The sequence below is a fragment of the Micropterus salmoides genome, unplaced genomic scaffold, assembly GCF_014851395.1.
Source record: "Micropterus salmoides isolate LMB-PRFRI ecotype aquatic unplaced genomic scaffold, ASM1485139v1 Ms_hic_scaffold_10, whole genome shotgun sequence".
Classification (NCBI taxonomy): Eukaryota; Metazoa; Chordata; class Actinopteri; order Centrarchiformes; family Centrarchidae; genus Micropterus; species Micropterus salmoides.
In genome coordinates this window covers 476,793-598,688 of record NW_024040041.1, presented here as the reverse complement: position 1 = coordinate 598,688, position 121,896 = coordinate 476,793, and the positions used below count along the sequence as shown (strand labels likewise).

Sequence of the window (121,896 nt, the reverse complement as noted above, 5' to 3'; positions counted from 1 at the left end):
GTGAAGGTGTCCGCCCCGGGGTGCTCAAAGCCTGTGCTCCCCAGCTATGTGGAGTCCTTCACCATGTCTTCAACCTGAGCCTGAGTCTCCAAAGGGTCCCTGTGCTGTGGAAGACATCTTCTCTCGTTCCTGTGCCAAAGACGCCACGTCCCAGTGACTCCAAGGACTTCAGACCTGTGGCACTGACCTCCCACATCATGAAGACCCTGGAGAGACTGGTTCTGGATCAGCTGCGGCCCATGGTCAGGCCTCTTCGGGACCCCCTCCAGTTCGCATACCAGCCGCATCTATTTTCTGAGGAGGCTGAGGTCCTTCAACATCTGCAGGACGATGCTGAGGATGTTTTATGAATCTGTGGTGCTATCCTGTTTGCTGTTGCATGCTGGGGCAGCAGGCTGAGGGTAGCGGACGCTAACAGACTCAACAAACTGATACGCAAGGCCAGTGACATTGTGGGGGTGGAGCTGGACACTCTGTCGGTGGTGTCAGAGAGGAGGATGCTGTCCAAGCTACATGTCATCTTGGGCAGTGTCTCCCATGACTTGCTGCTCAAACACAGAAGCACTTTCAGTGACAGACTCATTCCCCCAAAATCCACCACTGAGCGCCAAAGGAAGTGATTCCTGCTTGTGGCCATCAAACTTTATAACTCCTCCCTCTGACACAGACACTTAGTTATTATACTGGACTTTATTATGTGTTTTATGCAATATTATCTGTTTTATAATTATTGTGCATTGTTTATTCTCTGCTGCTATTTATTCACTACTGTTCACCATAACAATTTAATACCATAATGATTCTTATAATAATGTAAATATTGTACATACCCACACTCCTTTATATTTTTCTTTATATTTATATTCTCATATTTAAATACTCTTTATTCCACCTACTTTATATTATTATTTATGTTCCTGATGCCTTGATAAGTGTGTAACTGTGACAAAAGAATTTCCCCCTGGGGATCAATAAAGTATTTCTGATTCTGATAAATCTTTACCACAACCAACCACATCAAATGTTTCTTCACTTTCAAGTTCTTCTTCTGAAAAAGAAAATGTTGCAATACTTATTTGGAAGCAACTGAGGGGACAGATCAATGGAAGTAGAACAAAAATGAAATTTTGGGCCTGGGACCAAACAGGCTAATAATTAACTAAACTATAGCCTACATCATATCCTCTTGAGACCCCTGAAAAACATTTTGCCTCCATTTCTCTCATTCAACAGTTTACAGAGGTGAAACCTGTGAGACAGTTTTTCAGTGACATGCACTTAATTGAACCTTTTAATTTGTTTAAAATTAAATGCAAGTTGCTTCAGGAAACATGATTGGGAGGATTTGATTGCCTTGACTTAAAACCTGACCTAGTAAAGCAGTTACCTGGGCTCGCTTGTGGCAGCCTGTGAGCGTGTCTGGAGCCGCTGCTCGGTTACATAAGCAGCAGACAGAGCGGCTGTGTGCACGGCGCTGCTCCAGCTGCCCTGTCCTATCTCTTTAAATGAGACAGAGCTGTTCCGCTCTGCGTGAGTGTGGACAAATTACGAAACAGAGAGGGCCACTCTGTTGTGTAGGAGAACTAGGAGATCGAAAACACAACAGAGAAGATACTTTGCTTCAATTTGAACGGTTCTGAAGAGGAGGCTGTGTCTCGGTTGTCATCTAGGCTACGTTTGACTTATTCTGATTTTGGACCCGGTGCTCTTCTCGTAGGCCTATGTATGGGCTCGGTAGGCGCATCTTTCGCCTCCCGATAGGACATGACGGGCAGGGCTACCTCCTAATAATTATTTATTTCGCTCTCTCTGCGCCGCAGCATTGGGAGAAACGTGATAGAGAAGCAGCAACAACAGCGTGCTGATCATGGATTAATGCCCGAGTGAATTTTCATCCGAGAGGTAAGGGATGCTGCGAAAAAAGATGTGGGTGCAAAATGTGTGTAGCACGTCTGTGCTTGTTATGGATTATGGGGTGGCGGGTGATGGCAGCAGCATCCACACTGCGGCTCCTCCGCCTCGACTGCAGAGAGATCGGGGTGATGTTGGTGAATGGCGCTGGGTGTTCAGGTCTTTGTGTGCATGCTGGGGCCTTTGAGAGACGGAGCTGATCAGCCGCATCGAGCTGCGTATTATTAACAAACACAATGACGTCAGCGTCTGTCAATGACGCAATGTCTTTCGTTCTCATTTGTTCAGCAGTGTGATTTCTTTCTATCATTGTGTAACCAGGTGTTTTCTGTGTTTTTGTCATGGTTCCACCCCTGATGCGCTGTCATCGCTTTGTAGGCCTCTGTGGGCTCCATCACATGTTTCTATAGCTTCTAATGTTAAAGATGACAGTGATGATGATAGAGATTCACTGGACATCTTATACAATTCTAGCCCTTTGTCTTTGAAGTAGCTTTAAGGTTGAAAAAAATCCTGTCAGTGGCCTGTATTTGAAAACCTTGTGATTTGATGTAGAATTTAGAAGAGTTGCGTGGATTTGAACATCTTTTGGCTGTAAAGCCTACATTTATAATGACCGACCAAATGAGGGTGCTGATGAGGATAGTGTCAATTGTTACATTAGGATTTTTCAAACTCCATCCCTCTGAGTTTGTAGCTCAGGCTTAATGTAATAAATTCACTCTCCAACCCTGTACTGAGTTAACATTAAAATATGATATCATATGGGGTCATTTCTCAGACTTGACAAAGCTCCCCCGGGAGGGACGTGCGGGTGATATGTAATGAGCTATAAATTGTAGTAAGTTGGAAAGTGGCTAATGAACCTTACAGCTGTGTAAATGTTTGAGGATGAATAACAGTTGTGAGCAGGGGTGCCGGCAGGAATTTTGGGCCCCATGACAAAAAATCAAATTGGCCCACAATGCATGTGATATATACATATATACTGTGTATACACAGTATATATATTAAAATACACCATATACCAATAAATGACACTAACACTACAGAACATTGACCCAAATTACCTACAGTTCTGTATCACCACCACTTGATTACAGACATTAGATATGATAGATTTTTGTGTGTGTGCAAGCTTCTCAAATAAATTGGAATTTAATGTTGGGAATAATAAAGTCTGTATCTGTAGATGTAAATGAATGTATAACAAACTGAATTATTATAATATTGTCTGTAACTTACATGCAGTTTCCAGCTGTCCAGCATCCAGTACAGACAGGAGTTTTTTTTTATTTCACAATGGTCATTATATGAGAAAATAATTTGTGTTTGAATTTCTGTCATTAAAAAATATTTCATTTTCTTTTTTGTTACGGTAAAAAGAGCAAGATAAGCAGAAAAATCCCCCAGCCTTCCTGGAATGATGCCAACTGGCATGTTATTAACACCATGCTCCTCACCTTCTTTACTGGGACAGGAAGGCTACAGTTATAGGGAGACTGGGTGTTGTTAGTCTGTTAAAAGGGGTAGGGACAACTATTTATTATGAATATCTTATATATATATATATATATATATATATATATATATATATATATATATATATATATGTATACACTCAATGATGATGGTTTATCAAATGTATAATAAAATAGAATTTTCTATTAGTTTTTACCTATTTTTTGGGGCCCTTGGAATTGTCCTAACTTTTCCCCCCTATAAGGCACCCCTGGTTGTGAGTAAACATTATGAAAGACTAACACCACTTTCCTTAATAGGCTAGCATTACCTGGCTAACATCTGCATTTAGCTTTGCTAGTCAACTGTCAAGAGCCAAAAAGAGGCTTAAAACGAAAAATACTGCCAACAGGGTTTGTACAACATGCCTGTTCCATCATCCAAGAGCTCAAATGAAAAACAGCACACTGCAAAAACACAGGAGATTCACAACAATTTTAAAAGTAGTGGATTACCACCCTTGAGCCCATCTTCCAAGAATATGACCATTAACTTGGTATGTGAAGTGCTGACAGGGGTGGAGAGAAAATGAAAAAAGCTTTAAATGGATCCCAGAGCAAGTGTTACAACTGTGAAAGAGAAGTAAGGGTGCTGAGAACTATAGGAGAAGATGGAAGCTACATCTGTATGGCATGACAGAGTTAGCTACAGAGGATGTCAGACGTGAGAACATCAAACTTCTTGCAATACTCGTTCCCGAGAATAAGGAAAATATCGGTTTACTTATTGAAACATAGAGTATAGAGTAGGTGTGCTTTGTGATAATGCAGTTTGACCAGCTATTGTCCATTTCACCATGCACAGTTTCAGAAACAACATATGGAAGAATACTCAGGACAACAGGATGCTAAAAAAAAAGAAAATACAAGTTAAGGAGTACCTTACAAACTCTGACAAGCTAAAAAGACACAAGCAAGGAAAGTCGTTTTTCATGAACCAGACACATATTGACAAGAAGGACACTGGGTTATCCTTATTTTAAAGGAATATTTCACCACTGGAAAGATGTTCATAAAACTGTGCTGTCTATGCATTAGAAAGACGCAGATGTTTTTGAAATAGGTGTTACGTGACCAGAGAAAACAGAAAAAAGGGCTGTAATATTCCCTTTTGCTCAAAAGGTAGAAAACCTAGGCTTGGGGGGTATTACAGTATACCAGGGTATTTAGAAATCTCCCGAGCCTCTCTCAGACTACAGTGACGACACCACAGCTAACAACATGCAGTCCATTAACACCACAAAACAACTGGCTACCAGCAAAACGCAGACTCCAACATAAACTCCCCGTAAGGATAAAAACAACAGCAAAGTTTTATGTGCTGAAGCCCATCAGACCAAACGAGATTCAGACGATGTCGAGTGAAAATGCAGTGAACATCAGAAAGGCTGGAGAGAAAAGTTAGCTCACTGGCTAATGCCGAATCACATTACTATCCTGTGTACCGCCAGAATTAAGTGTTGATTTAACCTGCACGAAATGATGTAACGGTAAAAAGCAAATGTGGAGTGGTTTGTTTACTAGCCTATAGTAATGCAAGGCATGGGCAGCCAGCTAATGCTACATTAGCTCAGACCTGCCACTGTTTGCTTTGTAATGTTCAATTTAGATTTATTGTCTTTTTACCGATACTCAGGTACGCAGCTTCTCCACCTCTCAGTCGCTGTGGCTAATATGACCCACATAATATACAACACTGCAACAAAATGGCGACAACGACACAAAGGAAGAAAGTTCAGAATCAGAATCAGCTTTATTGCCAGGTATGTGTACACATACTTGTACATTGTTCATGATGTGCTTACTCATACAAAAATGCAATATCACAATAATAAAATAAAATAAAATCAGACACAGAATTCACAAATATACACACTATGAACAAAAACAATATAGACATATTGACAAATAGTGCAGTCAGCAGAGTGCAAAGGATGCAGGAGTACGTACATGTCAGAGGTGGATGGATTCCACAGCAGACACAGGGCTGTTGAGTATCGTGATGGAGGGCAGAGTGGGGGGATCCTCCTGAAGTCCATGATAATCTCCACAGTTTTGAGCGTGTCAAGCTCCAGGTTGATCAACCTCCCGTCTGTAGGCAGAACTCAGCGAACTTCAGGAGTCTGACAGATGGGTCTCCTGAGGTGCCGTCGTTGGTGTAGAGGGAGAAGAGCAGGGGGGAGAGTACACACCCCTGGGGGGCGCCAGTGCTAACAGTCCGGGTGCTGGATGTGGTGTTTTCCAGCCTCACCTGCTGACTCCTGTCAGCCAGGAAGTTTGTGATCCACTGACAGGTGGAGGCTGGCACAGTGAGCTGGGTGAGTTTGGTGCGGAGGATGTCCGGGATGCAGTCCTAAGTTGACTGCATCATCCACTGATCTCTTAGCCCTGTAGGCAAACTGCAGGGGGTCCTTCAGGTGGGCCAACACCAGTCTTTTAAAGGACTTCATGACTACAGATGTCAGGGCGACAGGCCTGTAGTCATTTAGTCCAGAGATGGAGGGTTTTTTGGGGACCGGGATGATTGTGGAGCATTTGAAGCAGGAGGGAACTTCACACAGCTCCACTGATCTGTTGAGGCAGGATGGAGACACACCGTATGGACCAGGAGCCTTTCTGATCTTCTGCCTTTGGAAGAGGTGGCTCACGTCCTCTTCACAGATCATGAGTGCAGGCTTTTCAAACCTACAATAAAAGCCATTCAGCTCGTCAGACAGTCGTTGAGCACCAGCAGAGTTGGGGGATGGTCTCCTGTAGTTGGTGAGTGTCCGCAGGCCTCTCCACACTGACGCAGGGTCATTGGCTGCTTTTCAGTTCAGCTCCTCTTTGCTGCTTTGACCCCCTTTGTCAGAGTGTTCCTGGCCTGGTTGTACAGGACTCTGTTCCCACTTCTGAAGGCCTCCTCCTTGGCCTGACGAAGCTGCCTGAGTTTCGCTGTGAACCAGGGTTTTTGGTTGTTGTATGTGTAGAAGGTTTTAGTCGGCACACACGTCCTCACAAAAACTGAAAGAACAGTTTTAGCAGATTTCAGTCGCTGCCTGTATGTTGGGATAAGATGAACCAGACAGTGATCAGAGAGTCTCAAGGCTGCACAGAGAACAGAGCGATAGGCGTCCTTTAATGTAGTGCAGCAGTGGTCCAGTGTGTTAGTGTCCCTGGTGGGACACTTAATATGCTGTCTGTACTTTGGAAGTTCGTGGCTGAGGTTTGCTCTGTTGAAGTCCCCAAGAACAATGAGCAGGGAGTCTGGATGTTTTTTCTCCACGTTAGTTATCTGGTCGGCCAGGTGTAGTAACGCCTCACTAACACAGGCCTGAGGTGGAATGTAAACAGCGACCAGAACAAACGAGGAAAACTCCCACGGTGAATAAAAAGGTTTATAGTTTATAAATAATGTCTCTAGGTGAGGACTGCATGATTTCTTCAACACTGTGACATCTGTGCACCAACCTTCGTTTATATAGAAACACCTGTCCCCCTGTTTTTCCCGTGAGCTCCCTTTCGCGATCCATGTGGAGATAAAATTCCGGTAGGTGAAGTGCGCTGTCCGGGATGTGCTCAGAGAGCCAAGATTCGGTGAAACAGAGGGTCCAAGTTAGTTCTGTTGAGGAGCAGAGAGTGCCTGCACGTTTTCCCCTGCGCCGTTTCCGAAGGATCCCAAACAGAGCTGCTGCTCCTCCAACTAATAACTCCGGGAAAGTTTCGGGTCCGTTAAGAAGCGGTGGAATAGTATGAGCAGTTGAAAGTCCAATATTTAAGAGCTCTTCTGTGGTAAATGTTACCAGAGAGAGACGGCAGAAAACAGCCTTTATAAACAAAAACACTAAAAGCACTACAGAGTGTAATCCAGAGGCGGCCGTCTGCGGCGCCATCTTGTTTATCTTCTGTTATAAAGTGTAGCAACAATCTCATTTATAATATTCAGTCCAGCTCACTAACCGTTTCATTTTCGTCCAATACATTTAGCTGTGCTCACATTGCTGAGCCTCTGGTGATAGATACACAGAGAGTATATTTATTATATATTCATTTAGCTGATGCTTTTATCCAAAGCGACTTACAATTGCTATAAATGTCAGAGGTCGCACGCCTCTGGAGCAGCTAGGGGTTAAGTGTCTTGCTTAGGGACGCATTGGTGAGCCCGTTCTCATCCGAGGGCGTCATATACCGACGATTTGAGAAAGGGTCACAAAGCGTAGTTATTTGTTGTAGTAACACAGCCTGAACATGTCTGGAGAAAAGCCACAGCTTGCATGCTGGTGTTTCTTCTTTCATTGCAGGATTTCTGTATGAAAGCGGTTGTGTTTCGGATTTCGAGTTCAAGCGACCACGCGTATGAGCACACGCCTGGTTGCAATCTTAAAACCGCAGTGCTAGTGGCCGCTGGAAACTCCATAATGCCCCTTTAAGTTGTGTGTGTGTGTGTGTAGCATGAAGGGACTCCACATTTAGTTTCATCATACAACTTTGTGCTGTATAATGACAAATAAACAACCTTATACCTTGTAGAAATTTTAAATGACCCTGACACCTTTCCATGTGCACATCTCCAAACACATTATTACTGGATCATATTGTGAGCTTACAATCATGTCTCTATGTCTGGTATTTTTTTTATCTTCAGTTGCTTTTGTCCCTGTCAGATTTAAGCTGAACAAATATATTTAAAATTTAAAGTAGGCTCCAGCCCAACACACAGTAAGACTTTTTGTAAATGGCCATCCTGATGCAGCTGTTTGGTTAAAGTAGGAAGCTAAAGGCAGACCTCCCAAAAACTCAAAACAAGATAAATGAAAGAAAATATAATTGCCTTATGCCCATGATGATGTTGGTGAATACACAAAGTAAATACAGACATGGCAAACATCAAGTCCTGCTGGTTGTAGTCCTGTCAGAGCTGGGGGCCGAGGCTGCGGCCTGGTCAAAGGATGGATATTTGGATTTAAATGTATTAACCTGTCATCTATCTAAAAAGGAAGCAAAATCTTCACATTGTGGTGTGGAGGTGATGAGAGCCTGGCATATCAATCCATGTATGGTTCGTTCTTTCATTATTTAGTTTCAAAACCAAATCAGAAGAAGAGATTTCCATTTTAAAACTAAAACAGATAAACAGAAAAAAAAAACAGACATCGTTTTTTGTTTTAAATGTAAATGCTCCGTACTTGTATAGCGCCTTTCTAGTCTTTTCGACCACTCAAAGCGCTTTTACACTACATCTGCATTCACCAGTCACACACATTCATACACTGAGCCTAAGTGCTCAAACGGAAACTAACATTCACACTCACTCATACACTGGCGGAATAGCCGCCAGGGGCAATTCGGGGTTCAGTATCTTGCCCAAGGACACTTCGACTTGCAACCAGGGGGAGCCAGGATTGAACCGCCGACCTTCCGATTAACGGCTAACCCGCTCTACCTCCTGAGCCACAGCCGCCCCCAAAACCAAAATTTGTTTTAAAAAAAATTTTGGTTTTAAAGCCAAAATGTAAAAATATTGATATTGATGATATTTATATATATATATATATGTATATATTTAATGAGCCTGATTTGTGTAGCTTTGTGTGTTACACGTGATAAACCGGCAGCAGATACACTTGGGCAATGGCAGTGCCTGATTTAATGTAATTAAGATGAGCTTGAACATCAACATAAGTGGGTTTTTAGTTAATATTGGCTCAACTTTCAGTTTGTAGCCTAACAGCAACTGGAACAGGAATGCTATACTGAGAATCCTCCGTTTTTTTAAGATTTCTCAAATTAATTCATTGATTGCTTAGTTCAGTACATCCAATGGTAGGCCTACACACCAAACATGAACTGTTATTAGTTTATTCAGCTAGCTGTATATTAAGAATCATACACAGATTAAAACGTTCGGTAATTTTTGTTCAGCCTCTCTAGGCTACTTTGATCCTTTATTTTCTTTGTGAGATGGAATAATTTAGTAAGTTGTGCGGTGCTGCAGAGAGCCTCCAGCTGCAGGAACACATGGGTTATGCGGAAAATCACTAGCTCAGACTTCATCCAGCAAGAGGGAACGACCTCTGAGCGTCCAGTGTGCCGGTTCCACTGGCAACACAACTCATAGTAGGGTGAACGGAGAGGGAGCGGGGAGCTGGAGTGTACAGGGTGAGGGAGAGGAGGTCGCACACTGGACGTAGCCTCGAGAAAAAAAACCCTTGATAAACATATTCGGGTATTTTCTTAGATTGCTCAGGTAACCAGCTGCTTCAGATCAGCCCAAAACAAAATGCTTCCTTCATGCTGAGTGAAATTTTGAGTGTTTGAGGCTCTGTAATATAGTGCTCACTTCTACAATCATATTCGCCACAGTTGATATGAGGTACGATACGTCCTGGAAAGAAATAGCCTTATTTAAAATTAAATATAAAAATATTTAGCCTAATATTGACTTTTTGTTTCACAGGATACACGAACACAAGTCTCCAAATTCAAAGGTTCTGGCCCTCCTTTCAGCCAAACCATGTTCTAACTGAGTCTTTTCTGTTAAATATCATATACCTGCCTTTACCGTCACAAACTGAGCTACAGGGCTTCCCCCACTGCGCTGATCTATGACGCTATAGGGATCCCCAGTGCGTTACAAACAGACACCGAAAGGCCTTGACCTTGCCATATGTGACAAGTCGGGGAGTGAGAACGGGTTGTAGGGATACAACACCGGTCAAAGATTGAACAAAACGTAGCTCCTTTGTTTTCAGTTATGGCTTTAAAACAGAAAAACTAAACAGATGTCTGTTTTTTTGTTTGTAGTTTATACCATTTTTCCGTTTTGGTTTTTGGTTTTAAAAGATTTGGTTTTGAAACGAAATAATGAAAGAACGAACCATACACATTCATATAAATGGTCAACAAAGTATAGTATAGTATATAATTAATGTAATTGTTAGAGATTAAATTAGAAAAATTAGCTCATCTTGCATTTCTAATTGCTTTATTAAAATTAATGTCAAAATTAATTAATTTTTTAAATTTTGTGAGAGATATCGCCAGTCTATTATTAAAAGTGTTGATTAAGTCATCGCACGCAAGGGGGAGGGTTGGTGGGGACATGTTACTAACATGAATTGTGTTTCCGTGGTTGTGAGTGGGACCATAAACATGCTGTGTTAAATTCATGGAGTTCAGCACCTTTAAAAATTCAGTGACTTGTGAGTTGGCTGTATCTTCCATATGCAAGTTAAAATCCCCTAGGACCACAGTGCTGACAATTGATAGCGTTTCTGTGAACAACTCTAAAAAGACACATTGTTTGGGTGTTGTATGTAGATGGTTATGACTATGGATTTTCACCAAAGTTACTGTAAGTCATAAACCATGAAACATTTCTTCTGCAGTTGCTTCACTTCCTGTGGAGTCAACAAGCATAAATACGGACAATGCCACTTGCAAACCCACATTTTATCGGAGGTAGTTTTAACACGTTATAAGCATTCTGCTGCCACCTAGCATCTGCAGGTATCAAGTGCATCCTTATCAGCTGCCACTAGCGGTGCGGTTTTAGGATTGCAACCAGATGTGTACTCATGAGCGAGCAAAATCCAAAACAACCGCTTTCATACAGTGATCCCACAATAAAAAAATGCAGTAACATCGACATGCCGGCAGTGGCTTTTCACCATAGACCAGCGAATCCCTAAGTGTGTTGCGAAAAGAATGACAGGAAAAATGTAATGCTGGTCTAGTAGTGTAACAACTACAACAATAATTTTTTTGGTGGAATTTTTTTGGATTGATTGCAAAGTTTAACCATCACAGTATGAGAAAAGGTTTACTGCCACTGTTACTTTTTAAATGAAATAAATATATAACACTACATCGTGATGCAGAATTGCAATGAAAAGAAGACAGATGCATGCTGTGTTTAGGCACAGTGAGTGGGTATGGAGAGAGCGACTGACTTAAAAGCCGTAACTTTCAAGAGTGTCATTGAGTGAAGCCCCCTAGCTGTGAGCTTTGGGCATGTTCACTGGTGTAACAGGGACACTGGGCTGCTTGTCATCATATAAACAAGAGGCGGAATTAGCAGCAGACATGAACAAGTCTACTGTCAGCAGAGCGACATATTTTACAAATGAGCAAACTGTAACACAGAAATACGACATAGACAGAAATTCGCAGACAGTGTGATGATGAACAGGCGTAGTCTATAATAATGTGTTGATTTGACGTGTTCTTATGAGCTGTATGAAAATATCAGCCTTATTCTTTCAGCTTGGCTGAGTTGGCGTTTCCACATTAAAAGACTCTGAAGAAGTGGTCGTTCCACCTCACTTTAAAAAACTTCTCATCACTTCAAAAATGACATTAATTTATTTAACACACTCAAAAGTGTTCCAAACATTATTCTAAATTAACTTCATAAAGCAATGAAACTCAAAATCCATTCATGCCATAAAATGTGCTCAGATAGTGGCTGAAAGACTGAATCTCAACATTTAGGCTACTGAAAACTCACCCATTACCTGCGCTCACATCGCCAAAAGGTGGGACGGAACATGACCAGTCTCTGTAGTAGGCCAATAAGAAAGCTACTAACCTAAAATAAATAGCCTACGTTCACATTAAAATTTAGTATTTCAATATCCCTACCAATCTACTGATAATATTCAGCCTTACATTAGAAAAATGAAACCCATTTATTTTAACAGCTGTGACAGGCTGTGTGAAACGGACTGGGAGCAAATAAAAAATATTAAACACATTTCAAAGCAGTAAGTAGGCTCAGCCTACTGTAAAAACCTGTAAGCAACAATAGCCTAAGGCTTTTAATCAGTCTCCATAGGATGATATTGCTATAGCTTACAAGAGTTTCTCTGTATCACCACAGCAAACATAAAGGAGTTTTAAAACAGTCCGTGGGATTTCCTACAGATGGTAATGTCATTTTCCCAGAGAGCTGATTGGTCAGTAGCGTTTTCATAGTGTTGATCTCTTATCTGGAACATAACCTGCTCCGGAGCAGGTTAGCCGTTCAGTATAAGTTACCATGGCGATCTACCCCGGTAAGAAGTGAACCACCTTTGTGGTGCTGAAAACCCAGGGTTAACCTCTAAGTTACCTGGATAAGCTCAAATCCTTCTTCGTGGTACAGGCCCCTGGGGGAGGAGGAGCAACAATGTGACATTTGAAAGTGCATTATTTTCAATGTCAAAATGTATGTCTAACCCTAACCCTAACCCTTGAGCAGCTGTTGTCACAGTTCTGCTGAAGACGGAGCCACGGTGAATGAAAAAGACCAACAAAAGCCATTATTAAACATATGGCTCTTTTTCTTCTCTACCTTGATATCATCTGCTCATAAATTCCCTTTCTTCCACCTGAAATCCACTGGACTGCGAGCTCTCTTCTGACTTGTGTGCGTGCCACTTGTCCGTGCGGACAAGTTAGTTGTGGGGCAGTTGCATTGTACAGCACCAGCAACCGTAATTAAAAGAACAGAAAGTTGTGAGTACTTGTCATAATTCGGCAGAAATGTTACATGTAAAGAGAACAATGACAAACTTGAGTCTCCCATGAAAATAGGGAGGATTAGCTCACCGGAGCTAACCTCTGTGGCTCTGTTTACTTCTGTACAACAGCGTGCTGCGTGTGACGTTGTGTTATTCTAAGCATGCGGGTCACTTTCAGGCCGTGAAGAGTACACATTGGACTCTGATATGGGCTACATTTAAACAACAGTGTGAACTGTCAAACAAAAAAAATTGGATCTTGGGAAACAGTCTGATTTGAGCATTAAGGCCTGCAGTCTGAACGTAGCCTGAGAGTGGCTAGGAACCTGGGGGTCAAGACTCAGTTTGGGAGCACGATTCAGTGAGCATCAGCTGCATTATCTCCCTGTGGTGCCTATAATAGAAGAAAAAGAATGACTTAAGATGGTTTGAGGACACCGCAAACTCAGCACAGAAAGGACCACAGGTGGATGAATTAGCAATTCACAAGTGATTGAATAAGAAGGCACTGGTGATCACCCCAATCAGTTGAGGCACATGGCCGCTCACCCTGAGTCATGGTAATGCTCGAGGTTTGTGCCTCTTTAAAGGAAGTTTTTCCTTGCCTTTATCGCTAAGTGCTTGCTCATGGTGGGAAATGTTTGGGTTTTGTTGTGAATTGGGGCTATATAAATAAAATAAAATTGAATTGAATAGTAATGGTGATAATAACTTTTAGATAAACATCTGTTGCTATTGGCACCGCCTTTTACAAAAGTTAGCTTAATACATTCCCCGCGCTTCCTTTTCCAATGCAGAGGAGTGTATTTCTGTCACGGATAGGCTTACATGTGCTTCAGCATTAAATGTGAAATAAATACATTAAGATCAAAATGTAGTGGTGTTTGAAGGAGCTACTGTTTGTAACATGAGCAGTAACATTATGGTCCACTGACACCTTTGACAATACCATACTCAAAACAAAGATGTGATTATAAAATGTATTAGTTTCAGGTGTGTGACAGTGATCCAACAGAAATAAGCCCCAAATCATTACTTTACAAGGCTGTGAGGAGTGAGGAGCTTTCTTGTCTTGATGTCAGTGGCCTCTGTTGTGATGATGGCTCTGATCTTGTTCTTCCTATTCAGCTGACTCTCAGGACCTGCATTACTCTGTGTAGCTGTTTGGCTGTGGCAGACCATGCCTCCTCATGGTTTCCGTTTGCCTGCAAGATCCCAAGGTATTTGTTGCTGTCCTGAACATCTCCAGTGTTGCCTTCTGGTAGTTCATCCCCCTTGGTTCTGATAATTTACCTTGATGACGGTTATTTATTCCTGGTTGTTCTTTTGGGGTGTTTTCCATGTTGCTCTTGTTCTTCTTCTCCTTCTTCTTGTCCTATTCTGAGAAAAAAATGTGGTTGTCTCAAGACAGGAGCTCCCACTGATTCCTTCTCTGCTTTGGCCATAAAGAAAAAAAAAAGAAACGTTACCCGTTAGTTACGGGCAGAAAAGCTAAATTGACCCCACTAACGAGCATAAAACATGGCTCAACAACATGGACATTTAAATAAACATTTAGCTCAACAGTCAAGGTTTGTTTTTAGCTTCACGCCATTAACATTAGCTAAAGGCTATGGGAATTCACACTTCTTAAATTAGCCTAGCAGCTAGCAGACTTTCCCTCTACTTAGAGCTTAACAAATTACATGTATAATATATACTATGTCTTACTTACCGCTGGTTTAAATTGCTGAATTGAAATTCCTGACACAACACCATGGCTGAATTTCAGTCTGCATGCACGTTTTGTTGAGAGCAGCTGATATTGCCTTAGCGACAGCATCAAGCTAGCACTTTCAGGCAGCTCTGCTGTACTTGCGGAAATGACGTCGTCGGCAGGCAATGTCATGTGGTTTCCAAAAACTGCCGAGTGACACAAGTCGATTTTCTTTCCACCGGCGGAAAGTTTGTTTCAACACTCCGTGTGTGAAGAACTGAGATCGACAAATACAAGCTGGACTCACAAATGCCTGTTCAAAAGTGACAAATTAGGAGGATATTCACAAATGCTTCTCAACAATTTCTAAATTAAAAGTGGACTCACATGCCTATTTGAAAGTTATACATGTTAGGAAGATATTCACAAATGTGGTTAATTTATTTGTAAATAATTAAATATATTCACAGATTTTTTTTTGTGTATTATCTGTTTTATATTTGCAAAATATTTTTGTGAATTTACAAATCTTCATTTTGTGTTTGTGGAAAGTGGTTTATATTTACAGATTACAATTTACACGGATCGCTCATCTGTTCACACAAATAATATTGAAAAAAATGACCTCGTTTTGGTGCCATCAATAAATAAATATTAGTTGTCTTATTCATCACGTTTCAAGTTAAACCAGATTTGACGCTTGAGACATAACATTACATTATAGGACCCGCTAATCTCGATAGCAGTATTGATTAGCTCGGACATTATTGAAAGTTAGTTGAAATTAAGAGAATTCAGTGTTATTTTAACATTCCATTGTGCACTACTAACACCTGGAGTGAAAAATCCTGAAAGTGTGGATCCTTAAGTTTCGTTTCTTTTGACACTGTCCGGTGTGACATTGACCACTCCCACTTTTCCGGTGAAGAAGCGCCTTCCAGAATCTGCAGTCGCCATTTTCTCTGTCGATGTGGTAAGTTTTATTTGATAAAATTGAATGTTTTAGGTTGAAATTAGCATAAGTATCAATAAGTGTGAAGTTATTTGCGGTCATATTACAATGTATATTTTGTAAGTGTCAAATTCCATTTTAAACTGTGTTTTGTCAAACTGGTCGATTGTTGCATAACATTAACGTTAGCAGAAGGAGAATATAATGAACATTATCCAATAATATGCTTACTTTTTAATAAACGTGTTTTTCTATCTTTTCACTTGCAAATGTCTTAGTCTGGTCTGCTTGGGGAAATTTGAGAGGCAGGGGAGGTCAGTGTGAGCATAGGTATGTGAAGTTCCCTTGTTGTAATGTGTCTATATTGTGGTCAGTGGTGAGTTATGGTAATGTTAGTTGTTTTGGTTTAACGTTAGTTACAGCCTCGCAAGCGATAATTACCACTGGCAGCGTTAAGTGCTTCTTTGAGCCTTATTAGTAAAGCATGGCGGCTCAGGCATTCTCAGGCATGGCTCTCTGTATTCTTCCTTTCAGTGGCCAATTAACGTTAGCGACAGACCGCAGATTTGGGTAACGTTAAGTAACTTAATGAGTTGCATTTAACGCTACTCTGTTATATGTTCTCGAGCAACTTTTAAACAAGTCTTACTTGATTTAGTATGAATGCAGCACTGTTTAACTCTGGAGTAACGTTAGATTATCTCAGTAAAGTCATTACATTAAACATTTACATTACTCTGTTACGCTACGCTACATCGGGAAGGATATAACATCATATTACTCGCGCCATACTAATGTTGTTGTTCATGCATGTTGTCCTACTACAGTCATGCCTTGCCTCCACTGGCTATCAAAAAGGACTAGCAGTAACAGACGAGTTAATTGCGCATTGTCTTCCAATTGTGAATGGTATGAACCGTGTTGACAATGAGCTGACTGCGAGCAGCAAGCGTGTCTGTTGTGATATGCTAAGTAATGTTGGCAAATTTGTCATGCATCAAAGCTACAATGAGGACACTCCTGCTTCCCTGCTAATATAAATATTAAATAATGGTGTGCAAGTTTAGTCATGCTCACCAGTGTAACCTGATGAGGAGAGAGAATAGTACAGTTCAAATTAAGAGCAAGAAACCAAAACAAAGCAATACTTATCTAATATGAACATATCTGTATCGTACAACATATAACATATTTTATTAAATTATATATATCGTGTGTGTGTGTGTGTGTGTGTGTGGTTGCGTGTGTATTTATATTTGACATTTTTCCCTTTGAAGGCAGTGATATGCTGGTTCCGGTAGAGTATAAGGGAGTGAGCAAATGGGTCAAGGTATCAAAGACCGAGGATGTCTGGAGTTTTAACAAGGAGGTGGGTGTCTTACTTTTATTCATGCCTTCAGGGGTTTCACTTTTGGTTTATGGTTTAATTTAGAATCATGTCATGTTATAACCATAAGTGAAGCGTTGTTTTCTGTATTAGTTAATTACAAAATTCAGTCTGCCAGGTTTTACTACCTTGATCCTGAAGGATTCTCGGGGAGTGGAAGTGGAACCAGACATATTGGATGAAGTCATCTCAGGTATCTTTCAAGGCCTTCACTGAAGATTGCAATGGCAAGAGATTGCAGCCTTCTTTTTCTCTCAGAATGATTTGTTTAATGTACTCATTAATAGCTAGTGGATCTCTGTTATTAATCGTTTATACTAAATCATGCAACACAATCTATGAGTTTGTTCTTAGGCAACAGTGTTGAGGAGACTTAAGAGGCCTCATCTCTATCAGAGTGGTCACAGTCACGTGCATCTGAAGGGTCCTCATCGAGTTCAGACTCAACAATAAAACTTGAAACCAAAGCTTGAAAAAAAACAGCTGATCGAAGGACCCCCTCATTGCCACATTGCAAGAGATGTAAGTTTTCTTTAAACTGGGGTTTAATATGTTTTAAGTTAATTATGCATCTTTGTTTTTCTATATGAGTAAATTTTTTGCCATTATGTGGCTCCTTGCTACTTTTAAAACATAGAGTATTACTAATGGCCCATAATTTAAATAAACAGATGTATGTACTTCTGGTTTTTATTAATAAAAAGAAAATATGAGAAGTATCAGCTGGAGACACAGACTGTGTCACTTTCCATGAGAATATAATGGAAAGGGATGATTCTGGATGATTCTGACTTTTGTGAATCGGTTTAGAATTGAATTTTCTAGTCCAGAAATGTACATACCTCTGATATTTACATTAGGGCTTGGAACGTTACACATTAATTAATTAACGCTGACTGTACTGACTAAGTCCTAACATAGTCTAGTAACTGGTTGCTAATACAGCGGATTAAGTTTAGACGTGTGCCCGTGCAGCGTCTTAAATATCAAACGGGGACTTCGGTAATGTTACTATTAACTAGCAAGTTTATTTTCCTCCATATCCCGTACATTGACATTATCTTTGCTCGTAATACATGTAACCAACACCGTCGTGCCTTGCTCACCCCCAGGCTAGACGCTAGCACAGTCAAAAACTGTTTGCTTCCCAAATCAGCAACACCTGTGTCTGGGTTTCCTCTACGTAAATAACCCACACCTCCATGACTCGAGATCAGCTGAACTGCAAAGCACATACAGCCCCCTAGTGGCACAAGACAAGAAATACATAAAATAATACAGAATGAAAATGGCTCATACACTGACAATTATTTTATCACAGGTTAACGCAGTTTTTATTATTACTATTATTTTGAAAGTCCGTTGCTCACTGGCTCTCAATACACAGACAGTCAAACCATGGGTCACAGGAGGGGTGGGATCAGCCTGAAAATCAGCCAACCAAACAAGCAGTGGAGGGAGGCTTCGGCAGACTACGCTGGACGCAGCGTGTGGGAGAAGTAGATAAACAAAAGCAAGACAAGCCATGAAATGCCACAGTGAAGTGGATAGCTACACACTGCATGGTGATTAGTATTGGGGAAGATGTCGGTCTAAGGAATGTTCTTAAAATCACAATGTAGCCGCTTGGCCCCGCGGGGTTGCTCTGCGCTCCTCAGGTGATCAGATAAAGCGCTCTGCGAGTAAACGGCAGGCGCTCTATGGATAGTAACCATGGCAACGGCTTCTCTGCGTTACACAGCTGTAGCCTATTTTACTTAAGTTAAAATTATAGCCTACATAACTTGATAACCTGATAGGCCTGCATCTAGTTTTGCAGGGATGCCATGTGAATTCCCTCCTGTTGATGTCCTATTTAGTGATCAGTAATAGATTCTGGAAACAGCGAGGATCAGTCTCTTTTCCAATGATTTGAGCTCCGCTTTCGCGTACAAAAGGTTCAAGACAATTCAACTTTGGCAGTGGGCGGGCGTGTGGGTGAGCTGAGCTTTTCACCTGCTACTGAACATAGACTGTTTATGCTGCTCCCGATAAAAGAAAAAGCTGTTGCTCAGAAGGAGCCTGTTATGATGTTCTGATCGTGGCTCTGGACTCTAACTTGTTTTAACAAGCTAGATAAAAGGTAATGCCCTGGCAGTGGCAAATAGCTTTTGTTTCATATTTGATTAGATTACATTAATGTTTAAGTTCAGATTTAGAAATATGTTATTGCTACTGTATAAAAGATACTGCTGGTATTTGTTTAAAGTCTTTGCAAACCACATGTTATTGCACTTTTGTGTATATAGCAGTACATGTAAATGAAATGTGCTCTACTTTATAATTAATTATTAAATTTTGCACATAACTATGCGATTAATCTTACTTTTGGTAGCCTTCAACTCAACAATCAATCATGATTTAAGTTAAATGCTATAGTTGCTGTTACCTTGTTTGTGGTCTGCTCCGTGGACTTGATGCCAGACCGGGTGCTTTCTGATCAGATGCTGAAGCATTTCTGTCGTGCTGTTGTGGTAGGCTACATTAGTTTTTTTTTTACAGTGGACAGACTGTAACATTACAAAGCTGTTTTCTTTTAGCTTGAAATAATCTCATACTTTGGACACTTTCTGTGTTTTTTTCTGTCCGGTCTCTTCTTCGTCCCTCGATATTTTCTCTCTCTTCTTCCACTTTGCAAACAGCGCATCAAATCACGTTGTCTTATCTTGATCACACCGTAAGCGCAATGGGCGACAGTACTAAATGTCCCTGTGAAAAAGTGCTCTGTTTAGTTAAATGGATTACACGAAGCATTGATGCAAAAAATTTGTGTCAATGCTTTTTAGTAATCGAATTATTCGAATTACTTGCTAAATCGTTTCAGCCCTACACAGTACTGCAGGTACAGTAGGTTTGTCAGACCAAATGTTTATCTGCCCTGAAGGAGCTCTCTATTAATGTCATGCCATTGTTGTATCAGACTGTCAAAACAGCCCTATATTCAAAGCCAGGTGGTGACCAGATATTCAAAGAATGTGAGAAAACAGACTGCCTTTCTGATGGTGCAAGAAGAAAGGTGGTGTACATACTTGTGGCAGACATGATGGAGAGTCATTGTTAAGTTCAAGGACTTTTTTAAAGCTGTTTATATATTTTTTGTGTTTACAACTATTGTTTCAATTTAAATAGATGTTTGTCCATATCATGAAATCCTATAAACTGTCATTATGATCATGGTAAAGTGTGGTGGGTCAAAAGTTGTTACTTGTGTTCCTTCACGGAGAAATTTGGATGGCTAAACCATGGCAGAACATCTTAGCAAATTCTCAAAAGCAGCACAATTGTAAGCATCCAGTCATTTGCTCAGTATGTCCCATATATGCATTTTACAAAAATATTGCTAAATAAAACATACCCTTAATTCATCTCAAGCACATATTTAGCAACATTGTAATGAAATCAAATGCATGGGAAGAGCAAAGCATACAGGTGGAGACGTCAATTATGTTGCACAAGTACACTGACAATTTGTTACAGATATTTTGTTATGTGCCCCAGATGAATACCATTGTATCAGAAATTGTCACCACAGTTTTTCCATTAAAGTTCAGTGTGTACGTTTTAGTGGCATCTATTGGTGAGGATTGCGAATTGCACCCCTCTCTCCCCTATCCATGTGAGTAGTATAGCTACGGTGCCTGAGACAGGACAAAGATGTCATCTATGAGATAGGAGAGAGTTGGCAGTCAAGAAATGAGGTTTCTTTAGATAGATATATTAATAAGTTATATTTATCTAAGTATTCAGGAAAACCATATGTTTTTTTGAATATTATTGTTACTTGTTCATTAATAAACAACAGCCATATCAAGAAATGAAGTGCTACATGATGTCTCATTCTCCTGTAATACAGTATTTTACAACTTGGGAGGGTTGGCTCATCTGGACTAACATACCAAAGTAAATATAGAATATCTCAAAAACTATCACATCTAGTGCATCAAGTATGACCACTGACGGATAACAGGACAATGTGAGTTTCTGCACCACAGTCCATTATAAACCACATAATACATTAAGTTTACAAAGGCATTGGCTGGTGAGGATCAAGGCTCCTCTCCCTTTGCTTAATTAGATAAGTATGCGAATCTTACCAAAATGTCTTTTATAACTTTTTAAAAATACAACAGAAACACAAAGTAGTACAGAAAGCCATAATTTCAGCTTGTGGTAAAACGGTGCAACGTTTTTAATGGGTATTTAGCATGTGAAAGTACAAATTACACATTTGTGTGCACAGTAGTGAAACAATATCCAATGATAATATTATACAAATTCGGAAAGTATTAATTATTGGTCGCTTGATAGGCACACGGTCTTGTTATATCACCATTAGCAGTAAAATAAATACATGTTTTCCACCAGGGCAGTATTCAACAGAAGTTTAGCTGCTGATCTGAGCTTCATGCTGTTACCGTTTTATTGCCAATAATATTCATCAGCAGTTTCTGTCAGGAAGGTAAGGGCGCATTTCTGTCTACGTAACAAAGCCATAACAGAGCGCTTGAGAATAACTACATGAAATTACAATCCAACTACATATTTTCTTCTACCAGAGCAGTAAAAGTTTATCAGTATGCAACACTCATAACATGAGGGAAGGATCCGACTCTGTGTTTATCTTTTTTAATAGTCATATCGGCTGTTATAAACGCCGATGAATATCTGCAAGTAGCTTAAATCGGCCAATAATATCTGCAAAACGATAAATCGGTCGGGCTCTAGTTATCAGTATTATCACGGTATTGTAAAAATGTGCCACAAAAGATTAAAATGTACTGATACACAGACTGAAACCAGTTCAACAAGTTTTATATTGAAAACTACGCATAAAATTTATATTTTGCTTGCTTAAACAATAATATAACAGCCAATATAATTTTGTAAACATTTGAAAACCCTCTCAAGTATGCATTAAAGATTTTATATTTTATATTATATAGGTAATACAATTACGCCATGTACAATTAGATGAAAACAAATAAGACAGTGATAGTAACTGAGCCCAACAACTGACAGAAATACAGAGGAGTCTGCAGCGTTTCTCCTATTCTGACACTTTCACAACTAATTTGATAGCTGCTGGATTTAAAGTGAACAAGATATGCTGGTTGGTTGACTAAACTGCGCAACATGTTGTGCTTTGAAAATCACAAGACTATCGTGAGTTTATAGCCCATGGATGTTGATCACAGTGTGATTTGGAAAATGACTGGCAGTATCTGACTTGTATGGGCTAAAACTTGGGAAAATGTTAATTACTCCTTGAAGTGAAAGTAATTGCTTGGTTGTTGATTATCATTCTCTGGTAAGCCTCTAACTGCCGTTCTTCTGCTTCTTCACCTGTTACCCTCCAACATCCAAGGGCAGGAAGTCTTCAAAGATTAGCGCATCAGATGCCACAGATTGCTTGATGAAGTTCATGAGGGTATGTTTTTTAATTGTATATTGTTTGCATTTTCAATTGATTAATTTTCAGATGACGTGAAATGTTATGGTGTTATCTAGAACTATCATCAATTTCTTGATGTCAAGGGAGCCTGACATGATTTGTTTTAAAATGTGCAGGCTTTGTATTTGGCGGTTGGAAAAAAATTAAGTTGAAGTCAAACAATGGAATAATTGCTCTTAATTGTTGGCAGCGGTGCTGGCATTCATGAACAAATAACATTTTTGTTCGATGTGATTTATTTGATCTTTTTTTCTATCAAAGGTGGGGAGAAGCTTTGAGACCTTCCTCAAGGAAAATGGCCCTGCTCAGCCTTTTCTCCTGTGTGTCAGGGAAAGAAAGAACAGTATCCAGAATTTCTACAATGTCCTGGACCAGAAGGTGATCCCCTGTACGACCCAGACCGCAGTTGCTGCTTTGACGAGCGCTTCAAGGCACATTTTGCTTTTGCTGTGTCCTATGATGAGGTGTTGTGCAACTTCTACACGTTCATCCAGACCACCTTGTATGGTGTTGATGTTGGCAGTGTGAAGGAGAGTCCTTGGGTCAAGGAAATCAGAGAAAAAATTCTTCACCGCGCAGTTTGAAGGGGAACACATCTATGACTGGAAATATGTTCACATGTTACATTTGTAAGGTACACCACACAAGTTGTTCAGTGGTATTCAGACATTTGAGGTTTCAGCATGGTATGTACCCAGGAAGAACTTCGCGTTTGAACTGTGGATGGGTTAGCCTGGATGTTGTTGTTGAATGTTTGTCATGTGATACATCAAGAGAAACCTTAGAGAATGTTGAGGATTGTTTTGATCAGCTTCCAAATCCATGCTCATGTCTTAACACAGAATCTAAAAGGATGAGGCATTTTGAGGAAAAATGGAAAATAGTAGAATCTTGGTGTTCGTTTTGATATACGTACACATACAGGCAAGTTCCTGTCGATGATGTTCAGTATTTCAGGTCACTGGTGACAACTTAGCTTTACATGGCCTTTTTGGTTTTGTTGAATCTTTCAGTGTAAATTATTGTTGTCGATTTTGTTTAAGTGATAAAACAAAGTTGCAGTCAGTTTTTAGTGAAGATCATCCATGTTTAACTCATGTTTAAAGACCTTCATTCATAACACAGTAGTGCCATTCAGCAAAATCCAGCTTTGGCCTCAAAATTTGGTGTCTAAAGAACCTGTCTGCTCAATTCCCTCCAGCTGTTCCATACTTCAGACAACTACACTGTAGTCAAACCTATAAAGACTGCATTTCCTGTTAAAGAGGATAAACCAACATGAAGACCAGAGAGCTGTCTGTGGGAGAAAAGCAAGCCATTGCCAAGCTGAGAAAAGAAGGAAAATCGTTGGACAAACATTGGGCATAGCAAGCACAACAATTTTGAATGTCCTGAAAAAGAAAGAAACTACTGGTGTACTGAGCAACAGACGTCCAACAGGTCGGCCAAATAGTTGATGACATATTGTGAGAGTTGTGAAGAAAACCCCCAAAACATCAGGAAGTGACACCAACGACCTCCACAGTGCAGGGTGAAGGTATCATAATCCACTGTTGGAAGAAGACTCAGAGAGCAGAAATATAGAGGCCACACCAGAAGATGCAAACCAGTCATCAGCAGGAAGAATCGGAAGGCCAGACTGAAATTTGCAAAGAGGTACAGAGATGAGCCACAAAAGTTCTGGAACACAATCTTATGGACTGATGAGACCAAGATTAATCTCTAGCAAAGTGATGGAAAGGCCAAAGTGTGGAGAAAGAAAGGAACTGCTTATGATCCGAAGCATACAAGCTCATCTGTGAAGCATGGTGGAGGTAATGTCATGGCTTGGGCGTGCATGGCTGCTTCTGGAACAGGCTCATTAATATTTATTGATGATGGAACTGATGATGGTAGCAGCAGAATGAATTCTGAAGTGAACAGAAACATTTTGTCTGCCAATTTACGGATAAATGCATTGAAACTAATGGGGAGGAAGTTTATCATGCAGCAGGACAATGACCCAAAGCACACTGCCAACTAAACAAAGGACTGTGGAAGGTTTTAGACTGGCCAAGTCAATCACCTGATCTTAACCCAACAGAGCTGCATTTCACCTCCTTAAGAGGAGACTGAGGGTAGAAACACCCCGAAACAAACAAGAACTGAAAGAAGCTGCGGTAAAAGCCTGGAATAGCATCACAAATGAAGAATGCAACAGTTTGGTGATGTCGATGGGTCGCAGGCTTGAGGCAGTTATTGCAAGCAAGGGTTATGCCACCAAATATTAAATGTTATTTACTTTAAGATTGCTCACCTAAGAATGCTGTGGTCTAATACAAACGGTGAAATGTCCTGAGTTGTTTAACACATCTAGATGTGAATACCAGGAAATAAAAGCTGAAATTCTGAACTCTTGTCTCATACTCATCTTTTGATCTTAAACCCAAATTTCTTCAGTGAACAACAAAAACAAAGGAATTTGCCTTACCGTTCCAATACTTTTGGAGGGGACTGTATGTGGGATGGGTACAGTGGGTGGAGCGGGCATAGGGTGTCCACAACATTCTACATTCTCAAGAGTTGATTGCGTTAGTGTATTGGAATCAAGTGTGACACTGACACCAGTGTAGAGTACTATCAACACTACTCAGTGTTAGTTTTTAACTCCCTACAGTATTGAAATAACTCTGAGTGTTTAAAAAATTCAAAAGTGTTTCAAGAGAGTGTTCAAAAAAAGACACTATTGTAGTTTTCTATTTAACACTGTCAGTGTTAATTTAACATTTTGCTGTGTAGCTGTAGCTGGTACCTGTTTAACAAACATCCGCACATTAATATTTATAGGTTACTGGATGTGCTGCTCAGAGATGAAAGATCATTTCTACTGGCACAATGCTGATATTCTCTGCATTTAGAGTTATTGATTCTGATTGTGAATTCGTTATTGAATAACCCAGAATATGATCATGGTGTCTTGGGATTTATTAGGCTAAATGTTTGAGTGAAATTAAAATGCTCATATCAAAGACGCTTGGTTTTAGGCTTTCCGTTTATTTCTTCTTCTTATATCCTATACAGTATATCTATATTTTGTAAATATTACACCTTAAACCTATTTTATTGTTTTCCAGCTGTGTGTCACATGGTCTAGTCATGATTGAGTGATCATGCCTGCAATTTAGACAAGTTTAATCAACCCAAGATAATAATAATAATAATAATAATAATAATAATAACTAGAACTGCAAGCAGTTGTAAGCGGGGTCCAAGCGCGTGACAAAACAGTGCAAACAGCTGCTGACGTCCAATTATTAGGCTGTATAACATAAAGAGCATCTTTTGCATTCAGCACTAACCTGGTGTATTTTATGTTGTCATATTGTAACAATAGTTAGAAGTGTTCCTCCCTGTCATTTCATAGTTTTCAGTCACGTGACATTCGCGGTAGGCTACCTGGAGGGCAAAAACAACAGACCAACACAACGGCTCACGCCGCGACTCCCCCTTAGAGACGTCGCAAAAGCAGTTACATTTATTTGGATCACCTCTCAACTTAAGAAAACGAAAGATATGAACACAAACTGCAAATGTTGGGCACTTCCGATCCATGTTACAGCACCCGCTGCCCTTTTTCTGTTGTTAAAAAGCCTAGCTGTTTAATTCACACAAATATCCCGCTGTATATTATTTGATCAGAACAAAGTATTACTTATTTATCAAACGGGTAAGAAGTTCTTCTTCCACATAGGCCTACATTTACTAATTTGGCAGACACTATTATGCGGGAAAAAGTCACCTGAAGAAGAGTGTTCTTTCTACAATTTGAACCCCGACCTCTTGAATGTGGGACAGCTACACTGCCGCTGTAATACTGTGTAGCTGTGTTCTGTGGAGAGCACTGTTACTAAGCATCTCTTTCGTTGTCAACTTCCGTTGTGGCCTTTTGTATTTGCGTTGTGGCTTTTTGTATTCGTGTTGTGGCTTTTGTGTTCATGTTGTGACGTTTGTATTAGGCCTGAAACCTACGGGCCACCGTAGCTAGTTGCACCAAAGTATCTTCCAATCTTCCATCACTTCCTGTTTTTTAACATTTGTTAGCTTATAATTAGAACCGTTTTATGCGTTTGATCTGGGGAGCACACGCCTCTATCAGCTTCATCCAGAGATGGTCCGTGCCAAGTTTGGTTTTGATCAGACTTGCGGTTTCGGAGGAGTAAATTAAAATAGGTTTTGCAGTTTTCGCAATTTTGCAAAAAAAAAAATTATAGATGGAAATGGGCGTGGCCTATACCAGGGGATTCAGCTTGATCCCCCGAACGTGTGGATATAAGGTTTTTGATATGCGCCTTCATTAGCGGGAGTTCCAAGCCCAAACGCAATTACCTTGATTATAGCGCCCCTTAAAGGTGTAGAATTGTAGTGGTTTGGACCTACCCTGTCAGTTTTGTGTCTTACCGTCTTGGCCGCAGTAAGACATTTATGCACGGAAGAATAAGAATAATAATAATAAAAACAACAACGATTCCAATAGGGTTCTCATCCCTGCTGGGCCTGGGAACCGCGATGCCTTGCATTCACAGGTTCCCTTGCCCTTCTCGGGCTTGGACCCCTAATAATAATCTGAGCAAAAACAATAGGTTCGTTGCACTTGGTGCCAAGAACACCGTTGGTGCCCTGGCACTTTTGTGCTCGGGCCCTAATAAGGGGGGAACGCAAGACTGAGATAGATTGAAGTATGGGAGTCTGTCGGTCCCTCGTGCCCTTGGTTGACCCTCGGGGTCAAAGATTCTATAGCAGGGGTATTAAATTAAAATTCAAAGGTCCAGTGAGAGAAAATTTCACGAAGCATAAGGGCCATAAACTTGCATTATCATTCAGTAGCCTACCATAACGTATAGCCTAGTTGTATCAACATATGTTTTTAGTCAACAACTGACTGTCAAATCCATATACTGTATATAAAGGTCAACTCAGATACTATTTCAACAATAAAACTGAAGGGATAATAAATAATAACTACTTTTACAATAAATTCTAAATTTAAGGAAACTAAAGGCTGCAATTAAAAAAGTTTTTGTAGATGTGCATCTTAAAATAAATAAATTTTATTTGTTGTTCAATTTCAGAAAAAATAAAATTAAAGTAGCTTTGAGCGATTGAAGTTCTGTCTCAAGCTATTTTATAATTAACACTCAACACATCTTAACAAATGAACAGCTGTAATGCCTCCTCTTCTCTTTCATTCCCTCTTATATAGCTACAACTTCCCTACTTCCTCTTGTTCAGTGAGAAACATGAGCTGTGGCTAGGATTGGAGCTATGTGAGATATTCAGATTTTGAACTGCCCGTGGGAAGAATTTACATGTGAGAATGTGTACATTCTTGGTTAAAAGACATGTCAAGTATCTTTTCTCTTTCATCTCCTCTCTTCCTCTGTGTATCTCACTCGCGGACTCGACTTGCAATGTTCATGGCCATTAATGGCACTGGCAATGCTTATCAGAATGCACAGATTTGATTGGCTGAGCATCATCACATGAGACAATTGGAACACATGCAATTGGTCTGTGAGTTTCCTGGGGCGCTAAACCAGTACAGTAAATGCTAGAAAATAAAATAGAAACGCTCCTTCACGAGGTAGTAATTCTCACTAATAAATCGGCTGTACATGCCACCAAAGCCAAACAATTTTTTTTGTTTATCTTCCCAAGAGTCTGGTCTATCCGTCTTCGTACAGAAAGATATAGAACCAAACTCTCCAAACCGATACACAGCAATGAAATCAGTTTACTTTAGATAAGGTTGCCAGTTTTTCCAGTATTTTTCACATCTTCTTAAAGCATGTCTCAGGGAGTATTTGTAGTAAATACCTATCCTGCTTTTTCAGCTCACTTGGTAAGTTTCCCAAATACAAAACACCAAAGTTAAAATCAAGCCTGTGGCTGGTGACTGATCTAATCACCATTACCACATATGACAAGTATGAAGAAATATAAAATATAAAAAAGAGCACGCCCAGAAAATAGAAAAATGATCATGATTGATTGATGGGTGTCAGGGGATCGATTGTTTGAATGTTGATTGATGGCAAAGTGTTTGCAGGAGTTGCGGCGCATGGGCTGTCTGGGGTGTGTGCGTGACGGGGGGACCAGTGTTTGCCCTGTGTACGGCGCACCACCACTGGGGAGTGGGTGGCCACTCTGCTTGGGTGTCGCAGTCGTTGGTGTAGGGGTGGTGATTTTGGCTCGCGTGCTGTGCGGGTGGGGTGGCACTCGACTGGCTTCCTGTGGTTCCTGTGTCTGGGGCCGGGTGTGTGGGAGGGGGCTGGCGCCAGGGCATTGCAGTGGAGGTTGGTGGGAGGGTTGTTTGCGTGTTTCTGTCTGGTGGTGGACGTGCGGTGTGGGTCACGGTGTGTCCATAGGTGGGGTTCTGTGGTCTCCCCGACTGTGGGGGGTGGGGGAGTGGGTTGGTGGTTGGCGCCGGCTCGTGACTTTTGCTCATGTCTGGGACAGGTGGCGTGTCCCTGGGCGCCCATTGTCTCCTCTCCTTGCAGGGGCCCTCTTTGGCAGGGGTGGGGCTCCCGTTGCTTACCCCTGCCGGCTCTCTCACAGTGGGGGCATTCGGTAGTCCCGGGGGCACATGGCCGGTGTTGTTGGGGTGGGTTTTGGCCCTCTCTTGGGTGTGGCTGCCTGGGGGGGCTGGGCTCCCGTCCAGGGACGGGACTGGCCTCGGGTTCATGGGGCTCGGGGGCCGCTGGCTCTGCCTGCACTCTGGGCTGGGGACTGTCGGCCCTGGTTCTGCCGTCAGCGTCTTACATATGTTTAACCAGTCATCTTCACTTAATTTTATGTTAACTTCTTTTTCCCATTTTGATTTAACATACATTGTTGAAAGACCTCTTTCCAATTGTAAATATGAATAAATCCTGGAAATCAATTTTCTGTTAAAATTACCATTATACTGTATGCCTCAATGAATATCTTGATCAGACTCATTCCTATGTCTCCAGTACTTTTAATATTTTTTGTCAAAGTAGTGTCTCACTTGAAGATGTCTGAAAAAATCCTGTTTCTCTAAGTTATAGGTCTCAGTGAGTTGTTGAAATGTATTTAAACCTTTATCCATGGATATTTTACACTAAGATGTGATACCCATATTTGTCCATTGTTTAAACCTACTGTCCAAATTGGCTGTTCTGAAGTCTGTGTCGTGTGCCACCCAGCATAATATTTGTGCGTTTCTTTCAAGTTCTGGGTCTTTAAATTCATTATGCCAGATGTTTAGGGAACTGCAATCCAGTTGGTCACTTTGTCTAGGTATTTATTTTGAAGGACATTTCCTCTTATAATAGATTGGAGAGGTATGTTTATTTGACTTTGTTCTAAGCACTTCCATTTTGCCTCATATGTAGGATCATACCAACAAGCCAAAAGGCGTAGCTGTTGTTTTGTAGTAGTCTTCCAAACAGGGTAGGGCCCTTCCGCCTTTGTCTTTGGGCAGCTGTAATGTCTGAAATCTAATCCGTGGCCTTTGTTTTCCCCAAATAAAGACTGAAGTATTTCTATTCCATTCTGTGGTGTAGTCTGGCCAGAGTAGCTAGGAAGGTGGTAGGTAGGCAGACTCAAACATCGTATGTTTGCAGAGGTGATTATTTTATTTACAGTGGTCTGCAGTACGCGGATAATTCACCAATCAAACAAACAAAAAGAATGGAAGAAAAATAACACATTAAACTTGTAGCAACGCTAACAAAAGGCACATGTTCGCAGCAGCACAGCCTCACTCACCTCTTTCCCCCTTGGGCGCACAAATCCCACTGTTTATATAGGATGGTCAATTCACACCCAAACTGCTTCAGCCCATCCCATTCTGATGCAGGTTGATCTACCCCATAACATTAATACCTAGAAATCGCTTAACATTTGGAACTTAGTTACCAGTTCACTCCGCTCCCACTAACTAGAAAACATGTCAGGGTTATTCACACATTTATTTATAACCAAGAACAACCAAAAGAAACATTCATATAAAGAAAGAAAAACTTCTACTTGGTTTGGCCCGGTGATGTCATCCATGACCACCCTATTCCTATAAAACAGGAAATGCTTAGGCTGGCCCCTCCCCAAACAATTGTCCTGCATGGTGGAACTGAACAAAGGAACAAACAATTGTAAGTATTAACTAGTGATGGGCATAGCGAGGCTTTGTGAAACATTGAAACGTCTGAAGCAATTGTGCCGGAATTGTGTCTAGGCTTCCACACACTTCGACACCCGTCTCCACGGTGACACCTACTGGTCATTTTTGATATCGACACATCTTGGTAGGAGTTTCATTGAAACAATGACTGACCAGTGTTTACAATTCTAAACGCCTTATCAATACATGACCAACAGGATTTCGGAGAAATCACCATACACCAAACACACAAACGCTTTCAGATTGTCAGAGACAGCAGATGGGGATTGCAATAAAAGTGTGTTTAAATAAAACACATCTGTGTGTTGTTTCATAAGTAGTCACTCATTTAGCCGACGCTTTTCTTAAAAGAAAATCCCAATTGCTATGTCAGAGGATGCACTTTGGGAGGAACTAGGGGTAAAGTGTATTGCTTAGGGACACATGTATCAGTGGGAATCAAACCCAGGTCTCTCACACCAAAAGCATATGTCTTAACCACTACCTCATAGAGACAACTTGGTCATATTCTGAATCGGAATACTTTCTTGATCTCCGACGGTGAAGTCTTTGTTGCAGATACTTGCAAGACATAAAAGGAATAGAAATAATAGGTAGTTGAAATTAGTGAGTAGAGAATATAATAAAGTATACAAATCTAAGAATATAGCCTAATAATAAATGATAATAAATGTGGATATCTACAATATTATACAGTAGCTTATTAACAAAGGTGTAGATATAGGCCCTAGTGTAATAATAATTAATAATAATGAGTGCTGGCAGTGATGAGGTGTAATGGATTAAAAAAAATCAAATCAATCATCAAAAGTAAAGTTGAAGTTATTTCAAGAATGATTAATGAAAAGTGGAACAATGTCTCACATTTGTTATATGTCAAGAATTGTATTCAGAAATATTCATCTGTTTTGGGGCTGAGTCTGTTTTTTTTTCATAATTGACATCACAAGCCTTGGAAAAGTTTGGTCACATGGAACATTTGTTACTGTCAAAGATAAATATTTTTTTGCCATCATAGGCCTACAGCTGCGGATATATTACAGTAGGGTGCTCCAATAAATCAAATGATTGTGTGTCCTTGGATCTGCCAAATGAGTTAGAGGCTGATGTGCTGTTTGTTCCAAACACTGTGAATCAAGCGTAGAAGCGGCAGGTGTGCCACCTGTCAAAACAGGGGTGAAACGCACCGAAGCCTCGCTTCACTATGGTCATGTGACATTGAAGTTTTGAACCATGCTTTGGAGCAGTGTTTCTAAATGTCTGTGCTTCGGGATCTCAACACAGCGTCGACACGTCAGTATCGAGCGTCGCATCCCTAGTATTAACACAGGAAAACAATTAAATCATGTTGCAACCTTGCAACCCAATAAAATGGAGCTGAAACTAACTTATTACTGTGTTTACTCTAACTTATCATATGCTTTACTGTCGACTGTAACATAATGCAACCACAAATTTAGAGATTCTGCAAACGTTTTCCTGTGGGTCATAGTTAAATGTGAGTCTGAGTTTTCTCTAGGTTTAATTTGTAGCCAGAGGATGAGCCAAAAACATTGAGCAAAGACAGTATTTTAAGCAGGCTTAAATTAGGGTTTGTAAGAGTCACCCCCCCCCCCCCCAAGAACATAGTTAAAACGTTCCCTGGTTTCAATTAGTTTAGCTCTCTTTTTGATTTTATTTTCATATAGAGAATTTAGAGTTTGTTTCGTGTCCAGAATCTAGTTTTAAGATTTCATTGTTGTGCGGCTGTGGCTGAGGTAGAGCGGGTTGGCTGTTAATCGGAAGGTCGGCGGGTTCAATCCCTGGCTCCCCCTGGTTGCGTGTCGAAGTGTCCTTGGGCAAGATACTGAACCCCGAATTGCCCCTGGCGGCTGTTCCAGCAGTGTATGAATGAGTGTGAATGTTAGTTTCTGTTTGAGCACAGTGTATGAATGTGTATGACTGGTGAATGCAGATGTAGTGTAAAAGCGCTTTGAGTGGTTGAAAAGACTAGAAAGGCGCTATACAAATACGGAGCATTTACATTTACAAATGCCATTTGTTTATTCTCCAAAAATTTTAATTTTTCAATCAAATCTTTAAGTTTTTTCTCTTTTACCCTTTTTTAAGTTTGCCTCTAATGACCGCCTTGGCAGCATCCCACAGTGTGCTGGGAGATACTCCTCCATTATCATTGTCATCAAGTCATATAGTCCGCAAATTCTTTCTTAATATATTCTTGACATTGAGGGTCATTTATAAGGCTGGTGTTAAGTCTCCATAAAGTTTCTTTGGGCTTGTGGTCCGGATGTAGTGTTAAATACACTCCTGCGTGGTCAGAAATGTCACATATCCCTGGTGTATTTTAGAATCCTCTGTCTATCCACATAAAGAAGTAGTATTCTTGAATACACACGATGGGTGTGGGAGAGAAAAGTAAAACATTTATCAACTGGATGTAATTCTCTCCATATGTCCATCATGCCCATTTCCTTGAACACTTTTTTAATATACAACGCGTTAGAATTTACTTTATTTGAGGAGTCCAGCAAGGGGTTCAGCTGAGCATTCCAGTCTCCCCCACAAATGAACACACCTTAGGCTTCCATGGATATCAAATCAAAAACCCTCTTAATCAACAGTTTGTCACTTCCCAGTGGCCTATAGACATTCAATAGTGTTACTTCTTCATGGTCAATGAAACCTTTAACCAGGGCCTTGCAGAGACCACTGGAAGGGCAGGTGCTCAAAGTATAAAAGGGGCACATGGAACAAGGATTTAAATAGGTCTGTTCTCAAAATATCGATACATAAATATATCATTGTGTATTCCTTGCTGATGCCCGTATACAGATGCTTCTGTATCGATACATCAGCAAATGCTGTGATGCAAAAACAAACAGGGAATACCCAGCTCTAGCTTTAGAACACTGAGGGCTGACATAACTTGCAGGGAACAGTTGCTGTTGAGGGGTTTGCTAGGGATGCTGCTGCTGCTGTCGTTGCTGCTGATACTACTGGAGGTGATCTGTAACTAAAGATATCAAAATAAACATAGGATATATATTAGCTAATTAAACAATTATGGGACCATGAAAAGATGTAAAGATTGCTGACAGTATTTGACACTGGTTCACTGTGACTGACCTGCTGTAGTGCTGCAGCTGCTGCCAAGGCTGACTGCTAAGGGAGACGCTCACAGGGACTGATGCACACCGAGAGCTGCAGGTAGAGGAAATAAGATACCAGATTAAAAAAAAGTGTGGGAAATAATCTGAGAAGGAAACATTAATGGGGGAAAGGATGAGGATGGAAGGGGTAAGAGTGAGACAAATCTTTCGAGGTGTGTGTGTCTGTGTGTTGTTTGCTTGTGTGTCTACAGTATGCAATATAGTGATAATGATTTTTTATATTGCATTGTCAATCTGAGATATATTTGGATTTTGATTGACTATATGTCTTTCACATTAACATTTCATACCATTTCCTGAAATCTAATAGGGCCCTTTCTACTTCATCTTTACTTTGATGTCAGGAATATTGTTTATTTTTATTTTACATTGGTACTGACATTTTTATATGCATGGTGTGGTTTTGTAAACACTACTCCATCCATCCATCTATCCATCCATCGTCAACCGCTTATCCTGCGTACAGGGTCGTGGGGGGGGCTGGAGCCAATCCCAGCTGACATTGGGCGCAAGGCGGGGTACACCCTGGACAGGCAGGGCCACACTTGGACGAAAAACCACTCACGCTCACACAGGACAATTTAGGGTAACCAATCAACCTAGCCTGCATGTCTTTGGATGGTGGGAGGAAGCTGGAGCACACGGAGAGAACCCACGCAGACACGGGGAGAACATGCAAACTCCACCGCACCACTGTGCCGCCCTGTAAACACTACTGTTGCTGTTAAATTAAAATACTGTTCTGAATTTAATGATAATTTAAAAAAATGGCAGATAAGTATGCTATAAGTTGGAGGAGTAAGTATCACTATAAGCCTGTTTTACCAATGTAGTTATAATTACTTTAAGGCACAAGGCTTTTATTAAGTTACTATAATATTCTAGTTCAAGTGAAAGGTTTTTTGTCATATTACATAAAATGGACCAGACCTCTCAATGCCCTTGAAATTTTTCTCCCTCAAACAGCAAAACCGAAGTGAGCAGAGCACCTATGTTTATCTGTGTGTAGAAGTAACGTTAGCTGTCGGCACAGTGTTAGCCGGCAGCTAACGTTACTACAGGCGACACACAGAAATATACACAACAACTCTGCTGCTCTCTTTGCGTCTTTCTTTTAAAATACATCCAGTAACCCACAACAAGCACATTGTGGCAAACCCCACTTACCAGCAGAATCGAAGGTGTCCTGCAGGCAGTGCTGCTGAATCACTAATGGTGTCTGAACGGGAGGGCTCGTTACGGATGAGGCCATGAGGCGAAATTATTATTCATTCATTTTACTAATAGTTCGATTGGGCAGGCCTGCACAAAATGGCCTTTACAAATAAAAAATAATAAATTTAGGTAATTTGTGTTGATAAAAGGGCACTTTGGGCATCAAAGGGCAAAAGGGCAGGTGCTCAAGCAACCAGCGCACCCCACTCTGCACGTGTCTGCGTTTAACTGTCACATAGCACCCTTCCTTATCAGTTATTTGTGAGAAAAACTGTTTGAAATTGGAATCGCTACCCCATGCGCATTTCCCCTTTTAAAAGATGAATAATAGTTTTTAAACCCCATTCTCAGCTTCTCATGTTCAGGGTTTGAAACGTGTTTCCTTCCAGAAAATAATGTCCTGCTTTTCTCTTTTCATTTTAGCAATTGCTTTATGGCTTTTAATAGGGTTATGCAACCCATTGACATTAAGGGTGATTACTTTGTATTTGTGATAAAGCATTTCAGTCCTCAGAAGGAAAAAAATGTCCACTCCATTTCATATTTTCCCCTTGCTTTCTTTTTGTTTCCCCCTTTCATGCTACCATAAACCTATCTACCATGATACCAAGTATTTTATATGAGGGGGAAAATAGACCATCTGGGAGCTGCTTGCCTCTGCGCCTTAACGGAAGTCCGTAGGGCATTTTAATCCTTTCTATGGTTTACTAAATCGCACCCTTTTTGCAGTTATGTAATCGCACATGACAACATTGCGGTTTCGATTGCAATTAGATTAATCATGCAGCATTGCCATAGATGGTTGTGGTGAGATTTACAGACTGGCTAGTTTGGTGACAAAAATGAGCTAAGGCAAGAACATTAAAATACTTAGGTCAGTACCAATCACGTTGTTACCATGCTGCTGTGAGTCAATGATAAGAGTAAGGTTAATTTCAATTCAATTTCAATTTTCAATGTTATTTATATAGCGCCAAATCACAACAGTTATCTAACTTCCTTTAACAGGCAGAAACATGAGCAGAACCATGGCTCAGGGTGGGCAGCTATCTCCCTTGACCGGTTGGGGGTGAAGGGTGGCAGCCTACAATATACACACAGAGGTACAGACAGTAATGTTGATGTTGCTATAGACTGAATGAGAAATGGTACAGATATTTATAGTAGTGTTAATGATAACAATCGTAATGTTAATGATTATAATAACAATAATAACAATAGGACTAGTAACAATAGTTGTTGTAGCAGAGGGTGTCGAGCAGGAACACGGGGGCAGCAGGTGACTTGCAACCACAGATCCAGACTCCACAGCTTCCAGAGCCAGAAACACCTGCAGGAAGTGATAGGAGGAGAGAGGAGAGGGACGAGAAAGCACAAGACTACCAGAAAGGGGAGAAGTTGCGTTAGTAACATGCAATAATGGGATGAGGTTGTATACAGAGGGAGAGAAAGTAGAGGAGAGAGGAGCTCAGTGCATCATAGGAAATCCCCCGGCAGTCTAGGCCTATAGCAGCATAACTAAGGGATGGTTCAGGACTCACCTGAGCCAGCCCTAACTATAAGCTTTATCAAAGAGGAAAGTCTTAAGCCTACTCTTAAATATGGAGATGGTGTCTGCCTCCTGAACCCAAACTGGAACCTGGTTCCACAGGAGAGGAGCTTGATACAGGTGCTGGTCATATAATTAGAATATCATATCAAAAAGTTGATTTATTTCAGTAATTCCATTCAAAAAGTGAAACTTGGATATTTTATTCATTCATTACACACAGACTGATATATTTCAAATGTTTATTTCATTTAATTGTGATGATTAAAACTGAAAAACTAATGAAAATCCCAAATTCAGTATCTCTGAAAATTAGAATGAATATTACTTAAGACCAATACAAAAAAAGGATTATAAGAAATGTTGGCCAACTGAAAAGTATGAACATGAAAAGTATGAGCATGTACAGCACTCAATACTTAGTTGGGGCCCCTTTTGCTTGAATTACTGCAGCAATGCGGCGTGGCATGGAGTCGTCTGTGGCACTGCTCAGGTGTTATGAGAGCCCAGGTTGCTCTGATAGTGGCCTTCAACTCTTCTGCATTGTTGGGTCTGGCGTATCGCATCTTCCTCTTCACAATAGCCCATAGATTTTCTATAGGGTTAAGTTTAAGTAGTTTGCTGGCCAATTAAGAACAGGTATACCATGGTCCTTAAACCAGGTACTGGTAGCTTTGGCACTGTGTGCAGGTGCCAAGTCCTGTTGGAAAATGAAATCTGCATCTCCATAAAGTTGGTCAGCAGCAGGAAGCATGAAGTGCTCTAAAACTTCCTGGTAGACGGCTGCATTGACCGTGGACCTCAGAAAACACAGTGGACCAACACCAGCAGATGACATGGCACCCCAAACCATCACTGACTGTGGAAACTTTACACTGGACTTCAAGCAACGTGGATTCTGTGCCTCTCCTCTCTTCCTCCAGACTCTGGAACCTTGATTTCCAAAGGAAATGCAAAATTTACTTTCGTCAGAGAACATAACTTTGGACCACTCAGCAGCAGTCCAGTCCTTTTTGTCGTTAGCCCAGGCGAGACGCTTCTGACACTGTGTCTTGTTCAAGAGTGGCTTGACACAAGGAATGCGACAGCTGAAACCCATGTCTTGCATACATCTGTGCGTGGTGGTTCTTGAAGCAGAAGCAGAAGACTCCAGCTGCAGTCCACTCTTTGTGAATCTCCCCCACATTTTTGAATGGGTTTTGTTTCACAGTCCTCTCCAGGGTGCGGTTATCCCTATTGCTATTCCTTTTCATAATATTCTAATTTTCTGAGATACTGATTTTGGGGTTTTCATTAGTTGTCAGTTATAATCATCAAAATTAAAAGGAATGAACACTTGAAATATATCAGTCTGTGTGGAATGAATGTATACATTATACAAGTTTCACTTTTTGAATGGCATTACTGAAATAAAAGTAGTAAATAAATAAAAGTAGTAAGGTACTATGAGCTCTTAAAGATAAGATGGTGCCTGACCATTAAGAGCTTTGTAGGTGAGAAGAGTGATTTTAAATTCTATTCTGGATTTTATAGGAAGCCAATGCAGAGAAGCTAAGACAGGAGAAATGTGATCTCTTTTCCTGGTTCCTGTCAGAACACGTGCTGCAGCATTCTGAATCAGCTGGAGAGTCTGATAATAAGGAATTGCAGTAATCCAGCCTAGAAGTATGGTTTTCTCTGGACCCCTGCCAAATCTGACCAGTGATCATTTCGCCGCTGCTCTGGGTTGTCATGGATTTGGTCCGCTAATAAACTTCCCAAGTGGGATGGATGCCGTCTCTCCGAATCCGACCAGGTCTTTCCCAGAAAGTCTGCCAATGATCTACAAAGCCCACATCGTTTGCTGGACACCACCTCGACAACCAGCAGCGAAATGATGACATGCGGCTATACATGTCATCACTGGTCAGATTTGGCAGGGGTCCAGAGAAAACTATGGTGTCCGACATTGTTTTTGCATATGTACACACCAATTCAACATTTATCTTAGTGACCTCCGATTTGTCATTACCGCCGACTTGAATAACAATCTTACTGTATTTAAGTTTATCCTTAGCCAGCAGTTTCAAATAAGACTCAATGTTGCCCGCTCTGGCCACAGGGATGCACTTAACTATGGCCGCTGGCTTCGCTAACTTCACATTTCTCAAAATGAAGCTGACAATGATCAGAGTTGGTTTCTCAGCGTGTGTCGCTGAGTGGGGAAAATCTGTTAGAGACGTGAACAGGTTGGTGGTGACCCGTGGACTTTGAATGCTTACGACTATTCGTCCTTCAGACAGTCACCCAACCACCCCTTCCCGGCTGCTCAGGAGATGCCGGGGGAGGGCTACCAGAGGCTAACTCAGGTTGGTCCGCACCAGCTACCGGGGGACTGGCTAGCTTCAGTAGTTAAAGACTGATCTACCAAGGTGCGGAGCCGGACTTCTAAATCACTGAGCCTCGCCTCCATGTCTATAAATAAACTACACTTTTTACACGTACCATTACTGCTAAAGGAAGCAGAGGAGTAACTGAACATCTGACACACCAAGCAGGAGAAAGTAGGAGAGAGAGGGAGAAGCCATGGCTCCTCCCTCCCTCCCTCCCCTCCCTCCCTGTGAAGCGATGGCTTCACATCAGCCGTCAACCAACCTGTGAACAGCTACAGTGGGTACGGAAAGTATTCAGACCCCTTTAAATTTTTCACTCTTTGTTTCATTGCAGCCATTTTCCAAAAATCAAAAAAGTTCATTTTATTTCGCAGTAATGTACACTCAGCACCCCATCTTGACAGAAAAAAACAGAAATGTAGAAATTTTTGCAAATTTATTAAAAAGAAAAACTGAAATATCACATGGTCATAAGTATTCAGACCCTTTGCTCAGTATTTAGTAGAAGCACCCTTTTGATCTAATACAGCCATGAGTCGTTTTGGGAAAGATGCAACAAGTTTTTCACATCTGGATTTGGGTATCCTCTGCCATTCCTCCTTGCAGATCCTCTCCAGTTCTGTCAGGTTGGATGGTAAACGTTGGTGGACAGCCATTTTCAGGTCTCTCCAGAGATGCTCAATTGGGTTTAAGTCAGGGCTCTGGCTGGGCCATTCAAGAACAGCCACGGAGTTGTTGTGAAGCCACTCCTTCGTTATTTTAGCGGTGTGCTTAGGGTCATTGTCTTGTTAGAAGGTAAACCTTCGGCCCAGTCTGAGGTCCAGAGCACTCTGGAAAAGGTTTTCGTCCAGGATATCCCTGTACTTGGCCGCATTCATCTTTCCCTCGATTGCATCCAGTCGTCCTGTCCCTGCAGCTGAAAAACACCCCCACAGCATGATGCTGCCACCACCATGCTTCACTGTTGAGACTGTATTGGACAGGTGATGAGCAGTGCCTGGTGTTCTCCACACATACCGCTTAGAATTAAGGCCAAAAAGTTTTATCTTGGTCTCATCAGACCAGAGGATCTTATTTATCACCATCTTGGAGTCCTTCAGGTGTTTTTTAGCAAACTCCATGCGGGCTTTCATGTGTCTTGCACTGAGGAGAGGCTTCCGTCGGGCCACTCTGCCATAAAGCCCCGACTGGTGGATTGCTGCAGTGATGGTTGACTTACTACAACTTTCTCCCATCTCCCGACTGCATCTCTGGAGCTCAGCCACAGTGACCTTTGGGTTCTTCTTTACCTCTCTCACCAAGGCTCTTCTCCCCCGATAGCTCAGTTTGGCCGGACGGCCAGCTCTAGGAAGGGTTCTGGTCGTCCCAAACGTCTTCCATTTGAGGATTATGGAGGCCACTGTGTTCTTAGGAACCTTAAGTGCAGCAGAAATTTTTTTGTAACCTTGGCCAGATCTGTGCCTTGCCACAATTCTGTCTCTGAGCTCTTCAGGCAGTTCCTTTGACCTCATGATTCTCATTTGCTCTGACATGCACTGTGAGCTGTAAGGTCTTATATAGACAGGTGTGTGGCTTTCCTAATCAAGTCCAATCAGTATAATCAAACACAGCTGGACTCAAATGAAGGTGTAGAACCATCTCAAGGATGATCAGAAGAAATAGACAGCACCTGAGTTAAATATGAGTGTCACGGCAAAGGGTCTGAATACTTATGACCATGTGATATTTCAGTTTTTCTTTTTTAATAAATTTGCAAAAATTTCTACATTTCTGTTTTTTTCTGTCAAGATGGGGTGCTGAGTGTACATTACTGAGAAATAAAATGAACTTTTTTGATTTTTGGAAAATGGCTGCAATGAAACAAAGAGTGAAAAATTTAAAGGGGTCTGAATACTTTCCGTACCCACTGTACATCCTGAAGTTCATTGTCAATGTTTACAATGAATGAACAGTCCACAGTAAAGATCAACAGATAAAAAACTGCTCTAAACAGTAAAATTACCAATAATCATAGGCTCCTCATCTAATAAGCAGAGTTGCTCACCAGTCTTTGAGCTATAGTCCAAGTCAAGTCTCAAGTCACTCGTGGTTATAATGTGTTAAATGTTGTATCACCTGCTGCGTTCAATCCAGGCTGCTTATAAAACTGCATAGCTATAAGGGATTATGTCACTGTAACCTGTGCTTACAGAGCACAACCATGTAATGTGCAATGCAATTAATGACAGCTTAGTAACTACTGTAAGTCAACATCTCCCCCAGACTCTCAAACCACTGTAATGTTAACTAATGTAAAATAAAAATGTATCGTTACATGATCAACACTAAAACCTGTAACATGGTTTTCACTTACAGAGCACAACCATGTAATCAAACCAGTGTCTCATTTAATGAAATCAACACTTTTCAGGGGAGAAGTTACCTTTCAGTCAATACGTAGAGGCTGCAATCACTTTCTGGCAGGTGAAACACTGCATTTTATGACTTTTTTTTTTTTTTAAGACTTTATTTTATATATAACTCAGCAGTAAGTCATGTTAATTATAGGCTACAGTTGTTTTCCAAATATAAACAAGGATATTAGACATACGCCTACCAAACACATAATCCATCGGCAACAACAGGCTTCTATTATTGCCTATCAATACATAAATGTCAGACCTGGTTATGCTATAAACTGCAAACACTTTTTGACAATTGACCACAATTATGATTATTCCGTTACAAGAAACAGTAATGTTTCCCCAAGACATAGGCCTACCTTTTCTATTACCACGGACATAAAGTTAGGTTTATTTGCAGGTTGTGTCTGTTTGACCCATATGCAGCAGTAGTTCTAAAGAAACTGGTTGATACAGCTTTAGCATACTGCATGCACTCCCGCGGATGGCAATCCCTTCCGGCGGATGATCACTTTTCAGCCCAACGCCCGTGTTTGTTGTCCTCTCTCAAGTGTGCCCGTGCACAGCTGATACGAAGCTGCATTACGTAGGCAGGTTATAGGTAACGTAGGGAGGGAATAACAGCAAGCTCATCAGAAGTTTCCTAAAAATAAACATTGTTCACCGGTCCTGCACCTCGAGTCTCAAGTCACTGTGTGTGCAACTTAAGTGTGACTCGAGTCCCCATCTCTGCTAATAAGTTTACATTCTATTAGTTTGTTGTATGCTGATAGATCTTTACATGATCCAGACAGTCCTTCCATGTCACCATCAGTTATAGTGTGTGTGTGTGTGTGTGTGTGCGTGTGTGCGCACGTGGTGTAAAATAGCAATAACAATAATGTATTTCATCTATACATTATTGTATTCAGGCAATTCAGTATAATCTTGCTTGGCTGTGTGAAGCTGTATTTTAATTATTAATTTGAATGTCCCTCTCCTTGGTGCAGTCATTTATTCTAAATGTATACTTGAAACTAGTAGCACAGAAAACATTATGGCATAGTTTCCTTTGCTGTTGATTGCTCTTGTGATAAACATAGTGAATACTAAAGAAGGCTATGTTGTAAACTGATTATTTTGTAGTAATCTGAGGAGTATGAAACAGCTGCGTGAGTGTGAGGGAATTCAAATAAATTGGTAAGGAAGTTAGAGTTGTGTTAATATTTAATGTTTTGTTGTAGAAAAAAATAGATAATTGTGAAAAGTACCCTTTTTCACTTGAGTCCCTGCCCCCCCAAATATCTGGGCACGTCCATGGCCTTTATCATGTAGCTGTCTTTGTATTAGAAATTTAAAATTTAGTTGGAGTAAAAAACTTGCTATAGCTAGCTGTTATATAAATATTTTCAACTTAATCAAATCTACCATTTAGGTGGACAAAGTGCTTGTTTTACAGTGTAGTGATTGTAGATTTGTGGAGATAAGGGTTTTATTGTGAAGAGCTGGTTATCCTGTTATTGTTGCTTCTGGTGACTCACAGGCAGCAGAGTCTGCAGCTGCTTCAGCATCCCTGCCTCCATGCCTGACAGAGACACCATAGCCGCATGACATAACAGAAGGAGGAATGGTAAATATAGATTTTGCTGTAGCCTTACAATGAACATTTTACTTTAGCTCGGCCCTTTATATCTGAGTGAATGTTTTTCACCTGTTCCCTGATAGGTTGGCCTAACAATGTTCTGAAACATTTCTGTTTTGTTTTTTTAAATGTTTCACAGTGCTAGCTGTAGCCAGTCTAGTTGACAACATTGTTGAATTATGTAACGGATGAACATCAGTGACGCTACAGTGGAGGAAGACCCAGTCTCCATCTGCTAAGGGACCACTAACAAATACTTTAAATTGATAACATTTTAAATGCTGCTGGATGTGGTCATATTGAAAAGTGCTTTTGATCACCTGTAGAAAGTATGTACATTTAAGTAGATGCATGTGTAAATGAATGTAGCAGGTGTTGATAGTGCAGCTGGTTTTGTCAGTAGAGTGGGACAAAGAGATGCTGTTTTGTGTGAAGCCCTATAGTCAGCATGTTACATAACTGAGCATTTTGTGCCTGTGAGCTGTCCTGCTGTGGCTGATAGAGTGAGATCACAGAGACCAGGCTAGATGAGACCATGGGCCACAGCATTCATTTACACTATGATGTGTTTTCACTTGGATACAACATCCAGCTCTTATGAATGCAAACAACAAAAGAGAAGCAGCCTATTCAAACAGCATGCTGACGATAGTTTAACTTGTTTTCAAATGCAAAATCTGTCCTTATAAAAGCTGCTCAAATGTAATGATGTTTTTCTGTTTTAAATCATTATAAATTAAAAATATAGCCGTGAGTAGCAACGATCGGGATCCAAGCAAGTCGTGAAAAATGCAACATGTGACATTTTCAGAGTAGAAGACCAGACGCAGATGATTTGAGAGATAATTGCAGAAACACAAACTTGATTTTTACAGCATCACCTTACGGACTATGATCTGAACAACCCCATTGTCATCAAGCCCGGCTTGAGGATTTGAACCCTGGAACTTTAAATCAGCAGAGTAGGCAACTTACTGACTGAGCCACTGGTCAGACTGTTATCACACATCTTCTCACAAGTTGAGGTGGTGACGTCACATGTGCCGGACCGGGATAGTTTTGTCAGTTTAAACTTAAAACGCTTACAAAAGTCAAGATGTAAGTGAGAAAATTCTAATAAAAATCACACATTATTCTCCCTGTTTTGGGTGTGTTGTATATTATTTTGCTGGCGTTTGATCCAAAACTAAGCAAGAAATAAAATGTTTTGCATACTATACAAGTTATGGCAAGATACTGAATATCACTGCAGACTCACCATTTGACCGATCTAAAAATCCCTTGCAACACCTGATATCGGCCATCCAGAGAATGTCTGTGTTGATATTGGTAGCGTTTCAAGAAAGACTTGTGGAGATATAGATGATAATTGAATTAGCATATTCTGAAAAATTTAGAGTCACTGACTTCAGAATTCACCACAGGTTGCAGTGAGGCAATGTGAACATTTGTCACATATCAGTGGATGTGCTGAAAAAATTTCACCTCTCTAGGACGCACGGTAATTTTCTTAGATTTTTTAAAGTTTGGAATGTGAAATGTCTAGAAATGTACATTTGTTATAATAAGCCACACCCACTTTGTGCAGTCCTTACCAAATTTTATGCATCAACTGAGTAGTGACCCTAGATCATAGAAACTGAATTTTGTAGAAATCCATGCAGCAAATTACGAGGTATAAACTATGCCAGTGTAGTGTATAGAAAGTGTAGTGCCCGCTAGTGGAAGAATATCCCAGGACAGCTCAGCGAAGCTCGAAGCATCTGAGCAGACTTGTCAAGTCTGGTTACAATAGCTTAAGCCAATTTTGATTTACGGGCATTTATGTAAAACTGTACATAAAGACACAAAAGTAAAACAGATTGATGTATCAAAATTCTTTTGATAACTTTTGATCAGCAATGTCAGTAGATGATCCCGCTAAAGTTTCAGGTCGATTAGCGAAAGCGCCTGGGACGAGTTCGTAAAAATAGGTTTTAGAGAAAAGTGATAAAAAGTTGCATAATTTGACATTTTTAGAGCAGAAGACCATTGGAGCAAATATGCAGATAAATCCAGAGATTAAAATAATTAAAGAAGTTTGACTCTAAACAAAGCCGTTTTCGAGATAATTGCCAAAACGTAAAGTTCATTGTTATAGCGCCACCATGAGTTCTATGATTTATTTTTTATTTATTTAGTTCTATGAGGGACATTTTTTTTGCCTGAGTAGTGGGTGGAATTTGCAACCCACCTGCCAATTTTGGTGAATTTTTGTTCAGCAGTTTTTGCTGCCCAAACACTTTCAGTGGAGAAAAAGAAGAAAGAACAAAAAGAAGAGGAAGAATCTGCTTGGATCCCTTATAATTTTGTTATTGATGTTAAGACAAAATATATAATTTGGAATAGAGGGTTATATTGATAAAACCTAGTAGATGCAATGTTACATCAGGATGTTGATATAAGTCTTGGAGCTGTGGAGTCTGGATCTGTGGTTGCGAGTCACCTGCCCCCGTGTTCCTGCTCGACACCCTCTGCTAAGATTATTGTTACTAGTCCTATTGTTATTATTGTTGTTATAATCATTAACATTACGATTGCTATCATTAACACTGCTATAAATATCTGCACCATTCATTCAGTCTATAGCAACATCACCTTAACGGTCTCTGTGTGGATATTGTGTAGGCTGCCTCCCTCCCCTCTCTCTCTCCTTCCCTCCCTGTCTCTCTCCCTCCCTCACCCCCAACCGGTCGAGGCAGATGGCCGCCCACCCTGAGCCATGGTTCTGCTCGAGGTTTCTGCCTCTTAAAAAGAAGTTTTTCCTTGCCTCTGTCGCCTAGTGCTGCTCTTGGTGATAACTGTTGGGCTTCTGTAAATAGCATCATAGAGTACGGTCTATACCTGCTCTTTTATGAAAAGCGCTCTGAGATAACTATTGTTGTGATTTGGCGCCATATAAATAAAATTAAATTGAATTGAATATAATAAATATTGCGGAATATCAACTGAGAAACGCATGTGGGATACGCTGGCCTTCAGGGCCCTCTGGCAGAAAGCTTTCTGCCTTTTCCCCCCTAAACCTAACCAAGGTAGTAAGCCTTTCTGACAAAAAGCCCTCAGGGTGAGGTTGAAGTTTAGGTAGGCTAATATGAAGGGAGGTGGACTCGGATAGCGTCTGAGGCAGATGAAATGGTCTGTTAGCATTTTTAACTAGGATAATGTTTTCGTAACATTGCCGTGACGAGTAGCGACCTTATGTTTACATCTCACAGCTGTTTAGAGATTGCTGTATTACAATGTAAATGCTCCGTACATGTATAGCGCCTTTCTAGTCTTTTCGACCACTCAAAGCGCTTTTACACTACATCTGCATTCACCAGTCACACACATTCATACACTGAGCCTAAGCTCAAACAGAAACTAACATTCACACACATTCATGCGGAACAGCCGCCAGGGGAAATTTGGGGTTCAGTATCTTGCCCAAGGACTCTTCGATTTGCAGCCTGGGGGAGCCGGGATTCAACCGCTCTACCTCCTGAGCCACAGCCACCCCTACGGTGGTCATCTTAATTAATTTAACATAGCAGTGAACGGAAATGCACGCAGATATGCATTTTCTTTTGCCATGGATTGCGCTTAAAGTATGCATATAACATTAAATAAAAATCTTTATAAATATTACTTATATACCGTGTAAGAGTTTATAGAAGTAGTCATAGTGGTAGTTTTGGCTAAACAAGTGAATTGAAAATCTGACAAAACAAGATATAGATAGAATTGCCACAGTATAAACTGTATAGCAAAATGACAGATGTATAATGTCTCATGGTATCGCCATATTTTTCAACCCTAATTTCAAAGTAATACACTCCTGTAAATTCGCCCACTTGATAGGTAGCTATGAAAAGTTAATGACTTTAAGTTGGATTGCAGTTGTGGTCAGCTTGGATTCACAACAGTTGGAGGATGAGCTGTTCCGGGAAACCGTAGCCTACAAAAACACGTTGTGAGGCCCAGCATGAAACTCTTTTAAATTCTACTAGAGATACCAAAGAATCCATATGTATGCTAACATACTGATGTTTGGAAAATTCTGCATAAAATGATCTTCAAATGCCTTGTCACCCACTCCGTAAAGAAAATGTCATTAAAAGGCTGAAAGGCTGTTTGTCTTCAACAAGCACAGCAGCACAATACAAGTTCACATAGAGATGTAAAATAATAGTAATGGTAGTGTTGATGATAGAATAGTAATAAGGTATAATAATAATAATAATAGTAGCAGCAGGTGCCGAGCAGGAACACTAAACTATGGGAGAAGGAAGAAGTCAAGTAAGTAACATGCATTAATGGGATAAGAGTGCATCCAGATGGAGAGGGGCAGGAGGAGAGAGGAGCTCATTGCATCATGGGAAATCCCCCAGCAGTTTAGGCCTATAGCAGCATAACTAAGGGATGGTTCAGGACTCACCTGAGCCAGCCCTAACTATAAGCTTTATCAAAGGGGAAAGTCTTAAGCCTACTCTTAAATGTGGAGATGGTGTCTGCCTCCCAAATCCAGAATAGGACCTGATTCCACTGGAGAGGAGATTAATAGCTAGTGGCTCTGTGGATCTGGTCATAGTTTTTATTAAATTTAAAAAGTGTGTTAAAAAACACACCCTGGCTCTTTATAAATTAGTCTGACTAAATTAGTATGTTTTCAGTGTTTAACAACACACTATGGATCTTTTTTTTGTCACCAGGTTCCCAATGTTGAACATGTCCACCCCCAGCGAGCTAAAGCCTCCCTGCGTGACTCGCAATGGTATGGTGAAGTTGCCCTCCAGCCAGCCCAACGGTCTGGGCAGTGCGAGTATCACTAAGGGGACACCTGCTGCAAAGAACCGCCTGTGCCAGTCCTCATCTGTACCCTCCATCCTGCCCCCTCCACCGTCGTCCCTTCCCTACCACCACCACCACCTGGACAGCCCTGGCATGCCCAATTCAGCAGCCTCTCTCTTGGGCTCTGACCTGGAGCCTGGAATGCCTCTAGTGAGCTTGAAGCCGTCCTTTCGTCAGCTTCCCCCTCTCACTCTACCGAAACCCATGTTACTGGAGCGCCAGCTTGTCCTGGATGAGAAGCTGCTCAACCGATTGCTCTGGTACTTCACCACAGCTGAAAAATGTGTGCTGGCACAGGTATGCAAGACATGGCGCAAGGTGCTGTACCAGCCGAAGTTCTGGGAGGGAGTGACACCCATCTTGCATGCAAAGGAGCTATATACCCTGCTGCCCAATGGGGAGAAGGAATTTGTCAGTCTGCAGGCCTTTGCCCTGCGTGGCTTCCAATCTTTCTGCTTAGTGGGCGTGTCAGACCTGGACATTTGTGAGTTCATCGACAACTACCCGCTGTCCAAGAAAGGTGTTCGCTCAGTCAGCCTCAAGAGGTCTACCATCACAGATGCCGGTTTGGAGGTGAGTCAGCATGTGTTTTGACAGAGGTAATTGGATGAGAATTTTCTCTGATCTTAAAGATGATTCTCAAGTTGGACATGGTGGGTAGTTCAGAATGCCTGGGAGATTACAGCATTCCTAGCTATACACAGAACCCTTCCAGCTCTTCCCTTGCAGACAACAAAGTAGTGGCTTTGGTCAACAACAGCAGTGAGACACTAATATATTATGGTTATTTGTGGAAAGAGCCACGCAAATATTTTGATTATTTACCATGTAATATATTATATTTGATCTCATTCTAGTAAGAAATCTTCCTGCTTTCCTTGTTTTAATTTGCTGTTGATACAAACTCAACACTTCCTCCATGTTTACCTGTTGTTTTGATAAATGTTGTATAATTTATAATAATTTTCAATATCAGTACAACATTATCACGTCATACTCATCACTCTGCTGCTCTATGTTTTTCTTGTTAACACAAATACTGTTTTCATTCATTCATTATTTCCATTTGCATTTGCATTAAAAGCATTCACAGGAAGTATTGAGTTTTATTAACCCTAGCTAAAAATGTACTGTATAGCAAAAAATGCAAAGGAGAAGTGAAAAAATAAGAATGGAAACAGTGTAGTGTTAAAAAGAGAAAGTGACATCAGCATAATGGTGAGTATGACATGACTGTTGTACTGATGGAATTAGTGCTGTGAAAAATGGCCCCACAATGCAGGAAATTAAGTGGAGAGAGACTGATTTAAAAGCCGTCACTTTCAAGAGTGTCATTAAGTGACACAGTAGGTTATTGTTATTGTTAACATTTAACAATAACAATACAAAATGTATTTAATAACTTGCATGAATTATAGGTACGTTGCATTATTTTCACCACAGTTCCTCCAGTATTGAGAACTTGATATTATTTTATATTTTGAAATAATTTCTGAGGTCAATAAGTATCTCATTTTTATTTTCCAGGCAAATCCTCTCCAAAATAAGTTCTGGTAGTTTTGTGAATTTGATTAAATGTATGTTTCCATTCTTCATCTGTTATTTGTGTTCCCAACTCTTCCCATTTTATCTTCATACTACCTATTCTTTCTTCGTTGTTTGTGTTATGGTAACAGAGCATGCTAGACAGCAGTGGCAAAACATTTGAAGACACTATGATTTTTGCTTTGCTTACATTCTGTCATATTCTATTTATAGTAGCAAAAGAGTCATAATGCCTGCAGAGTTTTTCTCAGATGGCTGCTCATATCCACCTAGGCTAGGCTGCTATTCTGGGATGAGGGGAGTGTTGCCATGGAGAAAGCTGGAATTGTTGGCTGCATGATCTATATATGGACTTTACCATTGTGTATTGCTGATTGGTGCATTACCATTTTGTTGCACCTTCAAAAAACAGATAATTTATCTTGAAAAAAGAAAAGGGAGTTGTGACCAAATGTCAGCTCTGTATTGTGAAATGCTATGTCCTTGTTTTTTTCACATTAACAAAGTTTATTGCAGCTCCTTGTTTTTTAATTCAGTTTTTATTTCAAAATGTTCTTTTTGCAATGTTTTATTTCATGATGACAAGTCTTTGTCAATTGAGTCAAAAAGGCCAGGGGTCTCATTTATAAACAGTGCATACATACAAAACAGGGCTGGAAACATGCGTCTGCCACTTCCCAAGCAAAGCTTGTGATCTATAAAAAACAAACTTGTCTGTGAATGTGCGTCCTGTAAGTAAACTCTACGCACATAAAGAGGAGAAATGAGAAATGGCGACTCACATGGCAGAAGGATGAAACGGTTTGAAATTAATAGACCTACTAATGTGTAAAATAAATAAATATTACCTCTGAGTAGTATAGGCTTAAAGCCTTTCTTAATAAACACCTGTTTGACTGATTTTCCCTAAAGTGCGCAATAAAAAACTTAATTTGCGGCGCACAAAAAAAGAACCATGATTGAGGATAATAAACACAAACGGAGATATCTTGTTCTGCAAAATAACACCTCAAATATGTTGGACAGTTTAATCAGGAATCGTTTAATTAATAGCCTACTTAATGCACTGAAATTTATTCTCATAAATAAGGTGAACAGGAGACAAATTACATTTAAATTTATGCCGTTTTCAGTGCGTCAGTCGAGCAAATACTAGAGCATAGTTTCATACAGCATACATTTCATACATTGAACAAAATGCTGGGCGCCAGCATGTGGATGTGATGCGCTGCTTGTAAAACGCCTTATGGAAAATATAACACTATTTTATTAAAGATAACTTTCAGTGTGTTTCACATAAAACAAGTCATCTTTCTTTTAACTCATCGGCAGCCTCGTTAAGTGAGTGGACTGTTTGTTATAGGCAACTATGGGCGTTTGAAGGGTCGGACATGGAGCTCCCTCACATGCGCCACATTTCAAGTGTCTGAATATTTTTTGGCATATGCCATTTTTTGGCTTTTGGGCGTAGGTACACTTTTAGTGAGGTTTCTACGCACAGTTTTATAAATGAGAGCCCAGAGCTAGTAACATGATTGGCTGTTTCTTTGGTCTGAATGAGCTTAACTTGATAAATGACAGAATAAAAACAAAGATTATGAAAATAGAGGTAAAGAAAAAAAAAAATCAGTGTCTTCTGATGTTTTGACACTGCTGTGTAACATGCTCTGTTACCACAATACAAAACAAGAGGCATTTGTGTTCTAATATCCAGTTATTATATACATATTAATAACCAAAACCAGATTAAAGGTTAGTAATATTTATGTACCAGATATTTTTTGTCAGTGTACTTTACATTGTTGATATTAAAATGCGGATTCAATTTTCTCTTAATTTCCTCTTCATAACTTCATTTGAGTACTTTGTATTCTCAAAGAAAGGCCAGTATTCTAATAATCTCAAAAAAGATGGGGCCATAGCCAGGATGAACAGCTAAAGGCTGGATGTTAATAAAGACTGGGAAAATTATAAATTGGTAACCCTTTAATTTAAGTCCCTTTTTAGTATTTATAAGCATTATACAAACATTTAATTCCACACTATAATGTATTTGTAGCTATAAGGATATTATTACATGTTAATGTACAATCTTTGTCAGAAATTAAAACTTCTCCTATGAAGTGTTATGGGGTGTGGTGTGTGGACAGAGAGGACCCAAATGCAGCATTCAGAGGGAAGGAGGTTTATTGGGGGAAAAAAAAAAAAAGGGTGAGAGGGACTGGAGTGGAGGGAGAGGAGGACGTCGGGGAAGTACTGGCACGGGGAACCAAGGAGACAGGGGGCCAGGGAGCCGGGGAACCGGGAGGACGCCGAGAGGGAGGTCCGAAGGGGAGTGGGCCAGTGGATGAGCCCAGCCGAACGGAGGACGAGGGTGAGTGTACCTGGGAGGGAAACAGACAGAGAGACAAGGTTAGGGGGAGACAATGACAAGGCACAGGGTAAGTTTGAAAAAAAAACAAGAAACGAGGAAGCCTGAACACAGAAGTGGCACCAGGTATGGAGCAACGACGATCAAGCGAGGATGGTGTGGAGAACCGGGGTTGAAATACAGGCTGGGATGAGGTGATTACTGGCAGGTGTGGCAGGCTGACGAGGTGGATGATTGGTTGCAGGTGCAGGAAGTTGGCTGGGCTCAGGAGCGGAGGGAGAGAGAGAGCACACGGGGGAGAAAATACAGAGAGGCGGGCAGAGAACAGGAAACCAAGGAAAAAAGCAGAAAAACTGATAAAAAAGGAGAAAAAAAACCAGGACACTCACCGTCAGCCGGGCTGCCACCACAACAGGGCCCCCTCCTCAATGGACGCCTCCCGGCGGCCTTCCTATAGGACAAGGGGTTTGGCAGACGAACACAGGGGGGAGGAAGACGTACTGGGGTCCAGGATCCAAAACCAAACTGGGAATACAGGGAGGGCTTCAGGACAGGGAAGAGTTAGGGGAACAGGCAGGGCAGAACTGAAAACTCAGGGCTAGACAGGGTGCCAGAGGGTAGCGCTGGGGGACCAGGGAGTTCAGACGGGGTGCCAGAGGGAGGAGCTGGAGGAGCAGAGAGTTCGGGCGGACGTCCCGAGGGCGGAACAGAGGGACCAAGGGGTTCAGGGGGGCCAGGTTGGTCCAACGGGCAGCCCGAGGGCGGACAGGGGGAGCCAGGAAGTTCAGGGGGACAGGTCGAATACAGAGCAGGAGAGCCAGGGAGATCCGGCGGGCAGGCCGAGGGCGGAACAGCCCGCCGGGCTCCCCTGGTCCGCCGGGCGGACCGAGGGTGGACCAGGGAAGCCAGGAGGGTCCGGCGGGCGGCCCGGGGGCGGGCCCGGGGAGCCGGGAGGGTCCGGCGGGCGGCCCGGGGGCGGGCCCGGGGAGCCGGGAGGGTCCGGCGGGCGGCCCGGGGGAGGGCCCGGGGACGACCTCTCCAGAGGCCGGGGAGCCGGGCGTGGGGCTGGCAGCGCGACAGCAGCGGGGGGAGTCAGGGATGAGGCTGCTGGGCTGAGGGCCTTGGTGCGAGGAACAGGGGTTGGCCGGACCACCGGCGGGGCTGAAGCCGGTCCGTCCGCCAACAGAACACGAGGAGCAGGGGTCGGCCGGACCACCGGCGGGGCTGAAGCCGGTCCGTCCGCCAACAGAACACGAGGAGCAGGGGTCGGCCGGACCACCGGCGGGGCTGAAGCCGGTCCGTCCGCCAACAGAACACGAGGAGCAGGGGTCGGCCGGACCACCGGCGGGGCTGAAGCCGGTCCGTCCGCCAACAGAACACGAGGACTAGTGGCCCTAAGGGGCAAGGGATCGGGGGGGCCAGGCTGGAGGCTGGCGGCGCTAGCAGGTTGGGGATCAGGGTCTGACTGGGGCCTAACCTGTTGGGGATCAGGGGGAAGCTGGGGGCTAGCGGCGCTAGCAGGCCGAGGGACAGGCTCGAGGTCGGATGCCAACTGCCACGTAGACCACAGCTCTGCCAAGACATCCAAGAACATGTCCCTCTCCGCTTTTGAGTCTGCTGGGTCCATGGGTGGCTTGATCGTTCTGTTACGGGGTGTGGTGTGTGGACAGAGAGGACCCAAATGCAGCATTCAGAGGGAAGGAGGTTTATTGGGGGAAAAAAGGGTGAGAGGGACTGGAGTGGAGGGAGAGGAGGACGTCGGGGAAGTACTGGCACGGGAACCAAGGAGACAGGGGGCCAGGGAGCCGGGGAACACAGGGGCCAAGGAAGCGAGGAGAGGCAGGGGAACAGGGAGGACGCCGAGAGGGAGGTCCGAAGGGGAGTGGGCCAGTGGATGAGCCCAGCCGAACGGAGGACGAGGGTGAGTGTACCTGGGAGGGAAACAGACAGAGAGACAAGGTTAGGGGGAGACAATGACAAGGCACAGGGTAAGTTTGAAAAAACAAGAAACGAGGAAGCTTGAACACAGAAGTGGCACCAGGTATGGAGCAACGACGATCAAGCGAGGATGGTGTGGAGAACCGGGGTTGAAATACAGGCTGGGATGAGGTGATTACTGGCAGGTGTGGCAGGCTGACGAGGTGGATGATGGGTTGCAGGTGCAGGAAGTTGGCTGGGCTCAGGAGCGGAGGGAGAGAGAGAGCACACGGGGGAGAAAATACAGAGAGGCGGGCAGAGAACAGGAAACCAAGGAAAAAAGCAGAAAAACTGATAAAAAGGAGAAAAAAAACCAGGACACTCACCGTCAGCCGGGCTGCCACCACAACATGAAGACATATTTCATATTATTCCAACTGTGTTTTACCATATTGTCATAACTTGGGGTCTTTGTTACATGTGTTCATTGCTATCCTTTTCTTTTTGTTCCCTAGCCCTTACTGACAGACAATGCTGGAGAGCTGGTACAATATACACCAATCTTTTCACTGGTGCTTACACTAAAATGGCATCATGTTGTTAAAACACACGGATAGGCTGACTCATTAGATAGATAATTAGCTAGGGGTGGAAAATAAGTAGTATCATGAATACAACAGCTCATGCTGATTAGAACACTGTACAACTGTGTAACTTAAAATGGAGTTCTTGTGTTGGACTATAGTTAGAGAGTAATACTGTGTAAAAATACTGCTTATTTTTTGGTACTGTCTATTTACTCTTTGTCTCTCTGTAACCATATTTCACCAGCTACATGAGTGAATCAAACTTGTGGCCTTTATGTTGCAGGTTATGTTGGAGCAAATGCAAGGCCTGATGCACCTTGAACTCTCAGGCTGCAATGACTTTACAGAGGCCGGCCTGTGGTCCAGTCTGAATGCCCGGCTAACTTCCCTCAGTGTCAGTGACTGCATCAATGTGGCGGATGACGCCATTGCTGCTATCTCACAGCTCCTGCCCAACCTATCAGAGTTGAGCCTGCAAGCCTACCACGTCACTGACACGGCCATGGCCTATTTCACAGCCAAACAGGTAGGATGTGAAAACAAGAGAAACCAGCTTGGTTTGCTAACTGTCCACATTCATACATCTTAATTCTCATTGTGGATCTCAATTATTCTGTTTCCGATTTTTTTCACATTATTAAAAAATATATATATGTGGCTGTAATAAGCCTTCCTCTCTGCCTACCTTTGTGCACTCTGTCCATGCTCTCATTGTGCATTTGAATTGGGGTGGGATTATTTTGGTTGGACACTATCAAGCTGTCTCAACGTTACCTACCCTATCTTTAACAATGGATCAGTCTAACGTGACAAAAGCCACTCATAGTGACAATCTCACAGAGAATGATGGGGTCCAAGCAGAGTGTGAGCATTTTCACCAAGTCCTTCACATTTCTGGCATGTCATCCGAACCCTATTCCATCCATTCTTTCCTTATCGTAGTCAGACTGGACATCTCGTTTTAAATCATTCATGTTCTTGGTCGCTGTTCGTCCGAGGCATATCACTCTTACATCCAAAATTAAGTTAATATCTGTGTAGCTCACTCTCACCTCAGCTCCATTTAAATCCACTGAGTCTTTTGGGAGCCCGTAATCCTCTCAAGTGACTCTAGTCCAGAGACACGGAGTGTCCTCCTTCCCGGGCTCTAATACATCCATCCAACCTTTAAACTCTCACTGCTAGTTGAGAGTTGCTATTAATCTGAAAACTTGTCAGGGGCCAAGTTTATTGAAGATGCAGACGTTGGAAGGTTTCTTATTTTGGTATTGAGCCTATATCCAGGAAAAGTGATGTATTTTGGATTTGGATTTTTAGAAACCTTGGTATGGAGGTGGCTGGTTTGCACATTGAGAAAAGAACAGTATTGTCTGAGTAGGAATCTATTCACTTAAATCAAACAAAGTGAAATTACCTTCCACCCACAGGGCTACACCACCCACACTCTGCGACTTCACTCCTGCTGGGAGATCACCAATCATGGTGTGGTCAACATGGTGCACAGCCTTCCCAACCTGACTGCCCTCAGCCTCTCTGGCTGCTCTAAGATCACTGACGATGGAGTGGAGCTGGTTGCTGAGAACCTGCGTAAGCTTCGCAGCCTGGACCTGTCCTGGTGCCCTCGGATCACAGACATGGCCCTGGAATACATTGCCTGTGACCTGCATAAACTGGAAGAACTGGTGCTAGACAGGTCAGTGTGTTTGTGTTCCTGTGCTTTTGTCCTTGTGATAAGCAGTTTGGTATGTGCAGAGGTGGGTAGAGTACTGTACTTACGTCAGCAGTTACTCAAACAATTGAAAAAGTAGTTTTCAAGTTAATTACCAGGAGTAAGACATAAGCTTATGAAATCTCATTGCATTTGTCATATAAAGCAAGTCCAGACTGTACTCTTTGTGATATCATTTACAGAGACCCAACAATTCCCACCATGAGCAAGCACAGAAAAGGAAAAACACCATTTTAATAGGTAGAAACCTTGAACAGAACCATGACAGGATGCATACAGATGGAGAGACATGAGGAGAGAGGAGCTCAGTGCAGTGTCTAGGCCTATAGCAGCATAACTAAGGGACGGTTCAGGACTCACCTGAGCCAGTACTAACTATAAGCTTTATCAAAGAGGAAAGTCTTAAGCCTACTCTTAAATGTGGAGATGGTGTCTGCCTCCTGAACCCAAACTGGAACCTGGTTCCACAGGAGAGGAGCTTGATAGCTGAACGCTCTGGCTCCTAGTCTACTTTTGGAGACTCTAGGAACCACAGGTGCATTCTGGGAGCGCAGTGCTCTGGTGGGGTAGTAAGGTACTATGAGCTCTGATCAAAATTAACTGCGACATTGAGGTTGTGTCCGGGATGCGATGGATCTGCCGTGATGTTTCCTGCCCATTTGCTGAATGGAGGGCAGGTTAGCACCATTGATTTTTTTTTTTTGCAGTCCTGAGTGTTGTAAATGTAAATGCTCTGTATTTGTATAGTGCCTTTCTAGTCTTTGCACATTCACCCATTCACACAAACTAACATTCATACACAGATGGAACAGCCATCAGTTCAGGGTTCAGTATCCTACCCAAGGACACTGAAATGCCAGGGGTGTTCGGGGGAATTCCCCCACGACTTTGTTATTTTCTTTTAAATAAAGCACTTAAATGCTAATTTCTAATGACTTTTGAAAAGAGAATGTACTTACTAGTACAGCTGAAAGAGGGTCTTTGCAGTGAGAGAAGATGGAGAATAGAGAAATTATTTGTTATTTAATTAATTATGAAACCTCGGGTGCACGGTTGAGAGTAAATGCTCTGTATTTGTATAGCACCTTTCTAGTCTTTTCAACCACTCAAAGCGCTTTTACACTACATCCACACACATTCATTCATTGAGCCTAAATGCTCCGACAGAAACTGACATTCACACACTGGCGGAACAGCCACCAGAGGCAATTCAGGGTTCAGTGTCTTGCCCAAGGACACTTCGACATACAGCCAGGGGGAGCCGGGGATTGAACCGCCTTTCGATTAATGGCCAACCCGCTCTACCTCCTGAGCCACAGCCAGAGTATAGAACAAATCCTACTACATACCATAAAAACCATGGAACAGCTGCTAGTTAATGGAGCCACAGCACAAATGCATTTAGTTATCCTAATGTTACACTTGATGTAAGCTGTCTGTGATATTTCCTGTGTCTCACTTGGCCCTGACTCTCCCTGCAACAAATGTTTGTGAACACAGAACTGTCTTCAGTGCAAACTCTGATAATATGCTCCTGTATTCTTGAGAATTTTATGCAAGTAGAGTATATTACTGAATGAGCCATAAAAATACATTTATTAATTATAAAATTATATTAATTATATTAAACAAGAAACACCTCTATAACTCTCCTAAAGTAAAAAAAAAATGACTTGAGCTGAGCCCTTGAGTATATAACTAAATAAGCCATATGATCATCAGTCTTACCATAAACTGGTACATTGGACTTTGCTGCCTTTGACTCTGTTGTGCTATTACCCTCATCCCTGCTGTCTGTCTCATGTTCACCATGTCAGTGCCAGTACTGGGGCCGCTGGCCAGTTGTAGGTGGAGTTCTCAAAATCTTTACTCAAGGAAAAGTACAATTACTCCCATAAAAAGTAAAAGAAAAATTACAAACTTACTGGAGTAAAAGATTAATATATTTGATATATTTCCTCTGCTGTGCATCAGGTTAGAAAGTCATGTCCAACATGGTTATTTCTAGGGAATGAAATTGGCTTATCTGGTTGATTATGTGTAATTTAGCTATTTCTGTTTAATACATTTATTTTCCTTTTTGAATCTCCATGAAGGTGTTGATAAGATCACTTTAAAATATCACGTTTGCTGCCCAGCCACTGTTGTTGCCTGTATTTTTTATTATGGACATGTAGCCAACCAAACCACTTACTTTGCAGTAGCACAGGCAGCCAATACAATCTGATTATTCCTAAAGCATCTATGAACATAATGTTCACAATGCAAACAATTATTGTAGCAGTAACATGGGAGCAGCTCGTTGTTGAAGCAGGGTAAGCCTTCATACAGAGGAAGCTGTGTGTCATGCGTAAAGGCCAACAGGACTGTTTTATCCACCCATATTTTCTCTCTCTCTGTGCATCTCATAAATGATTGTTTGCTGAATAAATAACAGCTGGTAGCTGCTGAGTGAAAGCCAAGATTAGTTTCACCGGGATCTGGCAACATTCTGTTTATGTAGGCTGCTCACCGTCGGACATCGTTATAAAACAAACTGTAACCAATGTGAAAGAAACAGGCTAATGTCCATCAAAAGAAAGTGATGGTCTTTTCAATAACAGGATACTGTTAATATATCAGAATCCAGTGATTATCAGACTTAGATGTTACAGTGTGAAGTCTACATTTGCTCTGCAGAGACTGGAGAGATGGAAAGTGAAAGTTTTTCACTTGCCGGCTTGTTAAAGAGCGACTGCTTTCCAACACAACCACCAGTACCATGGAGTGCGTTCACTAGATTTCAGATGTATTAGTAGAACAATTAAGCCTTAAACTGAAAAGACACATGTCTGATTTTCTAAATGTTTGCATCCGCCCAGCTCACTGCAGATCTTCTAATAACCTCCTGAGCCACAGCCCTGAATTGTAGTCTTTTTGAACTTATTTGACAATGTTGTGTTAATAACATAGATAGACTAACTTATCAGAGTTAACTTGAAGGAATTAGTCTTGGACAAATGTGTGCATTACTAACAATTCAACTCTGGATTGATTTAGTGCATGATCATGTTTTGATTCAGATCGTGCACGAAAAGGAGGGGCTGTTCATAGACACTTCAATATGGAGCCTGGAGGAACCAGGGATTGAACTACCTTATGATTAGTGGGCAACCTGCTCGACCTCCTAAGCCACAGCCGCCAAAACATTATTTTGAACGCAGTGTTTGTGTTGTGTTTTTGTATTTATTTTTGAGTTTTAAAAAAAATGAGCCACATTTTCAGAAAGTGTGTAAACAACTGAAAAAAATTTAAAAGCAGAGCAGATGTGTTTTGTACCAGCTGAAGGCATGAAATTATTGTATTTTTGTGCCTCGAACCTGAATAAAATAATTTAAAGTAATCTGTAAATGAAATACATAAAAGTTATGGAGATGAAATAAAAGCATGAATGACCTTCTTGAGATGAGGTTGATGGAAAATCTAATCTGATCTTTGAGAAGCTCCTTAGTTCATAGAACATGAGCGAATGACTGCCATTCTCACCGTTGAATCATCGTCGTGGAAGTAGGATCATAGCATTTTGGCTATATGGGGGTGCTCAACGTCTATATAGAACGACCATTTTTCTTCCAATAAGTTAATATACAGCCTACAGCCAATCACCGATTGCTGAAAGCCGTATCGGCTGATTCCAATTACAGATCACCAATCGCTGGGTCTATTTGAAGTCTTTAATTTATCATGTAGCATTATATAGGATACTGTATATTTATTTAATTAGTCCTAAAATGAACAGATGATAAAGATGTCTGTGAAGATTCTCAGTCATCCAGGTCATAGTTATCCAACAAAGGTTAAAGTCAAGGGCAACTGGACTTGGTTGAAGATACTGGAAGACGTTTCGTCCTTCATCCAAACGACTTCTTCAGTTCTGACTGACTGGCAGGGAAACTCAGCTATTTAACCTCAGTGGGGTTGTTTGCCAGGATCGTCGATACTTCTGGTTCTTTAGTGTTCCTGGTTGTTTTAATGACAGTCGTTACGGCTACCCCAGGCCAAGACTGAACGACCATTGTTGGTATCTTCACCTGAGGCCAATAGGTTACGTTTGTTGAGTTTCCTGGGAAGTGATGAAAGGACAGCATTGTAAGTGGGAGATAAGTGGGCAAGGGCTCCAAGCCTCCCGGCGCCAGCTGCGCCCCTTGCCCCGCAGAGGCTGCACAAGTTGGCCTGGGCGCCCCGCCGTGGCTTCGTAGGCCCGTGGTGAATAAATGACCAGAGTTTCAAATTAGGGACTTGTGGTTGGAGATATAAAATGAATTTATTTCTATGGGAGTGTTATTTGATATACGATTAACAGCACCACCTTGTGGCCGATAGACTCAAAATTTCATTCATCAGTGGTTGGCTATAGGCGGCCCGCCAGCAATAATATCTGGCCAGATTGCTTCAATAGCAGAAAAATAAAAAAGAAATAAATTGATAACGGCTGGTGCTGAAATAGATCTCAGTCATGACAGCTCACACAATCACTCAGCGCAAGAATGTCTTTTGCAGCAATGATTTATGTCCAGTTTATTAAGAGCTTTTACTTTGAAGAGTTCTGAAGGCCAGTCAAAAGAGTCTCTGGCCTGCTTGACAAACCTCTTAAAAAGCCGTCAGTAAAGGTGTGATTGGATTCCCCTGAATTTTGTTAGGGAAATGAAAATAAGTGTCCATAGTAGGGTTGACACCCAGTAGTCGAAGATTTATTTGATTTTACAAAGGTTAAAAATATGGGAGATTTACGGGGAAACATTTAGGATTTTTAAAATTTTTTATTTCACCTTTATTTCACCTTTATTTATACAGAGAATCAGACTGAGACCAAGGTCTGTTTTACAGCTGAGCCCTGTGTACAGCAAACAGATAAATATTCATAACATATAAGATGTGTTTTAAAAGTAAGATGTTCATCCAGCCAAATAGCGAAGTATTTGTATGCTGGAACACGTTCCATAACAGTACCATCCAGTGTACTGATTTTAAGCTAATCTAAATGTTGTTTTCTGGACATGGAAGAGAAGAGTAAATATTTAGTTTTACTTGAATTCAGTACCAGCTTCAGATCAATAAGACATTTTTGTACAATTAAAAAGTCTGATTGAAGAAGAGCAAGTGCTTGAGCATAGGATGGGGCAGTAGCATAAATGACTGTGTCATCCACATAAAAATGATATTTACAATTTCTCACAGTGTTAGAGATATTATTTATGTAGAGAGTAAATAACAAGGGACCTAATATTGAATGGCCTGTGTTCTATCACTCAGATAATTTTTAAGCCATGTGCCAGTGTTACCTGTCAGACCGGTTGAGGACAATTTTCTCAGCAAAATTTAATGATCAACTGCATCAAAGGATTTTGTAAAGTCAATAAAAAGAGCTGCACAATAAGATTTTTCATCAAGTGCTTTGACAATATCATTAACAAGTAAAGTAGTTGCTGTAATAGTGTAATAGTTAATGTAAGGCTAAAAATATGTGTCACGGCTTCAGAAATCAGTGGGGCAGCACTAAAGCTTGATTTATACTCCTGCATAGGGTCAGGCATTTATACTTGTGCGTTCATGTGTCTGTCAATCTGCAATTACACCCCCAAATGCTAGTCGGCAGTAGCGCTACAGTGTCCACTGTGTTAACTTTTGCCGGCCGAGCAGGCTAAATTCTGGTTTAGCCCTCCGCTAACGTGAATGGAAGTAAAATTGTTTACGTTCGGCTGGTGTAGCCTTTTCAAATGTTATCGACCGAATAGATTTTGCTCGGGTTGTTACGGTCAAATATATTGATCCACCGTCTTGAGTATCAATAACAGCTTTATAATAATCACTTACTCTGTTCTTGGTTTCACTAGAAGTAGCCGTAGAGTTTCTTTCAAATAAAGAACCAGCTGCAATGAAATGCAAATTATATGCTTGCATAATTGCATTTTTATCAGTAACTGGTCCTGTATCCGATATTATTTCTTTTGGTAAAGGGTTGAAAGAATTGTTTTTTAGAGTTTTAACTGTTTTCCAGAATTTAGCCGGGTCTCCATAACATTCCGATAAGGTTTTTACATAGTATGCTGATTTTGCCTTTCGTACAAGCATAATGCACAGATTTCTCGGTTGCTCAAAAGACTGTCAGTCAGAAATGAATGTTGATTTTCTCACTTTCTTCCATGCCAAATTTCTTTTATACATGGCCTCAGAGATCTCTTGACTAAATCAGGGATTTGATCTATTTTTAACCCTGACTCTTAGTCATTGGAGCATGGATCTCTTCAATTGAATCAAAAAGCAGTGCAGTCCTTTAGCACTTTCTCAGCATCTGAGATATCTTGCTCATAAACATTTTTTTAATTCCTTTTAGTAACAAGCCTAGGTTTGGATTTAAGGTTTCTGACATCTGTGATACACACAATAGGACAGTGGTCACTAATGCAGAGGGGCAGTACACCAGTTGACTAATATAGATATTAGTTAAAATATAGTCAATTAATGAGGATTTAGGGTGAGTTGGTTTAGTTATAAGCTGGTTCAGGTTTAGACCATCACACAGCTCCTTTATATGATCTGAGTCATCTGTCAGCCAATTAAGATTAAAATCGCCAAGAACAACCACTTCAGATGACATAAAACATGCTAATAAATCAAACAGCTGGTTTAGCAAGACTTTCTTAGCAGAGGGAGGGTGATAAACACCTACCACAGTAATGTTACAATTTCTTCATAACTCAAGATTCAAAGCTAAAAATTCATATATTCATATTATTTTGGCACAGTAATAGAGCTCAGCATGTGGACAGAAATGTGATGTTTAATATACATGGCCACTCCTCCGCCCTTACTTATCCTGTCAGTTCTAATTACATAATAGCCGTCAAAAGCGATATCTCCCTCAGAAATCCTCGTTGATAACCATGTTTCAGATAAGATAAGAACATCAGGGTTGGCTTGGTCTAACAGGATTTTTACAAAATCCAGCTTGGACAATAAGCTCCTTATACTTAGATGTAAGAAGTTAAGACCCTTGCCATTTTTAAAAACATGTATATTCTCAATAAAACTATTTGCAGGTTTAAAACTCAGATCAGGACATTGGAAAGGAACTATAGTTAAGTTATTCTAGAACTACATCTAACTGGCAGATCCAGTCTTAGAGACACACACAGAGGAATACAGCAAGTCTCCAAATGCATACAGCGTCAAGCAGACAAGGAGTAAGTGATAAATTCGAGGAGAGGATGCTGGCATCATACCTGTTTGGGTGCAGGTATGTTTAAAGACCACCGATCAAACTAGTTAAAGTAGTTAGTTATAAATCACAATGGGAGCACCCTTACTATTATGTTATAAATTTCCACACAAAATGCTGTGAGTAAAAATGTGAAAAGAAAGAAGATTTTAATAAATCTTTTTAAAGTATGTGAATAAATCCAAAATTGTAACCCTAACCCTGAAGGCGTCGGTGCGCTTAAGCGTGTGTGTGTGGCAGACAGGAAGAGAGACCACCAACTGTACCAGTGTTGTGCCGAGTTGTCTGCACCTCGCGGGACATTGTGATCATTTATAACCTTCAATGAACCACACAAAGAATAATATATCGTTTTTCAACACTTACTTGGAATAGACCCACGGATTACATGTGTTCCGTAATCAGGATACAAAAATAAAGTAACTGTATTCCGTTACAGTGCAGAAAAAAAGACGTAATCAGATTACAGGTAAAAATTCCCGTTTTGTAGAAATGGAGATTACACATAGGGATGCACAAAGTTTCCATTAAATGGAAAGCGGACTGCTATTTGCTATTTACGTTTTTCCTGTAAAAACACACAGCTGGTGAGGGATTTGTCGCAGATATTGATTGGGGTGTAGCCAGTAGTTGAATATGGCTACGCACCCTCGCCGTCATCCAGACTCTGTGCGGACTGATTCCAGCTCTCAGTGAGTGAACACAGCAGCCGGGACCGAGCACACTCTCCGAGACAGACGGAGGCCTGTTTGAACACTGGGAATACGGTACGAAGATGGTATTCTTGGTTTTGGCTCTTGTCACTCTGAGTCAAATAACTTAAGGCTGTGTTCATGTCGTATTCAGGCTGCTGAGCGCAGTTTCGTTGCTTGCCCGGCACTGATCTTCACAATCCTCCCCCGTCGGGAAAATTATTGCTCACGCCTCTAAAATGAAAAAGGAGAATGCGAATAAAGAAAATGCATTAGACAAAGAGATCCAAAAATTTGAGAATGAATTGGCAAGTCACTATTCAGATAAGCTATACAAAACGGCCGAGTATGCCTTATTTAGGATAAAAACTAATTTCTATGAAGGGGGTGAAAAGAATGGCAGATTGTTAGCGAGACAATTAAGACATCAGGATACAATTCAATGATTAAGAAGGATAATGGGTTAGTAACTTCATCAAAAGAAATGAATCAGGTTTTTAGAAAATTTTATGAAAATCTATACACATCCTCCTGTGCTTCTAATCCAGAAGCACACCGTATCTAATGAGCAAAAGACATGCTGGATGCTCCAGTGAAAACCGTCACCTGGTTTGGATGGCTTCCCGGTTGAAAATTACAAGAAATATATTGATATCTTGGCCCACATATTGCATAAGGTATACACAGAGGCATTTGAGAGGGGCTCACTGCCGGGTACATTTAACAATGCTTTAATTTCTCTTACTCCTAAGAAAGATGGAGATACTTCAGATCCGTCTAGTATCAGACCTGTGAGCCTTCTAGGGATGGATTGTAGGATTCTGACAAAGACCTTGGCGTCACGTCTAGAGAAAATACTGCCAGAAATTATACATGGAGATCAAGTAGGTTTTATTAAGAAAAGGTCTTCAGTTGATAACATCTAAGAAGGCTTTTGACCGGAGAGTGGGGGTTTCTCATGTCGAGTCTTTCAAAATTTGGGTTGGGTCCTGGCTTTTCTAACTGTGGGAAGATACTTTACTCTAGCCCAAGAGCAGCTGTTTTGACAAATGGCTGATTTTTTCTGTCTTCCCAGGGGGACAAGACAGGGATGTGTTCTCTCCCCATTGCTCTTTACTATGGTTCTTGAACCATTAGCTGTAGCAGTCAGAGCTGATGTGAGGATTAAAGGTGTGCAGGCAGGGAGTAGAGAGCACAAGCTATTTATGTATGCTGATGATATCCTAGCAGTGTTTGCGGACTCTGGGGACTCCCTGACAGTGTTACTTGAATCTATCAAGTCATATTCTAGATTATCAGGTTATAAAATAAACTGGCATAAATCAGAATGTGTGCCGATATCGCATACATGTCACTCTGGGGTTATCACTTCATTTGGCTTCACGTTTCTACCTTCAGAGGAATGAAGTATCTAGGCATTCAAGTAAATACAAATCTGTATGAAATAATGCTCTCAAATATGGAAACACTCCTACAGAAAATAAAAATGAACCTGGATCAATGGGGAAAATTAAAGCTTCCACTGAGGGGAAAAATTTATGTAATTAAAGTGGTGGTTGCACCACAATTCAATTGTTTCTCCATGATGTTGCCCGTCAATATAGCACCACAGCTGTTTAAACAATATAATATAATTATCAAAGACTTTTTATTGGAAGAAGATGTGGTCAACGAGGGAAAAAGGAGGTATGGGTCTACCTAATGTAAGATTATATAATCTAACATTTGAAATGTCTAGAATGATAAAACATTGGAAGGGGATAGATCATGAGCTGAGCTGGATCAAAATTGAAAGGGAACTAACTAGCCCATTTGAACCTCTGGATGTCCTCTCACATAGTGTAACAACTTCTAGGCATAATTATTTTTCAAACCCAGTGTTGTCTTATTCTAAAGCAGTCTGGAGAGAAATTCATTAGATATATGGTATTTCTCACTTAAGACAACCTTACGCCTCTCTATGGTATAACCCAGCACTACGTACTGGTAAGAAACCTGTTTATTGGAATCAAAACGTAAATACAAACAGAATACGTTTGCAAATCCTTTTCAACCTATGTTCAATTGAATACACCACAAAGACAAGATATTTAATGTTCAAACTGATAAACTTTGTTTTTTTTCAAATATTCTCTTTGAATTTGATGCCTGCAACACATTCCAAAAAAGCTGGGACAGGGGCATGTTTACCGCTGTGTTACATCACCTTTCCTTTTAACAACACTCAATAAGCGTTTGGGAACTGAGGACACTAATTGTTGAAGCTTTGTAGGTGGAATTCTTTCCCATTCTTGCTTGACGTACAACTTCAGTTGCTCAACGGTCTCCGTTGTCGTATTTTGCGCTTCATAATGCGCCACATATTTTCAATGGCAGGCCAGTCTTGTACCCACTCTCTCGCACTTGTGGAATGTTCCAAACAGGTGTTTTTTGAGCATTCCTCAACTTTCCCAGTCTTTTGTTGCCCCTGTCCCAGCTTTTTTAGAACATGTTGCAGGCATCAAATTCAAAGTGGAGTGAATATTTGCAAAAAAAGTTTATCAGTTTGAACATTAAATATCTTGTCTTTGTAGTGTATTAAATTGAATATAGGTTGAAAAGGATTTGCAAATGAATGGATTTTGGTTTTATTTACGTTTTTCACAACGTCCCAACTTCATTGTAATTGGGGTTGTACAAGACATTTAATGGTATACGAGAAGATATATGTAAAAATCTGAGGATCATTTGGCAGAAAGACCTGGGGTGTGATCTGAGTGAGGAGGATTGGTTAAATATCTTAGCTAATACAGGGAAACACATGAGAGAGGCGAATTTATTCAGTACCAGATAATTATGTTGGAAGTGTCAGAGTGAAAAAGGGACATTTTTACATGTAATTTGGGGATGTTAACTGGTCTACCGGTTTTGTGAGAAAGTACTGGAACATGTGAGTGAGTGGCTGGGTGGTACCTGTGTCACCAAGACTGTGTCTGTTAGGGGACCAAACAGAAATGTCAAATATATCTAAATATGAACGAGGGGTCTTAAAAGTTGGGATGGGTCAATGCCGCTCGAATAATTCAGTCGCCCCAGATGTTAAAAAATGGATGGAAATTTTGTCAGTTGCATCATCAGCCTGTATATGGGGTTGTATGCTGGATATACTGTCTGCTGATGGGGTCAGTGTTTATTTTCCAGTTTGACTGTATGTTTTGTGTGTTTGAATAAATAAAAACTAAACATACTCCTGTTAGCTGACCTGCTACAGCAACAAGTAAAGCTGTGTGTCCATCAGGGAAATCCATAAATGATATTTTCCATTAAATAAGATCCAGTTTCAGCAAAATCAATGAATAAAAGATGTGCTTTTGTATAGTAATCAGTGGTGCCAGAAACCCTATTTTTCAGCAGTCGTAAAAATAAAGAAAGCTTTTCATTGGACGCTAAATTTAATTAAATTAATACAGGCCCCCTGTCAAGGATTTGTGTGGTGAAGCAGGTTGGACCCAAATACAGGACACGGATAGTGCAGGTATAGTTCAAGGGGTTTTAATAAACAAACAAAAGGCAAGCTCACATGCAAACGGAGTGGCTGAATCCAAAATAACACACTCCAAGAAAACAAAGGTGATCCAACAGAATAATCCAGAACAAGTGTAAATCCAAAATCTGACAGAGAACGAGCAGGCGTGGCGAGGCGAGGCGAGGCGAGACTAAGCAGACAACACACAGTAGCACAAGGATAAGACAGAAACACCAGGTGTATATATACACAGGGACTAACGAGCAGGGTGGGAGCTACGCAGGTGTCAAGGTAACGAGGCAGGCAGTGAGACAGCAGGGAAAACAGAGAGAGGCAGGCAGATTACTGAGGGGGAAAAGACAAAACAAGTTACTCAACACTAAACATCAGAGTAATATAAACAAGCGGACAGATCACAAATAAACTAACACCAACAAGGAACACAGACAGAAGCTAAGGTAAAACAGAACTCAGACATGGGCAAATGATGTGGATGAATAATCATAAAGGCTGACAGAGACTAGAGCTGAATGAACAAAATCAGATTAATTACTGAAACTGGTAGAGAATATAAATGATACCTAACAAACAGACAGAACCCAGACACAGAGAAACCAAAATCAAAACACAGAAGGCATGGCCAAAATAATATAACCCAGACCAGCTCAGGACAGGATCGTGACACCCCCTGGTGTAGGATGATTCATCAGCATTTTAAAATCGTTTTCCAGGAAATGACACTCTCTAAAATGTCAACAAGAATACCTTCAAAACAACATTTTTTGTCTTTGATAGGCTATAAAAACATTTAAACATAGATTTTAATTTCATGGGAATGGGATATTTTATTTATTTTCTCTAAAAATACACTGAGCAGAAAAAGCATCTTTGATACTCTCTTGTCTTTATTTGCGTATTTGGCATTGAAGTAATCCAAAAGTAAAACAAATGCAGGAAAGCAGAGCGCAGATAAAAAAAAAAAAAGCCTGCCTTACGAGGGGCTATGAAGCCCTTGCACGTGTAGTGCGTCGAGGTGTGAAGCGGCCACATTGCAGATTCTGGAGCTCTGCCGGTGTGGCTGTGAATTTGCATTGACGCTGCACAAAGGTGTTAATCACTTCCTGTGTCCCCATTGTGGCGCTGCAGAGCATTTGCTGCTACGACTACCATTGGATATTGCCGTGTAGATGTGTTCGGGGTGGGACAGTTATCAAGCACGCAAAGTTTGGTACAGATTTGAGCATGCACAGTTAAGTTACAACGACTTCGTGTTTCACGACGAAGCATGGAACTTCGTTTGCCATGGATACGCCATTGAAGGAAAAGTCATGCGCTTTACAACATGGCATCATCAATGTGTTAAGAGTTTTCTGCGACAGTTTTGAGGTAGATACAGCCAACCTGCAAGAAGTGGTTCATCACAGCATAAACGTAGTCACTTCCTGTTGCCAGCAGGTGGCGCTGTGATAACAGGTGAATTTTGGCTTGCAGATGTGATCAGGGCGGGACTCTTATCAAATATTTAAAGTTTGGTGCATATGTGAGCATGTAGACTTAAGTTACAATAACTTCCTCTTTCATGGCGAATCATCAATTATGGATGCCATGCCATGCCAGTAGACAGTGAAAATCTGAAGTCTGTCAGACTAATTCTCTAGGAGGGGTTGTTAAAGTACGGAGCCTGTAAATCATCCAAAAATTACCATAAAATTCTAAATGGCAGACTTCCTGTTGGGATTAGAGTTTCCGTCCAAGAGGCTTTGTGGTACATCTGAACATGATACACGTGCCACAGAAATTTCGTATATGCAGGTGAAACGTGCCACGGGGGCTGCTTTGTTAACACCTTTGTCAAATTTGGTATAGATGTGAGTATGTACACTATAACAACTCCCTGTTTTGTGACGAAACATTGATATTCCACTCCACCCCACGGGCACCGCCGGTCAACCAAAACTCAACATTTGTATAACGTGTAATCATCAATAGGAAAGGGCTGCACAGGAAAAATTTTAAGTCACACAGACTAATTCTCTAGGAGGAGTTCATTAAAGTGCAGAGTGTGTAAATATATATGACAGTTTAATCCAAAATGGCCAACTTCCTGTTGGTTGTTGACCCTCCTGGTGTGTGGGCAAAGTTTTGTAAGGTTTTGAGAACATTTAGGCATCAAAATTAGATGTATTTGAAGAAATATTTCTTCAGTTCTGTTTTGGGATTGAACCCATGACTGTAATAAGAGGTACTGCTTTAAGAGCCTGACAGCTAACTAACTGCACCACCAGTCAGCCTGCTTATAATGACACAATTTGATCCTTTGTTGATACAAAAAGTGTATTTGCTTCAAAAAAAGCTTTTCTGCTATCATGTTGGTGTTTTTAGTTACAGCCTGAGTAACAGAGCATAAAAATACATTGTGTGTCCGAACTCCAAACAGCGAGGAAGATATAGCAAGTTAAAGAATTAGTGACAGGGGGAGACTCAGGCTGCAGCTACAACAGAGAGTGAATGAGAGACGACTGTGACTTTCAATTCAATCAATTAAGGTTCATAGATAAAACACTAAACACTAACTCCACTGAGCAAGATTTTGCCATTTTGAGGGAGAAAAGGCATGTGGCTACATTATGGTGCCTTTTTTGTGCTTACAGAGATAAATATATGCGACTGGAAGCAGTTTACGAAAACAAATCTGTTCTGCCAAATCCTCCTGTCTCATGACACACCCTAAAGTCTGCTAAAAGCTGTAAAACCCTTCACTTTGGATTCACATTTTTAAGCAAACACCAAATACAGTACAACTTTGAAAGATCAACACCTTTTCTGCAACTTGCAGCTCCAATGGAGTCTGTAACTGCAAATATGCCAGAGCATTTAGCTCTTAAACTTGAGTAGGTTGGAAGAAAGTTGAGCCCCTGCTCCCATTGAAACCCATTTGTTTTAAAATGCATAAAAATATTAAGCTCTCACACTAACTAAAGTGAGTTTTGTCACTGAAGAAGGTCTTAGGAAAACTCAGGATATCTTACAAAGCATTGTTTATTAACCCTGGTTGAGGAGAATGGTAACAGCACACAGCGTACGGATACAATGTAGCACCAAAACCAATCTAATGAAACATCCTGTTCCCAAGATTTTCCCTTTGCTATCCCATACTATCTATCTGTTTCTCCCAACAAGGTCATCTTTAACTGGCCTAAATCTGTTACCTACGTCACGTTGAAATCTATTAGTATCATGTATTTGCACTCTTATCTACCAGTAAGCTGTAAACATATAAGATTCCCAGAGAACATCGATATCTGCTAGCCTGATGCCAGAACTACAGTCTCTCTGTCGTCACCCTGACAAAGAAAGACACAGAGGCAAAGAACTAGGGCTGGAAGTCAGGAAAAATGTACTTGTGGGGTCTGTCTTTGACACACAGAGTGTGTGCCTAAAATGTACAGTTGATGCACAGAGGACAATACTATGCTAATAAAATCCATACAGTCTTGTCATTATAACACATTACGGTGCTGCAGATGGGAAGTGGATGAAAATAAATCAGTGTGAGGTGTGTTCCAACGTGGCAGAACTTCTGCTGAGCTCAGTTTAATACAGTGGACTCATCTATTCTACTTGCAAAGTTGCTTTTTTTAACAACAAGTCTACAATGTGGGAATGCAGGTAAATTGTAATAAGGATTTGTATCCAAATGTTGATGTTAAAGGGTCAAGCATGAGTTACCTGTGAACAGATGATGTGTCTGTTTTTAAGCAGGAAAAGAAGACAGTAGTGTGTGGTCATCAAGCTGGCCTGCAGAGCAGAAGCCTCTTGCAGTTCTTCCACAACAGGCTCTTACTTTGATGGATACTACACTGAGTAACTACATTATATGAAATGTTTAAATCTGGATAAATACATAAAATAATAATTCCAATGTAGCAATTGTGACCATACACTTGTAGTTGTCACATTGACATCATCATAGGCTAATGTGTGGAAACATAGATGCTGTGAATCTCCTGTTCCCCCTCCACATCGGTCAGTGTGTTATGATACGATATACTGATCTGTTAATTTCCTTAGAGGTTCAGTGTGGATCTATCGACAGAAATGCAATATAAGATCCATAACTATGTTTTCAGTGGTGTATAAAGACTTTACATAATAAATCGTTATGTTTTTATTACCTTAGAATGAGTAATTTATATCTATAACTGCGGGTCCCCCCTTCCATGGACGTCACCACGTTGTGTTGTCATGTATCTACAGTAGCTGTAAACGGACAAACTACAGAGCTACAGAGTGCGTTCCATCACTACGTTCTTCTTGTTCTACTTCTGCTAGAATTCAGGCAGTGCTTAAAAGCTTTTAGTTGTAGAGTCAGAAGTTTAATATTAACCAGGAATTATTTGAGATGCAAACAGAACATTTGTTAAAATAAATATATTTAAAAACAAACAAAAATTTTCAAGCTTGTCAGCATAAATCCTCAAGAATCCTGCAGTGTCAAATGTTAGAAATATCAGATCGTCTGCTAATCTGATAGCAGGGTGAGAGCCTTGCTGCTTGTTTTATTGGATGATTGTTGTGACTGTTGAGCTGTTAGACTAATTTTCAAAAAATTCTGTTTCATTAATGAAGTTTATATAAATGAGATGCCTAACCCTCCAAACTAGCCTAGTCCTGAGGGCTATTTCACAAAACCAAGATAGTGGATTAAGCCAGGATCTTTTCAGTCGTCCTGGCTGAATTTAGTGGCACTTTCACTACTAGCCTGTTCAGCCAGCAGCCACACCAAACGAGATATTGTGTGGGGGTTTTTTGTGTTTTTTTTATTTTTTTTTACGGTTATTCCATGTTTTAATATTTTTTGCCTTATTTATATTAGTCTGCATTAAAATACAAGAGTTTCATATTGCCATTCAGTACTGTTATTCTTGTAACATTGTGACCATTATTACTTTTATAAGTATTCATGTGCTAGTCATTGTTACTGTTATATCATTTATGCTGTTCATATTGTTGTTAGAGGTTTGATGAATATATAATTGGAGTTGTTGAGGTCATTAGAAATGGCTGATAAAGTAGCAAAGGTGTTTAAGTTAAATCTGTGATAAGGCAGTAAAGTCCTCTGTACATGTGTTTCTCCCTTTACAATGGGATATTGTTCTTTATGTGCTGAACCAGTTTCTTAGAGCATTTAATCTGAAATCTGAGCCTGTATCTTTTTCAGTCTACAATTACATACAATGTTGATATACACGTCAGGGGTAATTGAGTGCAGCAGGAAACAGAGCAGTGGACCCAAATGCAGACAGAGGCGAGGGAATTGCAGTCCAACAAAGATTTATTAAACAAGTAAAGTAGGCTTACACTGGGAGCTCAGTGGCAAAACAAAAAGTGTCCAAACAAAAACATAATCCGCAGGGAAAAAATCCAAAACATAGGAACAAGGTACAAACACACAGATAAAGCCACAAGTGCAGGTACATGATGGAACACTCCACACAGACAAGGACGTCACAAACACTGAACACATCTGAGGACAATATATAGACAGGCAAACGAGCAAGGAGGGAAGCACAGCTGAAACACATCAGGTAATCAACAACAGGAACAAAGCTAAACAAGAACACCAGGCACAGAAGCTTACAAAATAAAACAGGAAGTGAAGTACTCGGGAACACACAAGGACAGATCTACCAAAGTAAAACACCAAACATGGAAAGACTGCAAAATTAGGGCATGGACAAGACCGGACCAAACAGGAGACAGGACTAGATTAAGCTACAAAACCCCAAACCTGGCAAGATCAAATAAAGCTTACAGAACCAAATCCTAACAGAAAGAACATTTCCACCAAATGGAGGCTGTTATTTCACTTACATACAAACTAAGTACATAACCCAACTGGTAGTGACCTAAGGTTTCTAGTAGATGCTAATTATTTAATTTTCTTCTTATAAAATAAATGACTTGTCTGGTGTCCTTTTGGGTACCTCAGATTTGGTAAATTGTGAAGTGGTGTGATTGACTCAGTCTTTTTTGTCTCTACGTCGCAGCCCTGTTTCACTGATGCAGTACACAATACTGGACCAATTTCAAAAAATGTTGTCCCATTTAGTCACACAGACACAAAAACACAGGGAAATAAGGTGCAGGTTGAAAAGGTTACCCTTTAATTTGCTTTATTGGCATGAGTGTAACAAAGATAATATAGACAAAACATTAATTAATAATGAGCTGAAAAAGAAAATTACTAACAATCATTCTATGATCACAAAGATCCCTTGAATCATTTAGTCACTTGAGTCACTTAGATCACATGTCTTCCATCTTGCTGTTTGATCTGAACAACAACTGAACCTCTTGATCATGTCTGTATGTATGCATGTTTATCCATAGAGTTGCTGCTATGTGATTGTCTGGGTTGGTATTTGCATTATGAGCATGTATAGATATATACAGGAGATAATACAATTTGCCAATGAGTGTATTTTGATATTGGCATATACAGCAACTATGCAAATAGGAATTACTTTACATAAAGGGCAGTCTGTTAAAAGAGTGAGAGTGTGTGAATGTTTACTCAGGTGTAATGTTGTGTGTTGTGTCTACTTTTAGGTGTGTGAGGATCACAGACACTGGCTTGGGCTACTTGTCCACCATGTCATCATTAAGGAGCCTCTATCTGCGCTGGTGCTGTCAGGTAAAAAACACAAACACCCACACATACACACAAAAAGATGTAACAAAGCATGGGAAGAGTATATGAGCAGATGTTCGACTATTTATCATATAGCAACTTAGATTCAAGGCTGTGAAAAACTCTGACGGACTCTGATGGTAACTTGTTTTAACAAGCTAGATGAAAGGTAAGGCCCTGGCAGTTGCAAACAGCTTTGGTTATTTATTTTATTTTTTTATAACCGACTTCAGTCAGGGGTCCATGCACCGGGATGCCAGCACCTGCCACCAACCGGCTTCAGCCAGGGCACTGGGCACCGGGATGCCAGCGCCCCCAGCCGCCCACCCTCAACCAACCACAGTAACAGACAGCAATTACACCAAGCAACCCCAGCAGTTGCCTGTTGCCGCGCCCTACCACTAACCTCAGAGCGTCAGTAGGGACTTCAGGCACCAAGATGCCAATAGTCGTTTCGAGCTAACATCGAGCTCACAGTCGTTTTGAGGTAAACATCCGGCTTTCAGTTGTTAGAGCTAACATCTGGTTCACGATCATTCAAGCTCACAGTCGTTTGAGAGCTAACATCCAGCTGTCAGCCATTTCGCGCAAACGTCCGACTCTCAGTCGCTTCACGCTATCGTCCGGCTCTGTCGTCTCCAGCTCACAGTCGTCTCTAACTAACATGCAGCTAACAGTGATCTCAAGCTATATCTAGCTCACAGTCACTTCAAGCTCAGTCGTTTCATGCTAACGTCCGGCTCTCAGTCGTTTCGAGCTCACAGTCGCCTCTAACTAACATTTGGCTCACAGTCGTTCGAGCTCACAGTTGTTTCGAGCTAACATCCGGCTAACAGTTGTTTCGAGCTAACATTCGTTTCGAGAGAACATCGAGCTAACAGTTCTTTAGAGCAAAGTCGTTTTGAACTAAGTCACCTTTAATTAAAGTCACTATGAGCTCAGCCGTTTCGATCCTATGTCAAGTCAGTCGTTTCGCGCTAAAGTCGTTTTGCGTTACAGCTTTTTGTATTAAAGTTGCTTCAAGCTATCGGCCGCATGAGCTCCCAGTCACTTCGACATCTCAGTCGATTCGTGCTCACATCGAGCTAACAGTCGATCCAACGAACAAGTCATTGTAAATGCTTCGTATTTGTATAGCGCCTTTCTAGTCTTTGCGACCACTCAAAGCGTTATTACACTACATCACCATTCATTCAAGTGCTCAAACAGAAACTAACATTCGCACACATTCATACACTGGCGGAACAGCCACCAGAGGCAATTCGGGGTTCAGTATCTTGCCCAAGGATACTTTGACATGCAGCCTGGAGGAGACGGGGATTGAACCGCCGACCTTCAAAGCCACAGCTGCCCCAAAGTTGTTTCGAGCTCAGTCACGTTGAACTGGCTCACTTCAAGTTCATATCGAGCTAACGGTCGTTTCGAGCTTGGGTCAAACTAACAGTCGTCTTTAACCAAAGTCAATCCAAGCTAAGTCACTCACGTCGTGTTAAGTCGTTTCCTGCTTAAGTTGTTTTGCGCTAAAGTCACTTCGTGCTAAAGTCACTTCGTGCTAAAGTCTCTTCAAACGCTCAGTCGCTTCGAGCTCACGTCGAGCATAGTCGTTTTGAGCAAACATCAAACTAACAGCTTTTCGAGCTATCACCGAGTCAACAATCTCGTTAACCATTGGGATCTGGGATCCCAGAGTACAACACGCCAGATTGTCTCTGAGTCGATTCTAGTAGCCTCTCGATTCCCGATGCCACTGCCACTCCCGCCAAGCACCCTCTCGTCATGCTTTTGTCCCATCCATTACCCCGGTCACTCCTTCAGTATCAGAGTTACCCGATCAGCCTCTGACGTCATTCCCGAGCACCTGATACATATCATGCGCCGGTGATCCTCCCAAACGTACCATCATCACACTCATTCAGATCTCAAAGACCTCAGATCAGCCAATGCTCTCACGTAACTAGAAGCTTTTGGGGTCCGTCATGCCCGGGTGCTACGGCGGATTTTCCTATTGTAGCTTCCCCACAACACTTCTAATGTCTATTCAGCAACTGCAAGCCTCGTACATCTTTCTATTTCGATTATCTATAAATCATTTAATCGTACATGTTGATTGTGTGGTCCTTGCTAGTGAAGTGGTGCTAACCAGCAGAGTTTCAGGAGCGGGACCACACATCAACTACGTCATCGCCAGCATTTCCATAAATACCCACATGTCCCAACTCCTCTTCTTCGCTCTCGTATTCTGCATTCCCCCCCCCACCCCTTTTTCTGTCTTGCCTCCTGATCGCCTTCTTCCTCTCCATAGGGTTATAAGTGGGTTTGTCGTGCCTGGGGGCTACGGCGGATTTTCATATTTGTATTCAGCAACTGCAAGTTTTGATCATCAATAAATCATTTAATTGTACCTGTTGATTGTGTGGTCCTTGCTAGTGAATTTACAGTTAAAACAGTTTTTACTTGATAATTAATATTTTAAACCATTTTCAGTCTGGTTTTAGAACTGGCCACAGTACCATTACTGCTGCATTGGTGATTATATATGAACTCATTGGTGCCTTAGACAGAAAACAGCATTCTTATTTGTGCTTATTTGTGGCACAGCTGTCTTATTTGTGGATCTTTCCAAGGCGTTTGATTCTGTGGACAATTAATTGATTCTGAACAAACTTAGGGATGCTGGTTTCTGTCCAAATGCTGTAAAATAGTTTAGAAATTATTTTGTAGATCAGATTCAGTGTGCCCATGCAGAGGGCCATAAATCTGAGTTTCTTGAGATAACTAAAGGGGTCCCCCAGGGCAGTGGTTCTTAACCTGGGACCCAGGGGGGTTATGAGAATGCTGCTATAGACACAAAAATAGAAGAAAAAAAACAACTTAAAAATAACTAGACGGACTACAGTGAATGGAATCACTTTGGGTGGACACCCAGCAATGCCTTTTTTGGTTGAATTTAGGAAAGAGCAAACGCTGTGGTTTTTTTAATGTTGCTAGGCAACCACCGAATCAGCTGTCCTGTGAGTCTAAGATTATAATGCCATCGACCTGTAATCTTTGGTTTGCCGCTAAGTGATAACTGTCATATTAGCAGACTGCCAGAAAGGTTCGGACTGCCAGAAAGGTTAAGAACCCCTGCCCCAGGGTTCCATTTTGGGATCTGTTCTGTTCTCTATTTTTATAAATTAGAGAACAGACTTAGGTAAGGACATACAAACAAAAATACACTTCTATGCTGATGACATTCATTTATACATATGCTCCCTCAATAGCACAGGCAATGCAAAAGCTTCAGAGAGCATTTTTTTTGTAAATCACCAAAACCACAGAAGGTCCTTCAGCATACAGTCCTACGGTATACTGTATGTGCACAAACAATAGTAGGCTGTATGCAGACAGATCGGATCAGATAGTGAAACGCACTGCTATCTGACAAATGTTGTCAGTGTTGCATGTCAGTAAAGAGAGAGAAACTTTTTGAAACAGTTTTGAAAACATGAAGTCAGTATAGAGCAATGTGTGTAAAAAAAAAAAAAAAAAAAAAAAAAGCTGTAATGCAGAGTTTATGTTCACTGTTTAATTGGACAACTAAAAAGATAATGAGACAGCCTCAACTTGTATGTTTTGGTGATTTATTGATATAAAAAAGATTTACACAATAATTTTTTTGTCAGTTAGACAGTCACAATGATTAGGGCTTCTGATATAATGGTATTTATGGAAATACTTATGTTTGTGATTGCAGGTGCAAGATTTTGGACTGCAGCATTTATTTGGAATGAGGAGTCTTCGTCTGCTGTCTCTTGCAGGTATGATTTATGGCTCTATCTTTCCCCACAGAAAGCCTTACTAGAATAAAACTGTGACCTGACCTGTCTGTATTATATCCACACTGAGACATGTTTTAAATAAAATAATGTTAGAAGTCCTCCTTTATTAAAGTTGTCATATTATGCTCATTTTCAGGTTCATCATTTTATTTAGGGGTTGTACCAGAACAGGTTTACATGGTTTCATTTTCAAAAAACACCATGTCATACTGCACATTGCTGCAGCTCCTCTTTTCTCCCTGTGTGTTGAACGCTTTGTTTTAGCTATGGAGTGATACATCTCACTTCTACCAGATCTTTTTTGGGAGTTGCAAATGCGCAGTTCCTAGTAAAGGACTACTAGCCAATCAGAAGCAGAGTAGGGCGGGTCCTGAAAAGCTGGTAAACACGGCTTTGGTTCAGCTGTATATGTTCCGCTTACCAGCTTAGCAACATAGACTGGAGCAAGAGTTTCAGAGTGGTGAGTTATTAATTTGTAACAAATGTATCTTAGATCCATAAACTGAGCTCTGTCTCTACATCACAGTAACAACTTTATGTCTATTGCTGCCTGGAGGGTAGCTAATGTTTGGAAGGGAGAGGGGAGGCAGCAGGCGGACGTCTTGTCACTGTGTGTGTGCTGCAGCTCAATGTGTTTTTCCACTGAGGGTGTGTCTGACAGCCGCTAGGCGAGCATTAGGGCGCATGTTTGTGACGTCACAAGAAAGCTGAAGAAAAGGCTGGACTACAAACGAGCTGTTTTCAAAGCTTTCTGTGGGAGATGGGAACTCTCTTTGGGGTGGACTTTTTCACTTTGAAAACATATTACAAGCACAATAAAGGTATATAACTCAACAAAAGAGAGGGGGAAAGCCAAAAAGCATAATATGACCTCTCATTTTTTTCAAACATTGTGATTGGTCTATAAATTTGCTTTTTATACAATTCAACCAGCTGAACCTTGTTATACTGTATCTAAGTGGATCATATGTTGTGCTCAGGCCACACTGCTTACCTGTACCTGTGCGTAATGGCTGCTTGCTGAGCTGCGGTGTCTATGAAGACAGCGTCGCTGCCAGCCCTGTCTTTCTTCAAAAGATATAAGATTGTAATGGAATTTGGTAAATTAATCCTTTTGATGTTGATGACTCCATTGCCTTTCCTGTACCACTACACTCAGGACAAACCTTTTTCAAAAATAGCAGATAGGTCACATTAGGATTTTGGGACTTAAGTTGAAATCTGACCAATGGGAAATGCAAATTTTTAAATTAGTGAATACACTTTCGAGCTGACAGCAAATCTACAAAAATGCAATATGCAACTACTTTGAATATAAATAATCTTTAAAGTGAAAAAGTTTCCTAATTCCAGCTGTGAAGATTTGCTGCTTTTGTTTTTCTTATTTTATAGTCCTACACAGAATATCTTAATAATGTAAAAGTAATAAGCACACTACTTGATAATGACAATAAATGTTAGCTGCAGCAGATACACTGCAGATACACTTTGTAACCAGGTGTAATCTGTTACCCAACCCACAGCTGAATGTTGTTCCTCCTGCTGTGTCCACCCAGGCTGCCCCCTGCTGACTACCACTGGTCTATCAGGCCTCATCCAGCTGCAGGAGCTGGAGGAGCTGGAGCTGACCAACTGCCCCGGAGCCACCACCGAGCTCTTTAAATACTACTCCCAGCACCTGCCCCACTGCATGGTCATTGAGTAAGACCACTGACCCATCCCACCGACCAACTGACCGACCGATCACCGTACTTTTTTCCTCCATACTCTTCCTCACTCTTTTCTCAAATGCTAGCCAAGAGACTGCACTGCTCCTACTGTACCACACCATTCCTCATTACCTGCCCCTCTACCCTGCCCGTCTTCCTCCATACTCCATTGAATAGACTGACCCACAGGCGGACAGAGAGGCAGGAAGGTAGATGATGGTACTTGCCAGACCCAGAAGATGATGGGATGGCGTTTGAGCTTCATTTAAGAAGATGCTGGAGTGAAGAGCTTGGTGTGACGTCTTGTCTGACAGCAAGTTTCTTTTTCAGAATCAACGAAAGACTTTAGGGAGGAGAGCTTCTCTACAGACTTGATGATTTTCTTTTCGCTGAATGGATACTGAAGGGAGTGACATGCGCAGATCCAGATGCAGTGTAAAGGAATTAGGAAAAGGAAAACAAAGACGTTTGTGTTTGAGCTGATATGGTGGAACTTACACATGCTTACACTGTAAACATGCTCACACACATACTGTATATGGTAAGTGAAACAAAGTCCTCAAGACCATGAGTACTGACGTTTCTATTTCCATACCCTGTGTATTCTTTTTCTCCAGGTATCCAATGTTAAGTTTTCTCGTGTTTAGAGAGAGACACCACATGCCAGCTGGAGAAACAGAAATCAGCGAGAACTAAAGATGCAGTTCAGGAAGTGAATGACAGGGATGGAACTTCTCTCTCTTGCTTTTTCTCCCCTCCTCTGTGTATGAAGTGTGTTTCATGGACTCACAGGTTCCCCATCTTTTGGGATGCCACCACCTTTTTCCATATCTGTGTCATCGGAAATACCCCCCAAAAACTAATGAACTAACTGAAAAAAATTTGAAAAACAGCAGTTTACTGTGTTGGGTTGATTGGCTTATTGTTCCACCCCTCTCATTTTTGATACATTTGATTTAATTTACAGATCTGGAGGATAAGTTGTTGTAAACTGTGAATGTTGTGTTTTAAAAAGGGAAGCGTCGCTGAGGCATCGCATCGAGCGCAGAAAGCATTTGACTTCAATGACGAGTTTCTGCTGAGGATAGCTTTCTCTGATGAATAGAATAGAATCATGACTAGACAATGAGGCGACTGTGGGACTTAAACTGACAGTGATGATTTAATTTTACTGGACTAAATAACTTTAATAATAATAGCAGAGGGAGTTTCACAAGTGATCTTTCTGTTGGTACGGTAGTTTTGTCCAAATTGGGGAGATATCTGATTTTTGGAATCAAAATCATCTTCCTCTTCCATCTTTTAAATGCTTAAACGATGATAGAAACGATAATGAAAGATAAGATAACGAAATGATAGAAACATGATGTTTAGAGGTTAAATTTTAAAATGCAAAGGCACTGTGTGACTCTCTGGCTAAGATAAGGTTACCTCAAATTTAAAAGGGAGGCTAGGGGATTTCAGTATTTATTATTCGAGCAGTTCTCAGACAGGCCAGGGTGAGGAATGAGCAGGAGCTCAGGGTCCTTGTACTGTGGAGGTTTTAAAAGATAATTTTGTTTGTTTTCCAACTTAACCCAGAGTCAGAGAAACTTAAAGATGAACTTTGGAAGTATCAAATGTGAGTTAAATAAGCTGTTGTTCAAGACTATGCTTTTGTTCCTTTTTAAGGGTTCAACTCTGTGTCTTAAAGGGTAATTCTGGTTTATTGAAACTTGGGTCTTATTTCCCCAGCTCCAGCGATTAGAAATACTATTAGTAATACAAAGTTAATTTGCTGCTGTCAGATGATCAGGTTCCCATCAGGTTAGTCAGACTTATTTGAAATAAAGGTTCAAAGGGAATGGTTAAATTATTGATCAAACACTTTCTCAGACCTTAGATTTACCAAACACATCCATAAATTGAGCTAAGCCAGGCTAAGCTTTGCATTCAAAGCTGGTACTAAAAGGCTAAGGCTAAAGGCTGGACAATGGCTAAGAAGGAAAAAAAGTGAAGTTTCCCATAAACCAAAGTGTTTATTTAACAATAAAAATAAGTTATTGATGTTACAAAGGAAAAACAAAGAACTTAAATTCCAGTAGTCGTGTTTCTTCCCACAATCATCTGATATTAAAAAGAAATTAATGAGCCCAACAGTGAGCTTCTTTTTGCCTCTTGTGTGTCCTCAGATGTAATGCCTGCCAAATGAAGGGATTGGATCAGTGTCAGCCAGTATTAGGTTGTGCCAAATCGCTTTTGATTATGCATAAAATGTGGCTGGTTGCCTGTAGCTGACTGCACTAAATGGACTGGAGTGTGTATGGACATGGCAGACCATGCATGTTTTTAGTTGGTCTGCGTTTTTGTTTCAAGAAGGCTCATTTTAGAGGTTGTTCTGAATCTCTTCATTGTATATAAGTATATTTATTTATTTATTTATCTATTTATTTGTTTAAATTAATTTGTGATGACATGATTTATTTATTGAATAGGCATTTTTTAAAGAATTTTGTTTTGTGGAACTGTCTTGAAATTTGGGCCTGACTTAGCTTATGCATTGATTACTGTTTATTTATTTATTATTTATTGACATTTCAGACCCCTGAGTGAAATAATCTACCTATTATACATTTAACATACATTCTTTCAGACACCAGTGACGCTACACATCATTAAGACTGAAAACGTTTTTTAATCTTCATAATGCGCAAGAGTATATTTTTTGTGCAAGTATGTGTCAACTTTGTGTTGCTGTTGGGTCCATCATTAATAATAGGGGATTAACAGTGGTGACAAGTTATATTTACTGTAATTGTCCTGAATGTGGAAATACCGAGTATGATATACATAAAAGCATTTGAAGTCTGAGACTGACCTCTGTCGTGGCTAAGAAATGTTTACACTGTCTACTAAGATGACAAAAGGCAAGATCTCTGATTTGATTCTGTGGAAGCTTATTATGGACAAAACTTTGGAAAAGAGAAAGAAATATTGAGCAAGATTTGAGCATGATCCAGTAAGCTCGCTGTAGCACTAGCTCTGTGCTCACTAGCTTTGGTTTGTGAGAGCGGTGGGCTAGAGCGTTTACCCCAGCTCTGGTCCAGATCAAACACTTGGACGTCTGTCAAGTGAACTGTCAAGTGAACTCTGGAGCAGTTCATTTCTGGTGTGAACACCATTTGAACCAGTAACGGAAAGTGTTCTATTGTATGTATCACACTATTGGTTGAAAATGTTTTTCTTCCTGTTTTGGTGACTGGTGAACTAGTAGCGCGTTTCCTACCAAAATGTCTACTAGTAGGGGACAAACCTGGACTCATGACAAAGTGAGTCGCTTCCTGAATATTTGGGCATAAGAGAACGTTTCTCATTCACTAGAGAAGGTGCAGAAGAACTCTTACATAAATGGAGAATAGATTCCAGCAAACTGTTGAGCAAAAGTGAGTCAACAGTACATCAACGCACTGTAGTATGTAAGTATTTGGAGGGGTTTGTCTTTTTACCCACAGACTGTATGACCAGTAGTCGAAGGCCACTGACCACATGGCTTTTGTTTACTATTTCTGGACCATTTGAGTTTTTTAAACAATGTACCATCATCGCATTGGTTCAGTTTTTGGCTACCAGATGTGTAGCCAAAAATTTCATTGTTTTTGTATGGCCAGTTCATCGAATTCTAGGGTTAGTTAGTTTAGTCTAGGTAAGTTAGGGTTTAGGAGAATTTAAGACTAAAAAGCCTAATTAGTAGGAATACTTATTAATTTAAAATTATGATTTAGTTTTTAATAACTGAATTAAATGGTTTTCATTACCCACTTTTTAATTTACAGTGTCAGATCCACATGCAAATATTTTTCATGTGCAAAAATGTAGTCATTTTCAGTCTATTTTTCGAAGTCGAAGATACTACTCTATCACCCTAAAAACATACGTTTTACAATATGAACAACAAAAACTGCTGTTTGAGTGTTTTTGATTTTAATGAGCTTTCAGATGATTGATGATGATATCATGAACTCTGACATGCCCAGTCACACACTTCTCAGCTACTAATGACTAACAACAAACCTGGAGTACAGTTTCTAAGGTCAATAATTCCAGTCACATATTTTACTGTCTACAGCCTATGACCTACATCTGTCACCAATTTGTTACAACGCTTGCACAGCACAACTTTGAGTAAGCAGTAAAATAAATACTGACAGTGATAATGTTGAAAGTGGCAGGATTTGTGTTTTCTTTAAGTTTTAGTTTGTTTAGCCCACCTGTGCTTGGATCTTACTTTGAGACCATCTTTGCACTAAAGAGAAGCAGCTTCTATTTTGTATAGGCTTCGCCCTCTAAGAGCTGTCGCTATTGGGTTCATCCCTGCGCGCATGCGCAGTCCTGAAGATTTCTTTCGCGCCCATGTGCCGTGCACGGGCCTCTCTCAAGTCTGCAAATTAGGTATATAATACCGGCGAGACCAGAGATCTGCTCCCCTTTTTTCTTCAGCGCTGCATAGCAGTCACTTCGGAGAGCAGAGTAGCATCTAAAGAGCAATTTTCTCCTACTAAAAAGCTTTCCTATGGCTACTCACCGCTCTACCGTTGAGGTCCGCCGCTCGGAAGGAGTCCGCCTCTGCCCGTCCTGCCACGCTGGCTACATCATGGGGTTTGATCTCCACGCCCGCTGCGAGACCTGCCTCGGTCCTCAGCACGCTGGCCTGGCTCTGACTCAGCGGGCCTCATGCCCCTACAGTGCACAGCTGCCCGTGGAGGAGAAGCGACGGCGGGTCGACGCCTTCGCGGCCCTGCAGGAGGAGGAGGCCTACGATGCTAGCTGGGCTAAGCCAGTTAGCTTCACGGCGGACCTCGCCGGCGGGATTGCCGGCAATGCAGGGCTCGAGTCCTCTGACTCTGCTCCCTCCATTGGCTCCCCGCCAGGCTCTCCCCTCTTCCCGCTGGAAGACCTGGAGTTTGACTTTGAGTTGGATAAGAAGGTGGCGTCGCTAGCTCCTGCTCCACTTCCGCTTTCCAGCTTGCCGTGATGCGGGGCTCTCTTCCGGGATCTCCCCGACATAATAAAGACGGCTGCTGAGCGCAAGGGCGTGCCGATGCCTGCTGAGCCTCCTGCACCTGCTCCTAGCGCCATGCTCGGCGACATCTACCAGCCAGAGCAAGCGTCCAGACAAGTCCCTGTGTGGCCCCTTTTCCCACCGCTTCAACCTTTCCTCTCAGAAGCGGGGGCTGAGCCTGGGAAGCTGAAGGCGCCGGTGGCGAGGTACGTCAACTTCACTAAGGTTGAGGGCTTCACTGACCGTGGTTTTCCCTCCGTTCCACCTCTGGAGCCCAGCCTGGCAGCCATCCTGCTGCCTAAAGCCACTTTTTTCGGCAGGAGGAAGCCGACTCCGCCCTCCGCCCACGACCAGGTGACGGCTCGAGTCACCAACCGCTCCCACCAGTGTGCCGCCCAGGTAGCAGCTGCCATCAATAATATATCGCTGCTGGCCTCGTCCATGTCGTCTGCCGCTGCTCAGCCCGACGCCCTTTCCTCCGAGCTTGCCAGCGAGTTTGGGAAAGACACGGCCGCCATTTTGTCGCTCTCCACAACACAGGCGGCGGTCGGCCTGTCTCGGATTATGCCGTGGATGGCGATGCTGCAACGCAACATGTGGCTGCACATGCCCATCTGCCGGAGCAGATCAGGAAGGAGTTGCTGGACGGCCCCATCAGCCCCGATGGGCTGTTTGGGCCGCTTCTCCAGGATGCAATCACACACCTGCAGCAAGCTTCGGACGAGGCGGACAAGGTGAAGCGGCACACATCTTGGAGCAGAGCGCCACCTCAACACCCACGGCGCTCACAAGGCTCCTGGCGTGATCGCCGCAACTCCCGCCCCAGGCCGAGGCGCCCCGTGGTCACTGCTGCGGCTGCGCCTCCGCTGGCTCCAGCCCAGGCCCCCTGGGTTCCCCGGCGGCCGCTGCCCTCTGCACAGCGCCGCTCCGCCATCAAGAACAGGCGAGCAGCTTGCTCCTGGTCCAACCCCCCCGCCGAGCCTCCCCGCAAACAGCGGAGGTATTGACGGGATGCGTGTTTTCTTCCCGGAACAGCTGGACACAACGGCTCTTTTCAGAGCCAACCAAACATCCATAAAGAGCATGTTCCTAACAGTCAGCCTGCCCCTCTCTCCCCTGAGCTTCCTGCAGCTGATGAAACACACGTCTTCCATACACAAGCAAGCTCCGCTGCGCACGCACACGCTGCGTCAGTTGTTGAGCCGCTGTTGTCCCTCTCTCATATTATCATGAGTGAAAAACATTCACATCAGATAAACACAACAACCCACCCACACTCCCTGCCTCTCTGTGGCCTCCCCACCTCTCACCCTTCAGTGTGTGTTAGTGGAGGTTTTTCACCGTGGCATGAGTCTGACACTGAGAATGAGCGGCCGAAGTGTTTCACACTATCGCCGCCTCAGCCCTCCTTTCAACTCAGCTCTCGCACGGCGGCGGAGAGGGCTCTTTTCTGGCTGTCAGAAATGTCCACAGAGGCTCCTCAGATTTTTGCTCGCCCGCTTTCAGAGCATGGCTACGCGTGACAAAATCTGCCCATGAACGAGTGGATGGCGAGACTAATAAAGAAAGGTTACACTCTCCAATTCGCCAGCCCCCCTCCTCCTTTCAGCGGGGTGCTGGAGACGGTCATGTCATCGCAGTCAGAGACAACTGCTCTGATGGCAGAAATAACAGAGCTCCTGAGCAAAGGAGCTATTTCGAAAGTCCCACGGGGCGAGGAGAACGAGGGTTTTTACTCCCGTTACTTCCTGGTGCCCAAGAAAATGGGCGGAAGGAGACCGATCCTGGATCTCTCCTTCTTCAACAAATGCATAATGAGGAGGCCATTCCACATGCTCTCAGTCAGGCACGTATTGGAATGTGTACGTTCCGGGGATTGGTTCGCGTCCATCGACCTAAAGGACTCCTATTTCCATGTCCCCATCATCCCCAGACACAGGAAATTCCTTCGGTTCTCTTTCAGAGGAGCCCAGTTTCAATACAACCACCTGCCTTTCGGCTATTCTCTGGCCCCGCGCACGTTCTCCAAATGTGTGGAGACAGCGTTGGAGCCGCTGCGCAGGTCGGGCGATGATGTCGGCCAGTCACGTGGTGGTCCCTCTGGGTCTCCTCCACATGAGGAAAATCCAGAGATGGTTCGGCCGTCTCCGCCTCGATCCCGTAAAGCACAAAAGACGCCTGCTGTCTGTCCCCTCCTCAGTACAGTCAGATCTGGCGTAATCTGGCGTACTGGAAATCCCCTCACATGCTTTCAGCGGGGGCCCCCCTTGGGAAAGTGACGTCACATGTCACAGTGTACACGGACGCGTCTCTCATTGGTTGGGGCGGGATGTGCCATTCTCACGTGGTGGGAGGGAAATGGCCACAGCCTCCATCTCTCCACATGAACTGCCTGGAGCTGTCCACAGTGCTGAAAGTGCTGAAACACTTTGCTCCACTCCTGAGAGACAAACATGTGCTGGTGAGAACAGACAACATGACAGCCGCGGCTTACATAAACCCTCAGGGCGGCGTCCGCTCGGCTCGGCTACTAGAGATAGCCAGGAGCCTGCTGCTGTGGGCCCATGCGAACCTGTGCTCTATCAGAGCACTCCACATTCCCGGTGTTCAGAACCGAGCCGCGGACCTCATGTCACGCAGCGGTCCCTCTCAGAACGAGTGGAGACTGAATTCCACTCTTACTCAGGAACTGTGGGACAGATTCGGGGAGTCAGAGATAGATCTGTTCGCCTCACGAGAAAACGCACAGTGCGCACTGTGGTTCTCACTGAACGCACGGGACGAGCCGCCACTGGGCGTGGACGCCTTCTCACACAGCCCGTGGCTCAGAACGCTCCTTAATGCTTTTAAGTTAAGCGTTTTTTTAGAGGAGTGAGAAGACAGCGGCCTGTCACACGCCCCTTGGCGCCACAGTGGGATTTACCGCTTGTGCTGCGCGCTCTGAGCAATCCCCGCTTTGAGCCACTGCCGCAAACTTCTCTCAGACTGCTCTGTCTTTGAAGACAGCCCTCCTTTTGGCACTGACCTCTGCTAAAAGAGTGAGCGATCTGTGCGCTCTCTCAGTCGCTCCATCCCGGCATCCATGCGCACTCGACAAGAGCCGTGTCTTGCCGTGCAAATATCCTCCACAGCCATCCCACTGAACAGCGCTGTGGAGGATATTTGCACAGCGGCATCATGGACTTCACCCTGCCCTTTTATCCGCTTCCATTTACGTGATGCATCGGGGTTTTCCCTAACGCACTCGATACTGAATGTTCTGGAGACCAGGCGCGACGCTGCAGGCTCGGGGCACATTACGCACAAATAGGCTTCCCTGTAAAGGAGCCGGTAAGGCTCCTCCAGCCACGGGCTGTTGGGGCTCTTAGTGGGTCTTAGTTGCGCTCTAGTTGGACTGCCACAATGCGTAACAACCGTCCTTACTGTTCCCTCAACATAAGCCGCAGTGTGCGTCTGTGTGTGCTTGTACTCTGGGCGCTCTCGTGCGCCATGAGTTTTTCCACACACACCCACCGTTGCCAGGATGCGCGTGTGTTGTTCCATTCTCACGCCTGCCCTGCTCGTTGTTGGGACTGGTTACAATGCGTAACTCTCGTTCCAATTTCCTCACAGCAGCAGGTGTGAGGCAGGGAGTGATGTGTTCAGCCATCCTGTTATCTGGTCTAATGCGGATGGCTGTGTATCTCAGTTTCCGTAGTGTAATGGGTCATGTTCTCGCCTTCTATACTGAAGGTACCTGGTTTGAGACCAGGTGGAAACATTCACCTACATTTTGGTCTCTATCATGCATTGTGTGATTAGGGTACTGTAAGCTGGTGTGTTAATGCTTATGACCGCTGGTGGTCCAGTGGGCATTGACTACATCTGGCTTTGCCCTTATCCCAATAGCGACAGCTCTTAGAGGAAGCCTATACGAAATAGAACGTTGGTTACGTATTGTAACCCCAGATTCTATGAGTATAGGCGTAGCCCTCTAAGCTGCGGGCCCGACTGGTCCCACCAGCGTCGGCTGAAGAAAAAAAGCTGACCTCTTGTTAGCAGATCTCTGGTCTCGCCGGTATTATATACCTAATTTGCGGACCTGAGAGAGGCCCGTGCACGGCACATGGGCGCGAAAGAAATCTTCAGGACTGCGCACGTGCGCAGGGATGAACCCAATAGCGACAGCTCTTAGAATCTGGGGTTACATTACGTAACCAACGTTTTGTGCTTTGGTACCTGCAAATGTTCTACACCACTTGAAAAAAGCATTGATTCATACCAACATCGCAGCAACATGCCTGCAAGTGGTTTGGATTTCTGCTACCAATGGAAACGAACTGTGACAATATGTGTCTTTTGACAAAAGACCTCTCCAGACCACAACAGTTTGCATAGTTACCAGAACACTGGTAACTCTACAGGCCTGTACTTATATTACCTGTATTCCAACCTCAAAGCGCTTTTACAATATATCACATTCACCCCATTCACACTGAATTTGGGTTTTGGCATCTTGCCCAAGGATACTTCGACATTCAGACTGGGGGAGCTGGACGATCGAACCACTGATCTTCTGATAAGTGGACAACCGCTCTCCCCCCTAAGCCACAGCTGCCCCCAAATAGCCACTCAACACTGATGATTTTAGAATTCTTGCTTTATTTAATATCATTGCATTGTCAACAATGGTATGGTTACGCTTATAGAAAATATGGTTCTGGCAAATAACATTAACACTTAACTAAGGTCACGAAGCCCAACCCTTTACATCCATGCTTTCTGCTTTGCTACATAAAGGACAAACTGGACTAAATGGAAATTTCATCTATGGTAAAAAAAAGAACTTAGTATTTGTACTGCCTTACATTACCATTACCCCAAAAAGTATTAACTCTATTCTGCACTCCTCCCCACTCTAAATTCCAAAACCCAGAAATGAAAAACAGCAAACAACAAAAAAAAAAACAGGGCAAAAGAAACAGGGCCACTCTGCCTCAGTATGACTCCAGGTAGCCATTGCTGATTTGTGCTACTGCTAAAATTTCTCACATTGACACTGTCCTCCTGCCTTAATTGTTGAACATATCCCTACTTCTGCTTTTCCTGCTTCCTCCCCACTTTCACCTTGTGGCGTCAGGTGATATTTAAAAAAGAAAAGTTAAAGTCTCATGTCAAGAGAGTCTCCTGACATCCTCTTCATACCTTCCTTCACTGTCTACACTGCTCATTCAGCAAACCATTTGAGGCTGGGTGAAAAGGAACCGTTCGGATATGATGTATACATTCTGTGTCACTGATGAACATCGGGCCATTATCTGTGACAATGGAGTCCCATGAACTGCAAACACTTGTCTGAGTTTGTCTATGGTCTGTCCAGGTCTGGTCTAGGTTACATAGACCAGGCCTGGTCTTTGTAACGAGGAAAGTCTTAACTTTTGCCAGCATGTAGTCTCTTTCTTTCTGCTGATTGATCAGGGACGCCTTTACAGGTGTCTCTAACAACTGCTTTAATGCGAACACAGTCTCTGGAAGCACATTTGTAGTGGCAGGTGTCTTCAGCTATTTATATTAATAACTTGGGTCAAGACATCTCACAGGCTCATTTACATTTTTATGCTTATGATACCATTATTTATTGTAAGGCTGCTACTTTACATCAAGCTTTTTATTATTTACAATCTGATTTTAACCTTGTTCAGGTTCAACTGTATCAGCTTAAGCTAGTTTTGAATGTTGAGAAAACTAAGATTATGCTTTTTTCAAAATCTAAGAAGTCTCTGTACAGTCTTCCAAGTATTTTTTCTATACATGGTGAGCAGATCGAAGTCCAATTGTACAAATATTTGGGTATATTAATTGATGATCAGCTCTCTTTTAAGTCGTACATTGATAAACTGGTACAAAAGCTCAAACTAAAAATATCTTGTGGTTGTATTGGAACTAGTTTATAGGCTTATTTTGTAGGTTCTTAGCACCACCTAGTGGTGATTACAAAGCTGCTCTGAAGAGGAAGTAAGCCAATTGTAAATAGTCAGGATGACAGGAAGCGGTGTTTAGGAACTTCCTTTTCCACATGGGCTCGTAGAGGAAGCATCACAGTTAACAATCCTCGCAATCCTGTGTCTTTAAGTCCACCAAACGGCTTCATCCGTAAGTCATCTTCAATATACAGTGGTATTAACATGTCGATGTTATTATTTCTTGTTTTTGAGTGTAGTCAAATTATTTATGAATATTGGTAGATGATGTTAGTGTATTGTTGGATTGACATACCTACTTTCAGTACCTGGTAACAGTCAGTACCTGTTGTGATAGTATTCCTTCTCTAATAATGTACTAGAGACATTATTTAGTACATACAAGGTACTTACATGTTTGTATCTTTGTGTCCTTTTTGCAGTTTTACAAAATTACATATTTTCCTTCATTAAATCCTGCCAAACACAACAACCTGCCTGTTCCTTGGAGAATGGAATGCTGGAGAATATAATGTTAAGCTAGCTGTATAGCTGAAAAATACGTTGCCTGCAACAACTTTTAGTGAGGACAGCATAGTAAAAGGATGACCACCCACCGTGGATTTTAAGATAGACAAACTAAACTTCAATCTATTGTCATGGAGGATACAGTTGAAGTCAAAATAAAAGGCTCACAAGATGCTGTTGAAATAGGTTCGATCCTCTCTCACAATCGCTCCAAGAAATCAGGCTCTTCACACTCATCAACAAGCTCCAGAGTCAGCTTAGAGGCAGCGAGAGCCCGTGCTAAAGCAGAGGCAGCCAAGACCAGGCTGGCCTTCACAGAAAGAGAGAGCGAACTCAAGGTTGAGAAAGCTAAGCTGGAAGCCAGACTTGATTACATCAATCTACAGCGAGAAGCCGAAGCTGCCCATGCAGAAGCTGTAGTGCTGGAGACAGCAGCAGCGGATATGGATGGTTCCAATCATGAGCAAGAACTTAACTTTTCTGCTCTTCGAGAGAGTGCACTAAAAAGAACTGATGACTATGTCACCCACCAAGCCCTACATCACTTTGCCCAGGCACCTGGAGAAGAGAAGGACGTTCACTTCTCCCCACCTCCAATGTTTACACCTCATCCCCTCATCCAGTCACCTGGAGAGGAGAAGGACGTTTACTTTCCCTTGCCTCCAATACTTACACCTCATCAAAACTACACAGCTCAGGGTGGAGCCCAGTCACAGAGCTTCAATAGGAGGTTGATGCACCAACAAAGAGACACACAGCAGCTTAACACAGATTTACTACAGTCAAGAAATTATGGCCATCAGCACATTGCACTCCCCAACAAGCCATCACACTCAGACAACACAAATAATAATGCTACAACAGTTGATCTTGCCAAATTCCTTGCTAAGAACCAGCTGGTGTCCTCAGGCTTGACAAAGTTTGATGACTTACCTGAACACTACCAAGCCTGGAGGGAGACCTTCCTCAACACAATTGAAAACCTTGAAATGACAGCAAGTGAAGAGATGGATTTGCTGATCAAATGGCTCGGTAAGGATTCAAGTCAGCAAGCACTTAGAATTAGGGCTGTAAATGTCAGACAACCCCTCATTGGTCTAAAAGTGATTTGGGAGAGATTGAACAAAACATATGGATCTCCAGAAGCAATAGAGAGAGCCCTGTTTAGTAAAGTAGAGAATTTCCCCAAGATTCATAACAGAGATAGTCAGAAACTGCAAGAGCTAGCAGACTTACTGACAGAATTGGTTGTTGCCAAGCAAGATGGGTACTTGCCAGGGCTGGCGTACCTTGACACAGCAAGGGGAGTGCAGCCCATTGTCGAGAAGCTGCCGTTATATCTCCAAGACAAGTGGTTGTCTCAAGGATGCAAATACAAAAGAGAACAAGGTGTTGTCTTTCCTCCTTTCTGCTTCTTTAAAGAGTTCATTTGCAGGGAAGCTGAAGAGAGAAATGACCCCAGTTTTAACCTTCACACTCTCTCTGCAGCCTCATTCAGGAAAGAGAGGTTCAGTCCAACAAAACCCGTCTCTGTACATGAAACAATCATATCATCATCAGACACAACGTCCAAAATAGAAAAGACAAACAAATCGGAAAATCCTGATAGACTGTGCCCCTTGCATAACAAACCCCACAGCCTGAAGAAATGCAGAGGGTTCAGGAAAATGAGCCTTGACAACAGAAAGAAATTCTTGAAAGACAACAAGATATGTTTCCGCTGCTGCGCCTCTACTACTCACCAGGCAAAAGCCTGTGAAACTCTCATCAAATGTATAGAGTGTGACAGCGATAAACATCTTTCTGCTCTTCACCCTGGTCCTGCTCCACTGTCACATCCAGGTTTTTCCCTTTCATCAGAGAATGGCGGGGAGAGAGAGGACACAGCGCAACCAGATGTCACATCGACGTGTACCAAGGTATGTGGTGAAGACTTCAAAGGCAAATCCTGCTCGAAGATATGCCTTGTTAATGTATACCCCAATGGGCATCGCAAGCTAAAGAGAAGAATGTACGTCATTTTAGATGACCAAAGTAACATGTCATTGGCGAGAACAGAGCTTTTTGACATGTTCAACATCAAAGGAGCAGCAGTGACATACACACTCAAAACCTGTGCAGGGATGATGGAAACCGCTGGCAGAAGAGCCCAGGGATTCACAGTGGAATCTTTGGATGGGAAAATAAACTTCGCACTACCTACACTCATTGAGTGTAATGAAATTCCCAACAATAGAGCAGAGATACCTACGCCAGAAGCTGCATACCACCATCATCACCTAAGACAGATAGCAAATAAGATCCCAACCCTCAATCCAGTTGCTGACATCCTGCTGCTATTGGGATGAGACGCTATTAGGGCCCAAATGGTTCGTAAACAGTACAATGGCCCTCACAATGCACCATATGCACAAAAACTAGATCTTGGGTGGGTCATCATAGGTGACGTATGCGTTGGGGGAGGTCACAAACCAAACACAGTGAGTGCAATGAAGACCTGGATCCTTGACAATGGCAGACCAACTTGCCTTGTTCCATGTGAGAATCAGATACAAGTGAAAGAGAGCTATAGTGTCGGAGGTGATGGGAAGAACCTTCCACGGCACAGACCCACTCAAAGTGCATCAGTTGTGTCAGACAAAGATAATCTTGGAGGAGCGGTCTTCCATACGACAGAGAATGACAACATGCTCGCCCACTCCATTGAGGATCTAACCTTCCTTCAGATCATGGAACAGGAGTTCTTCCAAGATGACACAAATAGCTGGGTTGCTCCTCTCCCTTTTCGCCAACCAGGCAGACGTCTCCCTAACAACAGAGACTATGCTCTCAGCCGTCTGATGTCACTGCGAAGGATGTTAGACAAGAAGCCTGGAATGAAAGTGCACTTCACTGAGTTCATGGGAAAAATGCTGGACAATGGACATGCTGAGCTTGCACCACCACTCAAAGAAGGAACGGAATCTTGGTATCTCCCTACCTTTGGGGTTTACCACCCCCAAAAACCAGACCAGATTCGTGTGGTGTCTGATTCCAGTGCACAGTACGATGGAATCTCACTGAATGAGGTGTTGCTTTCCGGGCCAGACCTGAACAACAGCCTCATAGGAGTGCTCCTCAGATTCAGAAGAGAACCTGTTGCGGTGACAGCAGACATACGTCAAATGTTCTACTGTTTTGTGGTGCGTGAGGACTGCAGAGACTTTCTGCGGTTCTTGTGGTACCGAGAGAATGACCTAAGCAAAGAAGTGGTGGAATACCGCATGCAAGTTCATGTTTTTGGGAACAGCCTGCAGTAGCAATCTTCGGCCTTAGGAGGGCAGCAAAACACCAAGAGAGTGAGTATGGGAGCGATACAAGACACTTTATTGAGCGGGATTTTTACGTGGATGATGGTCTTCGATCGTTCGCAACTGAAGCTGAGGCCATTGATGTTCTGTGTCGGACACAGCAAATGTTGGCAGATTCAAACATAGTGCTGCACAAGATAGCCTCAAATCGAACAGGAGTGATGGATGCATTTTCTGCAGAGGAAAGAGCAAGCGACATCAAAGATCTCAACCTCTCTGAAGACGACTTACCCATGCAACGTAGCCTTGGGGTCAGCTGGAACATTATGTCCGACACCTTCACTTTTCATGTCCCTGAAAGTCAAAAGCCATTCACACGCAGAGGCGTCCTGTCAACAGTTAACAGTCTGTTTGATCCTCTGGGTTTCTTGGCTCCTGTCACCATTGAAGGCAGACTGCTCCTGAGAGAGTTTTCGACCGAAGATACAGAGTGGGGTAAAAGGCCAAATTTGAAGATTGGAGAAGATGGCATGAATCTCTAAAAGCACTAAAAGAGGTACATATCCCACGCACATATGCAACTTTCCCCACTTCAGAGGCACAGCACGCAGAACTGTGTGTCTTTTCTGATGCCTCTGTCAAAGCAATATCAGCAGTGGCTTACCTGAAGGTTACAAGTGAGCATGGTCACAGTGAGATAGGCTTTGTCTTTGGTAAATCCAAACTAGCTCCCCAGCCTGAGCTGACAATCCCCAGGTTAGAGTTGTGTGCAGCTGTATTGGCGGTCGAGATTGCAGAGCTAGTCGTCAGAGAGATTGATCTGAAAGTGAATGCAGTTAAATTCTACACCGACAGCCGAGTTGTGTTGGGATACATACACAATGAGACAAGAAGATTTTACGTTTACGTGAATAATCGTGTGCAACGTATTCGGCAGTCAACACGGCCAGAGCAGTGGAGTTATGTTCCCTCTGGACTAAACCCAGCAGATCATGGGTCCCGGGCCATTCCAGCTGCTGAGCTTGCAGGATCTACATGGCTGACTGGACCAGCTTTCCTAACCAAGCCAGCAAGTTCAGAAGTCAACACTGAAGATCAGATGGCATATGACCTCATAGATCCAGAGTCTGATATTGAGATTCGTTCCAAGGTAACATCCCTCATCACACAAATGACTGAAGACCAGCTGGGTTCAAAAAGGTTTGATAAATTGTCTAGTTGGAGCTCACTCACCAAAGCTGTGGCCCGCCTCTGCCACATTGCTCAATGCTTCACAATCTCATCAGGCAATCAAGGTTGCGTTGGCTGGCACATGTGCAATAATGGTTTGTCAGCTGCGGACATTGCAAAAGCAGAGAATGTCATCATAAAGTGCGTGCAACACGAGAGCTATTCAGAAGAACTGAAATGCATTAAATCAAACTTCCACCTTCCCAAGACCAGCCCGCTTCATAAACTTCGGCCAATCATTGACAGTGAAGCTATGCTGAGAATTGGTGGATGCATCGACCAAGCACAACTTGAAAGGCACGAAGCCCATCCTCATTATCCCAATTATCACCACATAGCAACTTTGCTTGTCCGACATCATCATGAATGTGTGAAACATCAGGGCAGACACTTCACCGAAGGTGCAATCCGTGCCAGTGGTCTGTGGATAGTGGGAGGGAAACGTCTCATCAGAAGCTGCATCCACAGGTGTGTCACATGCAAAAGGCTGCGAGGAAGAATGGAACAACAACAAATGTCTGATCTACCTGTTGAACGCCTGCAGGCAGACCCCCCATTTTCTTATGTGGGTCTTGATGTCTTTGGTCCGTGGGAAGTCATCGCGCGTCGTACCAGGGGTGGCCAAGCCAGGAACAAAAGATGGGCAGTTTTGTTTACATGTATGTCCATACGTGCCATTCACATTGAGGTAATCGAAACCATGACTTCCTCAAGCTTCATAAATGCCCTCAGGAGGTTTTTTTCCATAAGAGGCTATGCTAAGCAGCTCCGGTCAGACTGTGGGTCCAATTTTGTTGGAGCATTTAAGGAGCTGAAAATGGATTCATAAGGTCGTGGTGATTCAAGCATAGAGGACTACCTTCTTCAACAAAAATGCACCTGGGTATTCAACCCTCCCCACTCCTCTCATATGGGTGGCGCTTGGGAGCGCATGGTCGGAGTTGCACGTCGCATTCTGGATTCCATGCTCCTCCAGGTTGGACCTTCAAAGCTCACCCATGAAGTCCTAGTCACTCTTATGGCGGAGGTCAGTGCCATTGTGAATGCCAGGCCGCTAATCCCTGTATCCACTGACCCAGAGGCTCCCCTCATTCTAACCCCTTCCATGATGCTGACGCAGAAAACAGGTGCATCTCTTTCTCCAGCCAGTGACTTCTCAAAAGGGGATTTGCTCAAGAACCAGTGGAAGAGAGTTCAAGCACTGGCAGAGACCTTCTGGGCTAGGTGGCGGCGAGAATATCTAAGCACACTACAGAGTCGGCAGAAACCCAATCTAAAAGAAGGAGACATAGTTCTGATGAAGGACAGTCAGGCAAAAAGAAACCAGTGGCCAATGGGAATGATTGTAAAAGCCACTCCCAGTAAAGATGGATTAGTAAGAAAGGTGGAAGTCAAAGTGACAAGAAATCAGGCGGTCAAGATATTCTCCAGACCCATCTCTGAGGTGGTCCTGCTTTTCTCCCAGAAAGATGAGGATACCCCAACAGGCACGCCTTCAACTCACCAGCGTCTTCAACACGGGGATCAATAACAGAGAAGCTGAGTCAGGGGACATCATGGCAATGCTGTCCACAGCATGTTGAGAGCTTCACTGTAAAACTGCGGTCGTATTCCCATGTCAAACTTGAATGAGGTAGCAGCTAATCTTATGTACAGAGTCTGATTAAATCAGAAGGTGGGTTCATAGTGTCATATTTCTTAATATGCCAGGCGGGGAGTGTATTGGAACTAGTTTATAGACTTATTTTGTAGGTTCTTAGCACCACCTAGTGGTGATTACAAAGCTGCTCTGAAGAGGAAGTAAGCCAATTGTAAATAGTCAGGATGACAGGAAGCGGTGTTTAGGAACTTCCTTTTCCACATGGGCTCGTAGAGGAAGCATCACAGTTAACAATCCTCGCAATCCTGTGTCTTTAAGTCCACCAAACAGCTTCATCCGTAAGTCATCTTCAATATACAGTGGTATTAACATGTCGATGTAATTATTTCTTGTTTTTGAGTGTAGTCAAATTATTTATGAATATTGGTAGATGATGTTAGTGTATTGTTGGATTGACATACCTACTTTCAGTACCTGGTAACAGTCAGTACCTGTTGTGATAGTATTCCTTCTCTAATAATGTACTAGAGACATTATTTAGTACATACAAGGTACTTACATGTTTGTATCTTTGTGTCCTTTTTGCAGTTTTACAAAATTACATATTTTCCTTCATTAAATCCTGCCAAACACAACAACCTGCCTGTTCCTTGGAGAATGGAATGCTGGAGAATATAATGTTAAGCTAGCTGTATAGCTGAAAAATACGTTGCCTGCAACAACTTTTAGTGAGGACAGCATAGTGGTTATGTTTTCACAGCACCCACTTGCCCAATTTCTGTTGTTTAAACTCTGTAAAAAACTCTTGTTAATAAATAACTTTCCCACCGTACCAACAACATCTGGTTTATGCGTACGTCCCTTACCCGGAGTGAGCTGGGATGTAAAAGAAGTAAAGGCAATAGGCTTCTCTGAACCATCCTCCATTACATGTATTAGCACTGCACATGTTAGGGTGATCTCCATGTCTGGATCATAATGAACAAGCAGCTTCGTTGAGTGAAGAAGTTCTTTCACTTCCTTAAAACCTTCCTACCGCTCTTCCTCCCACTGCCACTTCATATTAGTTCCTTAACACTCTTAGGGCTTGGGGCCCCCTTGATAGCTGGCAACTTGTCTTCCACCAGACAGAGACCCTCAGCTGTGATTTCATGTCCCAGGAAGGTCATAAACACACACTTGCTGCATTTCAATCTCAACCCTGCATCTGAGAGCCTCTATAGTGGTGTGTTCACACTGAAAGTGAAGTTAATATTTGCCTTGCTTTACTTGCGTGAGTTTGACTGCTGGTACCATATTTACCTGCGTATTATTTGCGCGAGTATGCCAGTAGCCTATGTGAACCCTGACTTTTCCCTTCTCTTCTGGGAAAGAGGAGAGGAGGAGGGCCTTCCGCGTAAATAACAAAAACATACACCCGATATCTCGGGTGGACACCAACTACATTCCGTCTCCGCTGCGGAGCGCCTGTCAATCTGTCTCCGGTGAGTTTCATAATTTGTGTATCAAAAACTTTGAATTGATGTTACAATATATATTTCATATATATATCTACATCAAATACCGCTATAGTCTATAGCTGCCTTGGAGTTAGGTGCGCTTTGTTTTGTTTTTGTGTGTTAACTCACTTTTCGGCTGTGAATATTTCTCTCCAACATGCGGTCACTGTGCAACAAACTGGACGAACTTCAGCTACTGGTGGGGAAAAACAGAGACTTTTATTCATATACTATTCTTCATGGAGACCTGGCTGTCTGAACTGATACTGGACTCCGCGCTGCAGCTGGAAGGCTTCCAACTCTACAGAGCGGACCGCCACGCAGAGCTCTCCGGCAAAACAAAAGGTGGAGGTATCTGTTTTTATTAACAATAGCTGGTGTACTGACGTGACAGTGATCCAGCAGCACTGTTCTCCTAATCTGGAATTTTTAATCATAAACTGTAAGCCATTTTACTCCCCCTGTGAGTTTGCTTCATTCATTCTGGTCGGTGTTTACATTCTGCTGCACGCGAATGTGTACAACGCACAGCACATGCTGGCAGACCAGATACTGTGTGTGGAGCAGACAAACCCGGACTCCCTTGTTATTGTTAACAAAGGAAACCTCAGCCAAGAACTCTCCAAATACAGACAGTTTATAAAGTGTCCAACCAGAGAGGGGAACACTTTGGATCACTGTTACACCACAGTTAGCAGTGCCTGTCACGCCGTCACACTAGGGGTTGTACCAGAACAGGTTTACATGATTTCATTTTCAAAAAACACCATATTTTTGTCATACTGCAGCTCCTCTTTTCACCCTGTGTTGAAGGCCTCGTTTTAGCTCTGGAGTGATACATCTTGTCTCTAAATGAACTTTGTTGGAAGTTGCACATGCGCAATTCCTAGTTAAGGACTACTAGCCAATCAGAAGCAGAGAAACCAGTAAGTCGGTTCAGCTGTACATGTTGCTGACCAGCTTGGCAACATGGACTGGAGCAAGAGTTTCAGAGTGGTGAGTTATTAATCTGTAACAAAAGTATCCTTCATCCATAAAGTTTTAACCGAGCTCTGTCTCTACATCACAGTAACAACTTTATGTCCACTGACTGCCTGGAGGGTAGCTAGTGTTTGGAAGGGAGATGAGAGGTGTGCTGCAACTCAGTGTTTTTCCACCAGTGTTTTTGAGGGCATGTCCGACTAGCCGCTTGGCGAGCATTATATGAGGCGCATTTTATCCCTTTGACGTCACAGGGATGAAAGGGAAGCGGCTGGACTACAAACGAGCTGTTTTCAGGCAGTTCAGAGCAGATTTCTGTGGGAGATGGGAACTCCCTTTGGACTGGACTTTGGGCTTTTTGACTTTGCAAACCTATTACATGCACAAAAAAGTTATATAACTCAACAAAGGGGAGGGAAAAAGCCAAAAAGCAGAATACCACCTCTTTGCAAACAGCTTCCATATTGGAGTCCCTCTGTTTGAGGGGGCAACTGTGGCTCAGGAGATAGGTTGGCTGTTCAATCCCCGGCTCCTCCGGGCTGCATGTCAAAGTATCCTTGGGCAAGATACTGGACCCCGAATTGTGTATGAATGTGTGTGAATGTTAGTTTCTGTTTGAGCACTTAGGCTCACTGAATGAATGTATGCGAATGGTGAATGCAGATGTAGTGTAAAAGTGGTTGAAAAGACTAGAAAGGCGCTATACAAGTAGGGAGCATTTACATTTGGGACTGTCTTGTGGAGGAGTTCATGGCTGGGCTGGAATTTTCCTTTCTGCTGTGAAGCGTTGGATGGCAAACATGTCGTTGATCCCAGTTCTTTAACTACAAGGGAACTTTTTCATTGGTTCTTTTTGCAGTCGTGGATGCTCAGTATTGTTTCCCAGTGACTGATGTTGGGGGCTATGGACGCACAAGGTGGGATTCTGGCAAACTCAGTGCTTGGTCAAGTGCTTCGATTAGACACCCTGCAACTGCCCGCTGACCTGCCACTATCAGGAGCTGACCACAGTCTTTGTTGCTGATGAGGCCTTTCCACTCTGCAGAAACCTCATGAGGCCATTCCCTAGGCGCATCCTTCCAAGAGAGCGTTGGGTTTTTAACTACTACTACATCAGTTGGTTGTGGAGAATGGATCCTCTCTTCCCAGTGGAGGATGTATAGGCATGCCATCGAGGTCCATCCAGATGTTGCAAAGAAATGTGTTAAGGCCACCTGTGTTCTCCATAATTTCCTGCGGAGGACAACCCAGACAGCTGCAGTGAGGGCGAACATCCCTGTTGGTGAGGTGGAGCCACTACCAGGTCTGGGAAGACTTGCTGTCCATAACTCAGCAAGAGAAGCCATCAGGGTTAGGGAGACCTTCACATCCTACTTCTCTGCAGAGGGAGCTGTCCCATGGCAAGTAGTGCACAAGCACACCCAAAACAGTTCTTTTAAGAGCCGCCCACACATTACTAATAAGCAAACATACTGCAATATTACAATACTGTATATCACTCAATACAAATTAGTTAATCAATTTACAGTATATTTATGTCAGAGAAGATTGTGTCTCATTTTATTTTTATCTGTGATTTATTGATATGGTGGCCCTGCGATGGACTGGCGACCTGTCCAGGGTGTACCCCGCCTTTCGCCCAATGTCAGCTGGGATAGGCTCCAGCCCCCCCGTGACCTTGTATACAGGATAAGCGGTTGACGATGGATGGATGGATGGATGGATGGATATATAGTGGTAATCCAGCTTTTGTGTGTCTATACTGCATTACAACACAATATAAAAAAAGCAGACACCACTTTAAAGATAAAAATTTAGAAGTACAGTAGTTTTAAACTGTCAGCAAAATAAAGGAAAATCATCAGACATCTGCCATCATGAAAGTGAATTTGTGGTTATGATTATACTGAATATGTAGTAACAGTTTATCCTATAGTTTTTGTACAGTATTTAGTGCAGATTTTGTGACTGAAAGTATGACCACAAAACCATGTGATAACCATAAATCATAAAAGCATGACCTGAACTTAATATCTATCATGACATTGACAGACACGCAGTTTTTACCTTTGTGTAAACTGTATTTTTGCTCAGGCACACATTGGTGTCTCACAGTAGATTTGAACACGAGTCTCTCACACCAAAGGCATGTCTCTTATACACTACTTCATCACCACCTGCAGGTTCCAAATTGAGCACCACAGTGCTGGCTTCATAAATTACCTTGTGAATTTGGAATTTCCCAAACACCTTCTGCTGGTACGACAATCTCTGCAGGGAAGGAAGCAGGCTTTGGAGGAAATGCTCGCCCTCTGAGAGAGGGGGTGGGACAGGTGCAGCCTGTGCAGCAGGCCTCTTCGGGGCTTCAAGAAGCAGCCTCTCTCTTATTATCTCCATCTCGCTACCCCTGGTCCTTTTTTGGTCCTCCTCCCTGAATGAAATGAGAACACCATGTTTTGTGAAAGTACAGCATTCCCGCAAGGAATCAGTGAAAATCTGACAACAAACAAATATGATTCAAATATGAAAAGGTAATGAACACAGTACTAGTCACAGTAAAAAACACAATTCATGCAGAAATTATACCATAAAATAAGTGATGACGTGGCAGCAGCAGTACTTTGAGACTTGCCTTCCGGGTGATTGATCTGGTTAGTCTGTAGTGACAGTAAAACAAAAGATGCCTTGGTTGGTTGTTTGGTAGATTTAATCATTGTCTAATAGAACTGGTCATTCTAGCTTTCAGTGTTAATTACAGCAAAGCAATAATTTTACAAATGCACCCATTTTAATACATCATACATTTTCAGCCATGATAATATCTAGCCTTTCATTTTCCTACAACCTTTTATACAGCTAAATGTGTTCTTTTTAGTGCAGGCTGTGAAAAGAATTAGTTATACATCTATAAAAACGTTTTTGTAGGAATTTCCTGTGTCTTCACTTGTAAACAAACCTCCTACAGCAATCTCTGATGGCCCTGCTGTTGCTGCCTCTGAATCCTGGTGATGAGCTGCCTTTTCACTGGACTCTGCCATCCTGTCTTCCTCGACCTCGCACACCTAGTCATCTCTCTCAGGGTAATAAATGGATTGAGGAAAGACAGGGCCACAGATTACTTCCACTTTTTAACTGGCCCCGCTCCTGACCCACTCCTCTTCTGTCTCCTTTTTCTCCTTCAATTAAGTGTCCCTGAGACTCTTCCATTTCCTTCTGCATATCGTTCCTGACAAGAAACACACGTAAACATGAACAGTTGAATACTGTTCACTTCTTTGGACATCCAGCCCGTTCTCATCTCAGGGCGTCATATACCGATGATTTGAGAAAGAGTGACAAAGCGTAGGTATTTGATGCACCCTTTACCCTTTTTACCCTTTTACCCTTCCGGAAGCGTCTCTATGAGATGAACTCGTGCGAACCACTGAATGCCACCAAAAAAAAATCTTCTTCCACACCACCATGAGCGAATTCGCAGGAATTTGCATCTTTGCATTGACTGTCTTTTGGAAAATGGCAGGGCTGGATGCCACTCCGAACAGCAGGTGATTACATTTGAATAATCCCAATTCACAATATTGTGACATGCTCTTTTGAATCCTTGTCTAGCAATAGCTGCTGGTAAGCATGGGACATGTCCAGCTTTGTGAACAGCTTTTCTCCAGACAGTGTTGCAAACAGGTCCTCCACCCACAGCAACGGGTGCTCATTCAGTTTAGTGACCTGGTACACCATTAGCTTATAGCCCCCACATATCCTTGCCGTTTTATCGTGTTTCACAACTGGGTCAATGAAAGCTGCCTACCTTGATTTCTATCCCCTGTAACCATTCCAGCTCCTCCTCCACTTTTCCCTTCATAGCTAAGGCACGGCAAGGAGTTTGAGCTTCAAGAACCTGATGGGAGGTTTGGACCTCCATGTCCTACTATGGGTCTCCTCACTGAAGACTGAGGCTGTGGAATCAGTCTCAGACTTAATGTCCTCTCAGTGATGGTGGCAGAATAGGGCTGAGGTGGATCCTAATCTGTTTCCACCCCAAACATGTTGTAGGCACACTCTGCTTCTTCTATGTGATGCATGGCTGCCTGGCGCTGTTAAGCCTTCCCTTGTCTAGCCATACTCCTCATCCATACATGCATTCCTGCACTTTTTAGCTAAACATTTACACTTATTCATTTTGCTGGCAACTTACAATTGCTATATATATCAGAGGTCACACGCCTCTGGAGCAACTTGGAGTTAAGTGTCTTGCTCAGGGACACAATGGTGGGTGTGTCACAGGGCTGGATTGAACTCGGGTCTCTCACACCAAAGGCAGGTAACTCTATCCATGCGCCATCACCACCCCATAACATCCCTTTTTACTGCAAGAATGGCAAACAGTGTCTTAAATATTGCAATCATTTGCAAAGTGCGCTCCTCCAGGCTGAAAATATTTCACTCACTTTACTGGCTTAGCCTCTCTTTTCACGAGCACTGCTGCCGACTGCGGCCCTCCATGTCTTTTCTGGATATCTTTAGCATTATGCGCAGCCATCTCCATAGCTTGGGAAATCTCAGGCTTTCTTGAACGTTAGCGAAGGGGTTTCACCCAGCAACTGCAGCTGAATGGCATCATTACTACATACCTGTCTGTCACAGAGCATATTGTCCAACACCCCCCCAAAATCACAGACATTTGCCGATGCTCCACTACAAAATTAACCACAGACGGACCTGAAATGACTGTGAAATTTGAAATGTTGGACCATCACCAATGGTTTCGGGTTAAAGTGGTTCCCCACGATTTCCGCGGTGTGGCTAAGTTCTTTATCAGCTTATAAATCGTCGGCCCATACACTCATGAGAATGGAGCGCTTCTTAGCCTCCTCCTTTGTTGGGTCGGAAATTAAACTCAATAAATTTAGCTATTAGCTTTCTTCTTTAGTCAAAAACTGCCTACGGTAGACAATTGCTGGCCGTCTACTGGCCCCGGGTCTAAAGTGTGTACATGTGACTGGCGGAGAGTTTTCAGTGCGGCTGAGCTCTGCACTCTCAACCAATCGGACTTCGTCTAGCCGCCAGAGCTCCCGCATCCTCGCGGTGATTGACAGTCGGCAGTCTACTGCGGCTTTCGGAGCTTGCTAACTCACCTGCCCCCGTCCTGTGGCTGATCGTTAACTGTGGATTAAGAGAAATAACTCCACTTCATAGCCTACTTCAAGGTAAGGAATAACCTCTTTCGTTTATTTTCGCTATTATTAACGCCGGTCATTCTTTGTCCATTTGCAGGCTCTGATGGTAAAACAATAACCCGAAATTACCTTTTAATAATAGCGACAAAGCCCAATAAAGTCTTTAGAAAACACTAGCATTACGTCGCTGATAATGTTTTAAATAGTTGGCGTTGGGCGCCGTAAAGCAAGTTATGCCCAAGGTCCCGACGGGTGTTTGTTTGTTTGTGTGTGTTTCACTTAATTGTAATCAAGACCGTGGAACAGTATTTATGGTAAATCAGCCCCATTGAACACATATTAATGCCATAGGTGTCCAAGACGCACGACCAACATATGGTCACATGTCCATGTGCACTAGAATTCTTATATTGTTATTTTATAGTTATAACAACACTTCCGATGTCTTAAATCTGCAGCTAAAAGGAGATGCCAGATAATCACGGCAACTCCGACAGAGAAGCAGTTTTTTGGTCAGCTAATTACTACTTTTGGAAAGTACAATGGCAAAAGCTTCAAGCGGCTGGTGGAAAATGATGTAGGATACATTAAATAGTGAGTTATAAATATGTTTCACTAAACAATCAATCAAACTTTGTATAGTTTGTCTTTTCTTATATTGAATATCATGTTCTATATTTTAGCATCCTGGACTGCCATATCAAAGAGAGCCGTCAACCAGACAGGAAAGCTGGAATCAAAGATGAGTTGGTGAAGGATTACCTGCTCAAATACGTGCAGTTGTTTCCTCCAGTCTCCTGCCACCTGGAGATCAACGTTGACCGGGCCATTTATGGCCAGGGCCGCTTCAGGTCCTTCACATTCCAGGAAATGTGGCAGTGGTACAGCCTTCACAAGCACCTCCAAGCTGACCCTCAGGCTGGGAGTGACCATGAGAGGAAGATGGCTCAGGAGGCTTTCTCCTCCGTTCGACAGTGGCTCGTCATGAAGGAGGACGACATCTCTTCAAAGTTGCTGAAGCGCTTCAGACTCTATATTGTCACCAAAGAGACAGAGGTAGGTTAAGGCACCTTAAGGAAAAAGCAGGGTGCAGTTCATGCCGTCACTTGACCCCGACATCCTGGCTCATTACAGACCCATTTCAAACCTGCCGTTTTTGTCCAAAGTCCTGGAAAAAGTTGTTGCAGCCCAACTCCACAATCACCTTCACATCCATAACATATATGAAAAAATTTCAGTCCGGTTTTCGAGCAGCACACAGCACGGAGACAGCCCTGGTCCGCGTCACAAATGACCTACTTATGACTGCAGACCAGGGCTTACCATCTCTCCTCCTCCTACTGGACCTGTCGGCCGCCTTTGACACTGTGGATCACAACATCCTGCTTCACCGTCTCCAGTTTATGGTAGGACTTTCTAGGACTCCACTAGGCTGGTTCCAGTCTTATCTCACAGCCAGGACGGAGTATGTGGCTCTAGGACAGTCCCAATCATCACCCCACACAGTCAGCTGTGGAGTGCCACAAGGGTCCGTCCTTGGTCCAACCCTTTTTACCATCTACTTACTACCCCTCGGTCACATCATCCATAAACACAAAGTTTCATTCCATTGTTACGCAGATGATACACAACTATACATAAAAATGGACTCTACACTCCCCTCAACTCTGCCATCTGCACTTCAGGTTTGCCTGGAGGAGATAAGGGCATGGATGGCTGACAACTTTCTTCAACTAAATAGCAGCAAAACCGAAGCCATCCCGATCGGTACTCCACATCAAACCCAGTCCTCCTCCCTCAGCAGTATATCCATTTTTGGTCATCACATTCCCCTGTCTACTTCTGTTACAAACCTTGGAGTCAGACTTGACTCAAATCTCACATTCGACACTCACATCCGTCACCTCTGTAAGGTCTCTTTCCTCCACCTCAAAAACATCGCCAAACTCCGCCCCTCCCTCTCACAACTAGATGCTGAGAAGTTGATCCATGCCTTTATCTCCTCCAGGCTGGACTACTGTAATGCCCTCCTCGTCGGGATCCCTGGCAGGAGACTGCAAAAGCTCCAGCATATTCAGAACTGCGCTGCCCGGGTCCTGATGAGGAGGCGCAAATATGACCATATCACTCCAGTCCTGAAATCCCTCCACTGGCTGCCCATTCAATACAGAATTCAATATAAAATCTGTCTCCTTACCCACCAGTGCATACATGGAACTGCCCCTGCCTACCTCAGTGAACTCCTCACCCCACTCACCACCTTAAGAAACCTCCGCTCCTCCACCTCTACCCACTGCCTGCACCAACCAAGGACTAAACTCTCCACCATGGGAGACAGGGCCTTCCAGGCAGTCGCCCCACGGCTCTGGAATGCCCTCCCAGAGCCCCTAAGGGCCCCACAAACTCTGGAGGTTTTTAAGAAGGGCCTAAAGACTTTTTATTTCAAAAGGCCTTTTAACAGTCATGGTTTTAAATTTTTGTTACGGTGTTTTATTGCGATTGCTATTTTCTGGAACTGTTTTTAACCCCTTGTTGTTGTAGCACTTTGAGATTTCCCTGAAATGTAAAGTGCATTATAAATAAAATTTATTATTATTATTATTATTATTATTATAAGAGATGCCTCAAACCTGTACTTAAACTGTACTTTACAGAAACCTCAGCAGAAAGTGGCCCCTCCCGCAGCAACCGCCACGTTGTCCAGCACTGCCACGTCATCCAGCACCGCCACCAGCACTGCCACCACGTCGTCCAGCGCTGAGGATGATTGAAGCTCGTCATAGGATTACAGTTTTGTCCTCATTTCCATTCAGGGGACACTGACCTGACCCCTCCCAGAAAAGAGGCTGAACCAGAGCCTCCACACCTGCCACAGACAGACTCCATTCCACAGCCACCTGTAAGGCCACAGTTCATAGATCATGATGTCCCCATCAACATGTAGTTGATGGGGACATCAATACAGTAATACACTTGTCTTTTTAAGGGTCCTCCTCCAGCACCTGGTGGTCAACATGGGAGGACCTCTGATGTTACTGGCGCAGCGCTGCTGCCAAGCAAAGCCCCTGTGACCCCGGCAGCAGCGGCTGCTCAACCTGAGGTAATATATGCAGCCTAGTGAAGGAAAAAGATTTAAAGTAAGAGAACACAGTAGCTGGTAGATTAAGTTTTTGTCTTTGTTATGCTACCAGATAATATAATATTATATAATTTTATAACTAACGCGTGCAGGAAAGCTGCTAAGGAGTCTGAGCAACATGTCATCGGTCGCTTTGTGGCGTGGGAAGCAGCCATAATTACCAGCTCAGCCCAGGTCACCGAGCCGCATTCCCTGCCCTCTTAACACTAATGTGAGTCTTTGCATCATTTCTAATTATAATAACTAGAGAGCATTTAATCTGAGTTTCACCGGCATCACACGATTGTGCTGTAATTTCAGGCGTGGCGTGGACAAGCAGGTGGTCTGGCTGATGAGGGATCGCAGTGAGGGCAACACCATGACCAAGGTGTGGAGGCAGTTCCAGGAAAGCCACTGTGAGGAGTATCTGCACAGAAAAGACCTCTACACCACCCTCAATAAACAGCTCAATAAACCCGGTTTCCAGTGCATATTCGCAGACTGTGTAAAAACGTGAATGCTGTGTCAGATTTAAGAAATAGGTCGTTTTAATCAGGTAAACAGAATACAACAGGAATGACACTGCAACAGGAATGAGGGAGCTCTGTCGGCGCCCTCAGAAGATTCAAACTGGGCAGGAGAAGTTAACGAAGTTAACTAGTTGATGAATACTGCTGGTAGCACTGAGCCCATTAGATTCCTGGAAATGAAAAAATAAAAATCTCAGATAGTGCAAATGGTGTTGAGAGATGCGGCAGCCTGATCCAAAGGCTCAGAGATTTCCCTTCAGGAATGGAGTTTGTATCTCTGTGTGTGTGAACATCAATTTTTCTGCTTACAGGGACTCTCAGCCATCAGTTTCAGCATCCGCCACCAAGGAGGGAGCTGCCGTCCCCAAAGCTGCTGAGGAAGTGCTTCCTTCCTCCTCGCTGAAACAGAGAACATCAAGATCATGTCCACGTTTGGCAAAGTCCTTAAGTGCGACTCCACCAAGAAGGTAATTTGACTCAGTCTTTTGAAGGGGAACATGTTTCACTGAATTGAACTAAAGTGTGTACTGAAGATGACGTTTGGCTGCAATGGTCATTTATTTTGAAGGCAGTTTCGAAACTAAAAGTTCTGTTTAAAATAAGCTTTATTGCCAAACAAACTTCAGTGTTTACCTCCAACATTGTTTCTCCTGTCTCGATGTGCATCATATCATTTCATAATTAATAATTAAATGACAGTAGTAGTAATAAAGCAATAGCTCAAGGCAGGCCATTAAATACTCTTACTGTATCGCTTTTTAAGGGGCATTCCTCGGCTGTATAAACTGTAAAAAAAAATATGACAACATGTGACAGTGTGTTGCACAAAGTGAGGAGGCTCGCAGCTATAACAGTCACTTTGTTTTGTGTATGTCATCAGATCTGCAAGAAGCTTCTGGACAAGGAAAAGGACAGCAGAATGGTGCACAAACGTGGCCAATGAGCTCGGTCAGATCCTCATGTCCGTCCTTACCTGTGAGGAGTCTCTGGATAAACTGAGGCCAATGGCTGAAGGCCTCATGGCGAGATATAGGAGAGCAAATGAGGCACCTCCTGAACTGATGTACGTGGACCGCGGCTGCTGTCGTGTGCATGGTGTCTCATCTTTGGAGCAGCTGTTCAGTGAGTGGGCCGACAGCGGCATGATGGTGCGGCTCGACATCTTTCACTGGATAACCAGGTTTAACGCGGCTCTCCGAACAGATCACCGCCCAAAATACGCTCTCTTCAAGTCTGCTGCTGTGTTCGTGTATAACAAGGACGACATGGCGCTACTTATTCAAGCCACGCGTGCAGGACACCCGACCAAATATGCTTCCCTGTCTGATGGTCAGATCATTGAAATGCACGTCGGCAAATCTGATCTGAAGCATTACGTCAGGAGGATGGCGGATGGAGCCCAGGAGACCTTTGTCCGCGTGCAGAGTGCCATCGACATCCTGAAGGGAGCGGCTGGAATGGACGAGAACCAGATCCATCTGTTCAAGGATGCAGCAGCCATTGACCGGGTCTGGGGAAACCAGCAGAAACACCTGGAGTGCATTCAGGATCCTCCAGGAAGAAACATGTACACCATCACCAAGTATGTCACCCGTAACGGCGTGTGCCTGCTTTACTACAGGACTGTGAGAGGCAGCAACAGCCTGGAGAGCTTCCACTCCTTCCTGCCCAGCATGATACCGGGGCCCCACTGTGCAGCTGTCCCCTTCCAGGTCTATCTTCTCAGCGGCATCGCACGTTGGAACTCTGACAGGGAGTCTGACAATGTCAAAGGCCACAAAGGAAGGAAGCGCATGGTATACGTGTCTCATCTGATACATCGCCTCAACCAGAGGTGCCAGGAGTTTTTTGGCGAGCCGGAGGAGGTAAATTACCGACCACCTGTTCCTGCTGATGACGAGCGAATTGGTTTGGAGTATCTGTTCTCCCAGTCGTCAGAACCTTTCCGTGCTCCTGACCATTACGCTCAGGCCAGAGAGACACTTCGAGCGGCCGAGGATGAAGATGAAGATGATGATGATGAGGTGGTTGCTGACCAGGAAGAATCCCTGGAGGAAGATGCGGGCTACAACTCTGACAGCGAGACTGACATTCTGACTCCGCTGAGGAGGAATCTGCGTCTTACCGACCAGGTTGTGGCTCCTGAGCTGGATCCCTGTGTAGAGGATGTGTGCGGTCCAAATCATCTCCCCGGATACCAACACGTAGAGGAGCTGAGCAGAGTACTTGTTGAGATTGCCTTGGAGGAGGGAAAGCTTGCTCTCAGTGACTCTACAAGACAGAGAGTCGTCAGCGCCTGGAACAAGCTGGAACTCCACGACCGCAGCATCCAGCAGTTTGACAGCCTCTACTCATCACGCTGGGGTAACGCTCTGTTCAGCCGCACCAAAGGTCAGCCATCTGAGTCGTCTTTGGTGCAAAAGTTGAAGTTCAGCAAGCGTTACTCAGCCGCCCACCTGCTGGACTCCAGAAAGAACCGCCTGATGTACTGCATCATTAAACAGCTGTGGCTTCATCCTGACTGTGGCGCACTGGCTCGAGGGTCACTACAGAAGCACAAGATCACCAAAATGTACCAGCGTGTGCAGCAGAGAGTGACCGTGGATGACACTGACCTCAGCAAACTCGGTATTCCCATCCTGAAAATCAACTCCAAGTGCGTTGCTGAGTTCATCAGGAGACAGGAGGCCCTGTCAGCCACAAATATGACGGATCAAGGTTTGGCTGTCCTCCGCCGTCATGTGTCGAGATGTGCCGTCGAGTGTTTCTAGTACTAGCCAAACCGCCGCAGCAGAGCTCTCGGATGAGAGACCACACACCAGCCGACAGTATGAGGTCACTCCATCTTTGGCAGGCACCAGAAAACTCAAACCGAAGCATGACCAATTCGCCGGTCAAACCACGGCAGCAGGACTCCAGCCCACCTGCACGTTCAGGCAGCCCACAGCACCTGCCTTTACATGTTTTCTAGCTGTTCCCCAGGTGCAAGCTGTTCCCCAGGTGCAAGCATCTGTTTCACTCCCCCAACAGCCTAGCTCAATGATCTCACTGGCAAGGTCAACTCTGTACAAGAGGAAGAAAGCAGAGCGCAGTGGCACTGGGCCTCAGGGCACAGTGAGACTGTACACCTGTGCGCTGTGTGGCCAATCCACTCAAGGACACAAAAAGTACAGGAAAAAAACTTACTGTGAAAAATCTAAATCATCCACCTCCAGTGAACTTTCTGGCCGGACTTTTGAAACCTTCGCAGACTTTAAAAAGGCTGTGGATGTGGTTTTGAGCCTTCAGTCCCAGACCCCCCGGCCGTCTGAGCAGGCATTTCCACCTGTACATATTTCAATCCACACTTGCACTTTGCATATTGTTGCTGTGTTTTTACTGTAGCTGTAGGTGAGGTTGTGTGCACTCAGTGCCAGACCCCAGAAGCCTTCTCAGCAGACATTTCAATCTGTACATATTTCTGCTCACAAAAGCACTTTGCATATTGTTGTCGCTGTGTTTTTGATTGCTGTTTAAGTTGCTGTGAAAGTTTATATCTTTGTAATCCTTGAAGGACTGACAAAACAGCACTGATTCTACTCATTCTTGTTTGTATTATTAATCTGTATCAGTATTAGTATTGCCATTATTGTTATTTTAATGTTTATCATTATTATAGTAGAAGATTAGTTGTTTTTATAAGAAAGATTAGTTGTATTGAAACTGCTGATTAGTCCTGGTGTCCTTTAGCTTTTTAATCAACATTGATGATACCTGTTCAGTGAGTTTGTATGTTTAGCAGCTCAAACCTTCCATTGTCAGATATTTTATGACAAATATAATTACATCTGTTTGTCTATATGCTGTTACAGAGGTAACTCGTATTGTGTAAAGCATCTTGACCTTTGGTGTTGACCAGTTTGAGGAAACAGAATGTGCTTACTATCTTGTCTAGTATGGTTTTATTGTTTTCATGACATTTCAATTTAAATCATGTCAGTGATTTTGTCTACAATGTAGTGCTGTTTTTCTGTTTCCAATTTCATGCACTTTATTTAATAAAGTGGTCAGTGCTACAGTAACAGTGAGTTGTGAAATATTAATTGATGAGTGGGGTATATTTGTTTATCAAAAAATAGGGATACTGATAAAGGGCGCCAGATTACTTACATGAATGACATTTACCTATAGCTCAACAATATCAGATCTTTTCAAGTAGCTTTAATCAGCCTCAGCAATGCTAAATTACTTTTAAGCCTCCCAGCAGTCATAAGGGAATTCATAAAGAGAAGAAGTTACTAATGTATTCACATTAGTAACTTCTTCTCTAATGACTTTGAGGAAAAGACAAAGCATTCTCACACAAGTATACTTTTGATATAATAATCTGTATTTAATTGAAAACAATATGTCCAGTAACGTGAATACATTACATGAATTATGCTGCATTCTTCAACGGCTTCAAGAGGTATTACAAAAAACAGTTGATTCGAATCTGAAATGGTTAATATCACACATATGGAATAGTACAGATGATATCAACAGTCTCTGCAACATTTTCTTTGAATGAAGTGAGCTGTATTGTGGACTCCTCCTGTAGACTGCTGCAAATCCCCCAAATCGTGACTGCGACATCATTTCTGGTAGTAGGGGACTGCGTTCACGCCCCTCCCTGTAATCATATACAAAGAAAATTGTATTGCACCCTGTTATCAGTTTTTTTCCCCACACATCACAAAGAAAATGATGACAGAAGTTTGTCACTTTGATACATAAAATCACCTTTGTGCTTGCAGTAAATAGTGGTACACGGTGTACAGACACATTCAATAACAAAAGAAACCAGTCAAAAAGGGACAAGGTCTATGTTCTCTATTCACCACATCAGGGAACTAAGTGAAGAGTGAGTGTGATTGATATTTGGTAAATATATATATATATATGATCAATTCAACATCTGTACACTGATAATCGAAATGACAATGTGATGGTGCATACAACGCAGTTGGATCACAAGAGGGAGCCACTCCCCAAGCCTGCGTTGCTCATTCATAAAAACATCACCGCCCTGACACACTGCACTAGGCCACTAGAGGGCGCACTTTAGACCAAAAACAGCTACACTTCTAAACTTGATTTGCACTTCGCATGGTCCCATCGCCCATGGCATGGCGTTCATTCCAGGAATTGTGTATATTTGATTAGATGTAGACAGTGTAATATGCAGTACATTGGAGAAACAGGGAACACTTTGTTGACTAGGTTCTCACAACACAGGCACAACACTATGAGGAAAAAAGACACTAACATCCCCCTGGTTAAGCACTTTATTGAGCATGGCTGGCCCCAGCTCACTGCACTGATCCTCCAATGTAATCCCAGGTGGTCTGCAGCCCAGAGACAACGAGAGGAGAGGCTCTGGATACACCAACTGGGCACTTTGATTCCCTGGAAGCTTCAATTTCAAAACTTCCTTCCCTAAGCCTGGCGTACACCTACATTCTTACCTAAAGTTAACCTGAACTAACAAATTACCATCAGAATGGAAAAAAGGCAGATTACCTGTCCAGCAGAAATAAAGCGACTATGGTGTCACTTCTTAGCCCACTGGGGTCGTGAGATTGTTGAAAAGCCATGATATTGACTCTGGTCTGACCTCTTCCATCTAGTGTCATCACATATGAGAGTGCCCAACCAGGGTTGTTAACTCCTCAGTAAGGAAAGTAAACTCTGAATGATGTCATCACTTGTGATGAACACTGTAGGAGAGAAGAAAAACATAGTGGGAAAGACAAAAACAGAGTAAAAAAACACCCATATATATTTACACTTACAAAATGAACTTTCTTCTGTCAATTATTGTTTTTTTTTAATGTCACAACCTCCTCCTCCCCTGGCATGGGACCATCAAATTAAATTAAATTTTAAATTTTAAATTAAAGTTTGGTTTGATTATGGTTAGGGCAGCTTTCCGCATGCGTGATTTATTTGCAGTCTCTGGAAGCAGAGGGATGACCATCTCCTGCTTTGACTTGTCTTTGTGTAGGCCTGCACAGTCTACAGAAGGGTTATGAAGGATGACAACATTTTCCCTAGATGTTATCTTTATTTAGCAGTAACCAACATAGTCCTCTCACAGTCTGATAAGATTTTCTGAATATCAGACTTTGATTGTTGAATTGGTTCCCCGCCAGTCAGTCAGTGGTGATTTTTGCATGTGGCTGTTACTTGTTATTCAAACAACAATAACACTGTTAGAGACCATAGATTTCGATTTCAAAGGGTCTTGACACTACAGAACACAATGCAATCCCCACAGAACTGTCACAATAAAAGAAGGGCGTAGGTATAGACAGTGCAGACAATGCAACCGTGCTATGGCCCGTGACAGGAGCAGGCCCTGCCAGGTTACGAGCACGACTTTGTTGGTTACATGGTAAAATTACAGCTAGATTCATCATGCAACAGTAGACACGCAGCTCACGTCATACCACTAGACAAGCAAGGACGTGCTATATATACCCTCAAATGTGCATATCCCCCTTTGCTGTGGTGTCAGTCAGTAGTTTTACCTACAAGTTTTTAGCAAGCTAAGCATAAAAAAATAGATTCCACAGAATGAATATTGTCTTATTTTCTTAAGTTAATCTTAAGTTTCTGTTTCATTATGTGACAAGAATACGAGACTTTAGCTAGGTGAAACTGGCTAAAACGCAAAATCTGACAAGTAGACTAGCAGAACACACCTGCAAGCTAGCAGTCCTATTCAAACATAAAAGATCTTCCAAGAGGTGGTTGCTGTGAGGCAACAGTGCCAACCTGTTGCCTCACAGCAAAAAGGTTGTGAGTTCAAACCCCAGTTGCCCCCTCCTTTCTGTGTGGAGTTAGCATGTTCTCTCCAGCTTCCTCCCACTATCTAAAGACATGCAGGCTAGGTGAATTGGTGTCTCCAAAATTGTCCATGGTTGTGTGGCTCTGTGATGGACTGGCGACCTGTCCAGGGTATACCCAGCCTTTTGCCCCATGTAAGCTGGGATTGGCTCCAGCCCCCCACGACCCCGTATGCAGGATAAGTGGTTGACGATGGATGGATAGATGGAAGTTCTTTCAAGGAGAGAGAAGAACAGGAGGAGAGGGTTGCCAAGCTCCCAAATAAAATAGTTTTGTATTTGCCATGCGGCTGTTTTAATGGCTGTTATCATTTCAGGGACAGGTCGCCACCGAGGACCTGTTTACGCCATAGCTGGCCGGTGGTGGCCACATGGTGTTGTTTTTAAGTAAGCCACTTTTCTTTCTCATTTACCATAATCTCTTGCCTCTCTGTCGAAGACAGAATCAGAATGTGGTTGTTGACGAACAAGTGGGGACACTTGACTCCGCAGGCTTGGGTCTACATGCTCTAGCTCTACTCAATGTAATCTTGCTATATCAATAGCACTGGAGCCCCCTATTGGTACTGAACTGTAATAACCTACAACAGCCAATACGTAACATTAATATAAATAATAATAATATAATAATAATCTTTATTTGTAGAGCACTTTTCAAGTTACAACAAGTTACAAAGTGCTTTAACAAGTGTAAAGACAATAATACCCAAAAGAAAATAATACAAAAACAATACAAGATAAAAGCAAGAAAACATTGAAAAGACTAAAATACACATTTAAGATAAATATAAAATAAGTAAAATAGAATAAAATAAAAGGGATAAAATAAAGTCAAAAGTATGTTTTAAGAAGGGACTTAAAAGAGTTCATGGGGCAGGCTGTTCCAGAGCTTCGGGGCCCTGACTGCAAATGCTCTGTCCCCTTTAGTTTTCAGTCGAGACTCTGGAAAAGACAACAGACCTCTGCCTGAGGATCTCAAGGTACGTGCTGGTGTGTATGGGACTAAAAGGTCAGAAATATAAATATAAAGCTTTAAAAGTGATCAATTCTAAAACATACTGGGAGCCAGTGTAATGAAGCTAAAATAGGGTGATGTGCACATATTTCTTTGTTCTGGTTAAAAGCCCGGCAGCTGAGTTCTGGACAGTCTGGAGTCGATCAATAGATTTTTGGGTTAAACAAGTGAAAAGGCTGTTGCAATAATCCAGTAGTGATGAGATGAAGGCGTGTAAAATGGTCTCGGTGTCCTTAAAAGTTAACATAGATCAAATTTTTGCTATATTTCTAAGTTGATAAAAACATGATTGAACAAGCTTTGTGGTGTGCTGCTTGAACTTTTAATTACTATCAAACCAAACACCAAGGTTCTTTGCAACAGGCTTAATGTGATTTACTAGGGAACCCGCAGATGGCATTATTTGGTTTGCCATCTGCTGGGACCCAATGACCAGGTTTCGTCTGAGTTCAGCTGGAGGAAATTATTTGACATCCATTTTTTAACTTCACAAAGGCAGTCGTAAGTGCATTCAGCATTCCAGGGTCTGTGGATCTGACGGGCAAGTACATTTGTGTGTCATCAGCATAAATATGAAAAGAAATACCATGTCTGAAGCAGATACAAGGAAAACAAAATGGGTCCTAAGACCAACCCCTGAGGCACACCATATTTAACTGGACAGAATGAAGAGACATAGTTGTTTACTGACGTGCAAAACTTCTTATTTGACAGGTAGGATGAAAACCAAATAGAGATTGGTTTAAGGAGATTAAATATTTACTGCATACAATCAGTTGTTAATCCCTGCATTATAAGGAAACAAGGCACACTAATTTGCCAATATAGGGTTCCCTTGTAGACACGGACACAGTGCGTGTGTGAGTGTGTGCTTCATAACTGTTGAGCTCAAGGGCCCATCATAGCAGCCTGCGCTGGGGCCCATTGTTACTACCTTATGCTACTGCATTAAAATAATCCAACTGTACAGCTACTCCACTTATATTGTTATTAGTGTGAAATTATGAACAAAGTAGACTAGTTTTGATCCAATTTAATATAGGTTGAATTTGTTCATGTATTATAACTTACTGTAAAATGTGGCTAGTATTTTTACTTTCATTGAAGCATGAGTACACAAAGTGAGCTTTGTGGGACAAAAGGAGGCACAGAGAGAAGAGGTGATGTAGAGATAGGAGAATCAGACAGATTAGATGTGCATTTAAGAACAAATACTGCTCTGGACTGCAAGTGTAATGACTGAGGGATTTTAACATAGCTAAAACTTAGGCTATATTTTCATTAAATGTTCTTCCTAATTTTACATTAAATAATCACAGAAGTCCCACAGTGTTTCTCTCTGTGTGTATGGTGGAGGGAGAGAAATTTGACTGGGGGTTATTTTCCAGGTGTTGCGTGCGGCTCCGCCCACCAGGCTGGGGGCTGGGGGCTGGGCCGGTGCTCCTGGGCTTCGCGCGTACAGTGAGGACACACTCACCACCAAGAGCACAGCCTCCACACAGAGTAAGGACGCTTGGTTTTCTTTCTTTCAGGGAGTAAAGCTGCTGTCTTATCTGAAGTGAAGCGGCCTCACGGAGCTTTCTACTCACACAAGATGTCGGAACGTTCTGTGAACGACCACCTCGAAGGGATTTTATCAGATTTTGAAGGTATGTGGGCTATAATATGGAATTACTTTACTACTGCCGGTTCTTTGGCATGTAATAAAACCAGCTCCAGACTGTTTCAGCTTCTCTATTAAAAATGAAACCTGGCGTCTGAATCAGGGCTAAATACATGCTCTAACTTCTTGTTAAGTAGTTTTCCTGCAAGACAGGTACCTATAGACTGCAATATAGACCCGAGTTGTTGTTGTTTTCGTTGTTAAATTTAGAGCTATGTATTTACCGGGTTAGAGAGCTATGTATGTACCAGCTATGTGTTTTCGGGCTGTATTTGTTAAAAGACATCACCGTGGGCGGACAAAGCACATTGATTAAACTGTTGCAACATGTAATTGATAGTGGTATCCGTAGTTCAGCCATTAGCCAGTTATGCAGAACATTATATAAAATATGGCATTCTGAACAGATATGAACTGGCAGAAGATATTTTCCCTCCTTACATCTTTGTTGCATAAGTCTTTGATTTATTTTAATTGCAAGAAACAGTTTGAATCACTTCGCAATGTTTAGTTTTGTGTGTCTTTGAGTCAGACCATAATCACCAAGTCAAAAGGAAACGGAGGGTAAGCACTAATAACACAGCTCTGAAAGGCTTTTCACTGTGTGGGTGAGAGAGAGAGAGAGAGAGAGAGAGGACAGTATTGTATAGAAGCAGTACCTTCAGCCCTGTGGAAAGCTGGCTGTTGGTCTCAGATCGCTCCTGTTTGTTTCCCCTCAGCTAAACTTCAACTCTGTTAAACCAAGGCACTGACTTTTTTCATTTGATCATTTTCCATGAAAGTGGATAATCCAATAATGCATAAGTAAATATTTATATAAAAGGGAACAATTTTAAAATTAGTAGAAAACACTCAAAACAGTCAAAAACCTACCACAAAAATAGCAACAAAAACAAAACAACAGCAAATTTAACTGCAGAAATGGGAAACAGTGTATCCAGTTTCAGATTTGAAGGACCGTGTCCACTCCAGTGAATAAGGCCCGTTAATAAATCATTCAGAGTAATTCATAAATTATTTTACTGTAACCATATATCAGCCAATATGCACTGGTATTTTTTGTTACTTATTGGCAATATCCAACCAGACTGAAATCACGGGACTCCACAGAACAAATCTTAATGCTGCAGCTCATTGGACTATGATATTCAGAGAATATTAATCCTAACAAATAAATACAAATGATGATAATAATAAATTAAAAAATTATTTGTAGGTGGGTGGCCCTACCCTACCGCCCTCTATTGGCCCTACCCTACCGCCCTCTATTGGCCAGCCACCTCTGAACAAAACATCCCTCTGTGTCGGGTGGGTAGGCGTGTCCGACTTGTAACACAGTGGCCGCTGTTCATTTCCTCTTTCCAACCAACAGACACTATCATTTTTTTTAATGATGACCGCAATTCTTCCATAACCTTAACCACATATTTATTATTGTTACCATGATGACGAAGGTCCTCTAATCTTAACGTTGAAGTCATTTTAACCCAAAGCATGATCTTTTTCTCAACCTAACCAACACTTTACCATCATGACACAGATTTGCAGTGATTTCTGTAGGGGAAAACGTCACCATAGCTCAGTTCTTGTCTTTAGTTTGGCCCATTGTAGGAGTCAAAGAAAATCATATTTTGTCCTTTTCACCTCATTTAAATCCATCGTCAACCACTTATCTAGCGTACAGGATCGCGGGGGGGCTGGAGCCTATCCCAGCTGACATTGGGCAAAAGGCATTCACACTCACACCTAAGGACAATTTTAGAGACACCAATTAACCTAGCCTGCGTGTCTTTGAACGGTGGGAGGAGAGAACATGCAAACTCCACACAGAAAGGCCAGGGGTTTGAACCCGTGACCTTGCTGTGAGGCGACAGTGCTAACCACTTGCCCTACCGCGCCGCTAAAGCGCACACACACACACACATATATATATATATATAATCCAATCACAAATTAACAAGATTTTGTAAAAATAATTGTTGGTATCAAAAGGCTGATGTATGGGATAATATTACAATATAGAGGGGGGTTCTATATTTCTCGTTGCCCGGACACAGCTTTTTAAAAGTGAATATTTTAAAATATGAGGTGCCCCTAGGAACATTATTCAGAATTACCATGCATATACATGTACTTTTCCTCTCACATACGCATATGAAACCAAACTCATTCACATACTATACTGAAAAGCTCACACACATACAAGTTAAATGCTTTTACACACACAACTGAAACGCTCTCACACACTCAAGTAAAATGTATGTTGTATAAAAGCATTTCAATACGTTGTATGCTAGGATTTCAGTTGAACAGGAAGGCATTTCAGTTGGACAGGAAGGCATTTCAGTTGAACAGCAAGGCATTTCAGTTGAACAGGAAGTTGTTCAAATAAAAGCACACATTTCACAATACAAGCGAACAACTGTTGATCGTCCAACGGCATTATGTTTATTGCTTCTGACAAGCATTGGCGCATAGTTTGATTTCTTCAAAAGTATATGCTCAATTTCAAACTAATCAGATGGGTCGGCTTTAGCCCACTGCTAGTTATCAAATGCCAGCACACCAGTGCTGGGAGGCGCCATAGGGAGGCGCACTCTGACCAGACAGACTCTTGGCAGAGCTAGAGAAGGAGAAATTCTTTAAGAGACAAATGTGACATTCACTAAGAAGAAGAAGTTACATAAAAAATGAATTATCTGTGCGCTGAATAGTTTTGAAGCTCTATAGATTTATTGTGACCTTTGAGTAGGTCTTGTGGATATTACATGTTTCTTGCTTTACTGTATAGTGTGTAGTGAGGCAAAAGGGTGAAAAACATTAACTGATAGAAAGCACATATTTGCTACAAGTGCATTCGATCAGCTGATATTTTTGCTCTGTGTGGGCTACTTGCCTGAGAATACCTCAGAGTTTGCAACATTGCAATTAATGATACATCTAGTGGGGTTCATAATTTCTCAGTCAGCAGGTCATTCTTTGTTTAAGCACTTTACCCAGTTTTGTTTGGATTTGTGCTCATTCTCTTGTCTTTAAACTAGACTTACTGTACATGAGAGCAGCAAACAAGGCACTCTTCAAGACCTTCTCTGGCTCTAGTTGCTGAGTGTAAGGCTCCTATGTTATCTTCAAGTATAAGGTACAATGTTAAAAAACTGCATAACTATTTCGTCTTCTGACCTTTTCTGACCAAGGTCAGAAGACGAAACAGTATTTTCACTTTTCTACTTATACTAGACTGCTCTCCCTTAGCAGAAGAGTTAAGCTTTAATATTCGATGTTTTATCTGTGTTGCATGATGAGTCGATTCTTTCAATTGACAATCAGAATGTAAAATGAACATTTTCAGTAGTAGTAGTAAAGACAAAATAAGTCTAAAGTATATTTTGAATTTCTTGCAATGGGAACCATAAACCATTTTTTTAACGGACATAAAACACAGATGTTTAAACAGTGGACAATGAGGAGATCCAGTGCTGCTCTTCCTAGCAGGGAGTGGGAATAGAAGTAGAGAAGGCCTTTTAATGCCTTAATAGGCCAAAAAGTGGAAATAATAACTATGGCTACCATTATGCAAGCAAAATAGCTCATGTTACCATATTTATCTTAACATTAGCTTACCATTGACTTATTAAAAGAAACACTATAATCAAGTGACATCCAAATTATTGACTCATAACTAAAGTTATGTGAAAATCTGAATTCAGGTTTAATTGATTTGCTTCAAATAATTTGTTAGACATTTAACAGTTAGAACTTAGTTTAAAGCTGATTC

General features: G+C 42.3%; 5 protein-coding genes across 8 annotated transcripts in view; 4 read left to right on the top strand and 1 right to left on the bottom strand.

The window, feature by feature from the left end:
• The first annotated feature begins 1,463 nt into the window (after nucleotides 1–1,463).
• Nucleotides 1,464–82,497, top strand: fbxl16 (F-box and leucine-rich repeat protein 16). 3 transcript variants are annotated; one of them, XM_038739021.1, is made up of 8 exons: nucleotides 1,464–1,902; nucleotides 14,042–14,133; nucleotides 47,681–48,392; nucleotides 54,523–54,765; nucleotides 55,667–55,932; nucleotides 74,036–74,120; nucleotides 77,854–77,917; nucleotides 79,495–82,497. In XM_038739021.1, the coding sequence occupies exons 3-8, from the start codon at nucleotides 47,688–47,690 to the stop codon at nucleotides 79,641–79,643; spliced, it is 1,512 nt and encodes a 503-aa protein (XP_038594949.1). In that variant the 5' UTR covers nucleotides 1,464–1,902; nucleotides 14,042–14,133; nucleotides 47,681–47,687; the 3' UTR covers nucleotides 79,644–82,497. The 3 variants fall into 3 exon arrangements, 2 of the variants coding, with proteins under 2 accessions (XP_038594949.1, XP_038594939.1); XR_005447423.1 differs by lacking the exon at nucleotides 14,042–14,133 and having other exon boundaries at nucleotides 1,465–1,902; nucleotides 79,495–80,188; nucleotides 80,265–82,497; XM_038739011.1 differs by lacking the exon at nucleotides 14,042–14,133 and having other exon boundaries at nucleotides 1,465–1,902.
• Nucleotides 28,477–29,307, bottom strand: LOC119917043 (extensin-like). Its single transcript, XM_038737120.1, has one exon. The coding sequence runs from the start codon at nucleotides 29,305–29,307 to the stop codon at nucleotides 28,477–28,479; it is 831 nt and encodes a 276-aa protein (XP_038593048.1).
• A 14,059-nt stretch (nucleotides 82,498–96,556) lies between the features above and the next one.
• On the top strand, nucleotides 96,557–98,615 carry LOC119917089. Its single transcript, XM_038737202.1, has one exon. It carries the CDS (start codon nucleotides 96,583–96,585, stop codon nucleotides 97,201–97,203), a length of 621 nt encoding a protein of 206 aa, XP_038593130.1. The 5' UTR covers nucleotides 96,557–96,582; the 3' UTR covers nucleotides 97,204–98,615.
• A 2,859-nt stretch (nucleotides 98,616–101,474) lies between these two features.
• Nucleotides 101,475–111,558, top strand: LOC119918322. Its single transcript, XM_038738998.1, has 6 exons — nucleotides 101,475–105,982; nucleotides 107,581–107,825; nucleotides 107,913–108,026; nucleotides 108,158–108,276; nucleotides 108,366–109,041; nucleotides 109,455–111,558. Exons 5-6 carry the CDS (start codon nucleotides 108,794–108,796, stop codon nucleotides 111,343–111,345), a joined length of 2,139 nt encoding a protein of 712 aa, XP_038594926.1. The 5' UTR covers nucleotides 101,475–105,982; nucleotides 107,581–107,825; nucleotides 107,913–108,026; nucleotides 108,158–108,276; nucleotides 108,366–108,793; the 3' UTR covers nucleotides 111,346–111,558.
• A 6,370-nt stretch (nucleotides 111,559–117,928) lies between these two features.
• Nucleotides 117,929–121,896, top strand: part of sept12 (septin 12) — a 120,003-nt gene continuing 116,035 nt past the window's right edge. Inside the window, exon 1 of one of the 2 annotated variants that reach the window (XM_038738967.1) lies at nucleotides 117,929–118,107. In XM_038738967.1, the coding sequence (XP_038594895.1) occupies nucleotides 118,053–118,107 (55 nt within the window). In that variant the 5' untranslated portion in view covers nucleotides 117,929–118,052. The remainder of the gene's footprint in view (nucleotides 118,108–121,896) is intronic. The other variant, XM_038738959.1, reaches the window with a different exon arrangement.

Bases quoted from the DNA above. Each gene is read 5' to 3' on its own strand.
- LOC119917043 (XM_038737120.1), bottom strand. From the start codon at position 29,307: ATGTATGTTAAATCAAAATGGGAAAAAGAAGTTAACATAAAATTAAGT.
- fbxl16 (XM_038739021.1), top strand. From the start codon at position 47,688: ATGTTGAACATGTCCACCCCCAGCGAGCTAAAGCCTCCCTGCGTGACT. The intron at 48,393-54,522 runs GTGAGTCAGCAT...TTTATGTTGCAG, and splicing joins TCACAGATGCCGGTTTGGAG to GTTATGTTGGAGCAAATGCA. The intron at 54,766-55,666 runs GTAGGATGTGAA...TTCCACCCACAG, and splicing joins CCTATTTCACAGCCAAACAG to GGCTACACCACCCACACTCT.
- LOC119917089 (XM_038737202.1), top strand. From the start codon at position 96,583: ATGGGTGGCGCTTGGGAGCGCATGGTCGGAGTTGCACGTCGCATTCTG.
- LOC119918322 (XM_038738998.1), top strand. From the start codon at position 108,794: ATGCGGCAGCCTGATCCAAAGGCTCAGAGATTTCCCTTCAGGAATGGA. The intron at 109,042-109,454 runs GTAATTTGACTC...GTATGTCATCAG, and splicing joins AGTGCGACTCCACCAAGAAG to ATCTGCAAGAAGCTTCTGGA.